The 121,896-nt window shown below is 46.4% G+C and overlaps 1 protein-coding gene across 1 annotated transcript; it reads right to left on the reverse strand.

The window, feature by feature from the left end:
• Positions 1 to 71,680: 71,680 nt before the first annotated feature.
• RYBP (RING1 and YY1 binding protein) lies at positions 71,681 to 120,847 on the reverse strand. Its single transcript, XM_067303495.1, has 5 exons — positions 120,639 to 120,847; positions 119,596 to 119,721; positions 79,083 to 79,259; positions 78,871 to 78,969; positions 71,681 to 75,607 (listed from the first exon to the last, which is right to left on the reverse strand). Exons 1-5 carry the CDS (start codon positions 120,668 to 120,670, stop codon positions 75,355 to 75,357), a joined length of 687 nt encoding a protein of 228 aa, XP_067159596.1. The 5' UTR covers positions 120,671 to 120,847; the 3' UTR covers positions 71,681 to 75,354.
• Between the last annotated feature and the right edge of the window lie 1,049 nt (positions 120,848 to 121,896).

The following is a 121,896-nucleotide window of genomic DNA, read 5'->3' on the forward strand; positions in this document are numbered from 1 at the left end:
TTTCGCCCCATCCCAGCCACCCCAGCGCAGAGGAGGCATCAGTCCTGCCCCAAGGGGCATCTCACAGCCCAGGTCCCAGGGGAGATTTAACTCCTTTTTCTGGCATATTCCCAGGATCCCGTTAGTGCTTCCCTGCAGGTGGAAGCGCAGCGGGCTGTGGAGTTATTCCGTTGCTTTAGGGTTTTTGGGCTCTCCCAGGGAGCCGGCCCGATTAGCCTTATTTCAAACCCGATTGTCCCCGGCATCGCTGCGTGTAAATCGCTCACCGAAGGCTGCGCCTGCCCCTGCCCCGCTCGCAGGGCTGCCGGCTGAAAGGAGCATTCAGCCAAAATAAAAGCGCAGCAAATAAAAGCAGGTGGGAGAGCACCCCCCCTCTCCTGCAGCAGCCTCCTGCATTAGCAGCAGCCCAGCCTCCGCCACAAAAGCTTGGGGGCAAGCGAGCCGTTGGGTTGTAAATAGAGGTAAATGAATCCTTCAGGGAACTGGTCCAATAACGGCGAGCTCAAAGGGGCTGGAAAGCAGCCCAAGAGGGTGGCAAGTCCCGCGCTCACTCCAAGCGCGCACGCATGCACTTAGGGCCCTGGAGTACGCTTAATTTGCTGCAACTGTTTCAACAAACCTAAAGTCCTGGTAATGCTCTTACCCGCTGACATTGCTCAGCGTAAAGAAACGCCAAGCAGAAAACGCTGTCAGCACAGAGGAGCCCCTTGGATTTTTTAGGCACCTGGACTTAGCGGAAATAGCTCAATAAAGCTAAAACAGGGGTCAGTGCTGCCTGGGCATTGGAGCAGAGCCCCAGCTGCCACCTCCTCTCCACAACCTACTGGCCCCTCTGCCAGCGCTGCAGCCAGCGGCAATGTCTCTGAGCGACATGGTGCTGCTGGATGGATGCCCTAGTTTCCCGCTCTCCTTTTCCAGCTAAGGGAGCATTTCACCCAAAACATCTGAGCCAAACCAGCTTTCTTTGTCTACGTTCTCCGTCTGGTTTCTGCCTGACCTGCGAAGCTGTCCAGGTTGCATCTGCTCAACGTTGGCTCTGCTCCATGCAGGGCCAGGCCCTGCCTTGCCTCAGGGTTACTTTTCACCAGGTTGCTCTGCTGCCCTTTCTGCCTAGGTCTGCAGCCACCTGAACCAGATTCATCTCATTCTGCCTTATTCCAGCTAGCAGGAGATGCCTGCGCAAGGATGGGATGTGTGAAGATGCATCTCCATGCTCAATTGCTGTGACTCCATGCAAACTGCGGAGGTATCCCTGTTCTCCCTGCTTCAGTCCCTCTGGTCATTTATTCTCTCATCCCCTTTTGCTTTTTCTCTAGCTTTCCCATGTAAACGCATGGGGCCACGCTGAGGACACCACCCCGTCAGGCTGCTCATTTCCACAGCCAAAAAAAGCTGTCAAATTTGACCTGTGTTCAGCGGCTCTGTCTGACTGGAAGAGGAATGGAGGGCAGAGATCGGAGCAAATCCTGCTCCGTACTGGACTGCAAATGAGATGCGCATAGTCCCTCTTTCCACCTTTCTGAGTGGTGCTTGAAAGAAACCGCACCAAATTCCTCCCTTATCAAGGGTTCGTGGCCACTGGCACAAAGCCCTCCTCAAATTATTCCAATAGCAAGGTGGGTATGCCTTACCACCCTTTAAAAGCAAAGGATCCTCAGAACCGTGTCACAGAAGTTAACATCGTCCTGGCCCCGAGGATATGGAGGGATCCTAGCTCTGAAGGCGTGATGGAGGGGGCTCTGCTGCGGCCGTGGGGGTTATATGCACCTGCCTGCGCCCAGACTGAATTTCTAGCTCCACGGGTGAAGTGCAACATATTCCTACAGGAACCTGCAGGGTGATGCACGTGTCCGCTCTGACCCCGGCTGCACTGCCAAATTGCTCGCACACTTGTTCTCCGTTTCAGAGACCTCAATTAGCAAAAATTTGCTATTCAAACTGATTAAGCTAAGCATTTTCTTGCTGCCGAGCCCTGGCGTATCATGGCTATAGCTAAAAGGGTTTGTCGGACCCATGCTTCTCCAAGGAGGCAGGGAGGACGTTAGCCCCTCTGAACCATCCCCATGCCCCATCCCTCTGTCCCTTTGCAAGGCCAACACAGCTGTGCACAGGCCACATGGTGAATCAGGCTGGCAACTGCTGTAAGCCAAAAATAACACCCGGGTGTTTTCTGTTCTCGCAGGGTTATTTTTAAGCAGCCTGCTTCCCCAGGTCAGGTCACCACGCAGCCTCTCTCAGGCTCGTGCCAGCACACGGGGAGCGACTACCTTTAAGAAAGGCATAAACAGCAAGGACCGGGAGAGGCCAGGGCTGCTTCCCTGAAACCCAAAGGGAAGCCCAAACTTCAGAGAGTTTTAACTTACTGGGTCAGCCACCGAGCTTGCTGCAGGCCCTGGTGCCTCCCTTGCTCACCATGCATTACCAGCAGCACCGCGGGCAGCCGGCTAACCAGCCACATAAAACCCTAGCAGCGCGCCAGGGCTGGGCGTTCAGCAGCAAACATCTACCCGGCTGGCTCTGCGCTTTGCTTCGCTTTCAGCTGGCAAAGCTGCTATCTCAATAGGGAGCAGCTTCAGCCAAGGAAAATAAGCATCACCTTGCTTTCCCAGGCTCGTTCATCATCACCGCAACACTCTGCTCTAACCAGGAGGCCGCCTTATGCATCATGCCGCCTCCTTTCAAATAATAAGCTACACGTGTAAATAGGCTCCGCTATTTCAAGTTGAATAGCTAACAAACGAGCAAGCAAAAGCTCCGCAGCCCACCGCGCTCTTGTTTTACTGACTCAACGGCTTCTTTCGTGCATCCCGAAGGCGATGCATCCATCACGCCCGCAGCCCGAGCGGCTCCTGCATCACTGTCTAAACCCATAGGCACTTGCACCGGCTGCAGCCAGCATGTGCGTCACCGAGGGTCAGCCTGGCGCCACGGGCTCCTCTTCCAGTTTAAGACCCAAAATTGATGCAGCACATGCTTCAGATACATCATCATTATCACAGCAGTTGAGGAGGCTCGAGCTGGATTCAGCTGCGCGAGGTACATATCCTCGCACGGGGCATCGCGGGGACGGTTAACCCAAGCAGGGGTCCCCGCGGGGCGCCCCGGCTCGGCATTGCATGATTGCAGCGCGCAGGTAATGAGCCTGTAGAAATTGCTGAGCACTCTCTCGCCGCACAGCTTTCCTCCTCTATTGAATCCTCTACAAATGGCATTTCCTTCACAGATTTGCCTTCTTTCATGTTCTCTAATTTTCTTCCAGAGTCCATATTATCATCTATTGCAAGAAGAGTTATTTAAGAACCTTTGGACTATAATGGGCATGGCATTACAGAAAAATAAAGCAGCGCTCCAGGAAACTCGTGCTGATTTCAGCCTTCCCATTTACACCGTGATGCATCACACTGTGCTCTAATGTCTCGCTAATCTGCAGCTCAATCTGCTGTTAAACGGGCTCGTGATGCAGAAGCCGCTCGCTGAGGTTGCTTGATATTCATCTGTTGATTGAATCATTTGCTTCTTGCGATTTGCAAATGCGCCAGAGAGCCAGAAGCCCTTTTTCTTCCAGAAAAAGTTAATTGGCTCCTGATCCCGCACTGGCAGGTGGCACCCTGCTCCTGCACAGAGCCGATTTCAGGGGAGCGGCAGGGCTGCCCGGCGGAAGGGGACGCCGGGATCACAGCTCTCATTTGAACCCGCTTCCGACGCATCCTACCCATTCACGCCCAGGTACAACCCCTTCTTCATAGCCTGTAAATTGAGGTTCTACTGTAGCAACAGTTGATTTCACCCCTTTTTTAATACTTTGGCATACAATATCCCATTTACTATCCTTCCTCAATAATTAAGCAGTCAGTACCCTTGTCAAAGAATCACTTAAGTGCATTTGTATTAGGTTTTCAACCAACTGTGGTTTTGGTCCCCAGCAAGGAAATATTGGCTACCGGGGCTGCCGGGATGCATCTCTGTGATTATCTGGCCGTAAATAAAGCCTCAGAATGTATGGTTTAGTGTGGTGATAACACACATTTTGTAGGTTACATAAATTGGAGCAATCCTGCTGACAGAGGAAAAAAAAATAGTAGTGTGTGATGATTTCCTCCGGTTGCTAGGAAATAGAGTTAGTGCTCAGCTCCTTACATGCCTCAGTGCACACTCGTGACAGATGATGGATTCGGCACACGTGTGGAGCCCAGGCTGTTAGCAATCCCTGAATGAGGGGAAAGGAGCACCGCAGTGACAGCAAGAGCCATTTAACAGAAATATATGCATTTTTCATTAAGAGAATTACATTTGTTTGCCCAAGGCATTTAGGAAAATGTAAGCAAAGAATAAAGTTAGATGTAAAGAGACAGGTGGTCCGGGCAGGCAGACCCAGCACAGCTACACAGATGCACCAGAGTCTACGTTATGGATTTTAACACCCATCCAAAGCCCTGATGTGAACGAGCTGTGATTTTTAAAAATAGCCTTTTACGCCACTGCAAAGTCCACATACCCCAAAGAGCAGAATCAATCACTGCCCTTTGGCCTCTTCCTTATCCCGTGGGTGCAGGGCTAGGGATACGCTCGGGTAGAGGGGCAGGTCCCTTTGCCTTCTCTCCAAGATATTCTAGGGTTAAATTCTCTTGGAATGGAAAACTAAATCTAGTTCCCAGTTCTTTAAATGCTTGCTAGAACAACTGCAAATTGCTATATTCATCTCATGCTCCGATTTCTTAGAAACAGCACAGCACTTAGTCAAAACGCAAGGAAAGCAGTCAGAGCGGCGAACAGGGAGCACGTCACCCAGCCAGACAAAAGCACAAGCACCCCTCTCCCTCCCACCCCGCACGTCCGGGCCGCCCATCTCGGGATTCAAAAGCGAGCTTTTTTGTTGAAATTAGCAGCTCCGCGCAGCTACAATTCATGAAGTTGGAGGAAACAAGGCCGACGCTGTTAGGTCAGCTCATCTATCACCCTGCCCAGGGCAGGGTCGGCTACCCCAAACCATCCCAGACGTGCCTCCAACCTGCTCGCTTCAGCAATGCTGAATTAAAGACAAACTCTGAAGTTTAAAACAAATAAAAATTGCCATGATTGCAGTTACGCCCGGTCCCCAAGCTCAGCGTTGCCTGCGCAGGCAGGGAGCGGATCTGCCTGCACATGCAGCTAGGGTTGCTTTCATCGCCGCAGTCCCCGGCGAGGACCACGCTGTGCGCGCAGCGGGCCTTCCAAAAGCAGCGTGCAGCACGGGCCCCTCCGAGCCTATTTTCTTTTTAGGAGTGATGAATATCTCCCAAAAGCTGTTCCTGAAGTGAACGGCTCTCTATGCAGCTCTCAACAGCACAAACGAGACCCTCTGCTAACTTCTGCAAAGCCAGTTCAGAGGAGCTAAAAATAGGGTTACTGGGGACACACATAACCTTCTCACCCAGTTCCTGGATTTAATTTTATTTGGCACAAATCAGTGGTCTTTAATAGGCTCCTAAAGGTTTGCTGGAGTGCAAATACTTGGATGGTACTTCTTGAATTCTTGTTGCCCTCCGGTGCAGAGGTGGTTCATTTTGGATAAATCCCCCACCTACTCCAAGCAACGCGCTGCCCTGTGGACACCAAGGCAGCAAACAGATGCTAAGTTCAGTCTTCGCACAAAGATGAAGCTGTTTCGATGCAGAGTTTGGAGCTAGCTCCAATGCTAAGAGAAAAAAGGCACTGAGGCACTGTTGGGATACAGTCAGAAGATGACTTAAATGTTTTTCTCCCCCAGCGCCAACAGGTTTCTCTAGCACAGCCCAGACCAGCAAACAAGCAGGAGCTGTTGAACCGTCAGTCGGCGTCTGACTGACATTAAACGCTCACTTTGGGACGTGGTACCGCATGAGTCAGGGCTTTCACACGCTGGGAAAGCGAAGCGGAGCCCCCTTCTATTAGCCTGATAAAAATGTAATTTAATCCCAGTGACACAAAACACTTCCCTAAGCCTTTGAGAGGCCTGCTAATCCTCGATTTGCCCTTAAATCTTAAAATTCTCCAAGGGAAACGGAGAGCACTTTGTCTATCAATTGCCTCCCTGCCCAGGAAGGCTATTAAGGCATATTAGGGTGCAGCAGAGAATATCCTCTCCCTTGGGGCTCAGGGAAAGCCAGAGCTTTTGTCTCTCTTAAGCCACTTCTGCTTAGTTGTCTTTAATAGTCCTAAAAATCCTTCCTGTGTTTCTTGTGCACTTTCTCTCTCTGCCGTGTCCAGAACAAGGTTGTTACCTGTCTTACAGGACGCAATCCTTACTTTATAGACTCCTTCATAAAGTGCAGTTTAGGAAACGCTTTCTCCAGAATAGAGAATATAGCACAGTTTCACATGAAAAACAGCTTTTTCCTCATGAGATAATTTCTCCCAACCAAACCACAGCCTGAGAAACGTGCTTCAGTTGTCTCCTCCCCCCACCCCATTCCTCAAGGCCCCCATACCCCACATTACCATGAATTTATCCCTGTTTGACAGTAGGGAATAGGCATTATTGTCATAATGCTTTTGATATTTTATCTTCGGATATCTTTGCAGCACGTGCTGTGCTTTTTCCTCTACGGCTGAAAGACTGAAGTGGTCCATGGATTCAGACATGTATTATGGGGTCTACTGGCTGATATAGGGATTTTTATTTATTTTAACAGATATCATTCGATTTCCACAGAAAGCACAGTGCATTTGCATAAAGATGTGCTTCAGTCCAGCAGCCCTAAGTTCTTGAGCGAAACAAGGTAGCCTCCTTTAAAGCAGGAAGGAAAACCGAAAAAAGGGGAGGAAGGGTCCAACTCCAATCCTGCAGCAGGACAGGAGGACGAGGCTGATCTGTGCTTCTGGCCCGTGTTCATCTCCAACCACAACCATATGCAAAAGGGAACGTGCTTGACTTGCTAGGGGCTCGAAACAAAACGCTCACTTTCTGCCGCAGAGAGACCTATCATTTCCCCAGGATGCACTATTAGAAAAGAAAACACTTGCCAATATTATGCCTTAGAATGCAATAATTTCCATAACAGCCCAACACGGCTCATCAGCATGCGATCTGGCACCCGATCAGCTTTCCCTTAGAACACGGTAACGAACGGCAAGAGGCAGTGGAAAACAGGCAGAGCATCCGTTCTGGTTTGCAAGAGACTCGTAGGAACTGCCGCAGCCTCTTTCGGTTCACATGGATTCGCACCTGCGGCGCGCCGCTCGGAGCCAAACTTGGGCACAGCCTCGAATTGCCGCTTCTGGCCCAAACCGTGCAACGTCAGTTAAGATCACCGTGCGAGAGTCACGGTTTCGAGGGCTGCCAGCGCGCCTCGAGGTGCACAGTCCCCACCTGGCCCACCAACCCAAGCTGAAGCCATTCATTTCGTTTTGGGCAAAAAGCTCGTCCCCAGATCCTGCCAACCACTTAAAACAACCACAGTTAAATAACTGCCCAGCATCACCGGGAAATTCAGTTTAGCAGCCTTAAGTAATTTCATTATTTAAGGTGCGAAAGAGCGTACCACTCCGATGCCAATCTCCCTGCATGCAAACTCCCAGAGCACAGGCAAACGGGCAATTTTGGTGCCAAAGCCCCTTCAGTTCAGCTTCCTCTAGCTACCCTGCCAGAGGTGCTCCAAAATAGCACAGAGATGTAGTTACACAGGTATTTTCTCCAGGGGCAAAGCCAAATTTAAGAGGTTCCTATACCCAGCTGCCCATTCCCACCCATGTGCCAGGGCTCACTGTCTCCTCAGCTGTGCTAATGCAACTATTTGCAAATGAAATTTAGTGATCTGGGTCCAAAAAAAACCCAAAAAACAAAAACCCTACTTCAAAAAAAGTAGCAATTTAGAGTAATTTGTCAGCGGACATCCTCATGCTCCTGAGCCCCCGCATCCGCACCAGGCAGCTTTCCGGGAGGCTGCCAAGTGACCTCCGCTACGGGGCTCCCTAGAGTAAAACCAGTCCCCTCGCCTTGGTGCAGCGTTATTTTTAACCCTGACGACTTCAGGCTCAGCTAGATGGATTGGTCCCATTCTGCGCCAGGCAGGGAGCACGCAGCAGGGATAAGGTACCCGGGCTACGAGGCTGGAGCAAAGCCCATCCGCAGCTTTCAAAGGGCTCAAGCATGGTATGTGGTGCCATTTGGCATCCAGTCCCATGAAGGCTTTAGCAATGGGAAGACAACATTCCCCGAGGGAATGAGGAGCTTTAACTTTTGTAGCACAGCAAATATGCAAATGCAGTATCTTGGGGGAATGAGAGAGATAAGTTATGTCATTTCATCATGTTCTTGGAATGGAGACAAAAAAACAAAAGAAAACAAAACAGAACATCCCCTGGGAACCATAAAGAGGAAACTAGAAATAAGATAAATAGGCTGGATCATTATTTTCTGAGGATGACATATTGCAGCCCATGTTATACAGCTAGATTCCTATTGTCACTAAGGATAAAAATTTTGGCATGAAGCAAGTAAAGGAGAAAAATTAAGTTTCTGCTATACCACAAACTAATAAATACTGGTAAAAAGCCATCTACTAAAAACACAAGCCAGAAATCCCTGTCCTGCAGGATAGGGGAGGACAAGAGCACCAGCCTTTCACAGCCAAAAACAGGCAAAGGGTTAAGTAAAGGTGTGATTTACTGTGTTAAGTTAGACACTCGGAGAAGCTAAGAGAATTACAAGATTAGGAAAAAGACTGAAAAGTGTATAAAGGTAACCATAAATCCAAGGGAAGTAATACACACTAATAAATGCTCAGGAGATTATTTTAAAATGCATTGTTTTTTATAATCGAGCAATAAGACTAGTCAGCTAATGCACTGCAGCGGATCGTACCTTGCAGTGCAGGACACCATAGTCCGTGTTATGATTTACCCACAGAAAAGACTCCCGGAGGAATGTGGGTATAAAGCAGAAGAGTGGAAAGACAAGTAATATTAAAAATAAATTCAGAGAAGCCAGAAAGCTGGGATTCTCATGCAGTTTTAAAGGGAAGACAGCATAAAAAGAACTGCAGCTGACAGCAGACAGGGATGGGAAAGCCATCTTCTTTTAGAGTCACTCCATGCCAGACAAAATCTTCAATTCTGGATTTGGGGCAGGAACCTATGTATGTTGTGGCAAGATCCAGGTACCCTGTTGGCTTTCCCAGAAACAGAGGTCCCAGACCCAGCCCATGTTCTGAGCTGCGGAGCTTTTCCTCGTTGACGCTCTGACTCTGCTAGATCACCAAAGCCTTTCTTGTTATAATTGTTTTCAACTCTCAAAGCCCAAGAACGGGACTGGGAAGGCTATGAAACTGTGGGGTTTGAACTCATAAGCTTAAAAAAATAGCTCAGGATGATGTAAACACAGACCCAATGTATTAAAATGAATACCACCCTCTATCATGCAATGTACTTCTTGTACTTGGAGACTATGTTAGCTTTATTTAGCTGTAAGTTTATATGATGTTCTCACAAGCTAACCAACAGGACCATTTGACTCCAGCCTGGCTGCATCGGGAGGGAAAGGTCAGCATCTTTTGGGTCTGTACAAGCGATCCTCTCCAGCGTGCTGCTTCCCAGGGCTCCCAGAGCAATGGCAGTGAAAAAGCCGGACAGCCTTTCTTCCCAGCAGATACAGCCAGCAGCAACCTGCATTTCTGGGCATCCCTAGAAGGGTGTTTCAGCTCCTCGTGCATCTCTGCAGAGCTGTAAAAGGAGCTCAGCATGCATGAAGCAGCATCCAAGCGACGCCGGGGCCACGGTCACACAAACCCCAGCTCAACTGCAACAGGAGCTAGTGTCCTGGGCTTCAAAAGGTTTTAAATGCTTTCCTGCTCCTTCAAATCCCAGTAGCTAATGGTCTGCCAAGGCTCCAAGAATGGCCCTATCCAAGGGAAACGGGTGTATTGCAATGCTGCCAGCAGGCTGTTGGGGTGCAGTTTGCACCAGGGAGCTGGCTATTTCCCCCATCCCACCTTGTCCCAGAGCCTGGCAGTGCAGTTCTCACGCGGGCAAGGCTTTCCAGAGACGCTGCTGAACAGCCAAGTAAAACGCAATCCTTTAAAACCAGACTCTAACATCACTGAATAACGCAGCGTGCTCAGGAGTTTTGATTACGTAGGGCAAGACGCCCCACTGAGCAGAGGTTACAGGTGCACAGGCTTCCTGTTGGATGCGAAGGTTTGTTCTGCATCACGAAAAATGCCTAATTCTGGTTTGTTTGGTTTTTTCCTAATACGAACAGCTACAGGCAAATGATCCCCTACCAGAAACGAGCACGCTGCCAGGTGTGACACGGGTAGTTTGATTTGCAACTAGAAAGTGGCAGCACGCCACGAACAAGATAGGGCTACGGGCTCCCACAAACTCTCACGGATCTATTCCAGACGCATAAATACGGACGCAACTCACAAACTGCGCCTAAGCACCAAACAGACAACTGCAGCAGCGGAGGCAGCTAAGGGCAAACCAGTCGCAACGCAAACGCTCCTTCTGCTGCGATTGCGGTGTTGAACACCTTTCGTTTTTGCGGGCACATGCGTACAGACACACGGACAGACAAAAGCGAGACATCAGCACTCCAGAGAGCAAACTCAGCCACTTATTCAAATAAGGAGGAATAATTTTATATCTGGTTTTTCTTCCCGTTTCAGCATTTCCCACATCCTGCTTTGCCCAACCCGTGCATTTTGGAAGCGCTTGCATGCATTTCGTGAACAACGTGTACAACACAACGAACACCGAGTGCCCCCTCCCCGCAGCGGGGGCTCCTTGGGCAGCGCTCGGATCCACCCACGGACTGGCACAGCCTGCAGCTCCCTCCGAACACACGCAGCACGAGCGCGTCACCTCCGTGCAACACGGACGTCTACCTAATAAAGCAAGCTATCAAGGTCCTTACAGCTATCGCTGCCGCCCAGCGAGGAACCGAGCGCTGTCCAAAACAGGGCAACCCCTGAGGTCAAAGCTTCTGGCACGGCTTGATGGAAAAGAGCGAGGGGAAAAGAAAACAGCGAAGAAAACAAAAAGACGACAAACTGTTTTGCTCCCATTTTCAGCCTATCCCTACTGCACATTTGAACCAGCCCTTATTCACCTCTTAATTCTGGGCTTTAATAAGACTCTTGTGCTGCACCAGGCCCCTCACCAGTCTGTAAAGAACCAAATTTAATCCCATAAGCCTAAACATAAAAAACCACCCAACCCAGCTTCTGCTGAAACCAATGGAAGCCTTTGCATCAAATTTAATACCTGGATAAATCCCTATGGAATGCCAAGGGGGGGGGGAAAAAAAAGGCAAACCAAGACATGCATAAAGTTACCTAACAGAAGCCATTCCCTCCAACTCCCTTCATTTCACAGCAAAACAGACTCCTAGGCACACTGCAGAGCTTTTACGTGAAGTAAACACTGCTGCGTCCACCCTTCATTGAAAAAAACACAGACCTTCAATTTTCATGGGGGTTAATTTCCAGTACTATGGCCCCATCCTGTCTTGGAAGCAATTTCTTTTCTTAATTATACCTATAAAATAAAGACTTGCTCCTTACATAATTAGAAACGGCACAATTGATAGATATCTAATTCTGGCTGATGATATCACCGTGTTTATGTAGGAAAATATCCAGAGGGGTCCAAAGAAAATGATAAACCCCCCCCCTAAATTATTCCCAGACCTCGCCGGTCTGAATGTATTTATTTGCAATAATGATTGCGGCTTTATGCGAGCAGATGGGCAGTCCCTGAGAGGATGATTTGTTTCCCCTCTTCCCTTACTTCATGATGTGTTTTATGATTTCAGCAGGTCAGTGGCTGCCATGTGTTTCTTTCTAATCGGCGAGTGCTTTGCGTTTGCCTCATTCTTGGCAGCCGCAGTATTTACCAAAGAGATCAGACACGGACAGATGATGGCAGGGATCCAGACTCCTTGAGAGTTCAGCGCTTGGATGTTGGCAGCAAATAAAGATATATGGGTTACTGTTGCTGGTTCAAACTTGCAGGGGCTTTTTCCCTCCTTATATTTCAGTTCATATGCATCTGTGTTTGTGTATGTATAGATATGTACACATGTGTGTGCGCACATGTGTTTTTAAATTCTCTGTGCAATGCCCTCCCCAGATAGAATACAGATGAGCTGTTATCCAGAGAACAATAGATGTCAACCAGATTACTCCCCCCCCCCTTTTTTTTTTCTTTTAAATAGGCCTGGTTTGTTATAAATCCTCCATGCCCATTAACCTCTGAACCACACTGATGATATCTCTTCCAAGCTAAATTGCCTGTATTTCCAGACGTTTGTTTGTTCACTTAGAGGTCTGTTGGCAGCGGGAGGGGGAGAACAGCCCATTACCGAATCCTTCTCATGGATTATAAATGAAAACTCCTGCTCTACTGGCAAGACGATGCTTGGAGACCAGTAGTCAGTGGACAGCTTAGTTTAGATGCTAAGGGTGGAGCGTGACAGTAGGAAGTTGATCACACCAATACCAAAAATATCCCAGCAGGGCAGTGGGAGTACTTGGTCCTCCTCCACGGCAAGTCCTCACCAGCAGGAACCTCTGTGCCAATAGCATGAGGTCACCTGCTAGCTGGGTACTCCTCACCACGGTGCTGGCGGCGAGCGGCTGGCACGGGCCAGCAAGAGGCCCAGAAAGCTGCTTTTTTTTAAAAAAAAAAATAATAATAATACCACAAAATAAAATATATGTCAAGATCACAACTCAGAAGTGGAATTCGATGCAAATTTGACTCCTCCCCTGCAGCACAGCGTGGCTCTCTGCCGCACCGTGCAACAGTGGCTTTGCCCAGAGGCCTTGTCCAAGCCACGAGCTTTGTCTTCTCAGGCGGCTCTGTACAGAGTTAGGCCACTGGGATAGAGATAAACCCCACAGGTGCGAGCAGCTCCCAGACACCCTCCGACTGGACCTACCAGGCACTTTCTTCGCAAACACAACCTTAGCACTTCCAGGAAGCATTTCAGCTTGTTGTAACACACTGAACAACATTTTCCAGTATCTTGACTTTAAAATAAAACCTTGGAAGCAGCAAGAGCGCTGGCATTCCCAGTGCAGACCTCCTGCCTTCTTTACTGTTGTATATACATTTAAACTCATGGTTCTAAAATAACATTTTATTTCTATACATCATTACACCCATTTCAGCATGGCTTCCATCTGATCTGTTCTGGAGCAGATTTCTCAGCCTTTCCCATGCACCCTGGCTACGGAGCATGTGTCCTCTGAATGCTCCAGGTTGTGGGAACAGGAACGTTTCCCCTCCACGTGCTCCAGCACACTGCTCGCACCCAGTACCTCCCAGCTTCGCCCCTCAGCCCGTGCACTTCATTGGGGCATCCTCTAAGGTCTCACAGGGATCACTTGCAACTTCTGCCCCATGCATCCTGGTGTGCCCTGCTCTCAGGGAACAGGTCTGATATCATTCCTGTATAGCCCAGCTGAAAAATTTGGGGAAACTTTGCCACCTAGGGCTTATCACACCCTACTCTGATTTGTATCAGCTAAAGTGTCCGTGCCCCTCAGAGCTGGTCTGTGGGCCAAAGTCAAAAGCTGCAGTGGAGAGCACAGGTGACCTGAGCCCAGATAATGCATGCACAACAGCATACCTGCTTTCCCTGTGCAGCTCCAGCAGGAGCACACACCAACATCTGATTGCCAGCGGGTAATTAATTCTTTCCCCCTGCCTAGCAGAGGGTAGGGAGCTCTAGCAATCCACGCTTTTTCAGATCATTCATGTTTTTCATGCTCTCTCGGTAACAACTCCGATTTCCATGGCAACACTTGCATACTTCGGTACGTGTTACTTTTTGCTTATGTGGAGCGCTGCTCCCACACACCAGGATGACCAAGCTCCTCAAATGTCTAACAGAAAGCTTTTGACATGGATAAGCACTTAGCTGTCTCCATCCCACTGTCCTAGCCATGCATCTGCACATCTCACAATGCCCCGAAGAAAACCATATCACACACACATATACACTACTGTCTGTTCCAGATCCAAGAGTTCATTTTAAACTTGGCTGTGGTTTCTATTTTAATCCCCCACACACATTTTTGGAAACACTTACTAAACCATTAACACATTTATATGAAAGGAAAGATGGTGATTAGCATTCCCTCCCCCCCCCCAGTCATTTCTTTTTGTGTCAATTTTTTGGCTCACAAGTTGCAGCAGAACGTGGTTACAACCATGCATACAATTCTAGCTGGTGTGAATTCCTTCACAGTATAAACTTGATTTACCTCTGCCTAGCTTTGCTTTTCCTCCATCTCTATACACGCTATTTTAAAAGCACAGGAATGCTGGAAGGCAAAACATTATGAGCTTTACCCAAAGGACACTGAAGCCAACATGGAAATTTCATTTGAGTTCTGCACATTTTGAAATTGGCCTGCATTAAGGGTTGATTAAGAGACAGCTCATTTGCCTGATCCAACCCTTCTGCATCTCTTTTCTATACCCATTGGAATGTTTAAGACAATCATTTCTAAAGTAAAGAATAAGCAATTAGTACATTTATTTATTTTACTGCAACTACTACCGCAGCAATAGCGGGCACTTTGACAGCCAAGACGCAGAAGAAATAAACCAAGTCCACTTGAACTGTCTTAAATTTCTCCCATACAATCGGAGGAATGATCAGAGGAAAATCAAGGCTGCTATGGAGGGAGGTTCTGGCCAAAATGAGAGCCACCAGTGTTGCTTTGGGGAAAGATAACTCCGAACACATCCCAGATCCATACTGGGTAGTCTGAGGGAGCTGAATTTTACACTTGTAGACTTAGAGTGAAGTTATACAGGTTGCGGGTGGGTTTTGACTTTTTTTGTGGTCGCTTATAATCTTGCCAGTAGAAGTAAAGATCTTTGGATACTGTTTTTTCCAGCAGCAGGCTTGCTTTACTCAGGTGCCTTTCATGGGCTCTGTAAAGTACTCCACAGATTCCCCAGGAGGAATCAGAAGGTCACTGATTTAAACTGAAGGACCAAGTTTATGGACATAGCAAAGCAATATTAGGGTCAATAGTCTGCAAATAGACAGACCACTGGAGAAGAACAGGGAGCCCTAAACCTGGATATGGAAGTGTCCATCAGCAGAGTCTCTTATGACCCTAAGAGACTGTTTGCATCTGACTTCCCCCTTGAACTTGATGTACATCAACAAGATACTTGGAGGAGGGAGTTTAATATATTAAAGTCTACTTAATTAACTTTCTCCATGAATTAATCTCATTAATCAGGACTGAGACAGTAGCACCATCAATACAGAGGGCTGAGCAGAGTGACTGAGAGAACTTACTGTGCTCTTTACTGGGCAGGGCAGCTCGGAAAATGAGTGTATTGATTAAAAACTCAGGGCCTTCCCCTTGACTTGCAGCTGCTATGAGAATAAATAAGACCCAACTCATTTTGTAAAAAGCAGCTCAACATTTTTTTTGCTCCTGGCCCTGGTGGATTCCTATCTGCATCTTTGAAAGCTGTTCCCATGCTATTATGTCATGTACTGTGCCATTTCCCTCCTTCCTTGAGGGCTATTCCTTGACATTGGGGAAATCCTGCCTCTGCCAGCAATCCTCTGAGCTGTACTGGTGAGGAAGGACCATTTCAAAAGCTGAACTTCAAGGGAAAGACAAAGCTAAGGACCAGAAAAGAAACAAGCTGCTTCTTCAGGCTGGTGGTGGAGGGGGTGGGAGGGATGAGAGACAGGCCAAACACCCTGTAGATTAACTCTTTTTAGGTGAAAGACAGCAAGGCAGCCAACAAACTTTACAATAGACAAAGCTGACAAAACCTTGTCATAACATTTCTTAACAGAAAGAAGCGATTCAGGCTTACACCAACATTCAAGCAAAGAAATTTTGGGAGATGGGCCCGTATACCCTCCAAACACGAGCAAGGCTCCAGAGCACGGGGAGGAAAAAAAAAAAAATCTCACAAGGCAGAGAACAAAGCCGGAGGCTGGACTTTGCACATGTAAGTCCCCAGCATATTACCACCAGCTACAGGTGATCACCACATGAGCAAGTGAAAATGTGCCTGCAAGGGGAGCGATGACAGGTCTATATTCATGAGCAATTTTCCTCTAGATGCACTTAGACATCTGTTCTAGATTAAGTTGTTTTACTTAAAATGAGCATTTTTGGAGATATTTAAGCAAGTGAGTGACCGCACCTAAGCATAAGGAAGACAAGGTAGTAAGTGGACATGTGGACACTTGACAAGAGGTAAAAGGCAGTCCCATCAAAGTGGGCACCAAATCACTTTGCAGGTTGTGTCAAGGGACACAAGGACTTGCACTGGTTGCAAATCAGTAGTGCAAGGGTATTATCACCACCACAAAATGCAGAGGAGTAAGAATTTGTGAAAGCTTTGACTAATCGGGATAAAGAGGATAAAAATGGTTGTTCTAATTCAACAAGAACTGTGAAACCCAAGCTTCACAGCTCAGAGGCACGACTCCTCTATTATGGCAAGAGACCAGCTCTGATGACTTGCTTTCTCTCGTTAGAGCGCTTTCACCTAATCAGCCTAGCTGGGATAGGGTCATCAGCTTGCATACCCAGGCCTTGCTTACCTCAGTGTTCTGCAATATCAGAGATTATTTTTAAAACCCAATAAAGGCCAAAGCCTCAATTAATAACTGTTCCATTCAGATCCATATAGTACTCAAGTACAACCAATAACCACGCAGAAGAATGAACTAGACTCAGGTACAAAAGAAAACTGCTTCAAAGGCTGAGTGGTACAATATACAGGAACACCTAATAAATATGACAAAAACCCCATTAGACCAAGAAGAGATGGTCTGACCTTGAGACTGAGGAAGCTGGAGGAAGCCACTCACATGGCTGAAGCAAAGGAGCTGTAAAAGCAGCTCAGGAGTTTTCCAAGAGAGCCCATGAGTAACAGAGGCAAAAGGGCCTCCTTCCTTCCATACAGCAGGGCAGCAGGCACAGCTTGTCCTCAAAGACCGAGGCACATTTGCTCCTTTGCAAATGCCTGAAACCAGGAGACACTGCTTTTGTTAGCCAGCAGCATCCCGTACCTGCAGGTACAACAGGACAAGCCTAAGCCTTTCTTCATGGTGGAGTATTAGCTTTACGAGACATAAGGTAACAGGCTTAGTAACGCTCCCATTTATTCCCAATATCCAACTCTGCTCTTGCATCTGGAGATCTGGTTATATTGCGAGGGGCTGCTTGTGTATGAGAAAAAGGACTTCAGAAACCCATCACTTGCATTAGCTCCGCAGCATAGAGACACAGGGTAACGTATGAGGAGGCAGCTGGCAGCGGTGTGGCACTTGTGGAGCAACAGGACTTTGCAGCCTCTCCGCTTCCCCAATGTGTAAGCATACGCCAAGTGAGGTACCACTTGCTAATGGACCACTGCTGCATAGGTGTGGGGGGGGGACATACCAGACTACCTTATCTGATCACTAAGGTGTGGATAACACCAGGTGCGGTGCTCCAGTTACCGCGTGAGGTTATGCGGCCTGCATTACACATGATTTCAGATTTTATATTCGGAACAGGTCCTTGCAGCCCTTAAAAATCTAATGCACAAAGCACATGCAAAGCCCATAACCATCAGCAGACAAAATTGACATCTCTTGCACAGTTCCCTCCCATCAGTCTTTTTATTTCTTCAGCCTGAACCACAAGACTTGGATTGCAGTCCCAGCCTGTGCTTCTTTAAAGGCCAGAGCACAGGGATTTCATATCTGGGGTTCTAGTCTGGCTTTTCCTCTCATTTCTTTTAAAGTGCTTTATTCTTTCAGTGCTTGAATTCCAGGATTTTTTAATACCTTTAGCTCTGTTTCCCCTTTTCCTGCTCTGCATCTAATACTTCAGCTCATAAATCTCTGCAAGCACACAGCACAAAAACAGATAAAGAAAGCTATATAATCATAAAGCATATACTGGAAAGAACCAACATAAAACCCACCCAATGCAAAGATTATAGCCAACAGAAGAGGAAAGGAAAGGCAGATTAAGTATTGCTGTCAATGTTCAAGTAAGACTTAGGAAAGGTGTTGTGCTATAGCTTAATTAAGCTACAGTAGATCATAAGCAGAGATGTATCATTCTGCTGATGAAAAAGCTCCTGGAGAAGAGATGAATAACAGGCCAAGCTAAGTATGAGAGGATTTTCCAAATATGCGCTGCCCCAGCGAACTTGGGCTCCCCTCGTCTCCCACGTACCTGTACCTCTACCAGAGACGCACATTTGGAAGAGGCTTCACAGACCCATCTCCTTTAAAAAAGTGAATGCCCACCCCATCTGGTCAACCCCTCTCCTGTAGGGCGCACAAGAAAACCTACCAAGCCATTTCCTTCCACATCTGTGCAATGATGGCCATGATTACCATTAATAATTGTGTCACTCTAAATTCGGTTCTCTTCCTTTGGGTAATTATGATCTTTCTTCCTCTTCCCAACACTCACTTTGAACCCTTGTGGGTAATGCACAGCCAGCTGATTTTACATTTATCTTCGTCCTATTTGTTTGACACATTTCAAGCAAGCTCTGGCAAAAACACTACAAAGCTAACAAAGAGAAACTCATGCTCATTAATAACACTCGCATCACCTCCTCCCTTGCTTCTTTAACATGTTGCTTTTATTTGGTCTAATTGCAACTCTTAGCATGATTAATCACAACATTTTTGTGGGGAGCTGGGGAATCTGATATCCCTGTCCTCATATGGATTTGATCACATTCATGCTAAGAGTCCAGGCACATTTCCTGCAATCTTAATGTAAAAGCTTAGCATCAAATGATCCTCCTTGTCTGGTACATGCTAATTATTAATGTTACTATATTCACACAGGTGCCAAACAGATATTGAAGTCAGATAATATGATTCAGCCTTGGGAGATAAAGCTTTCTTCTCATGAAAGTCTGTTTTCCTGATTGTAGGCTTTTTCTCCATTTCACCTCTGGACCTAGACCTTTTAGCAGATGAAGAGCTGGCAGTCTTGGAAGCTCAAAGAATTGAAGTGATATGCAGCAAGACTCTTAATCCCAGGGGCCAAGTTTCTCTTGAGAATTGCAGAAATTGTAACAGACACTATAGAAAATGGAATCAATCTGTACCAAGTTAGGTTTTCAAATGCAGAAAGACAGCCATCACCAAGGAAGCCTCCTCAAACACAAAAAACAAATCTTACAATATTTACAGCATTAAAGTATATTTTTTTCATTTGGTAGTACTACCACCACCAAGAAGTTTGTATATCAGCAGTCTGAACACCATCTTTGTCTTGCAGAAGCTAGTGGCCAAGCTCCCAAGGATTTTAATGAAACATGAATTGAAGAAATCCTTCAAGAGCATCAGTGTGTGCTTCTGAAACATCATCTGAAGGTCACTTTAATATTTGATGATGACACAGCCTTGCTTTCCATTCTACTGGTGGGAACAGCATTACTGCAGTCAGCTCCTCCAGCAAGGGCTGGATCTTTCCCAGTTGAATAGGTGATGTACTTTAATCACTTTTCACCTTCCAAACTAAGACTCCAGTTTGTTTTTAGTGAAGGGACTTTCCTTCCCCAGCTACTCCCACTGGCAAAGAGAAAGGATGCCAGACTGGATTAAAACCACATGGATGCAAACAAGCATCTCTTGCCTGCTCACTATCCCAGGCTGCATATTCTCCACATCATTTGCTTTACAAAGCCCTTTAATTAAACAGTAAAGACCTACTGATTATCACCTAATCAGAAAAATACCATTTGAAAAAAGGGAATTAACTGCCTGCTCCTACTCAGTAGACCCAGAGTTTTGGCTTTTTCCCCAAAGATCTCCTACAAGTCCTTTTGGTGCTTCACCAGATGTTCCTACTTCTCCATTGACAGGCTGCAAAAGTAAAGAGCTAAATCCAAGATCCGACAGGGTGTGTTGGGGGGAAGGGGGCCTTTGGAAAAAAAAAAAAAAAATCCAGACCCACATGGGTATCTGACACTGCTGCCCATGGTAAGGGGCGAGGGTGCAGGCGCGTGGCTGAGCAGCGCTGGCCAAGGGGAGCAGCGAGCGATGACACTGGGCAGCATGGGAACCTCTCCTGCACCAGGGCTCCACAGGAAACCTCGCAGCATGAGGAAGGAGCAAAACTAGAAACTAGAAACCTGGATTCGATGCAGACCCAAGCCCTTGCAGCGACAGGAGCCGTTCAGAAAGCAGCCAGAACTGCACTCCGAGGACAGACATCGGTACCGCGACTTTCCTTTCCGTAGCGGGGGCGAGTAGTGGGACGCAGACCAGCCTGCAGGAGCAGGGCAAGGCAAGTCTCCCCTTCCCGTGCTAGCATGTGCGAATTTGGCCGGCCGCCTGCTTAGCTGCATGCAGTCACCCATTGACAGTAAATCACTCCCGCTCCAGCCAGAAATAGCTGACTGGGTAAGACAAGCACAACTGCGCAGGCAGAAGGTGACAAGTGCGGAATAATGGGACACGACGCTCCCAAAATCCTCCACCTAAAAACCTCTACTTGTTTACTCCGTTCCACACACACACATGTCTGCAGTTCTTGGTAGCCCTGACAACAGGCTGCATGCGAAATAGTATCTCCAGGTTTACAGCATTCACCAAGTGACAGACCCCCAAAAATAAAATGAAAATGCAGGCTCTGAAAAAATCCTACAAAGTGCAAGATACCACTGCCAAAACTGACACCTCGCAATTTCTCACTTATCTCAACCGGTCTCCAATGCCTTTTCCAGGTGCTCAGCCTCCAAACTCCCCCACCAATGCTCAAGCAAGATTTGATTACAAACTGTCTTGAAAAAGCATCCTGTTCCAAAACCATAGGGTTCTCTCCCCCCCCCCCCCGGTATTTTTCAATCAAGAAAACCAGTTTTCCTGTTAAAAGTCACCAAGCATGGCATTCTAAAACAACATTAAACTGCATTTACATGAGTTGTCATGCTCTTGACCATTACATAGAAACAAGCAGGGTCTGTAGAAAGATTGTGTCACTTCTACCAAATAAGTTCCAAGTAGCTACAAATTATAAGTTAATTAACAGCTATCTAGCTACAGGGAATAAAAGAATCTGTAATTTTACCTCTCTAGCCTGTAATTTATTATCTAACCATACCCTTTCTCCAAGTTTTCTATTTAGATTTGTCAGGTATAATGGATGGCAAAAGCCTTGTGTCTTCTGTTGATACAATACACTCAAAAAGGGGTTAATAGGAGTTTTCACGTTCGTGTGAAATGGTTGCGCGGAAGAGCATTAGCAGACAGAAAGATGTCAAGGCAAAGCCAGGACCCAAGCAGGGTGTTCGCCTGCAGGGCCAGCGCCTGCACTAACTCATTTCACCCAGACCATCCCCATCACTCACGGCACGACTGCACAGAACACGCACACCGAGCAAAGGGGGCACATCTGCCCAGGGGTTAAGGAGGAGGCAAGGTTGTTACTTGCTTTTGTGCAATATGTTATGCTACGCACGGTCAGGAAGCTCAGCAGCAAAGTAAAGCCAGTTTCAACTTCTAATATTACTTAATACAGACATCTAAAGAGTGTCTTTGGTTGAGGCACTGGTAAATCTCTGCCAAGCAAGCCACTTGTCAGCTGCCTGCCCCCCATCCCAAAGGGCTCCTTCCTCCTGCAAGAGGAGGACGACACCTGCCAGACAGCCTGTGGGTACAGGCTGGGTCCTCTGCACACCATATGCCACTTCCTGCTGCCTTTTCTTTTTTTTCCCTTTTCCTTTTTTCCCTCCCCTTCTTGCCCTAATCATCAGCCAAACGAATACGTAGGTGAGATGTGTCCAGAAAGTTAAGGCTGTCTGGAGCAAAGCTGCCAGCAGCAGGAGGTATGTGCCCTTACAGCACAGCGATGGTAAACTCAATGAAGGGCAAAGTCACTCAAGGCACATTGCATGCCACTTCATACGAAGTGAAATACATCCTCCTGAAGCAGAGCAGGGAGCCAGCCTTCCCCTGGAAAGGGCAAGAGCCAGCACAGATACAGGTTACCAAAAGGAAATGCTCATAAATGGTGGAGGGCAGGCCAAACACCAAATTCGGTCATCTTTCCTTCACCCCAGCATCAGAGCCCAAACAAAACATGCACCTCACACATCCTTCCTCCCCATCAGGATCCAGCCAGGCTTTAGATGAAAAAGCACACGAGCAGCATGAAAGGCGTCTTCATTTCTCACTGTTACAGCTGAGTACCTTATCAGGGCTGACCATGCTGCAGGACGTAGCAGCCCCCTACAGAAAGGGGGAAATCGTGACGAAGTGGAGGACACCCAACTCTCTCAACACAACCCGAGAGCAAACAGGCTGTTATTCTCCATCCTGACGTACTGCAAGGACTCCCAGGCTTGGGGGAAATACAGCAACGCAGGCTGCGATGGTTACAAGTGGAAAAATGAGAGAAGTGACTCCCAGCATAAGAGGGCCGCTCAAACCAAACTGCTCTGATCCATCCGCGCAGATCGGCACCTCACCCGGGGCAGCACAGCAGCCAGCACCCGCGTGCAACCGGGCCCAGCGTTTCAGCACTGGCCCCGCGGGAGCACGCGCTGCCTGCTTCCCTTCCGGAAGGGATCCAGCCTATCTGCTCAAAACACACCGACGTCTCTGCTGGGCGAGAACTCACCTCTGCGTTTTTCCCTCTTTCTGTTGAATTCAAAGGAAGTTGCATCTTCTCTGTCAGCTGGCACATCAAGCAGTTGCTTTTATGCAGGCTTCTAGTGCAATCAGTAACCAGTCCCTTAAAAAAAAAAGAAAAAAAACCACAGGAAACTATGATCTGGTTGTTCTTTGTTCCTCTTAAAAACACAGCGCAGACATTGCCATACTTGCTGCATGATCTCTTTTGGGTTTGGGGATAACCGAGCCATTACAGAGGGCTATGAATCAACTAAACTACAGAGGCTTCGAGTCCTAACACTAGACAAGAGTGAAATACATTTGCTTACAACCAAGTGACCAGTTCAGTATTTTTTACCAGTTACCTCTGGACCATTTATTAGATTAGGATAAGGTTTTATTTATAGATTCAAACTTTCAGTGACTGAAAAGTCGCTCAAAGGGTAGTATCTGTTTAGTGTTCCTTCTGTTCTTCTCGGCATTTACATTTGTTTATTTTGATTCATCGCTGCACAGTTAGCAGACTCCAAGTACCTACAGTTTTAAATATACTCAGAGCACACACGTTTTAGACACTTAAATTATCTTTCCTCTAGCAGCCTTTCTAGAGCCAGAATATCTTCATTCCCATGTGAAACCCAAACATCCCGGGATCAAAACTACTTACACTTGACAGCTAACACTCAATTTTCAAAACTCCTCATACAACCTTACGCAAGCACGCTTCATAACTTTGGCACATTTATGGAAAAAATCAGAGCCAATTACAACGGACTGCTTTAATATAAGGCTTTGTATACAGGGTCTGCTTCTCCACCATGCTACGCCAGGGCATTATTTACTGCCCGGAATGGCCAGCAGCTCCCCAGCCCCTTCCGTGCTGGGCCGGCTAGCAGGAAAATTCACCTGCTCGTCCATCACGCAGCAGCACTTCCCAGTGCCCAGAGCACCATTACAGCATTGCCCATGTCCCTTCAGGTTGTTTGAATTTAAGACAGAAAGCACAAGCTTTTTGCCTATATCCAAGCCCTCAAATGTGCATGCAGATTTTAGACTAAACAGGCTGTTTAATGCTAATGTAAATTAAAGAATAAGCTCTGGGCTAAGGATCTGAACAGTACTGCAGGACCAGGGCCCAAACAAACAGAGCGCCCACTGCGTTTTTGCCAGGAAAAAAAAAAGAATATAGAGCAGATTTCCAAGGGAAACAAGGAAGCGTCCTCCCCCTCTTAAACTGCTGGATTTCAGCTTTTGTTGGACTTGGATAAGTGTTTAACATAACTCTGAGCATTTGTCACCAGTCACACAACCCTCTACAGCGGTTTTCCATTGAACAGGTGAGATGAGTGCATGTGTATGCCTATATCTTATAGGCAGATTTTCAGCGAAACTTTTCAGGTGCCATCCTGGTGAAAAAGTGCATTTATTACACCTCTCTTGAAATGTATACGTTAAGTTTCACCGGTTCAAAATTTCACAGGACAAAAAAATCCTGCAAGTTCAGAGTCCAAAGGAAATGGAGCAGGATTAACAAAAGGACTCTCCAAGACATGCAAGGTGTTGTTTAGAGGAGCTGACCAGACATAAAGATGCCACGAGGTTAAGAAGCGTCACAAGGACTGCAGTCATAGGGGACCAGTCACACGCAACAGGATTGGTAACAGAGCCAGGTTTTATCAAAGGCACATTAAACCCAGCCCTCGTTCACTGTCAAGCAGGTTTGCAGACAGAGCACGTGCTCCCGCTTGGAGATTTCTGCAAGAACTCTTCCTGTCTGCTCCAACATACCGCGCACGCAGCAGGGTCCTCGCTGTGCACAGCCCTCCTCAGCTGTGAGGAGACAAGCTCTTCCTTCCCACTCCAAATTCTGCTTTTGAAGCCAGCGAGGAAACATGAAGATACAGTCCTGGCTACTGCTCTACAACCAGCCTTTTTTCCCCCAGTTTATCTCATTTTGCATATGCAAAAACTGCAGGCAAAACATCTGAAAGCAAACAGACACAAGAACATACCGACTCCTCTCAAAAATCAATGGCTGAAGCAGGCAGTTTTAGTTCAGTCAACAGCAAGGGGGTTTTGTGCAAAACCTAAAGCAGAGGTGGTTTGGGGCCATTGCTAACACACGCAGCTCACTGAAGATCCAGCAGTGCAGCTGAAGCTCCAGCTCCACCACGAGCTAGCAAGGTCTCCAGGATGGGGGCAGCCAAAGGCCAGCTTGGGAAAGCGCTGCTCTTCTTTACACATTTCCCAAGCAGCACCACGCCACCACCTTTGGCAACACAACACTAAATACCAACAGAACAGACCTAAAACTCTCCACTTGGAAAAGAAAAAACACCCCAGCATTAGACTCAAAGCCACATACAAAAAGATGGGGCTGAGATTGTCTGAGATGCAGGTGGCAAAGCAGGAGAGCGCCTGTAAATGAGCTGTTCCCCATGTTCAGCATTTCTCCAATCATTTTCATATTAGCATATCTCTAAGTGCATATAATTTTCACATCAAAGAGCAATTTTTTTCTTAGGTATTTAAAAAAAAACAAAAAACCCAGTTGAAGTAGAGAATAATTTCTTTGCTGAAGTCTTTCAAGCAGCTCCTCTCCATGGCATGACAGAAAAATTACAGAGGAGACAGGCGTTTAGAAAAATTCTTCCATAGAATTCAGATTATTCTTGAAGCATAAGGTTAAAAAAAAAAATTTTTTCAGCCAAACCACAACCAGAAAAAGGTGAAGCAAGCCCTGAACACCAGCCTCTAGTTCAAATGCAGCCTGGTACGAAAGCAGCAGTGGAGACAGGGTCCTCACTCCCAGTGAGCCGTGGTCCAGGCATATGGTCACTCACCTCCCAGATCATCTTCTTACCCCAGGAGCAACCTACACCCTCCTCCCCCCTTGTTTAGGGGCTAAAGACAGTGCCAGCAAAACGATCAGCGCGTAGGTCATGAAGGGCAGGAAGAGCCAGAGACAAGTCCAAGGAGGAAAGGGTGGGTGAAGAGCCAAAGCCACAAGCCCACCTTGCCTCCCACCAGTCCTTCCCAGCTGGGGCGGTCTCCGTGCAATAGCCAGTAGCATCTCTCCTGCTTGCCCTCCACACCACTGATCCTCTGCTCCTCTTTCCATGAGCAGCCCTTCTGCTTTCTGAGCCCGAGCAGCACGCTCTCATCCTGCGCTGTGTCGACAAGCACCAAGCACTTCCCTCCAGCCCTAACTGGGTCCTCGCAGGGGTCTGTTATCCCCCTCTCGAAGCGCCTCACCAGGCTGGTCTTTGGTGCTCTGCTCAAGCAATCGCAAAAACCAGGCTCAGGCAGGAACTCTCGGTTAATGAGATTTTATTAAAAGACTCTATTACAAATAGCCACTTAAGCAAGTGAACCTTTGGAGCCTTGAGTCCATGATGTCAGTACTGAGGCTGGATATTTCCCGGGAGTATTAAACCCGATGCTAATATAGGTCTGCTCTATATGACAGCTATAAAACTCCTTAAGCATACCAGGCAGGAGGCCAGCGTGCCTTTTTGTTGCCTATCAGGGTTTAGCTAAAGGTCTCATGCAGCAAGGCAGCAGCCAGCAGGGCACTAGGCAGGGATTTAAGCTGTCTTGCTCCATCACAAAGCTGGAAAATCCCTCCCAGGACCTTCACACCCCTACCCACCTTTCCCCTCCTCGGTCAGGTTGCCCATGTCTGCGCCCAGCACATGGGGCTCCAGCCACAGCAAGGCCCCCCAGGCAGCACTGCAGGGACCCTGTCAACTCACCCAAAAGCACCCATTTTTGCAGGCCTGGCTTCTGGCCAGTGCTCCCCAGCTTTTATCATGGAAGTTTGCAAGCCTGCTCCTCTCCGCACACACCTGCCCGGGGTTACTTGTGTCCATCAGTGGCCACGTGCCCACAGCAAGCATGCGTGTTGGCAAATCACACCCAAGATACACGAGGAATGCAAGCTGTTTGCCAACAGTAACTGATACTAAAACTAACAGTCAAACTGGTTCGACCCACCTGTCAGCTGGAAAGCGATATGCACCGGAGATAATACCGTGCATTAATCATTCTGTAGGCTGCAGCTTTCCACCAATAGGTGGCACCAGCAATTTTTGGATACGCTACAACATGGTACTTCTGTTCCCTTTCCAGGAGGCATCGAGCCCAACGTTACAGAGAAAGGTGGATAGACCATCTATTCCAATGGCAGCACCCAGCCCCCCTCTTTTTATTTTTATTTTTTTGGAGTTAGGGAAAGGTTAAAACCCCTATAAGCCAATTTTTATTCCCTAAATAAGCTTGTTTTAAAGGAATACATCTTACTTGAGTGAGTCTTTCAGGGAACATTAGTCTGACATATATGCAAGTAGCTCAGAAAAATTTGTTTAAAATGGAGGCACAGATTGAGCCTTGATGGGAGGCAAAGAGCATTAGGACAATTCAAAGCACAGCAAAAGCCCAAGCTTCTTGTAACTGAACAGTCTAGCCAGTAATGTAGAAATGTCTAAGTTATAGCCTAATGTGGTTTAAATGCATGCCTTTATATTATCTTGATTAGCGTCCTACAGAAAAAAGCATCAAATCATATGTGTGCCCAAGACATACACATTCAATTCTTGCGTGCACGCAGTAATAAAGGAGGAGGCACATTCAGCCAAGGGAAGCACCGTAGCTTTGTGGGGAAACAGGCTGACAAGCAAATTCCCAGCAGCAAAATCCCATACAGGTTACAGGTGCATGCTACCTAATGACTCCAGCTTATGACTCCACGCAGCTGAATTCAGTCTGTATAAATTATTAAAGAGTCTGCAGAACATTACACAGTTCATGTAGTTAATGATTATAGTTCAGCGTCTAGGTCAGACATAATTAGATGTTACATTAAAATAGCTTCACAGAGCCATTTATTCTGATTTAATTACTTAAAATGATAGTATAATGAGCAGTGCTTTCAAAGAAAAAAGAAATCTTTTAATGAGCTCATTTTAAGTTAATATACAGCAAATTAATCATTTAACAAAATGCAGTAAAAAGACAAGTTCATATTTTAAAATATGTTGTTCCTCTGTCAAAAGGATTGGTTTAATGATATGCTGGGAAAGATACACAAATGGGTGGCTCTTCAAGTAATGCCACATCCAAAGTATTGTACATCTGGAACATCTTTAAAACATGTTTTCTTCCTTCCCCAGATATACCTGCTATGTCAAAGCCCTTTGAAATACAACCTGAGCAGCAGGTTAATGACCAAACTGTCTTTATTCCAATGTGAAACAGAGCAATAGCGGTGCCAAGCAGTTATCCAAAGTAGGTGAGCTAGTGATGAAGGGTTAATCACAGATTGGTTCATTAATCATTCAATTGCTGGCTTGGAAAATTAGCTTTCACTTGTTTGCTCAAGAAGCAATAAGCCTATTTCCTTGGTAGTTCATCTATTTTCTTCCCTTTTGTGTTGTTTTAGAGATTTTAATCCTTTCCCATTTTGGTAATCAGTCATTTCAGTCTTTTAAGCAGGACCATTTACAAATAAGCAGCAGTTACTAGACCGAAAGCAGGCAGGTCTTTGCGGGAAAGGCAGTAGGCTCCAGTTCATAACCCTGGTGGGAAGCAACCACGTCGCTTTTGGCAGAGCCCCGCTCCCCACGCAAAGCGCGTGGCAGGGCCGCTGGCTGCTCTCGCGGTACCTGAGCAGCGTTTTCCTTCTCTCTCCATAGCCAGAGCCGCTGCATTTCTGCTACAAGCCCAGCTCTGCTCTTGCACGGTCATTTGACTAAACGCCTGTATCGGGTTAGAAAGCAAGTCAAAGCACGGTGGCCTGCTCGCAGACGGTACCCAGCCACGACCGCTCACCCTCTGCGCCTCACCTCCAACCGCAGAGCCGCTCGTCGCAGCTCAAGTCCTCCCGGCCCTCTCGCATCGCTAAGGGAGCCTTGACCTTTTATTCTCTGGAGGGAAGCTAACGAGATCCAGCTACTACAACAAGCCAGTAAATTAGCTCTATTCCCACCACCCAGCACCGGGCTAGAGCCTCTGGTCATTTATTCCCAGGCCCGAGACGACATCCCTGGCAGCGGCAGGGACCGAGGGAGCCTGGCACCCGCAGGATCGCATGGAAGCTGCGGGAACGGCACAGTCCCCGCAGAAGCTATTTGCAAACGGGTCCTACCTACGCAGCCAGGACGGGTTATGAGGGGACCAAATGGCTGTTGAGTAAAGCGCTTGGTTCAGAATTTCCTTTTGGAAGTTGCTGAAGACCATCATCTTGTACTTTTACACGAGGCACAGAGTCAGAAGTGAAAAGTTGAGAGGTTTTTTTGGAAGGGGACAGAGGGGTCCCACTCCCTAACCAGATTTTTTTTTTCCTCCACATAAATGAGAACAGCAACAACAACAGCCTCTTTCAGAAAGAGATTTGCAAACATTTCTATACGGTTGCCTGCAAAACAAGTTTGGTTTTTTTTAAGCTCAGACATTATCTGGATACCTTGGCAAAAACGTGAGAATTTGACTATAAAGCAGCAACTAACTAGTCCCGCTAGGAACATAAATAATTTGGGGCTACACATTTCTTTCTTAATGCATAGTCTCTGTTCCCAATTAGGTAATGCTTTCAAAGGCTTTGCTTCCTCAAGAACAGACGCAGGAGCAGCAGCTCGGTGCCACAGCAAGCACCATGTGTGCCATCTACCCTACAGCTGGTTGCAGCAGGCCACGCAGCGCTTCTACGTCCTTCACCGTGGCTTCAGACCACCAGCTTCCCTGTCCCTCCCGACTGCTGGGGTTTTAGGCGCGCCAGCACTGGCCTGTTGCTCTTTTCTCTTTTCGAGCCCCTACCCAACGAGCACTACAAAACCCCAAACCACCCTGGCAATTTGCCCAAGCGTTTTGAACGGCACCGGCCCAAAACAGGAAACGTGTAGCCGAGCTGCGAACTCCACCTCCCCTGCCCGCACAGAGCTTCACGCGAGCCGTAACCTGATCTCGAAACACCTCGCGCTGCCGCTTCCCTTTTTCTAGTCCGAAATCTGGATTTCTAAGAAAAAGGCCACATTTCTCAGCTTTAAAGCCCCAACATACGAATCGTGTCAGGCAGTCATTAATAAGGCTTTCCAGGCAAATCTGCCTGGAGAGATAATAGGCTTAGAACAATTAGAAAAAAAAGAGTTTCTACAATGGAATATTTTTCCTGTCATATTCACCGTAATTATTTTCCTAAATGTAGATCATTTTATACGACACAAGCAGCAGTGTTCCAGAGCTAATCAGGCCATATGTTTTCACATTTGGAAAAGAAAACTAATTAAAAAGAAATGAAAGAGGGGGGAAAAATGACTTGCAAGAAGGACTAGTAGGTTTGGGTCAGAGAGGAACAGTGAAGGAATCCTTCAGGAATGTATACATTCATTCTGCTCTGCTCTGCATTTTGTTTGCAGAATTGTTTCTGGCAGAAACCTAAAGAAAAATATGAACCAGATGTACGAGGAAATAGTTTCTTCATCAGAAAGAGAAGAATAGCTCTCTGGCTGCCAAGAGATTTCAACCTTTACATTTTGAGAAGGTGATGTTAAATATATTTGGAACATGGTTTCTTCCTCAGCAGAGCTTTGGGACAGCTCTGTTGCGAGAACTTCTGAACATGGCTACGAAGAAGGAGACGTCAAGAGAGGAAAAGTCACTGCTTGTGGGGGAGATTCAGTACTGCGAAACGGTTTCGTTCACGTTTGGAGCGAGAGCCAAGCATCTTGACGTTTGCCACAAAGCAGCAGAGCCGTCCCGTCCCGGTGCATCCCCCAGCCGAGAGCCCGCGGTTCCCAGGCTCCCGCAGCACATGGCCCCGGGAGCCAGCCAGCCGCCCGCCGGGCGCTGCCGAGTGGCCGCGAGCCAGCACTGCCCAGGCAGACGGCCAGGGAGCTGGGCAGGACACCTGGCAGGGAACCACAGCGGTTGCCTTCAGGTTTTTCCAACCACTTCTGGTGATTTAACATGCCGGGGCTCAATTAGGAGCCATAGCCTTAACGTGCTAGGTGCTGTACAAAGTAACAGCAGCCCCTTTCTTAAAGGGCTTAGGAGCCAACCACCCAGAAGGAGCCAAGCAGGTCAAGCAAGCAGATAAAGACAGAAGTGAGAGCACGGCCCAGCGGAGCAGCAAGGACGGAGGAGCTCCAGGGCTAGGTCTGTCCGGCAGCCTCACAGAAGATTATGCACACAGCAGCTTGGAGGAGTGTGAAAGAGCTTGGTGGAAAACCTCATTTGAAACCAGCTGTTTGCAAAAAGCAGGAAGCACAGAGTGGGAAGAGTCCGGGAGCACCCTAACTGCTTCTTGGCAGATGGGACAGATGTTCAGCCCATTTCTCTTTCGTTGACTTTTGCTTTGTGTGCTGAGGGCAAACAAGTTCCCTCTGACCTGAGGATATTCATCTCTTTCCTGCTCTCCTGGGACCCAGAGCCACCACACAGGTCAGGCGTTCAACTGGGTGACCACATGCTCCGAATGGATGGACACGGCTGGACAGCAGCCCTGCAAGCCTTGATAACCCAGGCTGGAAGCAGTGCTGCTGGGGCTGCACCACACAGGGTGGAAACATGAACCACATCTCTGCTGACAAAGATCTTTCCCCATGGCTATCCTGGAAGATGCAGGAAAGAACCCAGAAACGAGCCAAGAGATTTATCATAGCAGCATCCAAATGGAGAGTGAGGAGCCAAATTGCCACGTAGCAGCCAAGAGAGCAGATACTTCGCTGCTCAGGTGCTGTCGTGCCACTTCATGGGGGCTGCAGTCCTGGCCATGCCTGAAGCCCTACTTCCCACTGCAGGCTGGGCACCCTGCACAAGCTGCATTTACCACAGTACACCAAGGGATCTCCACCGAGAGGAGATGGAAAAAGCAGAGTCATTCAGCCCAAGCCCCCATTTTTACATCAAAACCACTGTGCTCCAGCAGCTCTTGAAGCAGCAGATTAGAGGAAAGACCAGACATCTCTTCACATCCTGCTTCTCCAGGAAAGGAGAGTGCAAGAGGAGCCTTCTCCCAGATACACCCCCCACTGCCACATGCTGCATAACCATTCCCTTCCACCTCCCCTCGCTCCAGGGAGGGCCAGGACTGGGGACCCAGGGCTGTGCCAGGAGAGGAAACCGCTCTGTCCAAATTGAGGACAATCTTGGAAAAGGGGCCACCAGGAGACCACTGCCCCATGTCAGGTCAGCACAAGAACCCCCCAGAGGGGACAGCCAGGCTCTGGAAGCTGCTGTGGCTCCCTGCAACTCGCCCTTGCCTCTCCTACTGCTGGGAAAAAGATGCTTTTTATCCTGGAAATGGCTTAAACTCCCCAATGCTCCCATCCCTGGAGGCATTTGGCAGAGTGCCTGAAGAAGGGCCTTCACTTCAGCCTCCCCGGCAGGTGTTTCGGGCAGACGTCCCCCAGGTCTCTAGCTGTACATGGGTGCTCCAGGCACACAGCAGCCTTTGGAGCGCAAGGGCCAGCCGTGCCCCGGCCTCCCGGAGCATCGTGGCCTGGCCCTGCCGGAGGGAGGGCTCCCACGGGAGCGCAAAGGCATCCGACCAGGTCAGCGGCTTCAAAGGGGAGTTTAAGTGGAAGTTAATCGGGACTGGAAGAGAGCAAGTGGAAGCGAACAGGGAGCTTTAATCCCATTAAATACACCTCGAGGCTTTAAGTAGCAGTACCTGGCTATTAGTAATTTTGCCGAGAGGAATCTTTCTCGCCCTTAGCCTCACTCAAGCCTTCACTCTGTGTGAAAAGACCTCGCAGGGGCTTTTTCTCATCTGCTTCAGGCAGGTAAGAAACTTTTGATCCCTCCTAAAACGCCCACGCGCTCGCCTTACTGATGGCACTTCAGACCTTTCACACCTTCCCAGGGAGCGCAGGACCCATCCAGCTGCAGAGCACATCCATACCCTGTACGTGTCTGATACTCGTCAGGCTTTCCTGCTTCCCTTCCCCCTCAAAAAAGCTTTTTTGAATTAAAAAAAAAAGTGCTGATGACATCTTACTCTGTTGAAACCAGGGTATTGCGGGGGGAACATGTCAGTTCTGATGAACTGAATTTCTCATGAGGATTTTCAAGACTCAGTACGAAGCAGTGGGTCCAACCCAGAAGAGCTGGTCTCCAGGGGTCTGAGCAGCTCAGGTTCAAGCCTCTGCCCTCAGTCCCAGGCTCCAGGTTAACAGCCTTTCCCACCCAGCCATCGCCTCCCCTGCAGAGGTTTGTTTTCTGGAGCAGATAGATTTCTGTCTCAGTTTTTACTCCAAGAAAAGTTTCTCAAGATTTCTACATCAAAATTAAAGCTAAGAAAAACCAAGAGCTCACTACAGTAGTATTACATTATCTTTGCTTCCTGGCCAGCCCTGCCTGAAAACAAACAAGTGCTGCGACCTCTAAAGCTGGCTCAGCATATTTGCATAGTTCTCTTAAGTCATGACACTAATACAAAAGCCAAGATCTTTTTTTTTTTCTTGGTACAAAAAATTGACAGTTTTATCTGTTTGGAAGCCAACAGCATTAGCTTCCCAGGTCTATCAAAACTCACTACAAGTTTAAAAAGCATAGTTGTATTTCATGAAGCATCTAAAACAACAAAGATTTCACAGGGGACACTGAGAACAGTTAAATAGTGCATGTTTCATGGTGATTGGCAAATTATCAGGTCATTGCTCCAACTTCCACAGACTTCATCAGCCAGCAGCAATAAAAAATACAGGTTTTGGTCCCAGGAGCTTTAAAACTATTTTCCAGAGTTCAACTTCATGACAAGATGCTCACTATGACACTACAGAAGCACCGAGCTGCTTAATTAGGGTAACACAGATGCAGTTTAGTCTTTAAGTCAATCAGAACAATAAATATAGCACCAGCAGATTTTTGTAACAATTGCTCAAACTTTTTTTTTTTTTGCTTTCTTCATGTTTTAAAGGCATTTTTCTATTTTGTCAGTACATAACACTGAAGAATCGGATTTCTTTTTAGGAATAGTAGTATTACTATACTTAAGTGTCCATGGTTTAGTTGGTCTTTCAGTTCCTTGGGATTTTTACTGTTCAACTGTTTTAGCACTAGCAAAAAACACCAGTTATATAAATATCTATCAGATTCCCTATCTGATAGGGCAGCCAGCACACGTGGAAGACAGATATCTCAAACCATTTACCAGACAATGATATTGAGAAGAAAAAAAGACAAAAACCAGGGGCTTTTCTAATAGAGAAGAACTTAAAACATCCTTCAGTCCCCAAATTTAACCATGCCATAATTCCCTAGGGCTGGTTTCTCTGTAGCTGGTGAGACCAGGTACCCACGGGTTGTTCCCTAAAACATTCCATCAGGCCGACCCAGCCTCCGTGAGGAGGCATTCCCAGCTGGCGACAGACGGGATTTCCCCTGGGATGCCCAGCCCAGCACATCCCATGCCATGTTCAAAGCACGGGCACTTCCCCTCCCTTCCCAGCAGCTCATACCGACCCCACCGTGGCGGGGGCTGGCCGAGGACAGCAGCCCCAAAAGCTGGGAGGAGCTGGGCCCACGGAGCTCTTGCTACATGGGAGAGCAGGATATGAGCCCCCACCAGCACAACAGGGAGCATCCGCTATAATTGTAGCTTTTCTGGCCCAAAACGGGGCTCTGCCCCTGCGGGCCTGCTCAGGGAAGAAAACATCCCGTTTACCCTCTCTGCTGGGACTTCTTTGAGGTCTGCAGCTCATGAACCAGCAATTGCTCAGAGAGGCACCTAATAAAAACCTGCCAGTGGGACAGCATCTTCCCCGGCAAGCACTGTTAACACAGTACATCTGGGCAGGCTGGCAGCGAGGTCCGGACGCTCCTGTCCGGCAGCGCTGCCAAGAGAGCCTGTAGTTTTAAAAGGGATCCAGCCTCCCCCTTCCACTTCCCTGCTGGAAACATCTGGCGCGCTTGGCACCTACGTTCCAGCAGCTACAGCACCCCATCCTGCTCGCAGGCACGGCGCCACCGGAGCAGATGGGCACGAGCGCAGGCAGCCAAGAGACCTTGTAGCAGCATCAGGCGTGCTCGCTGAGGGCAGGCTTCGCAGCCAGAAGTGCCGAAATGACCGAGTTGACATGCCTAGAGATGCCAGAGAGGCGAGACCGTGCCGGGCCAGACCTGGGCAGCATCAGCTTTGAAATAGGGGGAAGAAAGCTAATTTCTGTGGCTACGGCACACAAGTTTCTGGTTGCAGAGGGTCAGACCGGCTTCTGGCACAGGGATGTTATCGCTGCCTCCTCTCTTCCAGGCGAGAGCCCACAGACCGTTCCGGGTTAGAGGAACACCTCTACGGGCAAGCAGAGCAACACAGGGAGGGTCGTCCAACCCTTGCAGCCCGCAGCAAGGAGGGACACGGGCTGCAAGTTCACCTTTGCAAAACAGGGTGAGGAACATGCGCTCTATTAACCTTCGCTCAGCTTATTAGCCATTCGGAGGGGTCAGCATGTCTCCAGTAAATGTACACCTGGGACAGCCACGCTCTTCACTTCGGTGAGGCGACTGGTGGCTTCGTTTTCAGAGAAAAGGCAAAAGACTAATTGCACTAATTAGCTTTGCCCTTGTGGTTTCGGTGGCTGGGCAGCCAACCGAGCCTCACAGCAGGTCTGGAAAGGCGTTCGGCAGCGAGACCGGGAGACAGCTTGGTGCACACCAAGGCAAGGCGGGAGCGCAGGCATCGGGCCAGCCCCAAAACGCCCGTCCCAGCCTCGAGACCGCTCGAGCAGAGCCGCGACGCCGGAACACCAGCAAGCGCCGCGTCCTCCATCAACACGAGCCGAGAAAACGCCGCAGCGCGGGGGCATCCTGCTGAGCACAGCGTGCCGCCGCCGCCCGGCTCGCCATCCCCGCGAGCCCCTCCTGACGAGTGATTGACTCGGCCTTTATACCCCTTGGTGACCGGAGAAACAAACACGCGCCGCACAAAAACCTCCCCTCTCTCATCCCGCAGGCGCTTCCTGTGGGAAAACCCGGCCCGTCGCTCGGAGCAGGACGGAGCGGCACAGCCTGAGCTATTCAGAGGGGTTTGCTAGAAATTAGGAGCGGGAGAGCAGCTTCCCTCCCCCGTCCCCGCTGTTATATCCCGCTCTGCGCATCCTTCAGCTGACGCTTTAAGAAAAAAAAAAGGAATACAACACACCCTGAATGAGAAAGGAAGGAGAGCTGGCAGGAACCAGCACGTCTGCACTTGTTTTAAATTTTTATATTTATTAAAATACTCTGGAAGTCTCATGCATTCCAGCAGCCTCGGGAACAGCACTGAAATAAGTTACATATCAGGAAATGCTCGACTTCCAGCAGCTCTGGACTAATGCATTTCCTGAAGGGACCAGGTGGGGATGGGCACAGGAGTAGGTCATCTTGTGGTTAAAAAGCATCTGTGAAAAATTGATAGTTTCCAGGCCCATCGATGGTTTGAGCCCTTTTCACAGAGGCAGGAGGCAGCCTCAGTTTGCCTTGTTTCTAAGCATGAGGGTGCCGGGATCAGCATGTTTCAAGCTATTTTTTTTTTTTTTTAAAGGAGATTTAACTTTGCCTGTGCAAGAAGCACCCCATCTGCAAGGGTTCCCCTTCCTCCTCTTCCAAGGGCTGGAAAGCTGCCTTATCATACATGAGCAGCGTTTTGGGAACAAACCCGAGCACCTCTCCCGGGGCAGGGAGAGCAGCGGGGGCAGTGCAAGGGAGGACGCTTCTTCCCCCTGCTGCCCCTGGGGCCTCCAGTCCTGCCTGTGCAGCAGGACAGAGCCAAGGCTTGCCAAAAACACGCAGGAAAGGCAAGAAACACAGGCACATTGGCAAGCTACGCTGCCAGCACCCTGCTTCCAGCTGGGAAAGGGTGTCCAGCAGGCGACCCCAGCCCACGGTGCCACAGCTCGCCTGCGGCAGCATCCCTTGGTGCTGGATGCTGGGGCCGAGCCAGCTCTGCTGGGCAGCAGCCAGGCACCACTGAACCTTTCCATACGGGGCCAAAGCCAAAAAGCTAATGAAGCTGATAGGAATCTTCCCTTTGACTTTTAAGGAGTCTTTTGGTTCCAGCCAAGCCATTTCACTAAACCTAAACCACATTTGGTACTGATACCTACCACTCCTAACTCTTAACCCTCCTAAAAAAACATTTCACTTTCCACCACCTGATCATCCTCCGCTATTTACAAGTGCAGGTTAGGAGACTGTTAGTATCATGCATTAAAGTTTTGTTTAAAAAAATTTTTTTAAAGTTTGAGTTTTTAAGGGAGAAGCACAGTTTATGGTCTCTTGCAGTCATCCTTGTGGTTCCTACGCGGCCAGCACACCCACCAGGAAGGCAACCCCAGGAAAGCTCTGCTGCACTACTGCTGCCTCCGTTGCAAGCGCTGCATTCCCGGAGCAGAGGGGAGCTCCCTGTTACAAACTCGCCTTTCAAACCAGGACGAGCAACCACATCACAGACATGCAGTCCAGGACACACACAGCATCCGCTCCACTACCTGCTGTAGCTCCTCTAGTAAAAAGTTAATCTAGAAAAGATTGTAAGAAAAATAGCCAAACACTGGAAGCCAAACACAGGGGAAAAGAAAGAGATGAAGACTACTGGCAGTATCACAATCCTGAGGGTCTCAGAGAGCACTAAGAAATAGCCCAGACCACAGCATAGCCCATAAAGGAAGACAAAATGCTGCCCAGACAACCCAATTTTAGAAAAAAATGCCACCTGCTTCTAAACCTGGCTTAAATCTAAGCCTCTGAGCAAGACAGCAAGGAGGTACAACAGAGATTATTAATACCCTCAAGAGCACAAACCCATGCTGCCTGGCCACCTGCCCTTACCCATTATCAATCCCTAATGCTCTAGGGGAAAACAGAACAAGATCTTTCCAAGTTAAAGAAGGGGAAAAAAAATACATACCCTTTCTTCAGGTGAGCAGCAGAAAGCACAAAGCCCAAAGCACAAGTGCGGTGCAAGCTATCAGCCGTACAATCCCCTTTCAAATCCCCCCAAAGACCTTCCCAAACCCCAGCGCCACACTCACCTCCTGCATGCAGACATGCTCATCCTCCCCAGGACAGGCCAGCAAGAGGCCCTTGCCCTCCCCATGGGCCCCCATTTAAGCTGTGTGGGTAATGAGCCAGGTGGCACGCGTTTGCAGGCGTCTCCCGCAGGGGAGGAGACGTGAGAGCTCGCAGGCAGCTCCAGGGTGGAGATGGGGCTCCTGGAGGTCTGGCCTCAGGTGGGGCTTGCTCCCTGCTTGCAGTGGTCCATGCTGCAGAGTGTGGGGTCCACCTGCTCTGTGCAAGCGTTTTGGGGGGAGATGGGGGTAAGGGAGGCAGCCCAGGCCCCCTCGTTTCATCTGCTGTCCTCCAAAATTTCTGCCTATGCTCACACGCAGGTGGTGCCTTGCCCTGAGCCCGTTCCCAGGAGGGGGAGAGGCTTGGGCATGCTTTTCGGAGCGCGGCAGGCAGCATCCCCCGCCACTGGCAGGGAAGATGCAAGGGCCAACGGCAACCAGGAGGAGATCGTACCTGCTCCTGCCTCCCTGGGCTGCGCATGGGGATGGTACAACTCCCGTGCGTCCAGAGCATCTAGTGCACCGAGTTAAATTCATGGATGGGCACAGCTCCCTTCGTCTCTTCCAGAAAGTGCTGCTCTGCCCCAGCCTACACATGAGGAGCAAGGACTTGTGTCCTCATCTCCCTTCACCCACCGAGCCGAGGGCATCCGGACCGCGGGATGGGCGCGCGGCGGCGCGAGAGGCCGGGGGCTGCCTGCCGCAGAGGAGCGCGGCCGCTCCGTTACGCTGAACGGGAGCGGTGGGTAGCCGGGCGCGCGGGAGGAAATCGACTGCAGATCAAAGCCACGCGATGATGCGAAATCCACTGTGAAAATACCCCCTTCCCAAAAAAAAAAGTTATTTAGGAAGAAATCCAAAGTGGACCCAAGGGAAGGAGTGAAGGCACATGTGAGAAAAAGGAAATAAAATAGCAGGAAGTCACTTAGGCAGCTGAGGAGGAGAGAAGAATAGGGAAAAAACCGCCTGTGCAAATGCTCAGTGAGGAAGGGGTATTTTACAGGGGAAAATTTTCCGTACCTGAGCAGTATGGTTGCTGAAGTCCCGCTGATTTGCCGTAGTCCCATTAAAAAAGTACCTCTGCTATCCAAAATGAAAATCCAAAGCTGGTTTGAAAAGTACATGGCAGTTTTGGAGACATGGCTTAGAGCAAGCAGAAGAACCTATCCGCAGGTACAGCGGGCAAGGTACCTTTCAGCTTTCAGACTGGGGAAAAAAATGCAAGCAGGTGGGTCTGTATAACTAACTTTGCTAAATACACCTGGCTGATTTATATACATCCTGCACCCGGAGCCGACTACTCAGAAACATACTGTGGATATCATGAAGTTTCACAAAGTATTGAAAGTCTGTGCCCAATAACTAGGCACTGCAATGAGGACATGGATTTCATTTATTCCCCTGCGACTGCTTTCATGTGGTTCTGTCTTCTTCAGCAGCTTTTTAGTCCCCAAGCTTTAGAGATTTACCTCTTAATTTTTTTTAGTTGTGAGTGTTAGAACCTCTAAGATAAAAAGAGGCTGGAAAAAAGGAGAAGCCTTTACCTGAGAGAGGTATGAGTAAGAGGAATAAGAAGACCCAAAAAATAAAGGATACAAAAAAGGTACATTAAAAAAACTCTAAGTTCCCAAAGAAGTGATGAAACTGGTAAGCGGTAAACCAAAAAACCCCTGATCCTGGGATGTACTTCCACAAAGCTTCAGAAAGCCTGTGATACTCATGACCCAAGGGACTGGGAACATCCAGCAAAGAGCTGCAATTTGTTCTTGATTACCAGAATATAAGCAATAGTGCTACTGTTGAAAAACCAAGAAGAGACCTACAAGTGGATAAAATCCCTCTAGCTCAGTGGAGCAAGAATTTAACTCAGCTCCCTTCCAGTGCTAATAATTAGAAGGACTTTTGAGGCCTGAGGGGGAGATTAGGTTGTTTACAGTTTTGCCTTTATCAAATAAATTAAGGTCTACCTGAAGTCAGCACAGATTTCCCAGGAGGTCCTCGCCTCCCACTGTGCAGCTTCTCCGCGTTGTCCAAGGCAGCGGGAGCACACCTTAGGCTGTCACATAAAACTGCTTCTAAAGGATACAAAAGGGAAACAGACTGAATTAGCCCAGGAAGAAGGATCAATGTGCAAATAGCAGCACCCAAAGCCTGCGGCGAAATCACGCCTGGGAAAGAGGAGGAGAACGGAGAAGCATTCCTGGGTCAGAAACGGGGCCTCGCCTTGGACAAAACGCTAGCGGTGTCTTTTGTCTGCTAGATGCTCTTCTGAGGTGGGAGGAAAGAGAGATGGAAACTGCATTTCCTGTTTTAATGCTTCTCGCCTATCTTTTGAGGGCTTGTGCTGTTTTGTCTTAAATGAAGCAATATGAGACCTTAATATGAGCAGCCCTAGGTGAGTTTTTCCCCGAAGATGACAGTTAATACCCTTTGAAGGACTGCCCAGAAAGGGTGCTTCTGCGAAAGCTTTTTCTTCAGCTAGTACCCCCTCCCATCCCATTTAATACTTTACATCTGAAAATTTGAAGCTAATTTTCTTTTTTCTGTAGCTTTTATGAAAGAAGCAAATGATTTATAATGGTAGTCGTTGCCCTGGAAAGAAGAGAGAGCAGCTCTCTGGATGTCACACGCTGGCCCTCATTTAACTGTTTTGTACTGCACCGTGACAGGGACACGCTCACATTTTTTTGCTCCTTTGGTCAATTTATTCCACCCAACTTAACACAAAACCTTATTAGGAAGGCTCCTCCCTGCCCGCAACAAGGAGAGCATGTCAGCGCCTTGATGGAGCCGACCGGCAGCAGGGCAGCCCTGTGGGGCAGGCGCAGCCCTCAGCCCCACAGCCAACCCATGATGTTAAATAGCCTCCTCAAAAGCGGAGAAGCCCTCGATCCTCGCTGCCTGAGAAGTGGCACTTTTCTGCATTGGGATGCCAAGCATAGCCTCCCTCTGTCCTACAGCATGGGTACCTTATCCAGGTGGTAGCTGGAGACCTTTGCAGGTCTGGACCCCAGGTCCACCAGCCAAAGGTTGTCCACAGCTAGGAAGCTGTTTGTGCGCCTGTGGGACAACACTGCACCGTTTGCACAGAGCCTGGGGAGAGGAGCGAGATGGGGCACCTTTGCTTCCCCTTCTCCCACGTCCCTGCCCGGCCCGTGGTCTCCAGGCCATGAGCGCTGGGGCAGCTCTGCAGCTTTCCCGGTACCCGCCGCACCGCGACCAAGTCCTGCACGCATGCAACGCTCCCGTGCGCGGGCTGCACGCTTCCTCATCTCTGCCGGCGCCTAGGGAAATAAATGCCTCTGCATCAAGCGCAACACAGCCAGCAAGGTTCAGAGGTGAGGATGCCCTGGTGGGAACCATTTCGCTTCTGAAACTACCAGGATCCACTCTGAGAGCCTTGGCTTAGTGACTAATTTAATCCATTGTCAGCTTCCAAAATTACAGCGTTTGAGGACCGGGTGGCCGAGAGCAAACGAATTCCCATTGCTCACGTGTGGCAGGTGACAAATGCTCCGTTTTTAAGTTGCTCAATGGGAGCGCTTTCTGGGTCCTTGACTTTTAACTTGCAACTGTTATGATAATCTGGTCTATTTGGAAGCTGAAAACTGACAGAATATTATTTGGGTTGACCTAAACGTATGGGTGAAAAAACTCCAGTGATTTAGAAGAAGGGTCTGAGAGCTGAGAGGCACAGAGGTGGGAAACGACTTTCTGCTTTGCAATAAAGCTTTTAAAGAAAGGAGAAAAGTGGGGGAAGGGAGAGGGAAGAAAAGAGCAGCAGGAGGCCGTTTAACAAAGAAGATTCTGCCCAAATTGCCAGTGAGAGGCCCACAAGTCAGCAGGGGGCTCACAACAGGGGAAAAATGTTCCAGCAGCTCTAAGGATGTTGTGAGAGCCGGAGAAAGCGGTTTGCAGAGCGGGAACAGCCTTGCCTACCGCTGGGGCCCCTTCTTCATTTTTGCAGCGCTGGGAATCGCTATCTGCAAGGCGTTTTGCCAAGGCAGCCCTTTCCCCGTGTCCCGCCGTGCTGCTGCCTCCCGGCTTCCCGGCAGCCTGGATCTCGCAGAGGGTCTGCGGCCCCTTCGGCACCACGGCAGCTCCGGAGCAGCTGCACGGCTCAGCTGCCCTCTGCGGTTTTCCCTCTGCACCAGGTGACACCGAGCAAACCCTTGGAGCGGGGGCAGTATCTCCTCTGGGTGCCCCAAGCGTTCTGTAAATAATGCTTCGAAATAAATACGCTTTCAGGTTGCAGCAGTAGAAGCCTGAAAGCGCTGTTGTGCGACAGGCTTGCTACAGCCCTCCCATGCCTTCTCGCTGCACACCCGGCAGCGATCACATCCCAGCGTGCAGCTTGGGAGAGTGCTGTATATTTAAGAAAGGATGGAGGTAGCCGACGAGCCGGCTCTTCTTAAAAGGCGGAGACTGTCACTCGTGAAATCCTGCAAGTTGCTCCCTGTACAGCACGAACCGGTGGGTTGCTTCAAAGCCCGCTCTATAATCTGCAGTTTCCCACGTGTTTGCAGACAGTATGCATCCATTACTCTACTGTACCTATTACATGAGTGTGCGGACACATTAAAAAAATAGACTTGTCTCTTTTTATTGAGCAGCACCTCAGTTTACAAACAGGCCAGCTGGCCAAAACGGGTAGTAAAAGCCGGCCTATAAAAACCCGTTTCTTGCTGGCAACTTAAAAATCACTGCGATTCAATACTGAATCTTTCAGGGCTATCGGAAGCCACGTTGCCCACAAAAGAGACTTCCCGGCCATCGCCAGCCACCAGCCCCCGCCACGGCAACGCCGCCAGGGATGACTTTGAAGTCGTGTCCATTCTTCTCTTTCAAAAAACGATTTATAGTAAAGCTCGCTTCCAAGAGATTGATGAACAAAAGGGCTGGATCAGCTACTGTATAGTCAGAGGGTGAAATCCTGTATCCATCAAGGTCGGTGGCAAAACTCTCATTGACTTCAATGGAGCCAGGAGTTCAGCCCTGGTCTGTACTTAGTTGAACGCGCTTTTGCATAAAAACCGTGCGTCTCAAAGAGACAGACGTTAACTGCGACTTTCCCTTCAGCAAACGTGCGCCACGGCGACCCGCTAAATGAGGTGCTTCAGACGGTCGGCGCTGGGAGTCCTCGTGCACAGACACACGCACCCCCCTTTCCCGAGGAGTTTAAATCTTGCAGAGTTGCAGGAAAAGCCAGTACATTAAAAGAAAGGAGCATAAATTATTTCAGCCTTGGGGCAGCAGTAACTTGCCTTCCTGCCAATGTGCTCTGCGGGTTTTATGTGTTAGTTTACTCTGGTGATTAATAAAACATTCTATACTTAATGCAACTTGTCAACCTCCGCATCCGAGAGCGCCCGCATGCCCCGAAAAGCAGCAGCAATGGGCTTAATTACGCTGTTTGTACTGCGGCCAGAGCAGGCGGTCGGGGCCTTGTGCAAGGAGCTGCACGCACTGGACTAAGTGTGCATCACTCGCATGTCTTGTGCCACTGGTGTGTGAGATGGACTGCACACCAGAGCCCTGACCACCGATTTGAAGTTAAAGCCAGGCTAGGCTTAAATGAGCTGATCTGGATACCAGAAGCCAGGCGGCGCGGGGCAGAGACTTGCCGGCAGGAGGAACCGGCCAGCAGCGGGCTCCCGGTTGCCCAGCCCTGGCCGCCACGGACGGGCCGAGGCTCGAGCACCCCGAGCGAACCGCGACTTTGCAGGAGAAGTACCTGTGTGCAGTGCTAGCAGCCTGCGCTTTTGTATCGGCCGTATGCTTTCTAGCTGAGCTTCCCCCGTGCAAGCATCCATCAGCCCCACATCAGCTTATCTGCATCCCGGCCTGTGCTCACTGCACGTTTTTAAAGTGTCAGGGGAAGAAACATCACACGCGTGTGCTTCAGCATCATCACGTGTCGGAAGCTCAAGGTCCTCGGATACACTCTCTCCTTCCCCAGTGCTTTTAATGCACTTTACTAAGCGGTTTTGCTCTTAAATTTTCCTTTGCAAACACTTCTTTTGGAGCTAATCTTAATGCTCAGGAGAGGTGCGAGGCAGACAGTATGGGAGACTGCAATTTTCCTCCTTCCAGAAGAGACGGCGCGCTCCACACCAGCAGGCACGGCTATCAGATGCTCCGGTGATAACGGCCGTGCTCAGCCTCCCGGAGATATCCCGCAGAGCCACGAGCCCGCGAAGCCCCCACTGAGCGAAAGGTTTGCTCTCCGCGGCCGCCCTCGCTCCCGCCGAGCGATCCCAGCGTGGCGGTGGGAGTCAAGGGTTAATACGCCGTTTTCCCCGCAGCCCAGCAAAGGGGTGAAGCAGGCACGAAGCCGGCTGGATTAACCTGCCCCAGCCCTCTCCGCAGTGTGGACTTACCTCCGCTCTGCAGCTATGGCTCACTTGACCTCACCTCTCCGTTTAATGAGCGCCGGGGCCAGAAACTAAAAAGCAACGCGTCGTTTTTTAAGGGCTGCCAGAGGCAGAGCCTGCAGCAGGGCTTTTTATTGGCTTTGGACGCGCTGCGGGAGTGACCTGGTGCCATGCGCTCGCTCCTGCCTTGCAGGGTCGGGCCCCCACCGAGCACCCCGCTATCTGCCCAGCCCGCGCCACGCAGCTAGCTGAGCTCGTTTAGGTGCAAAAATTAACTCACAGGCGCTGCCGTTTCTTAGCATTTATTGCAGGGTTAAATCCAAAGAGGAGGGTGGATAATATTCATGGGCTATGGCTTTTCAGACAGGACCTCATCAAACGTGCAGCCTGCCCAGGGGAAAGGTCCAGGTGGATGTTCTTGCTAGCTCTGGAATAAAACACACTCCGCGCAGGTTTGGATGGAAATTACTTTTTTCTAATGCACCACAAGAGATTTTTTGCTCTGTTCTTACTGTGCAAAAGGATTTGTAATGGAATGAAGATTTAATCTATTATTGATTATTGTATTATTAAAAATATATAAATAAAATTAAGGCAGTCTCTTTGAAGGGCAAGGTAATTTATTTTAAGAAACTCTTAAGTTTCATAGTAACTCTTAAAAATTCTTTATTGCTATTCCCTTTCCCCAATACAAACGTTATTGCCGGAGACAGACAAAGTTTTACCCCTGCGCTGTGTTATATCTCATTGCTTCACACGGTAAATGCACCAGAGTCTCTGTGATTTGATCGCCATTGGCATCACCTCTCTTCTTCCTCCCTTGCAGCGACGGCTTTGTCACCTGCTGGCGCTCTGCGAGCCCTTCCCTTCGCAGCCCTCTCGGGCCACGTCTTTCCTCTCATCCAGTAACTTCAGCTACCACCTGGAAATCCCTTTATCTTCTTTTCCACTGGAAAAAAGTACACAGAAAAACAGCACTGTGTTTTGATTATAAGCTGATATATTAACAGAATCTGATAGATTCTACACTCTAGTTTGAATGGGGCCTTGGAGGACCCTTGGCGCAAGGGCTTTACGCTGCATGAAACGGCGTCACGTACCGTCTCAGCGCCAAGGCACGACACACTCGCAGCCGGTCGGGCGGCTGGCGGCGGAGCCGAGCCACGGAGCCGGGGCGCCCCAGCCGCGAGCCCGGCCCCCGCCGCAGCCGTCAGCTTCGTTGCGCACGTTTCATGGAATGTGTTTTTACAAGCAACCTGATATTAAACCCAGGGTTTTTCAGTAAAATGCGTGTATTAGGGTTCGCGTCATAAAAAATACACAGGATATGCAACACAACCAAGCTAACATTGTTGTTGGAACCTTATTTTTTGTATTTTGTTATTTTAACTGCAAATCTAAGTCTCCTTAAAACCTAAGTGCTACTTTAACAGGGGTTTTATTTTGCATCTCGCACAATTAAGCTTCTCAGCAGCGGCTTGGGATAAAGGTGCATTAGCAATCAAAGCCTTGCAGCTCCGTTTCCCCCCCATCACCTGGAGGACCCCAAACAAAACTATGCAGATGTAGATTAATTTACAGAAACCTCATTTAAGGTGAAAAAGCCTGTTAGCTATAATCACTAGATTCCTAACAGATGTTGTGTACCCTTTCGCAGCTAACAGCTCCACACTATGACATCTAACATGGCCAGACATTTCTTTTATAGCAGAACTCACAAAACCAGTGGAAACCCAAGGAAAAGAAATTAGAAACAATTTCATTTATAATGCATTTAAAGGCAACTTTGAATCTGGAGCTGCTAAAAATGGGCTTGTCACAAAGTGTCCAGCTACGGCGCTTTCAAATGCTTCCCTGCATTTAGACGGACTAAAAAATGAACACACCAGAATTACGATTTTGTAATGGGACGATGCTTCCTGAGTCGCTCAGCCTGAGCTTTAAAAATGAAGAAATTCCCGTATCTTGCACATGGAAAACACTGCTGTGCAGAAATCTTTGGGTTCAAGCTCCATGCCATAGGTCTTACCAAGAGCTTTTCTGCCTGCATAAGAGATCCCAAAGTGCCAGTGCGGGGCTCTCGCGAGGATTAAGTCCTTAGCTCCACAGCACAGCACGCTGGAGCTAAGGACTTCTGCAAACCCTTCCCGCAGGGATGCAGCAGCACCGTTAACCCAGCGTGCCACCAGCCTGGGCAGCGAGCAGCGGCTGGGGTGGCTCTTCTCCAAGTCAGAGGCTGCTATGGTGCAACATAAGGAGGAAAAGGAAAAACTGGCGTTTTATTCCTGTGCATACAGATTTTCTGCCCTGCCTGGAGAACTCAGGTCTATCTGCTGGCAGCTAGACGGCACCTGCAGCAGGTTGCAGCTGCTACCAGACCCCATGCTCAGAAGCCCAGGACACCACAAGACCCACTGGCATCCCAGGCTGGCTTGTGGGTTGGAAGGGTCTAGCCCATGTTGTGGGAACCACTAACAAAACTCTTCTCTGTCCTCCCCTAAACCAAGAAGCTGAAGGCTTCTTGAGATGAAGAGCTCAGAGACTCCTTTCCTCTCTGTTGGCTGAAAAAGAAGTCATTTTACAGCGCAACCTCTTGCTCTGCGTCCCTCTGGGTCCCTCGCTACGAAGCCACACACGGGTGCAGCGCTGGGACCCAGCACCCTCCTCAGTTTCTTTGGCCACTGGGCAGCCGGTGGGCTTGCTTTTAAAATCTCATAAATCGCAGGGTCAGGTGGCTTTTCCAGTCTACTGGAGCACAGTGTCCTCCTGCAATAAGCCATTGAGAGGTAGGGGGCAAGAAAGCATTTCAGAAAGTCGATCTCAGCGGGGTTTTTGCCCTTGCCAAATACTGCTGCCCCCAAGACGCTTTTTGCCGTGTGCACCTGGCAAAACAGAAATCACAGGCCAGCAGCGAAGGAGTAACATGTCAGGTTAAGGAGGGGATTGGACTAGATGACCTCCAAGAGATCCCTTCCAAACTGATTAATTGGATGATTCTACGGGAAAAAAAAATTGTATCTGACCTTGCTTGCCTGGAGCCACATCCGCCTTCCCAGCCAGACCTGCAGTAATGACCTCCACAGACGGAGGCTCAGTCCCGTCCCCCAGTGGGCTGCCCCCCACCACAACTGCACCCCGCGTGGAGCAGCTGCCTCTCCTTCTCTTGGGACCAGGATGACCTCTGCTCCTGCCCTTCAGAAGAAATTACATGTGTAGGTGATTACAGAGCTATTTGAAACTCTTTTCGTCCATCTCCCCCTGCTTTTCCTTAGATAAATTAGGAAGATTGAACTTCTCTAGGTTTTCAGATTTCATATAACTTCTGGTAGTTCTTCTGTACACCTTTTACAGTGTAAATAATTTCCATTTTAAATCACAGACACTAGAGCTTGACAACTGACAATTAATTGATGATTACGGCAATCAGTCCAGCAGCAATTAACCTCTCAGCATCTTCCAAAGAGATGTCAGTAGCTGCTCACCTTGACAAGCAGAGCAAAGGCAGATCCTGGAACATAATCCTGGATGATCCTGAATTCCTTGCACTGTTCAGGATGGGCATCACTGTAGTTTTAAGGACCCCATCTAAGGATCATCAAGAACCCATAGTTAGAGCAAAAAGAGGTGGGGGAGAAGACAAGCTGAATGAACAGTGCAGTTGTTTGCAAGCAAGCATGCAAGTGCCAAAGCCAGTGAGCAATCAGAGGTGCTAGGTTTAAAATGAACCACACCTTGAAATACTCAATCAGTTAATTGTTAACATTTGCTTCAAGCATGCTGTTAATTAGTCCATGAATGGCTTCTTTCGTCATCTTTTTTAAAGGTCTTCTCAACCCCAGCATCTTAATTATTTACCTTCATCCTGAAGAAGGTAAAGAAAATACCTGGTATTTTTAAGTAGCAACAGGTTTTTTTTTCTTTTTTCTCCTTTTCTTCTGCATCATGCAGTTTTTTGTCTTTTATTGCTCCTAGAGTGAATACTTACTGGAATCAGTGCTGAGATTTTTACGAGAAGATGTGAAATTAGGAATAGCCCCTTGTAGACTTATTGGGACACTGGTATATTAGCATGTATGCATAAAATAGGAAAGGATTTCTTCTATCTTATGTGTATATATTTGAAGGTGTTCCTTAATATTTGACCATTTGCCTTTGAAAATCAGCAGCATTCCTGCAGGTGAATATAGGGGAAGGAGATTGTTGCAAAGATGTCCTGAAACTGGGCAGCCCAGAAAGCAAGGACACGGGAATATCTCGAACGCGTTGGAAAGCATCACTCATCTCATACCCTGCTCATTCCTTCCTTGACATCAGCTCAGCACCAGAAGGCAACACAAACATTCAGACTCGGTAATTAAATCCGTCTCCCTCCTCCTGACGAAATGGTTTACCAGCTGTAACAGGTATGTCGGATTGCCCCGGGCTGAGCGCGGGTCGTGCCAGCCCGCCAGGATGCTTTACCAGAGCTTGCGCTGGAGTCCCCAAAATCGGATCCTTCTGCTGACTCCAGCGAACCTGGGACGGTGCAAGCGAGAGAAGCCTCTGGCCCAAACTCACCAAATATCAGCTGGGAAGAAAAACTCGTGTCAGCAGAGCTGCTCCCATTCCAGGGAGACCAACCTAATAAGTTGTGCACGTCGCAGAGCGATAACATCGATGCCTCTTCTGAGACAGATTTAAGGTTGGCGCCGGGCCTGGGGATTTTGCAATTCTTTTCTATCCTGTATAAAGCGCTGCCTTGAAATACGTTCACTCGATAGCTATTTACATTTTCCTCTTGCTTCAGCGTTAAGTGCAAACACTTTGAGAGGAACAGGTACCCGCTCTCTGCTGCCCACCACCCCTCCTCTTGGCCCGCTCCTGCCCCCACGCTACCGAGCCCCCTTGGTGAAGCTCCTCTCCACGCCAAGCCTGCATCCAACCGCTGCTAATGAGCTTTGGCCGGCTCGCGAGGGGTTTTGACAGGCCCGCTGAACGGGTGCCAAGCAGCAATGGATGTTTGGCTTGGCCCAGCGCAGCGCTCGGTTTGTCTCCTTGTTGCGTTGGAAGCGTCAGCAAACGAGCGTGACAGGAGGTAGACGCGCACAGCTGAAAAATGGCTGAAAATATAAGTCCGTGTCAGCAGAGACTCCTGAAGGATTACTCGTCTCCAGTGACTTTGAGGGAACTTCTCCTTGCGGGCTCAAAATAAAGACAGGTCTGTGTGCTTGGGGAAAGTCATCAATTAGCTTTAAACCCAGAAGCAAGGAGCTATGCTCCGCTCTCGCTTCCTAAGATTTACTTCTGAAACAACCAGTCACTCTACCACAATTCTTCTTTTTTTCCCCCTTTCCAAAAAAACACGCAGCCGGCTGTTCCTGCAGCCGTGTCTGAACTCCGCTCTGCTCCCTGGTGTGTGCACGTGCTCCAGCAAAGTCCGTAAGAGGGACCCTCCGCGTCTGCTGGCACGGGACTTGCCACACGGGAGCAAGTGATGTTCACACGTGACTGGTACCAGCAGCCGGGGACAAGAGCAATGGACCGTTTTGCCATGGACCTTTGTAAGATTCAGCATTCTATACTTACATGTATATTTTTTCTTTTAATATAAATAAAGCATATATATATATATATATATATATAATGCAAAGATTGATCCTTACAATTTACCTTTTCACTCTCTGGCACTCTACTGTGTAGTGACTTCTTGAGCTGGAGGCTCTATCTAAACCTTCGTGCTTAATAGCCATTTTGGGAGCTAAGCCCTTATGCCTGTCTAATATATATATATTTTTTGAACTGATCTATACTTTTGTCCCTGCAGTATCACTTTGCCCTTTATGTCAAATGAAAGATTTTATCTTTAAAAAAGCAGAATTATATTGAACCTCATATTGCTGTTTTCCATTAGGAAGCCAGGCTCATCGAAGAATCCATTTAAATTTGCTTCCTGATGTTTGCCCGGAGATGTCCTCTCCAGACAGGGAGGAGCAGGCCTTGCCAAGCAGCTTCAGTGCTGGGCTCTTTGGTGCTGGAAACCAGGTGGAAAACGGGAACTCTGCACCCGAGCCTTCGCTCTGCCTGTTGAGCTCTCACCTTGGACCGTACAAACCTCAGCATCCATAAAAATCACACAAACAGCTGTGCCGGACCAGACCTAAACTCCATGTAACCCAGGGCCCTGTCTCTGACGGTGGCCAACAGGGCAAACATGCAGTGATGTTTCCCCAGTCAGCTCCGGTGTTTTGCAGCCTAAGGATCTCCTCCACCAGAAGTGCCACCGTTGTGTTCGTGGACCTTGATGCATTTTTCTTTCATGAACAAATCTAACCGTTTTAGAACCTATATAAAATGTTACCGCCTACAAAGTCTAGCAACAATTATTTCCACATTTAAACCGTGCGCTGGCTGAAGAAGCACTTCTTTGGGAAGTCTGGCATCTGCCACGAATTCATTTCTTTTGTCGCCCCTTCACTCTTGCATTTGGAAGGGGCTGTGAGCAACCTTTCCCAGTTCACAGCTCCCTGCCAGCATATTACTGGCCCCGCATCCAAAACTCGTCTTAAACTTACGGATGCTCCAGAAAGTCTGAAAAGTTCTGTCATCTTTGGATGCCTGAACAAATTGCTTGCCTGTTTACTTGCAGGATGGTTTTGGTTAGGGACGAGGCTTGGGAGTCTGCTGACCAAGCTTCCCAGACCTGCTCAGCTGCAGATTTCTCGCAGCCTCACCCGTTGCAATGTACGCTTTGCTCTGAGTACGCAGGAACAACACATTTGCTTATATGCTTAAGTTAAACGTTTTTGCGGAGTTGTGACCTTAATCACAGGGAACCCGTTCTCCACTTAGAAAATGTTTCTCCCATCCTTTGGTCTTCAAGGTTTGATTTCTGCAATAATAGGGCAAGGCCTGTTAGGTTTTTGAAAGGTATATAGACGTTCAGAGGTGCAGAGAGAAATTTTAGTAGGGCTCACAAAAGGTACCTAACTTTTATTGAAAGTCAAGCAGAAATGTGAGTCTCACTTAAGCTTTTCTGTAAATCCTACTAAACGCTCATCTATAGCTTTAGTGCCTTGTATGCCTTTGTAAATCCGGACCGTGACTGTAAATTATATTGTTTATGTAGAAAATAGGTGGATTACTACCCCGACTCCCCAGAATAATGAACTGCGTATGTACCCACTTACCAAAAGGAGTACTCAACTTCCCTGTGTATTTTATAGTTTGTTTCTTTCATTTTTATAGCCAGCACTGCACTGATAAATATGTCTGTTTAGCCAAAGTCAATGTACTGGAGGCAGAAGGGAGATAAACCATGCACGTTTATTTGGATTCCTGGTGCAATAGCATAAAAAGCCTAAAGTTCATTATAAAAATCATGCAAAATAGGCTCGGTAGAGTAAGGCTGCCTTTGCAAATCCATTTAATTATATCTATATTTTCAGCAGCTTACATGTCAGGAAGAGACTAGCTGGTGCTAAACATGTCCAGTTTGTTGCAGTTTCATTCAACTATTCAAACCACAAAGATTTTTCAAAAACTTGAGTCTTCTTATCTTGTCATGGGCTATTATTTTTTATGCACAGGATAGTTCACTAGCAACACCGCGTATAAATATATATTTTGCTTATATTCTGGTTTAAAACTCTGAAAAGGATTGAAAGGGTCAGCAGGCTGTAATTTTGGAGACTTTTACAGATGCTCTCGGCTCCAGCTCTTTGGGGATGACGACTTTGTCGCTGCACGTTCTGTTCGCGCAGCAGCTAGCACTGAGGGGCTCCAGTGTAATCCTGCAGAAAGGACTACGCACTTGGAAAGAGATTGCATGAAAAATGTTGTTTCCATTTCGTAAGCCTATGGTCCCTTCTGTGGAACGTTTCCGTGCTCTCCTAATGAAAATTGTTTCCCACGAGCCACATATTGCTGCTGAAAGCTAGCTTTTTGGTAAGCACTGAAAAAAATTTGATATTGAATAAAAAAAGATAGCGATGGAAAATTTTAACAACACTGATTTGTTTAGGCTTTGTTCCCTTTTTCAAAATGAAACACTTTTTAAATCAAAACCTTTTTTTTTCACTGAGAACCCTGCGAGCGCGTTCCTTCACCTGGTTCCAATCTGGACCCCGCTGCACCACCGCGGAGGAGCGAGGCCGCCGGCGGGGAGCGGGCGCGGGGCCCTTCCCGGGCAGCCACCAGCGCCGTGGCTCTGCACCCCGCAGCTCCTCCGTGCCGCGGGCACCACCAACACCCCGAACCCTGAAACACCGGCGGCTTTGCTGAAACTTCGGGCGATCCCAGCAAGAAGGACCACAGCCGAAGCTAAGGAGAAGAGCGAGCGAGCGGTGCCTCGGGCCAGCCGGCACGGCCCGTCCTGGGGCAGCCTGGATGCCCGGGGGAGAAGAGCCGGATTAAACGAGCCCTGCCTGCCCCCAGCCTCGCCGAACCCAGCGCCGGGGCCGTGAGAGCTGGTCCTTTCCACGCGCTTTCCCAGCTCCGGCTTGAAGCAATGTGGGCCTCGAACGGATTCGTGAAACAGCGTAACGTGAAGATCAAGGAACGAAGATGAGGAAAAGCAAAATTAGATTAACGCTGCAGATAGTTTTGGCGTATAACTGATGCCAAGTAGCCAGAGGGCAACAATTTGGTATTACTGCAACAACTGCAACAATTGCACGGTGCAAAATAATGTCTTCAGAACAGGCGCTTCGCCGGACGCTTCCCTTTCGAATCGGCTGGAGCGCGTCACCGCGGCGGGGCTTGCTTGGACCTCCTCTGCAGCGGGAGGTCAAGGGAGCTGCAGCCAGCTAGTGGGAGCTCCCGAGCAACGGAGTTAAACGGCTCCGACGACTCGCTGCTGCCCGCAGCCGCGGCACCGGCCCTGCGCCCCGCCGAAAGGAGAGGCCGAAACACCGCCGACGCGGGAGCATCGCGGTCCCTGCAGGCGACGGTGCTGGAACAGTGTCCTCCGCGGGGGCTCCCAGCCCCGGCCACCTACAAGCTCCCGTCAGCTCACGCTAACTAGCAGGGAGAGGTATTAACCTGCCGAGAGGCGCGGAGTCGGGATTTCCACATCCGTGTTTCTGCAGAAAGCGTCTCCATTCCCATGGAGCCGAGGCAGCACCCACCTTCGTAGAGGATTGGTGCAGAGCAAATCCGTCCGCCTGAGTCCTGGGCGTTGCTAGATGTCCGTGAAACCTGGCCGTTATAAGGATGATTTCACTCCCAAGCAGTTTTCCAGGTAACAAGCCCAACCCCGACGTGCTTTTTGCCGCTAGCGGCGCGCGAGGCAGTCCGGGGGCTGTGCGCAGGATTTCGGGTTCAGCGGCCCGACCCGCCCTTCCACGGCCGGCCACGGGGGAAGCACCGCGACCGGCGGCCGCAGCCGCCCGCTCACGCAACATAAACGCGAGCTCGTCGGCGCCGGTTTTTCCTGCCGCCCTATTCCAGCGGGCAAGAAACGTGTTTGTGGGTCCTCGCTCTCCGGGTGCTTCCCCCCCTCCAAAAGGCAGACGGCGCGGAGGGAACTAAGAGGCGGAAGGATTAAAGCAGAGCACGAGACGCGGTTCCCATCGCCGCGTGATAAATGACCCTGCGGGACCGCATGGCGTTTTGCTGCCTGTCTCTGCTTTCCCGAACGGAAAGTCGGAGCGGAGGCCGGAGCGGGCTGCGCGGCGCGCGGGCCCCACCTGGCAGAGGCACAAAGCACCTCCAGCGGGTCCAGCACCAGAAGCTGCTGCCTCCTGACCCCAGGGCCACCCGACAGGGAGCACGCTCCACCGCGAGCGGTCTTAGCGCTTTCCCAAAACACGGGCACCTCTTCTAAAAGCAGGAGCCGGTGCTGCGGCGGCTGGGTGCCATGCTGCAAGGCACGCTCCCAACCGGACACCAGGCTTAGGCCTGGCTCATGCCGGGTAAATTTGCCACATTCGGAGTGGGACCCATCAAGGAGGGTGTCAGCTACTTGTCGCCCCTTTATTTTTTTAATGGGGATGGTTTGATTGCGGTGCCAATCTGTGTTTGTCCGTCCCGCGTCTCCCGGGAAGGCTTAACCCTTCCTGCACGCTCGTGCTGCAGTTGCTTGCAACATCTGGCAGCACATTTTTACCCAGCCACAGCTCAGATTGTGCCCTAAGGCTCCTCGGGCCGATACAGGTTACCTCGGTCCCCAGCCACAAGAGCCGGGGTTATTCCGTCACCTGCTTTTAACATCATACATACATTTTTTTTTGAAACTGTCACTGTGCAGACTGTGAGACTGGGCTTATTATTAATTACTATACTTTCTAATCAGTGCATTTAATCAGCGTTATAATCAGTGCTGCATTTCTAAGACGCATCCAGAAATTAACTGCCCCGGCATTTCTTTGCCAATTACTGAGATATAATCATTAGCGATAGCTAATGTCATTGATAAAACTGGTCAGAAAGTGTTAGCAAAACCGCAGTTTTGACAGAAATGGAAATGGAAGTTTGCGAAAAAGGGAACAGTTTTTCCACTCACTCTAATAATTGGATACGCCACATTATTTACGGCTGTTTTTCAATTACAGATGCTGGGGGGGGAAAGAAACGAACTTGCTCTGAGAAGCACGTGCCCTGCAGAGCCAGGGGCAAACGGGATGCTTTTAGCTCAGCCTTCGCCCCGGCTGCCGCCGCCGCCGCGCTGCCGCCCGGCCGGGTTCCCACGCCGGCGTTCCCACGGGCAGCCGGGCCCCAATGCGCCTCACCTGCCTGCTCCTCGCCGAAGCCACCGCCAGGACCGCTGCGGAAGGGAAGCAGCTAATGAGACCCCATCAGATAAACGTGACGGAAACGTTACAGCGGGAACTCCTGAAGTAGCAGCTAACCTTGGGTAAATCGCGGACGTCTCTGCCTCAGTTGCCCCCCCTGTGCAAGACGACGGTCGTTTTTATCCACCACCTCCCAGCCGGGCGCCACCTTCAACGAGGACGATGCCGCCCCATCGTTAACCTGAGGATAACTTCGTTTCTTGGTTTGCAGTCCATTGCTTGTATAGAAAGACAGACAGGCACAAACACTCGTAATATCTGCTGTCTGTCAACGAGCAAAAGCTATTTGCTTCCTCCGTTATTATTCCTCTGAGCTGTTTCCCCTCCCTACCCGCGGCGAGGAGGACCTCCAGGGCTGCCGCGAGGCAGCTAAGTCCTTCGGCGACCTGAGACCGTCTCTCGGCTACAAGTGCTCCCTCCCTGCCCTTCCCTCCCTGCTGCGCACAGCGTTTGATTTGTGATGGTTTAGCACAAGTCCTCTGAACATGCCCATTATAACCCCGGCACTGGTTTTTTTTTTTCTAATGATTCCTAACTGGAGCTGCACAAAACCGCTTATCCCAGTTTCCTGCAGCATCGCTGCGAGGTGCTTTGGGCGGTTCGGTTTCGTGCCCGTGGCGGTTCGCGCTGGAAGAGGAGTGCAGAGGACGAAAATAAAGGCAGAGGGAGGGCAGCGCTCTGCCCTTTCCCGCATCTCCGTTCGGCTCGCCGGAGCCCTGGCCGGCGGCTCACTTAACTCGGAGATTTGCCGAGCACACGGGGCTGAGGCACAACGCACCTCCCGGTTTTAACCTCCCGGCTGCAAGGGGCAGCGCGAGCCCGGGAAGGACTGCGCGGCTCGCTGCACCTTGCTCCCGGCGGGCAACGCCGCTGCAGAAACCTTCCCGCGGGCAGATCGGGCCATGCAGATCCTGGGGTTTTCTGCCCCAAACCTGACCTGCTCAGGCCCGGTTCAGCCAGGCGAGCAGGGGTGCATCCGATCAGCTACGGCAGTCACGCCGGAGCATTAAACGCCGCGCTACAGCCGTGGGTTTCTGCGCTCCAGATTGCCAAAACGCGGGTGCGTTTGGTCAGGGATTTGGGGTCGCAGCCACGCACTTATCCTGGAGGCAAATGCCCGTTTCACCAGCTTCGAGGGCGGGTTTTCTTTAAAGCTCTCGTCCTGGCAGATATGTTTGAGGAGCTAAAAATAGGCAGCAAAGTCACGTGAAAACCTCCGGATGTGAGAAATCACATAAAAGATATGAGCGCGAGTCCCTGTTTCCTTGGAAATAATAGTAGTAGTAATTCTTGAATGTGAGCTTGTAATGGCAAGATCTAAAAATGGCCTGTTGTTCCCCGAAACGTTCTGTAAATATCCAGGGGCAGGATAAAAGCCGGATACAAAGAGAATAAAGGGCGATAGCTCCTCGTGCGCGGGGTGGTACCTAGCAGCACCCCACCGGCCCCTCGGATCTGGCGTATTCCTGTTTTAGCGTGAGAAAAGCTGGCTGTTGCAGAGCCGGAGAAGCGCACAGCGCTCGGTGCGTGGGGCAGGATGGGATGGGAGATGCGCTGCGCAGAGCCAGAACGCGGCGGGAATTGCACGGACCTGCCCCGACCGCCCGCGCGGGCCGGCTGAAGTACCGGTTGCAGGTTTCAATCAGGAACGAGCCCAAAAGGGAAATTCCCCGGAGCGAGCCCCGGGCTCCGGCGACGCGGCGCCCTCGCAGCCCGTGCGCACAGCGAGCCCTCGCAGCGGCTCCCGCGGCGGCAGCGGAGCGAACCGCAGCCGGCTCCCGCGGCAGCCCGGCCGTCACATGCAAAGTTTGCGCTTCCCGCGGTGCCGGCAGCCTAACTTCTGCAAATCCTTTCTAAGCGAACATCGGTATGTATTTTGGTAAATGCCGAAGTGGAGGTTTCGTGACCTATCCTGACGAGGCAAAGCTGCTGCACTGAAATACAGAGGCACTCAGACCTTTCATTAAAACCGTTCCCAAGGCCAAGCAAGGGACTGCTTTTTACTCTAAGTCTTCTATAGAGATAACAGCAACTATGGCTAACATCCTTCCGCTGGTGGGGTTGTAAGAGCCTATTAGGAGTGGAAGAACATTTTTCCAAGTTTGGACATTTTGATGAAACATCAGAAATAAAGAATTTCTCAGGAACGTTTCCCACCAAGCTTTGACCGTCTCCAGAGCGGCTGGACGTTTCGCGGTCTCCGAGTGCAGCCAGGTTCCAACCCCAAATCGGAGGCAGAACTGTGGGGCAGGGGGCGAAGCCGGGGCTCGGGGGGGGGATGCTCGCGGGGACATCGCCCTGCAGGGCTCAACGGCCAGCTTTTGCACAGCGCTGCTTTGCCGTGTCCTTGCGCAGCGGCGTATTTTAAAACCCGTCACCCACCTGGCCGCCCCGCTCTCGCGGTGTGATTTTATCTGAGCGCACGCCGGTGCTGGCGGCTGGGCCTCGCTGGGAGAAGCTGCAGGTTAATTAGCGCTGCTCATTAGGGATGGCGCTGGAGTCCCTTGCGGGGGAGCACCGGGGAAATGAAAGCCGCTGCGCGAGCAAGCCAGACGGCACAGGGAGAAACCCAGGAGAGGACGACGCCTGGAGGATTTGCACTGGGTTAGCTTGAATTTCACCGGTTGCTAATAAAACGAGACTGTAGGAAAACTCCACTTTGAGGCTCCAGTGACCACGTCAGCTCTAGATCGGCTGGCGGGGGACTACGTGTATTCATCCGGCGTCGCAGACGTTTGGGGGAGCCCCGCAGCACCCTGCTTTTTGCCTCGATCCCCCGGCTGAGCGCCCCAGGCCTCCGGCAGCGCGGGAAGCAGGGACGTGCTGTTTGCAGCCTTACAGGATCTTGGCTTATAATAGCAATTGGCGCCGAGTCATCCTTATCAGCTAGCACATTAATCTTAATTAACAGATCGACAGCAACAGTTCCTCCCCGCCGTTCCCCAGAGCTTTCGCAGCCTTCGCCTGCTTCCACAGCGCGGGGCCGCGGCACGAACGGCACCACCGTTCCCACCGCTGGGAAGGCCAAATCCTGCGGGGAAGGGGAGCGCCGGCTCCGGCACCCGGCTCAGCCCCAGACGCCCCGCGGCACCTCGTAGCCAGCCCCGGGACCGGGCCTGGGACAAGGATCCATCCCAGAAAAGGGCAGAAGGGGGATTGTTGCAGCTGCTCCTTATCCGCAGCCCGAGGGAGAGGGGATGGACCCCGAGAGTGAGGGTTCCCTCTCCCACGTTTGCCTGTGTCCAGAGTTTAAAAAAAGAAAGTGCGTGTATATATATATATATAAAAATATATATATATATGCACACATGCACATACACACATATATATACACACACGTATACATATATACGTATATCAAAGCTGTTCTATCAACACGCGACACAGCCGCTCTGACCCAAACCCAAGCAGAAGGCCCCCACGACTTCTGGTCCCCGGCTGCTGTCAGAGCTGGGTTACCCGTGCTGGCTATCCCAATACGGATTCACACGGACGTGCCTCCAGCTAATTTGTTCTTCGTGCACAGACGAACCCAACGGCTGGCAGCTCCAGCAGGCGCAGAGCCAGCGCTGCTGCCCGATGCGGACGCGGCCCAGCACGGGCCAGCGGAGCACGTGCTCCCACCCCACGGGCTGCAGCCGGGACCGGGCACCGTGGCCATCTCACAGCCCTTCGCTCTGAGGCTGCGTCCGGTCCTAGCTGGGGAAAAACAGAGCGGCTCCAAGCAGAGGTAAGCCAAAACGGGCAAAGCCTCTGACTTGGTCCATACAAGTAAAGAGAAGCAGTTCAGGGCCCCGTCCCGCCTGCCGGGTGATTAAGGACAAGGAGGAGCCTTGGTTGTGCCGGGTGTGGGGACTGCCCCGAGCGAAAGCAAAGCCAAGACAGCACAGACCTGGTAAAGCCGGAGCAGAATGTCACTTTTTCCCGAAGGACAAAAACAAACAAACAAAAAAAGCAGTTCCCTTATCTAGGTCAGCACAACCCGTCAGCTCTGCCCCACCACTAGCAATGGTCCCAGCTCAGCGGAGCAGGAGAACCTTGCAAGGTCGTCCCTGCAAGGACAACCCAGGGGGTCTGATGTGGACGCGGGAGGATTTGGCTTGAGCTGGGTGGAAGAGCTCTGCTCCTGCGACCTGCCCCGGACCTACGGCTTTCGGTCTGCTAACAAGTCCTGCCCTCTTGCAAGCGCTTGGTACCCGGTAGCTCCAGCAAGGCGCCGGTATCCCACGGTCCCTCTGACGACCCCCCAAGACAGCTCGAAGCCAGGAGAGGGAGCGGTGGTGTCCAGAGCTTACACTGGAGCTGCAGCCCAGCTTCAAACCGCCGGCGAAGGCTTCCTCCCCCCGGACCGGAGCCAGACACGCTACGGCTGGAGCACACGCCAGAGCAGCACATTTCGCTTCACGGCACGCTGCGGCGGAGCGAGCCCCACCGCTCGGCCAGACGTCACGGCCCGGCTCCGAGGCACCGGGCAAGCCGGGGGGTCCCCGAAACTCCCCGGATTACAGGAGGATGAGCTGTCTGAGTCGCACTGCACCTGGCGCGAATGGGGTGTTTAAAAGCTGAAGGCTTAGACCCAAGATTAAGTTGCTGCGGCTTAATGAGTTGCTGCAAACGAGCCGTCCTCAGCCTGAGGAGACGAGGAGGAGGAGGAAGGCATTAACTTAACGCCCAAAGCGAGAGGCGGCTGCGGTTCCTGGCCCGCGCGGCCCCGCTGGCTGACGATGACCTCAGGGGCCGTAACTCGCTCCTGCGCGTCTGAGTCCTCGAACGGGGAGCGCTCCGCAGCTCCCCTTGCACCCACTGGTTTATTACAAGAAACGTGCATCAACCCTTTAAGACAACTGTGTCACTAAACAAGAATTTGCTTTTAAAAAGCCCTAACGTAATAATACTGCAATGCAGTTTGAGTTCAAAATATTTTAAAATATGCCAACCAGAAGGTCAGCTCCTCTGTTTGCACTTACCCTACTAGAAAAGTAGCCTGGTTTTTAGAAGTTACTTTCAGAGAGTGCTTAATATTTGCAGAAGTCAGACCACCGAGTTAGGGCAAAGAGGTTGGCTTTAGACATTTACTTTTGAAAGCACTGACCTAAGTATTTTTCCAACACGGGGGGAAAAAAACATCTCAGCTGAAATACCAAGGCTTTAAAAATTAGTTGCTGTTCATGTGCAGTAGCTCTTGTTATTAAAAACATCGTAAAAGTTTTACTGTGCTGACTTAGGGTGCATGTTAAGAATCCAGCTTGTCTTGACAGACCATAAAGGAACTTTTATGACCTATTGGGTCAATGATTTGTGAAGAAGGATTTGCACAATAGTCTATGGCTGGGATGCACTGCAGGAGTAGCAACGTGCCAAAATAACATTCGGGACGGAGAGGTGGACCCAGTAAGGTTTAGTTGGGTAAACAATATATATATCTCCAGTATAACTACTTGTATCAACGTACTCGCTTATTGGCTATATAGATTGCGTTGGATTGGAAGGGTGCAGGATTATACGCTGAGTAGATTTGGCTGATTGATTTTTATTATTTTTGGGTCACAGATGGAGCTTTAGAAAAAAGTCTTACCAATGCATCAGGTCAGTCCTCCTTCAGGGCTAAAGCTTTGGAAAACAAGGTTGAACTCCCAGCTCTGTGACTGCTTTATCTTCTATTGCAAGATGTCGGAAAAACATCAGCTTCACCAGGCCAAGGTCCAATCTCAATTACACTCCTGGAGTAACTCAAGTAAAAGGAGAGTCTGACTCAGTAAAATAATATTAACTTGGAATGACTCTACCAGATTTGTCCTGCATTGAGTAAATGGTGCAAATGAAACCTATGCCAAGCTGGTGGCCTTTTATGAATGACAAGGCTCATCTGCCTTCATAAAGCACTTGCATCCACAGATTGCAGCATGCACAAGCGCAGAGCACAACTGCAAATGGAGCGGTAGCAAAATCCAGATGCATGATACACCTCTGGACTTTGGAAACTCAGGAGAGGGACCCAGCCCCGTGTGTGAGTGACCAAAGGTGCCTGGAAACCACATCAGCAAAGGGAAGAGACTCACATTGCCACCATCACGCACCTCTCCAGCCAGGCACTGGCTGCCATGGCCGGTTGCGTGGCTGCAGCTCCCATCTGCTGTCACAGCTGGTTCCCCCAGGGCCACCTGAGTGCTCACCATGGCTTTTGGTCCCTGTTGACCCGCGGCCCTTGCCAGTGCAGGTCAGCCACCCAAATTCACTGCCCGTGCTGGAGCCAGCCCCAAGACCATGACGACTCCATCAGGAATCAAGGGCACCAAACCCGCCTCCACGCTTCCCCGGGACCCAGGGCTGCCGGTGGCCTGCTTGGCCGGTACAAGGTAGCCCCAAGCATAACCAAGGACAGAGCGAGGCGATGTCAAGCATAAAAGAAGCCCATGAGAAGCTCATCTCGTCTCACTTGCACGCAGGGGGAGCACTCCAGAGCCAGGTGTCTGCGGGAGGGAGAAGGCAGCCCAGAAAGATCAAACACTTCAAACGTTTCTCTCCCGAGTGGCAGCGTGGGCTGAAAGGAAAATAGTAAAATCTTTCAAGTGCTGGAGGTTGAAGGGCCCTTTCAGATGTGTTCTTACAGCCCTCACTTCCAGTCGGAGCAGCTCGCACTCTCGCTGTTCCCTGGTTCAGGCATCTGAAGTGCTTCGGAGGGGTGGAGAAGCTCCGTCTTGGCCCTGACACGCTATCAGAAAGCCTCAGCTCGCCGTGGGCATTCGCACTCCCGCTGGGATCTTCTTGCCTGGTGAAACACATGAAGCTGGACAAGACCCTTCAGGACCTCCTCCAAGCACCCTCCAGAAGACCTTCCTCCAAAAGACCCTTCAGATCACGGCCCCTTTTACACAGACTAGCCAGCCTGGTATTTAATGGGGTGGTTTTACTTTGCACACTTCCTTCCCCAGACCTAGCCCCTTCCTTCAACCCCGGCTATCCAGATGGATTGAACCAGATTTGCTGCACACGTGGCAACCAAATGAAATGGTTTCTTTGGCAACAATAATGAAAGCTCTGAGAAATCCTGCTTCCTCCCTCATGTGACTCCAGCAGCCCAGGTAACGCAGCCTGGGAAGCAGAGAAACTGCAAGCATCTGATTTAAATTACTGCCTCTGATAGGAATCAGACATGCACTCCAGCATGTCTGCTGCACGTTTATTTATTTATTTGGGGTTTGATTGATTTAAAGACTCCCTATTGCCCGAGCAGCAGCATGGCACGATAATTCACTTGATCTCTGATTTATATTTCATGTTCAAGTGAAGCAGGATGCTTCTGCCCAGAGCAGGACTAAGCTGCATATGCCAATATTGTGCTCAGCAGCTTTGGAGAACTTAATCATGTGCAAAAGTAAAATCTGAGGCTGTATTAAATAGAAGGAAATAAGCACAAGGTAAAAGCCCTAATACAGGGTCCAAATCTGCATTGGCCAGGGTCACAAGTTGAGCCAGGGCTCGCAGCTCCCAGTCCTTACCCACCTCTGATGCTGTGTCTGCAGCCGCAATCCTCTGCCAGATGCCCAAGACCTCTGTGCCCAAAACGCTCCCATTCCCCGTTATCTCAGATGGGAATCAGGAGGTGGATGGAGTTAAGCTCCTGTGTTTTCCAGCCTTTTGGGGAGTTGCGCTTGAAGACTTTAAGCTTTTTATAACTCAGCAGAAGAGCGCACCATGGTTAAGACATCTCCCTGGGCTCGGGAGACCTACCTACGCTTCCTTTCCCCCGCTGCGCCCTAGATTTCCTATTTGACCCTATGCCAACCACTTAGCGAGCTCCGACTCCAGCGGGTGAGGTAATTGTGCTTAATTAAGTCCCTCTGTGCTTCTGTCTCCCATATGGAAAAAGGATCAAAGAACTCCTCACGGTGTTTCAACAGCAAGATGAGCCCAGGGAAGGGCGAGATGAGCGGGGTATCCCGAGCACGGGGAGGAGAGCCCTGAACCGAGCAGCTGGAAAGACCCCAGCATCTCTCCCCACCAGCAGAGGCCGAGCGTGGTCCCCTCCCCGCGGTGCCGGCTCCGAGCAGGATCGCAGCTATTCCTGGGAGAGGCGGCTGGAGGGAGCCCGGGCATCTGAACGCTTCCCTGCAGTGCTGGGGACACCAAAACCACGTCTGGTATCGAGCTATTTCCAACCTTTCTCCCCAAGTCTTTTCTACAGAAATTATTAGACTGAGTTCAAATCTCCTATTCTCTGCTCTGCTTCCCGCCTGGAAATACCCTATAGAATTTGAGGAGGATAAAAATAGTAGCATTGAATGGAAATACAAGAGCGCTCTTTAGAAGGTACTATAATCATAGCGAGCCAAATTCGGAGACCTCAGTCGCGGTGAATAGCACTGGCAGTTGATTTCCTTGGAAGTATTGTTGAATGAGGTCTTAGCCTCATAATTTAAGGGGATGAAGTCCTCTCTAAGGTTTTGAGGACTTGAGTTTTTTAGCTCTATTATTTTCCATTAATTTGTCCTGGAAAGCCTAATTAGACTAGGGGGCGAGGGGTGTTCCCTCATTCCCCGTTTTCAGGGGCCTTATCCCCCCATAAGAAATTGTATTTGGGCTGAACAAAAGATTTACCAATGGCCTTCAGAGCCTTCGCTGCACTAAACCACACTCCCAGCAGATAGCCTGAGGTAAAAGCAGCACTGTTTAGTTTATTTTTTTCTAATCCATTTAACAGCACGGTTGCGTGTGCGCAGAGCTGCCGGGCTGGGCTCTGCCTCCCGTTCCCGTTAGGACAGCGCGGTCTGATAGAAAGCGTTCCAAGAGTCCCGAGCAGGGTTACTCGCTAAAGTCAGGCTAAATCACTCGCCGCCGGGCTTTGTCTAAGCAAGCGATTTTAGAAATAGGTAAATGGTCTTTGCCGAACACATCGTACGTGGCAATTAAACTTTTTTTTTGTCTAATCTGGAAGTTTTTTGTTCTCGCCAAGGGAACGTGTCGTGTCCACGTCCGGCGGCGAGGACGGCTCGTGCTTCCCTGCCGCCTCGCGAACGGCCGCGACGGGCCGAGCGCGGTGCCTCTGCCGGGGATGCCCTCGCGGCGCCGGGCTGCCCGCGCAGGCTCCAGGGCCCGGCTGGGGAAATCGCTGCCCCTGCAGCGCACCGCTTTGCCGACGGCCTGGAAATCACCCAAACGCAGAGGTAAGAGATCCCCACCCTTTACTCTAGTCCAGACGTTGGCAAGATTGTTAATAGCGTTGAGCTCAAGGTGAGAAAAAGAAGAAATCTGGTTTAGATTCAGGGATATTCGAGAGCAGCTCCCCCTTCCCGAGGTTTGGGAACACCGGCGCCCTTTGGGCGAGGCTGGCAGAGCCACCACCAGCCCGGCTGGCAGAGGAACCTGCTGAGCACCCGAGCAGTCATTAACTTGCTGCAGATAAGCGTTAATCCGCTATCGGGAAAACATCCCCTGGTGTCCAGCCAGGCAAGGCTCAGCCCTCGGTGCACAACCCCTCCTTGCACAGATACACAATTCACAACCATATATAAAATGCAGTAGCGGATGCACAAGCAGGAATAACGCAAGCGGCTCGTCGATAGCTCTTGCCCGCGGCTAGCAAAGGCAGCGGCTTGACTTCTCCCGGCCTTCGCGCGTCCTCCCTCCACGGGGCCGCGGGACGCATGTTCTGCACCTTCCCCGCTGCCGCCCTTTCGCCAGCAATTCACGGATTTTAGCTGGGTGCTAGGAGGGAAAGGGCCGCCCATGCACGGTTACTCTTCAGGCGAGGAAGGCTTCTCCGCTGCTTACGGCTGCCTGGCTGAAAGGCGCGGGAGCCAGGAGCAAGCCCCGCAGGCCCTAGCGCAGGGGAACCAGTAGCCACGCGGGAGCGTTTTTGGGGCTGGCAGCGGCCCCACGCGCGTCCGGAGCCGCTGCGTCGCGCGGGCAACGTCACGCTCCGCGGACGGGCCCCAGCTCTTCCGCGGGCAGGAAAACCCCGGCGTCGCCTCCCGCGCGTCCTAACTCATCCTTCCCAACGAGCTGAACCTTCTGATTTACGCAGCCCTTCGGCATATAAATCGGCAGGATTTATGGCTTTGCGCAGAAGGAAAACGACGACTGGCATCTCCGTTAGGACTTGCGACAGGGCGAACGGAGCCTGAAGGGCCCGAGAGGACGGCTGCTCGGGCTGGCGCGGGAACCAGACGCAGGGCCGGCGCCTTCGGCAGAGGAGCGGGAGCAGGCGGCAGCGAGCCTCTGGGCGAAGAGGCTCCTCCGGCCGCCTGCAACCCCAGCCGGGGCAGGGCGGCGCGTGGGGCCACCTCCACGCGTGCACCCCACATTTGCAAAACTGGGGCTCCCCCGCTGCTGCTGCTGCCGCTCGGGGAACCTTCCCGCTGCGAGCCGCGAGCTGGAGCGGTGCGAAGGCGGAGGCAGCCGACACAGAGAGCAGCCAGCGCTGAGTCAGCCCGAAGCCGGCACCTCCGGCAGTTTGGCTGCTCGTCCTCCTCCTCCTCCGCCACCCACCGCCTGGCTCCCGGCGGGCTGCACCCCACCCCCCCCCCCCGCTCCAAGCGCCGCTGCAAGGCGGGCTTGTTCGCAATCGCGGAAGTTTCCCGTCAGTCGTTTTGCTCGGTGCTGTTGCCCACGTCGATGCCTGTCACGCACCCGGCGCGGCAGGAGCCCTCCCGAGCCGCGAGCTCGGCGCGGCACACGGTCCTCCAGCTGCCTTTCCCGCGCAGTGCTTCCCCGGCTCCGGCCCGCGTTTTCCTCCCTCGACTTCTCCCCGGCGAAACTTCTGCTCCCTCAGGAGAACAGGAGCAGCTAAAGACGTTGCCACCACCGCTGCCTCCGCGCAGCAAGCGCAGCCCCCGCTGCGGGCAGGGCCGGCGATGCCCGGTGCTCGCAGCCGCCTCGCCAGGCTTTCCGCAGCCTCTCTGCGGAAAATCAGGCTTCTCAACGCCCGAGCGCGACCCTCGCCCTTGGCAAAAGCCCGAAGCTTTCGCGAAGGATCCCCTTCCCCGCCGGCCGCGCTCCCGCTGGGTCCGCAGACCCCCCGGCCCCTTCCCCGCTAGGGCCCGAAACCGAGCTGGCAGCGCTGCTGGCTTTCCGGAACGCGGGAACCGGCGTTTGCGGGGAAGACGGTGGCAAGCGATGGCCAAGCGCCAGCACAACGGCCCGACGCGCAGAGCGCTAGCAAAGCGGCGTTTGTATTGCTTAACCCAGCTTGCCTAGAACGACGCAGAAATAAAAGGATACATGGGGGGGGAAATAAAATAAAATAAAAAAGACTGCACCTGTTTGTGAATTGGCGCGCTGCGTATCGCGCCGCTAGGCAGCTGCCGGCGGGCAGCGGGGCTGCGCGCGCCGAGGGACGTCTCTTCGCATCTGCAAAGTCTGGGAGTGTGAACTGCCAGAGAGGAGCGTCTGCCTCGAGCGCTAACCAGGCTGCGTTCAGGCACCGGACAAAATAGCGTGCAGGTAGGTTCCTCTTGCTGCTCGAGAATATTGTCACTCTTGGAATGGAAAGAAGTTAATTTAATGGAAAATGGCTTTTTTTTTTTTTAAACCTTTCTCCATCTTGCTTTTCTAAACCACATTGGAAATTATAGCACATGAACAGAGAGATGCAGCCTACTTGCTGCTGAAGTCAATTTGCAAAGTAAGATGGTAATAATGATTTAAAAGGGGTAGGGGGGATTGTTGGACCTATTTATACTTGGCTCACTGGCTAATCCTAGAGAGAGTCAACAGAGATGGAAAAACCATCCTAATGACTTCTTTTTTTCAAGTCATGTTTTTAGACTCTGCTATGTTTTACCCTGTCACCTAGGAGATCTCCACAACCTACTTTAAAACTTAAATATATTTATGTATAAGATTATATCTAAGACATATAATCTCTAATAAAGATATTAGCTTGCAGGTCAAAGTTAAAATATCACTGGTTCTCCTGCTTCTATACACTAACCTGAGCTTTAAACCCCATCTCCTCCCCCCCAAAAATACACACACACACAGAACAAAATCCATCCTGCAAATGACATGCAAAGCCGCCAAGGTGGCACGGATCACCCACCCCCAGGAACGTTTTCCAAGGCCGAACAGAACCATGCTTGATCCGTTCCCACCGCGACGTGGGCAACGCCGTGCCGTTTCTGCAGCGGGCCAGCTTTCCCCTCCTCACACGGGTATTTCACACCCAAACTCTGCTCCCAAGCTCGTTTCCTCCAGCGATGGCAAGCAGCTTACAGCAGCCGATCAGACGCTTCAGGCTTCTTCCCGCCAGCTCTGGCCAGCTATAGTGGCTGTAGCTAATTAATACTTCCTAAAAGCTTTTGATGTGCTGTTATCAAACGTGTATTACGCTAGGAATTTCACGGCGTTTAAGTGAACGCTATCGGCATTACATGCTTCGAACATTTCTGACTCACCTGCTAGCGGGAGGAAATGAAGGCTGCCAAAGCCAGGGAACGCAGAACAACGTGGATTTTCACACTGCAACTTTCTAGCATTTAACGTGCAATTTTAAACCCTTTTCATAATGTTTTCATGAAGTAGGCGATCTGCATGCTGGAACATCCTTTCAAGTAACTCAGCACAGTTTGGATAAATCCAAATGCTGAAACAAGAAGTTGGAAAAAATAAGAAATGTTAACGAGTCATGAAATCTTCAGGATCTTAAAAGTGATAGACAGTCATGGTGGAGGGTGGGGAGGGTTTTCTGGGGTTTTGGTTTTTTGGTAGGGAAACAAAGCAGCACGTATTTCTCAGTTCCTCACCTAAGAAACGGTAAATGGCTTGTGCCTTCAGCATTTCCTATGCAGCCAGGACTACTGGATCGCTTACTGTTCTGCAAAAAGTAAAGAGCAATCCCAGCTCCAGAAGCAACTGGGGGCTTCAGGAAAGAAGTATGAGATTTGCAGTAAAACAAGAACTGGCAACGCTTCACAGGCACAATTACTTTCCAGCTATAATATTAAGTGAAGAGCAGAGTTACGTATAGATTGCTCTTCACTGCTACAAGCTTCCATGCTGTTCCTTATGAGAGCTTTGCAAGTGGGATGATTACACCGGTTTGGCTTGGAAACCTGAAGTGCTTTATTTAAGCAGAAGCTTTCGGACAGGAATTTCTGAAATAGCCTTTTGATGTTATTGGCAATTTCTGTATGCATTCTTTCTTTGCAGAGATGCATAAACAAACAATGAGAAAACGTCATAGAAGTTTCCAGTATCTTTGTATTAGATGGGTTCAGGTGGGATCAGCATCAGCTTCAATCCCACCTAGGAAGGGAACCTTTACAAATGCCAAGTGATCATCCACCATAAGGTGGAGAACACCAAAACAAGCATTGCTGCACCTACCAACAGCAAAAGCAGGAAGACGAGCAAGACCTGCACGCACAAACCTTACACAAAGAAACAACCGAGAGAAAGTTGGAAAAACCTGACGCTTCCCTGGTCTTCTTACAACTACAAAAGCCATAAATAGAACCAGTCTTGGAAGCGGAGGCAGTTCTCCCCTGACGTGCCCGTGCGGTTACCCTTGAGATCCTGCCCGTTTCCCGCAGCTCAGCAGGGAGCGAGGGCGCAGCCGCGGCTCCGTGTCTGCCCCGCCGTGGGGCTTGGCACCGCCGCGCTCCCGCTTCACGCGCACCCGAACTGCGGAGCACCTTGCCGGCCCCCAAAGCTGAGAGACGTTCGAGCAAAGCGCCCCGAGTCTCGCAGCCGCTTGCAGCTCCCTAGCGCTAACGCGGCCAAGCCGAATTTCTGACATCGGGCTGACAATAAATCACCCCGTGAACCCGCAGCGTTAACTATTCCACGTGCAACAGCAAGCACTTCAGCACGCGGCACGGAAAGCCTGTGTGTACAGCCATGGTATCCAAACTGAGAAGTACTAAAAAGAGGTCTGAACTGCCAGGGCACCAATTCTTCATCCAGGTTTGTTCCGCGTGAGTTCAGGCCCTCAGAAACAAGATGCTCTCAAAAGTAACCAACCTGAAAGAAAAACTCTGAGGCATATACCTAACTTGCTGAAAAATGTGAATGCTGGTCAGCCAAACTCTCTGAATTTGCCTGAATGTTAACAAAAAGAAGGGTATTAAAAAAAAGTCTTAAATAGCTAATGCCTTAAATCCAATCTCAGCTGCTTTTGTTTAAGCAGTTTCTTGGGGGGAAAGGGGAGAAGGGAAAAAGAGAAAAAGGGTCTGCAAAGCAGAATGATTCATGCAGGAAAACCTAAATACTAGTTTCACAATATATATTTTTTTTAGGTGCTCATGAATCAAAAGCTTTACAGCTCCGCTCCCTTTGTAAGCCTGAGCCTACAAGGTTGCATCTGAACAACTAACCAAGACTTGCACCAGTCCATCCATCCTTTAGCAAACCAAGGCATTTGCCTAAAGCTGAACATTTAAGCTGTGGAGGGATTCACATTCAAACCAATTAAGACAGCAGTACATCACCTTCACACCCTCATGCAAACTTCAAGCAAGCGGAACAGTGTTCCCCACTCGGCTGTGCGGGGCTGTTGCCATCGACGTGTCTTCTCCTGGATATCTCCACCTTGCTGCCCACGGCGGCTGCAGGCTCCGTTTCCTTGCACGCGGTATTGAAGAAATGGGGGAAGGGGGTGTTTTTTGGCCAGCGTGGCAAGGAAGGATGGGACGTGACCGCAGTCAGGAGGGCAATTTCTGCTCTGACGTAGCTGTCTTCGTGCCATGGCAGAGTTTGCCTGCAGTCTGGATCCAAACACGGATCCTGTCTCCTGGCGGTTTTCTCGATTTGACACGGTACTCAGCAGTCTGCATTTTCACGTAACCTAACACCTGGATACAGCTGGGCTGGAAACAGCCATTTGTCACATCTGTCATCTCTTTTGTGGACAATTTTCAGCTTTGGCCCCCGGAAACTCCCGTTGCGACTCCAACGCAATGAAACCGCTGCTGGACACGTACGATTAATCCGCATGAGGCTGCGTATCTGGTAGAGAACGAGCGCAGCCCTGCCATGGCTTCCTAATACCCTTTCCAGACGGGGAGATCTCAGTATCTTTTCATTTTAATTGTCCCCAAACTCCGTCGGAAAGAAGGTACGTTCAGATTTAAGCAGCAGGCCAGCACTGTGACAGTAAATGCCAGCCTTACGCTCTCTCCTGCGGTGCTGACGATGCCAAATCCGAATCCCTAACTGAACCACAAGAAAACATAAGCCAGAGAGTTCATAACCAGACTCGAGCCTTCAGGTGCAGCCACTGAACGTTAAGGCGCAGGCGAACCCTCGCTGCTGGCCGTGCCCTGCGTGGCCCCAGGCCTGCGAGGTTGTGCGCCGGAGCGGATGCCCAAGCCGCACCAAACGCCCGGGAGCAATTCACGCTGCAGCCGGAGTCTCTCCTTCGGCTCGGCCCAGCCTCTGCAGCCCCAGAACTTTATAGAAAGCTTTAAAAAGTGGGTGACACATACAAGCCTTATAGAGATTTTTTTTTTTCCCTCCACAGTGATGTGATTGGGTGCTGATATATATATATATTTTTAATCACCAGGCCCAACATCTTCAAGTTTTAAAATAATTGACATTTTAGGTCAGAAATTAGTTTGAAAGACACTGAAGAATGGAGAACTAGTGTCCCTAATTCACATCTCCCCAACTTCTTCCATGTTGCGTACAGGTAACAAAATAAAACCTTTAAATATAACTTTTAAATGCAGCACATACCTTAAAAACGAATCATGCGATCTTTCCACCGCAGCCTCCAGCCTTCTCCTTTCGCCTGCGGCTGCTGTGCCTGTCCCTACAGGCGGCCAGGCTGCGGCTCTCGCGGCCCCGCGCAGGAGATTCCCGCGGGGCCGATAACCCAAATCTCGCGGCCGCCGATAACCCAAAGGCCCCCGCGCACTGCCCTGCTCCGGCGGCGGGCCGAGCCCGGCTCCGTCGCTGCCGCAGGCTGGAGGCACCGGCCCTTCCCGCGGGTCCCGGCAGCCGCTCCTGTCCACCGCCGCTGCCGCCGCCGGACGTCAGGGTTCAGAAGCGCTCGGAGGCGAAGGCCGTTTCTCGACTTCTCCACCTGGCACGCCGAGCGAGCGCGTCGCGGGGCCGTACAACCACCACTACCTTTCCTGTTTCTTCTTATTCTTGGCACGAAGTACTTTGAACCATTTCCAACTGAGGTTAAAAGCATTTAAGAGTCTGTTTGCGTAGTATTTTTTTTAAAGCAACCTCTAGTTGTAACACACGCTCCCCCCCCCCACGCACACAGAAAATATCCAAACTACTTCTCGTTTAATACCTGTCCTCATGTTCCTGAGGAACAGCTTCTGAGTAAGACTTTTTTCTTTGCATTTTACCTATTGCTTCATTTCTCAATTTTCAACTTGAATTTGAATTTTGAAGTTACACCAAGTGTCTTCAGTCACATGTGGGGAAAAAAAATCTGAACTAGAAAAAGTAATTTATATTATATCTACATCTTGATTCCCAGGCCAAGGAAGGAAACACTGCTTGCAAAATACTAGTGCTTTTACATTACAAAAATATAATTAGACTTTCAATTAAACTTCAATAATTTTACTCACGGGAGTTTGTTAGCACAAGACAACACACTGAACTCCCAAGGGTTCTCACTAAAATCCTTTGCACTAAGCTTCACCATTTCTGCAGCTACAGAAAGGGGGAAAATGATTATTTCAAAGTAACAGAACCCAAATTCTGCAAACACATCCAATAGAAGCTTTCCTTAGTAGCTGGTCCCGGGGAACAGAAAGGATTTACTCGCATGACTGACGTTACCTGTGCGCACAAGCATGTGTTTGCAGGACTGGGGTACACGAGCTGCGGCTCACGTTCAAGACGTACGGAATGATAAATTGCTTCAGCAATAGGACTCTTCACTTTTTTGAATAGTGGCATCTCCCAAAAAAGAGAGCTTTCAGATTTAATTAAATTTTACTATTTTATTTGTGAAAAAACTACAAGCAGAATTCATAAATAGACATTTCTATTTAAAGCAGGAAAATGATAAAGTGGCTTCTAATAACAGTCGTGCACATGCCAGTAACAGGAATATATTAACATCTTTTATTTGCTAGACAAAGAGCAGTGTCCAATATAAATTTCCCGAAAACATTTAAGACCTGTGAATTTCTGACCAGTTCACAAAACCACCATTGACACTTTAGCATGAAGATTAAAACAAACCTAACAGGACTGTCAGCTCTAAAGACTTTACAGAGCGGAAAAACTTTCAAAAGCGTTATACAAGCTGTCTTTCTGGGCAAATGAAAAATATAGCTCGTATAATACATTAACATAAAAATCCACAAGATAAGATTATGTTTTGACATACTTAAACAAGCATTCTATATTTGTCTCCAACAAACAAAGCTAAGGAAATAATGTAACCATCTTTACACAGTAAATTAAGGTTACAAGTCATACACAAGAACAGAACTGCTTGCGCATTAAAAACTGTTCAGCTCCATTGTCATACTCTAAATGTTGGCTCTTAAAACCATTCGGTTACATACAAGCAAAGGTTATTATATAGTCAGCAATTAATAAATTTTCAATAATTTAAGTTTATGGTAGAGCTTAAAAAAGTAGACTGAGAATGATCTTGATAAGGCAGGTGAAAACATCTCAGTGGAAATAAACTCACAGAAGCTACTGCCAAATTTTAGATCTGTCCAATTCGAAACAAGCAAAGTGTTCCAATCAAAATAAATAGCCTGTTTGTGTAAAATGCTTTTATTTTTCCTTTGCATAACTATGTCAAACTGAGCAAGTCAGGCAAGCTGTGTTGGTGTCTGTGTGTGTCTGTGTGTGTGTGTCTGTGTAAAAGTTGAAACTTAGCAAACATTAACACTGTGCTTTACTTACCTGCTTTCTGTGCCACTGAATACCAAGAATCTGGTCCTTCCTCTAAACTAGTGTTTTTGTTCTTTTTATTTATTTAAACATGCTCCCCCAAAATAGCAGGATAACCTAAGGATGCAGAGTGAGAAGGGAATTCCATTTCCAGACACATGCCTTGGGGGCGTCAAGTTCAGAAATTAAGTGTAAAAGTAAACACTATCCTTCAAGTCCACAACACAACAGCTAAGAATGAGGCCCGGTAAGTTCAATGCTTAGCCAGCAATTTCTATTAAATGCAGAATTCCAGGTCACTTGTTCCAAAAAAATTTTCCCACTTATTTACAGTAAGCTATTTTATCAAGGAGGCACACCCAAAAAACAGATTTTACTGACTTAATCAGCAGCCTATGAGTAGCTGGTTACTGTGTTAAAGTTTTTTCAACTAATCTACAGGTCCATTCACTTTTTAAAAAGCAATTTCCTGGTACACACAATGCTTTTTTTTTTTTTTTTCCCTCACAATTTCCCAGATTCAACACAGAATGCAAGCACGTGGTTGACTTTAAGCACCACAGTTAGTCCCACCGAAGCCAGAGGGACTGGCCACGCGCTTACATGCTTTGCTGGATCACGGCCAAAATGCACGCAAGCCTAATTGATAATGGATCATTTATAAAGCAGTGCAAAATATACAAGTTCAGGGGCATCTTCAAAAATCTCTCTTAAAAAAATTATTCCAATACATTTCAGTAAAATAAATAAATATGGCTGACCAGTTTACCCTCCCTGAGACCCTTAAAGGAACAGTAAAAACTGGAAAAGGAATGTCTTTGCAATATCCCACTAATGTTAAAATGTGGATTGAGAAATTCATAGTATTTAAAACTATGTATAATAAATTGTCATGATGCTCATAGGAAGCATCTGGTTTCCTTTGGTTCTTTAATAAATACTTTAAAAACGCTTAAAAAGGTAAAGACAGCCTATACTGTGAATATAAGCAGAATTAAATCGGGGTGCCCATGCTAACGTATTCAGAAGAAAACCACAGCTGCAAAAGCATTGCCACTGCACGTACCTTCGAGCAGAAGTCGTAATGGGTTAATCACAGATTTCTGTCACCAGCGTGAAAAGAACCTACGTCTGCTACTCAAAACCACACAGATTTTAAAAGAAATTTTAAATCAGTTGCCTCCACAAAGAGAAATTTTTCTTGCTAAGCAAATAATCAAATAATTCACAATATAACAAGCTGGCAAAAAGTTGCCAGTAAGTGGCCCTCTTTTGTCATACCCGAAAGTTATGTATTTGATGTCAAATAAAGTCGCAGTCTCTGTGCCTGAAATTACTGCAAAGCACCCTGGGGCCACTAAATAAGGACGAAAAGCCAAAAGAGGTTATTAAAAAAAGAAAAAGGAAAGTTTGTTTCACCTCTTCAGACTAGTGTTTTAGCAGGATAATGCATGGAAGGTAAACTGTAAAGCAACACTAACAGGCCAGGAAAAGCAAAACAAAACAAAAACAAACCAGTCTGAACAGCCTTAGAGCAAGAATGAAGGAGATACTGGTCATGAGTACGGGTTGCACTTGTTGCTTACTTGCCAGCATGAAAGCTTTTCACAACTTTTGTTTCCACAGCAGGGTATCCAGAAGTGTCCAAACGCTGACAAGCCTAATGCCATCGCTGGATGATAAACTGTTCAGGAATCGCTCTCGGAATACAGATCGAATTCAAACAAAAAACGTTATCCCAACAGCAGGGAAAATGCACGAAATTCATCGACCTAAGAATACCGCGCTCCTGTGGGATTGGCTATGCAAGACCCGGCAACGGCCGCATTACCAACGCGTACGGTAACCCGCGGCAGTCTGAAGCCAGCCTCATGCCGAGCACTTACACTCCGATCGGACCAGGACCTGCAAACTGCCACTCGGAGTTACCCTACTGGAAATACAAGCTATCTGGAGCAATCTTCTAACCTCAGGTCCCAATGCGGAAAATTCAGAACTATCTGTCCAGTACATTTTTGCTATTAATTAGAGAAGAAATGGGGAAGGAACAAGAGAGAGAATGGGTCCCATCTAGGTTCAAACCTTCAGGAACGCACTTTTCACCTAAGACCAGTTCCGTTTCAGTTTCAGTACTTTCACAGAAGGGGACTGTCCCAGATCTTTAACTGTTCAATATTTTTTTCACTTCACAGTGTTTCAAGCACCAGCGTTTCCATGTATTGGTTTCAAATAACCCTTTATATATATTTATTTATATATATATTTATATATAATTTATATCAAAACTGATAGTACACAGTATAACTGGAAGAAGAACTGAACTTAAAAAGGATATGTTGAAAGAGGATGGAGTTTGTGAATGCAATAAATAAAGCCCCCTTCCCTTCCCACCCACTCCCTACCCCAAAACAAAAAGTTGTAATGTTCATGGAAAATTGTGCACAGCAGATATTATAAAAAAGTAGATTCAGGAGCACATCCAATTATAAATGATTGTTAGGAAAATCATATAAAACAATGGAATACATAAAAGTGTCAAGAGTAATCGTTAGGGTGAGAAATTCCTTGGTGGCCAGATGCCCATGGCAAGCAGAAATTATCCTGGCTGCATCAGTAAGAGGTCGATGTCCAAGAAAGTGTGTGTTCAAGCACAGAAGAGGCTCTCCAGGATTTGAACAGCATGGGCAGGTGGAGTGTTTGAATTTCATACCCTGATTCATAGTTTCCACAACTCCATGTGCAATTTTTCAGAAAGATTCGTCGTTGACTGCCGACATGTCCCCCTTTGGCGTGGAGGAGCGGGACGAGCCCTTGTCTGTGCTCTCAGAGCCAGAGCTGCTCTGATTCTGTTGTTCTGATCCTGCACTGGAGGTCACTGTAGAAGACGACGTGGACGAGGAGCGAGTCTTTTCTTTAAAGTCTGTGATAATTACTGTGACATTTCCCACTGTGACTGCCAGCTGCTGTGCAGTACTTCTGTCCACATTTTTCAGTCTGGGTCTAGAAGAAATTAAAAAAAACATTTAAAAGAAAGGAAAAGTTTATTATTAAAAAAAAAAAAATTCAACAACAAACTCAGTGACTTGTCCTCCACTCGCCTGCACAGACAGCAATAAATCAGGAAGAGAATACAGGTAGCAGCAAATGCTGCATAGCACAGTGCAAAGGACGAAGGTTTGACCTTCTGCTCCCCGCAACAGCACAGTCTGCGAGGGCTGCAGCAGCATGCTCAGTCCCAGAGGAAAGACCTGTCTTGCAGAGCTCTGCGACGAGCGCTGGGCTCTAGGCTGTTATCTTTAATCCAGCTCAGCCAAAAAGGACACTACAACAGAGCCATGCGGACAGGAGCCAGAGAGCACTAAGGATCTCCTCCCCACGGGGCAGATGAAAGAATTCTGCTATCTAAATTCTCCATCTCATCATGTGCCCTGATGTTATGAGACAAGGCTGTGACTCTGCAATACAAAACCACATGAAAGCATTTGAACATGGCTCTTTCATTCCCATATTGGAACTCTGCAGCTGCAAACAACACAGGCACTGGGACAGCTTGGCTTCTCTTTCAACTGCTTCGAGTTTATACAAATCAGATGCCCAATCAGCCCATGTATAAAATTGCTCAAAATGCTCCCTCTGGAACAAGGCTATTGTAAACAAAACCCAGAACGTACAATGATACTTCTTGCAGCTAGCTCTTTCAGTCAGGAGAAAAGACAGGGAAGAATACCCTGGTATTTATAGCTCAGGATTATCTCTGTAATTTGCATGCTGTGCTATCATTCAATTAGCAATGCAGCTAATAAGGGTCTAGACTCGAGGAAGCTGACATTCATGCGCATTTCAGGGTTTGGTCCAAAGCTCTGACACAACAAAGTTATTTTAAAGGCAAACTTTAAAGGCAAGTACTGCAAATACCTGGGCTGTTCCTCTACCAACAAATTTCAAGTCAGCTGCAGTGACTGCTGCAATTTACAGCTTTTGCTCCTAATTAAGGGTCAGACTTAAGAAGAGGAATATTCCCCAAAGGGAAATTACAAAGGAGAGTCTTCGTACATCAGTGAGAAGTAGCTTGCTGAGAACTAACTTATTTGAAGAGACAGAGGGAAGGATAGGATAACTCTGGGATCAAGCTCTAGCTTTTAAATCACTCTTGTCTTTTCTCTTCTGTGTACACTGCATAATACAACCTTAAAGAGGAGGAAATTAAGCTGACTTCATATATGCTATAGTTAACCAAGTGATATTTTAGAACTAGACAGAATAGAAGAAAATATTAATGAACAACTATATTTTTGCAAAGCTTCCTTAATAAAAATTATGAAGGAATTACTACACCAAAAATAGTATTTTTGCATCTAACCTAGGAGGCAGGCTCAGGTTTTAAAAAGTACAATGGGAAAAGTCTTTCTAATAGGTAGAAAATATAATTAAAATATTATTGTGCTGGGGTAACTATCACTAAAACCTCTGACTTGAAATGGCCCCATCGTTTACTGACTAACCTTTTCAAAACAGAAGTTGTGCTTAGTAAATTCCAGCATTAGTGAGACATACACCCACGTGTGTGCGTTGTACATACGCACTTGCAAGAGTTAGCAATTTTAACACATAACCACGGGCATCACCTTGTTTGCGGGTAACGAGAAAGGCCAACTAGCTCAGCAAATTCACACGGTTTCATCAGCTCTCAGACATTGCCTCGGCAGATTAAGACCGCCCCAAAGAATCGGCAGCAAACAGCAGTAAACATGCCAGGAAGCGTAGTGAGCGTATGTATTTTCCTCCTTAAGCTTCAAGTTCCTCTAGGAAACCCAGTTCTTCCTGTAATTTGCTGGGGTCATTTGTTTTCTCTCGTACTCAGTAACAGTCAAAAAATGCTGGCCCAGATACTGGAAGCGACCTTATTGCCTGCATCTTTCTCCAGCGTTGAACCTGCACTTCTGCTATTGCTTGTCAGAAGCCATCACTCATAGTCACACATTGTAAAAAAATGAGATGACATTCAACAGAGTTCACATGGCCCAGGCTGCATTAAACTCTGCCTGGAAAAGCTGCTGCTACTGAGACCCTTTGAAAGAAACCATGCACAAGTGCATGAATGAAACTTTCTATGCCTCTTCAAGCATAATGAAAAAGTAACATGGAAAAACTGGAGAGAAGCAAAGCGAAGAGGTACAGGATTTCTGAACAGTCCTGCTCACAGATTTTTTTTCCAAGGTCAGTTTTAGAATTGAACCTTCTAATCATATCTGAAGGAGGTTTTAGGTGGCCTCCCCAGTGCAACAGAGCAGATTAAGTACAGACGGAAACCTCAAGACAATCTCTCTAGCACATGCACACAACTTTTTCTCTCTACAGAAAGCAAACAGATTGGCCCATTTACATATTTTGCAAAATTAAACACTCTGATGCTTCATGTCCTCTTTTCTAGCTGAAAAGGTTTGTGGCCAAACAAGAGAAGTGTTTCCAAAAAAAGAGATGCAATTTCTATATAGCTCACATAGGCAGAGTGCACAGCTGAATTCTGCCTCTTGTAGCTTTATAACTTAAACAATATGACTACTTTGGCCCAGGATTTGTTAATTTAGGAAATAAAGCACAAAGCATCACTTAAAGAACAAGCATGGAATATCAGTACAGGTGAGATTAGGACTCTCTCCATAGCTAGCTACTCATTTGAAAATATCTATTCAACCAACCATTTCAAACCTAGACAAATACGAAACCACCATTCATATTTTTTTGCTAATGCCAAGATACTAACAAATTTGTTCAGTCTTTTAATTCCAGAATACTCAAGAGAATCATCTTAATAACTACAGTGCATGATTTTTAAGGGGGGGTGGTGGGGGAGAAGTAAAGTAACCTTACATTCACTGCTACTGAATGTAAGGGAATGAAGTTAAGAATTTGATAAGAACCATTATAATCGCTGGTTCATTTTGATTTTTTTTTTTTTTTTGCACACTGTGTTTTGCAATCAAAAACTTTATTACCCAATTCACACATGATTCTTTCAGCAAAGAAACTAAAACTGAGTGGCTAATATGACAAATATTTTCAGTGCCTGAATCTGCCCTCACCAGATGAGTGTTTGAGTGCTTACGCATGGAGGAAGTTCAAAACCACTCATGGTCTCGTCATGCTGACGGACAGACCTCAGTGTTCTGTCCCCGTCGGTCCACCAGGGAGGACGGGGGAAGTGTCTGCTGTTTAACACAACTCTCAGATATTGAGAACTTAACTTCTGATGATAAAGTTACCTTGAAGTGTGATTTGAGTCGCTGGTCTTTGTTGTAGTATTCCCAGACTGTATGCTGTTTGCTTCGCTAGGAGGATCTTTCACAATATCTGACTTTGGTCTGTAAGAGTTGGAGGGGAGAGGGAAGATGATGATGTTAGATTAACTGCACTTAATCAACACACAGTACTACTTAAATCACTCCACATTTAATAGAGTATCCTTGAAACTTACTTAGTCTTCTTGTTAGTGTTCTTCTTCGTAACACTTGGACTAATTTCTTTTTCTTTGTCAGGCTTTTCTTTGTCTTGTTTTTCCACTTTCTCCTTCTTCTCCTTCTTAGGTGGTGGTGGGGTTGCATATTGTTGGGCAACTTGTTGTGCCACCAGCTGAGAGTTTATTCTAGGTTTTCTATAATGAGAATGGAAGAAAAAAAATCCACAATCAATTTTTATACAGCAAAAACGACTTTGCAAAAAGCACTGTGAAGATCTATTTCAGCAACCAGGGAAGAATGCTTTACTTAAAAGAACCAAATGATGCCCTTATTTAATATCAGGTATTACTATTGCTACCAAACAAATGTGAAATTTTCAAACTAAGAACTACTCCAAATTGACATTTCATCAGTTTTTAGCCTCTTCTAATATTCTTAAGTCACATAATGCTCCCTTTTTCCATCCATTTCATAAAATCACAGCCCAAAGTTTTGGGAGAACACTGAAAAGCAGCGTTCAAGAAGTTGCCAACCATACAACACAGCTATGCTTTAAGAGGTAACAATAAAAATAAGTTTGCTGATAAAAATCAGTCTCCTTCATATCTTTCAATTTAATTTTTCAAATGAGTTCTTGTTCCCTGAAGCAGCGAACTTAGCACAGATAACAAAGAACAACAGAAGGTAACTGAGATTACTTTGTCCCAAAGACCGAGATTGAAATTCACTGCAAAGAAAATAAAAAACAAACAGGCATTCACTATTCCATTAGGAGGAAAGGCTGTGCCAGCCTCTGACACGCTGTCTTCACACAATTGTCTACCATCTCCGAACAGTGCTCAGTAATTTATACAATGTATATTCAGTTAGACCGAAAAAGAGGCAAAAGAGAGTCAGGCTCTTCCAAAACACGACGAGAGTCTCAAAAGCCCTGCTTACTGGAGGTGCTGGAGAACGTGCCTGCCGGGCCGTGGCGTAAAAGAAAAAGAGCGGCTATTCCTATCTACAGCAAGTGGCAACACAAGGTAAATTGAGACACAGTGACCGGTTTCTGCTACGACCGGTGGCAGCGGACTTGAGTCTGAGTGAATTAACAAAGTTCAAAGGGCAGCGCAGGTGATAAGTGATTTCTAGGAATAAAACTCAGAGGCTGGAGCAAAAAAGAAAAAGGGGGGACAAAATACACAAGAAAAACTCTGTCTTTCAAAGAGTTTTCATTTCAAATTGTGATTTATACAAAAAGCATACCTTGGCATATAACCAATAATTTGGTCCCTGTATAGTGTCACAGAAATTTATACCCTAGTGTCTTCTGCTTGCCTCATCCAACCTTGTATCTCCTCTTAGCTCAACAACTTGAGATCTCTCGCTCTGGCCTGGCACGATGAGGGCGTTTATACTGTGAATGCTCTTGACCACTTGTGACTGATTCAACCCCTTCACGTGCCAGAGAGATCTAGGCTCCCCACGTCCACGCAGCTTAGGAGGAGAAGCAAACTAGGTTTTCAGCCCTCTTAGTCCTCAGTCATGAGCTAAATACTAATTGCAACACTTGATCACACTTGTCCATACCTGTTATATTGGCTATAAATACAATTCCAATTTTCTGCATAGGTTAGACCATAACAGGTTGTTAATGAAAGCCTTTTATACACAGTATGCAACTGTTGTCTTAAAACGACACCTGGCACATAGAAATCCAAGGACTAGAGCTCTACCTTTGCACAAAGGTCTTGAGTTCATCTCTCTTCACAGAGTCGACACATAATTTACGCTAAGAGCAGTCCTGCCTCTCAGGTACCTGCCCAGGATCCGAAGAACGGCTGCCTGCCCAGCCCTTCGGAAAGCCAGCTCTTGGGCCCCGGTCAGCCGTACCGAATACCAACCCCAAGCGGTTACAGATACCTCCATGAGCAGATGGCGGCTACTCTTCCAGTACGGCGGCTCTGTAAACCTGCTTTAACAAGCAGCACCATTACACCCTTTAGAACCATCTCTGGTGTTTTTTGCTTCTGTTACAAACATCTAGAGATAGGGGTTTTCTTAAAAAAAGCTGCTTAGTGGTTTCACGGTTTTCTTTTTAATAAACTTACAAAATATTAATGGCTCAAACGTAACATCTGCCTTTAGAGAAGAAAAACACAGACAATGAACATCCAGAAAAAGTTCTATTGCCGCCACATGAAAATCCAAACTACACCACGCTACACCAGGTTGTTATCATTAAGTGTCCGCAACGGACTGGAACCAGGTTAGCAAGCAGTTTCCAAAACGGTGACATTTGCATTTTTCACCCAGCAGAGAAGCTCTCATACATTTTATGCTACAGCCGGCATACATTTCCCAGAGCACAAAGACGACCTGGACTTTAGCCCTTCCAGGTTCCAGTTATGTTTTTTTTTTTAAATAACCCTGGTGCTGAAAAGTTTTACAGGTCAGATCAAGAAGTTAACTGCTGCACAGAGCAGCTTGCAGAACACTTCTCACGCAGTGGCTTCAGCCAAGCAGGGAAGCAGAAAATCCTCCCAGGCTTTAGCTTACTCACCAACGTAATGAAAATGCAACACAAATGTCCTTTTGGTTTTGTTTTCTGGGGGAATAGGGGGAAGAGGGAAAAAGTGCAAGAGAGCTGTTTGCTCTACAGAGCCAGACTCAAGTTACCAACACTCCCGTAGAAAGACGCTATGTATCAACTGACCTCCACAAGCATTTTTCCCTTGGACGAATCACCATAAAAGAGTAGCAACTTACTAAAATCCTCAGTGGCATACTGATGCTATTTTGCTTCCTTGCATTTAAAAGCCCAACACACTGCAACTTCTGCCTGTATGACAGTGAACAGACAAACAAAAGAAACGAAATGTCCTGGTTGCGTGGAGGAGATTTTCGGGTCGATGCAACGGCGCTAAGAGCTGGCTAGAGGAGCTCGTGTAAAGCGACCCGGCCATCCTTTACTCCTCCAGTGACGGCAAGATCCTGAAACTTTCCCTTCTCAGCAGCTAATACTGTTACATAAAAAACGGGACGTTCACACCCTGTTTCTCAATCTTCACGTCCCTCTGCCTATAAAGAACGCATGTTAAAGAAAACGTTGAGAAACCTTTGGAGAAAGGGCAGATACCATCTCCCTACATGATTAACCTCACCGCTTGAAGCTGCCTTTTCTACCCTGGCTTACGCTTATTTGCTGTTTAGGCAACCAGTTAAATCCGAAACTCTAGCTGTTTGTGCTTGAGCGTTTTATCTTAGAAGTGTATCGGGGAATCCCACTTCAAGAACCTGAGAACACCTCCGTTAAAGCTTGCTGCTTGGTTCGGCTCTGCCCTGCTTCTTTGGGGTGTTATTTCCATGCACGCTGCAACTTTAATGACCACCCAGCTGCTGTTACAGTGCTGCAGCACTTGCTTGAAGTAAGATACGATTTTTAAAATGGAAACTTATCAACTAAAAAAAAATAATCTCATTGGCATTTCAAAATACTGTTGCTTTTCCCCAGAGAGGGCTACTACTAAGAAAAAAAAAAAAAAAAAAAAAAAAAAAGTGCTCACGCACAGGCACCTCCCCACACTATCTCCCACTCTGTATCTGCGTTTTTGACAGCACACGACATTTATTAAGCTTTATCATTTTCTGGAGAGTCGCTGACATAACTAGCACAACTTCTCCAGAAACCGTATTTGCATATCCCTTCTTACACCGTAAGATTACTACGGTAACAGCAAACAAAACTGAAAGCAAGGAGAGAGCAGGAAGAGCATGCACAGAAAAGGGGACCTTCGGGGAAGGGGTGGGCCCGGGCTTATTGATAGGGCTCCTCTTCCTACGCAGAGCAAGGCAGCAGCAAACTGCTCAGGCTTTCCTTAATACACAACACATTTTTAAATCTGCTGTGCTTGAAAAAACAGGTTTTTAAAAAACCAATAGCTTTCCAATTTGGCCATTCCATTCACATTAGTATAGGAAGGTTAAAAAAAAAAAGAAAAAGAAAAAAGGAAAGAAAAGAAAGAAAAAAAGAAAAGCAGCCAGCCACCAGCATAATAATAGAAGTAATACAATCTTCCAATAAGACCTTATGCTACTACTACAGCCAGGATTCACTGGTTACAAGTCCTTTACAAAAAAGCCAAGCAAAACAAGTACAGCAGTACATTTTTAACCACAGCAAACTATAACCATAGAAACCACAATCAAGTAAAGCATCTGCAATATCCAAAATTTGCTTCAAGTTTCCCTGCCTACCAAAAACACACACTTCAAGGGCCTACACTGATCCGGTCTAGCACAGATTCATGCGCCATTTAGCGACCTTCTGCCTACACACACACATATACATAACACACACACATATATACATATATATCATCATATTCTCACACTATTTGTCACAACAATGACCCTTTTCATGAGTTTTGTGCATTCTTCCCCAGCCGTCGTAGCAAACAGCTTACATTGCTTTTTAGAAATTAAAAAAGAGTGTAAATATACTTTGTAGTGGATTCTATTCCTTTTTCTTTGCAGAATAAGAGCAGGAAAAAGTCAAGGGAGAGAAACAAGCCTCATTTTTACTTGGACTACAATGCATTAACATGCTCTTGCTTATGCTGCAGAATTCAAAGTCACAAAAACAGGATTCCTTTTTTCATCTTTTCAATACTATGCTGTGTCCAAGTCTGCCTGCCCCTAATTTTGTTCCCATCTGGTATTTTCTGCAATCTCCAGAAAGGAGATTGCTGCTGCAACCCAAATACGCTGTTTTTATTTTAAATAAGCTAACATTAGAGCAGAGTAACCTGAACAGAAACATGCAGCCCCTTCCAAATTTTTTGTAAGAGTAAACAGCCCCAGAAACAACTATTAACCATTTTTACCCCAAATCTGCTGTTCAGCTTACTGTCTGTAACATTAAAACAATTCACGTAACCAAGAATATGTCTAAGCAACAAAACTAAAAACCAGCTCAGCCTCTATTCTAAGCTTTCCACCCAGCGCTCACACTTAAGGAAAAATTGTTTTGTCGCTTAGCATAAGGTAAAAGTAAGAGCATTCCACACAAACCACAGCTAATGAAACTCAACTTCCAAAAAAATTATTTAGACAGATGCAATACTGAGTATTACATCACTCGTTTCATAAATTCCTAAGCAGACATCAAACACCGAGCTGCTACAGCGTTCTGCCTCTTTTTGCAGGCCACCAAATTCTTCCCAACGTGAACAAGAAGATGCTTTTTTCCTTTTTTTTTTTTTCCCCTCCTCTCTCTCTGACATGAGTGGGGGGTCAGTGACAAATTGGCTACTTGCAGCACTTCTGGTAGAAGAGACTCCGCTTGAATTCCTGTTCCGTCTGGATCCCTGTAAATTGAAATGTGCTATGACACGTTGGCAGCCACCATTATTAAGCCTTTTCTGCATCCAATATTAGGCGAGTGCTTTCAAGCACGGGGAAGATAATACCATATTATACAATACATAAAGTTGTGCAGGGTTCGTGAGCAAAAGCATTCTGCCCAACCCAGCACTGCTCACACGCATCCTCGAAACAGCAGCTGTAGCGCTCAGACAGCCAGGTCTGTCGTGCTAGCCCAGGTTTTAAATCAAGGAGTCACTCCTCAAGCGAGGATAAGAATTACCAGAGTGGCTCAAACCAAGAAGTGAGGAAGGAGAATATGGCAGATATTTTCCTCTAGAAGCACTTAAAGCAGCAACAGGCCACCTCAAAAACTAAAGCAACCCCCCCAAAAAACAAAGCTTTGCTTCCAGCTACAAAAATCATCTCCATAGTGGTCTCAAAAAACACACAAGCTCTAGGACATAAACAAGAAAACCAAGATTGCTGTGATAATGCCAACAGATGGACATTACAAGTTTTCTGCACAAGTGTCTAAAATAGGCAGGTTTCTTCGACCCTAAGTTATGCTTTGCTTGGAGAAATTTCTATTAAAGTAACAGCCTGCATAAAGACTTAACCATCAAGACCCAACCCTAGCATGACAAATAATCAGCAAGATATTTTTTTTCTTCAAAAATAAAGTGAAGAGGATAAATTTGCAGAAAGGAAATACTGATGCATGAAAAAGATGAAATATATCTATCCATCCAGAGTGTGGTTTTGACACCTAGGTCTTTACCATTTATACTGTAAATGCTGCACACAAATATCCTCTTTACTACTTTCCGGGCTGGTCAGTTAATAAAAATGTTACACCTGCAAAAGACTATACCCTGAGATTGTTGTGTTATTTGACACTGGGAGGTTTTGTTCACAGCAAGTGGAATAAATGCAGGAGCTTTTATGAAAGGCTTGCTGAATATGTGACCGTGTCCTTGAAATCAGAAACAAAACTGCTCTTTTAAGATTCTCACAAGTACCTTCCAGTGCTTCACCACCTGCACTTTCTTCAATATCTCAAAGCTTCCCTCTAAAACATGTTCCAGGACTACCTCTAGAGCACTAAGTGCTTCTAGCACATCCAGAAGCAGGAATTCTGCTTCTTTATTCATCATCCCTCTAGTTGGCCACAAAAAAGAAAGAAAGAAAGAAAAGAAAAAAATCAAACCACACATTCGTATGTTATTTACTTGGTCCTGGATTTAAATGGGGATATAGAAGGATAATTTTCACCATATTTCTCATGTGACCTTAAGTTCTGTATCTGTTTGGGATTTCTTCGGTCCCGCTTACTTGAAAAAACGCGAGCCATCCATCTCACAAAGGCATCGGCAGAATGGAAACCGCAGCTTGCCTTATACCCACAGCAACGCACAGAGTCTTAAGGGACTCTGGCAATCCCCAGAAATGTGGATCTAATTATAATTGCTCTTACTTTCCTACAACTGTGTTATCAGAAGAATGAAAGTAGCATCAAGTAGGATTTCAGAGTCAAAAGCCTCATGTAACATGAAGTACAGAGGATTTGGATAATTTCATGCTGTTCTAGCTTTGATGCAGGCGGTGATACAGCCAGACCTCTGAGCGGCTCTCCATTTCTTTGAGGAAACGCGTTTCATATGCAGTGCAGTGTAAAGTCGAAGTACAAGATTGTTTTAATAATCCTAGTAACATATGAATAAACGAGTCAAAGAAAAAACAAAACTAAAAGTACTTCTGTGAAAGTGTTTATAAAACATGCAGTGCCAGAACAATAATACAAGCAGCATACTTATGAGAGATACTGTAAAGGGTAGAAACCAACCTACGAAGACATTAAACTGAAGAAAAAAATATCATCTCCTTAAGACTTTTATACCCAGAAGAACCAAATCTTCAGAGAAACTAAGCCATAAGCATGCTGGGGTGAGCACTCATTCTTGAGTGCATATTTTGCAGCTCGTTTGTGATGACCACACAGTCTTTTTTAGCAACAAGAAGAGAGATGAATGGACGAATTGTCCTTGGTGTACAATCGCATAGTGCTATGGAAGTTGCGTACATCTATCTGAGAAGTTCTCCATGTAATACAAGACCACAAGACTACCAGGCAATGACAAAAAGCACTGAAAAGCTGTAAGGACAAAGAGTGACAAATATGTGATTGAGCAATATTTTGCTGAAAGAATGTAATCGTCATTTAACACTGATGTGCTAATGCTGTGCTTTTATTTAAAATACAGATGTCTAAAAATGAAGAAGTTAACATAGGGAACATCCATTTCTGGGTTGCAGGTTTTAGTTTTTCACTACACCGTCAGCATGACACAGTACCTGCTACTAACCTTATACCCCAAAACACAGCAAAGGGGCTTGAAAGACTAGTATTGGTGTTAAGTCTGAACATTTTGGGAAAATGTGAAAGAAGATAATAATCGCTTGGCACAAACAAAACAATTGTGCACCACAAAATAAGCTAGTTAGGTTTAAAATCCATGGCCACCTACAGAAAACCTCCACGCTCCTCGGCGCACTCCTCGAGTATGTGGCCTGCTGTGTCTCACCTCCTCTGACGAGCTAAGAATAGGCAAGGCCAAGATAAAGTCTCCTCCGCTTTGTGATAACTGTTCCCAGCTAGGACAACAAACCTTGAGCTTTTCAGATTTCAGAAGAATGGCGTTTTAAGCTTTATGTTTGTCCACCAGACATTTTTAGACTTCAGGTTGCTTCCCACAGCTTGAACACTTTCTGCAATAGTTAGGTTTTTAAACTTTAGAAAGTTTAAAATTATTAGCAGTATTTAAGTTTTTAGTGGTTTCACAAAGCTGTTAGCTCTCCTCTCCCCCCCTTTAATGTGAAAATCTGATTTTCTTCAAAGTTTTTTTTTTTTTCTTTGAATTAAGAATAGGAAAGTTATTAAATGAAATGCCAACTTCCACCTCCATTTAACACATGTAGAGGCATTGGAGAAGAAAGCGTTTGCTGCTCCCTGACTACTCACTGCCCACTTATCAGCGGGACGCTACCGAGGCTCCTTGAGTGATACCTGCACAAAGGATACTCACAACTTTTACATGTTATCAGGAACCTGAGCATTGTTTATTTTTAATTATTTGGGAGTATTTACAAACCAAAGCATATAAATTAAAGAGCTTTATTCCTAGATTTGTCACAGCACAGACTCATTCTGCAGCTAGTAATTTTGATTTTTTTTTTTAATAAAAATATCCTAAAAAGAAATCCCCAAACCAATACTAAGCAAATTTCAGAATTCATCTATGAAGCTATTTCAACACAGTTGGTCAACAGGCTAGTGGAGTAGTTTTTGAATATTTTAACTGTTATTTTGAGGTATACATCATTTGATATAATCCCATTATAAACTAGCTTAAAATCAGCACCATAAGATTTTTCTGGAACCAATCTGACCAGAATTTTGCCATGATAAAGCTGTAAGCAGTCACATAATTTGTCAAAATATTCATTCTACTATAATACCAAAATCAAAACTGTAAATACAGTTTCTCATAACTGGTAGCACAGGCACGACCGCAAATCTAAATGTGAAAGCAAATCAGGACCATTAACCTCAAAGCAAATCAAATAAAAAACATCTTATGCTGTGCTCCTTACCCTGCCAAACTTAGGAGCTGGCAGACTGCCAGCCGGAAAGGAGTCCCAAGGCTCAAGTCTTCTGCTGAAGCTGCCCGAAGGGCAGGTCCAATGCCAGGACCAGAGCACGCCAGCTGACACACTTCCCTTACGGCCGTGTGGCTAGAGAAAAGCATTTGCGCTGTGGTTTACCCCAGTCTACCAAGTTCTGCACATTTGTAGATCCATCAAGCACCTTGGCGCTGGGTTTACTGCCCTGTTTTGCTGTATCAAGTTACACATTTCTGATGCAGCTCTGCAGAGCGCTTCCAGCCACATCAATCAGCCACCAAAGCTCACCTCCAAACTCCCTGCTCCCCAAAACATAGCTGGCTAGGTATCCTCAGAGAAATACCTATGACATGCATGAAATCAAAGTCCTCAGAAGACTCAGCAAAAGGAATTTGTGCATCTTCCCATTAAGTTCCAGTTACAAAACAGGCTGAGTTCCAGTATACCAAAATTCCACACGTTCTCGTACCATTTGCTCTGGAAGTGCCCCCACTTCTACTTATTACAAAGTGACAGAAATCACCATACCATGCAGGTGAGACAGCGTATCAAAATGAAGCTTCCTTTACATAAGAATAAAGAGCTTTTGCAGGTCTTTTGCAAAACAGCATTTGTCCAGAGTGAAAGTTGCAATTATTTAACTGGAAATCAGAAGTGGGCAGAAAGGAATAGTTAAACAAAAGTTACTCTTCAGGCTTCTCGGTGCCCGGACATGCAGGCAGAACGGTGGTGATGGTGAGGAATGATGTGCGACGTCGGTCACTGAAAGAGCGCTTGAGCTTTACTTAACCACTAATACAGTAAAATTCAACTTATTATGTCTGCAGTAGGTAAAACAAAAGCCACGCTGAAGTTTAAAAGAAATACCCAATCTTTATTTTTCCTTTTACAGTACGAGCCTGCTGGGAACTTCACGTGGAGCTGGCAGTCTCACCCATACTCCACCTATCTAAAGGTGAAGCAGAGGCTTTTTCACCTCTCACCCGCAGCAGCTACGGAGAGCGCGAGGCGAGCCCCCACGGCTGGCCAGCAGATGCTTGCCCTGCAGTTGCGTTCTGCGACTACTCGAAATCCCTGGCACAGATCCAGCGGGAAGCAGGCAGCTGCTCCCGGCCTCTCTCAGCTCCACCCCTGCAGCTACAAGCGGAGACAACAAGCCCCGCGTCCATCCGCACACACACACACACACACACACACACAGAGCCCAAGACAGTTCTGAAGAGCTGTATACAACGCGTAAGCTTATGCCTGCCTTAATTTGCTAATTTTACCTCAGATAAGAACGCCTAGTAAGGATGAGAATGGTGAAAAGTCTGAATGATCCTTCTTCTTTAACTACAGAATAAAGCACATTTCCTAAAATAAGGAGTTCAGAATACACTTTAAATAAATGCAAAATTAAGAAAGAATTGGCAAACCAATACCAAGATTACCACATTTTAAGCACACATTTTGTCTGGATCAATGGGGAAAACAGAACTGTCCAAACGCATCCATCCCCTCCTATGAAGATTTTAAGCATCTCCAAAATAAATGCACAGAAAAAGGGATCACAACTTCATTACACTTATAACTACAATAAAGCTATATTAAAACTATTCAGGTCAATATACAAAACTAAGACAAAACTACACAACCAGAATTACAGTTTTTCAGATGCATTACTTTAGCTCTCCTCACTATTTACCTAAATATAAATCTCTAAAGTTAGAATTTAAGGACAGAATTAAAAAAACAAAAAACAGTAATTAAGAAAAAAGAGGGAGTGCACAATACCTCTTTCCCCACTTAATATGAAATCTGTAATATGTAATAAATTAAAATAGCATCAATTCCAAATTGCAATATGACCCTAAGCTCCAATTCAGCAAGAAAAGCTTTACAGTTCCCCCTCTCTCTGCCTCAACATTTGCTTTCCAATACTAGTTATTAGCTCTATGGCAAAGCACTCAGGGAAAGAAAGAAAAAAAAGTGTTGTCTCATACTCATTTGTTGTATTGATAGGGAAGAAGTTTTAGAGTAGTAGAAAAATGGAGCCAATATATACCGGAAACCAAAACTGAGTTTTTAAGAAATGATGAGATGAAACTGTAAACGTAAAGATCAAATCAAGCCTGAACTTGAAAAGATGGCCTTTAGATAACTGAATCATTTTTCTTAGGTATGCAACTTTCCCTGGTCACCAATACTCGCAGTTTTTGTTGCAAGTGCCACGCAAGCTTTATTTTTGGAACTTTTTGCAACCATCATCACACTATTGATATGTTCCCTGATCCAGTCTTTGAGCTTCAGGTACTTGTTAATCCATCACTGAAAATTCAAATCAGTATTTCATCAGACTGTACACCAAAACAATACAATTTACTGTGCTGCTGCTTCTGGTGTTTTCATCTACAGACACACCTTACCGCAAAATGGCAAAATACCAAATGAATGTTTCATGATTTACAAGCACTTACAAAATTATTATGGAAAATTCACTAACCTCAGCACAAAATATACTTGCCTACTACCACCAGGATGATGATAAAACTAAAGTGATTTTACTCACTTGTCAAAAATAAGCCGCTCTCAATAGCAAAAATTTGAAAAACTGTTCATAAAGTTGGCAGCAACCAAGATGAATATAATAAAATACTCTGATTTCCAACACAAACCATTATTTAAATATTTCTTCCTTTTCGACTGTTTATTAAGCCATGTATAATCCTCAAGAAGGCAAACAGACCCAGAATCAGAACTTCCTAACTAATAACAGGGTGCATTTGGCAGCACAAGGGTACACACAAGCCTGACATCAGTTTCCCGTGCAGATTCCCAAGACCACCTGCTTATAGCTATCGTATTAGCAATTAAGAAAATGAAAACCTGAGGAAATCACAATTTTTACAGCACTAACTACAGCTGAAAAATAGGAATACCAGACTTGATGTTACAAAAGCATTTTATAACTGCTGCTAATACGTACTTCAGTTTCAGACACTGAAATTTTGAGTAGAAAGGGAAATTGTCAAGTCTGTATCATCTTTTAATTTAGCTTGACATGTCCCATCTGGGAGCATCTGCCTTAAGGTTTCAAGACACTTAAGAAGTTTCACACTAATTTTAAAACAGCTTTAACTCGATGTTTCTTTAGGCTCAGGTGGGGACAGTTTGAGTCCTTTTTGGAAGCAGAAGATCTTCTTAACAGCTCCTAGAAGCACACGTACCGCTTTTGCAAGTACGCTGCAGAGGCTGTTGATGAAGCAGTGTAGGGCTGCTCGAAAGCCACCCGGCTGCCTCCACGCTCCCAGCTGCAGGAAGGTTTCCGACAAGAAGGTAGTACGAACTCCGTATTACAAGCGACAACTGGCTTTCTGGCCTCATGATACGGAGGAAGGAGGAAAGCCAAAGGAAAAAAAAAAACACAAAAAAGAAAAAGGAGAGAGAGACAAACTTAGAAACTACAAGAAAGGAGAAATGCTGAAAACGTGGTCCCTACAAAAAAGGGACTTCAGCTGCCAAATTTACTGCCTGAAAGACCTGAGATATGATTAACTATTCTTTCAAACCACTATAAATATATGCAATTCTAAAGTTGCTGCCCTCCCCAAAAGTCTATATTAAAACTAATAAGGAAAATATATTTCCAAAAATATCCTTCTTAGGAGCGTGCTATTGGGTTAGTGCAAAGAGTAACTTATCTTCCTACAAGAAGAAAGAACAGGTTAAGTTTTAAGAGCATGTTCTCTTTAAACATGCCCAAGCACCTCCAAATCTGAAAATGTGTCAGACATACAATATCCAGCATTGCAGCATCATAAATAATATCACTGCTCAGAGAACCTCCAACTTTTTTTTTAAACAAAGAGAAAATTTAACATGGTCTAATCTGTATCTGCAAAATCAACACTTCCGTAATGAAACTCTAAAATACCACCTGCCATATAACAAGCGTTGACTGCGATTTTAACATTCTGAAGTTACGTATCAGTATTATTGGTCCAGAGTTTGTACTTTGACAACACACGTCCCCAATATCCATAATTTTTATTAACAAATGAAAGGTGGATTTTAACTCTGAAATAGGGTGAATTTGTATCAAATTCACTTCAAATTTAGAGCTGGGAGCATAGCTTGTGCCTCCTGTAACTCGGCTCTGATCCAGAGAGATCAAGAGTCATTTTTGCAATCACTTTGTCACCCTTTTAAATGCTGGCCTAGGACCAGCACCGACAGGACTGAAACAGCCTAGGGAGCTGTGAGTGACGGTCACTAGCATGAACTACATAATGGGGTTTCTAGTCACTTTTGGGAGCATAATGGTTAAATCTGCATAATACTTACTCTTTGAGAAAAGCAGATAATTTAAATACCTACCCTTCAGAGAGGGAAGCGTGATAGCTTTGTTCAAAAACAACTAAAAAATTTCTACCGAGTATTTTTTTCTGCAGAGCTGCTTTGCAACCCTGCATATGCTTAGTTTATCAGAGCAAATTACACTGTACTCACATGACACTGGAACACTGTACACTTAGAGAAAAAGACTTCTCTATCATTTATCAACAAGGCTAAGTTCCCACAGAAGCAAAATAAGAAACTACCTATTCTACAACAGATATCAAATAGTCTCATAGACCCTACATCTCTTCAGATGCCATTAAAAATAAACAAACAAACAAACAAGAAGCCAACTGAGCAAGACAGTTTTAATTCAGCTACTTCAGAAACTGCAGGCTTTCCTCAAGTGAGAGAAACTGAGTTTTTCTAGCAAGCTAAAACATATTTTTTAAAAAATAATCAGTGATGGGATTTCCTTTAATATGAAAGTAGCATTTTGAGAGTCCTTGTGCAACCACTAACGTAACTTTATAACCAAAGCCCCAACTTGCAGCACATATGCAACTTAAGAGACATGCCAGGGCTGCGGCAGTGCCAACTCAGCGGCGCGGCTGCTCCCCATCACTCGAGGGGAAGCACACACCACACCTAGCACCACTACTAGTGACCTAATGCCCCATTTAGCCCCTCACTTCAGTTGCCCCTTCACGTCTGTCACGGCACAACCTGCAGTGCACTAAGCATTGTCAATGGTTGAAGAGGAAACCTCAGCAAGTCAGTCGCCTTCCCTAAACACTACTAGAAACTAAAGACGCTCTGAGAAGACAAAGGTGCAGGCAGACAGGCATTTTCAAAAGGTTACCGTGAGCCTTGCAGAGGCTTTCCTTTCTCATCAAGAAATGTTTTCCAAACAAAATCTGAGATCTGCACGCAGACATACGAGCATCCAAAAGCCTGGCTACAGCAGCTGCAGCTCCAGCCAGGTGGCACAAGGTGAGGCACTCACGGACATACGTACTGTGTGTGCACACCTTTCCCCCTGCAAAAGCCCAAGAGAAATCAGGTGCTCAGCTGCAATCAATAGCTCCTGGTTAAGCAACTGCATGAAATGCAGCTAATCACAATACAACCCAAGAAGCACAAAACTGCTGCTTTCAAAATAACTACTACTGGGCTTGAGGAACTGATCCTGATGCTTGCAAAATTTACTGGGAAATATTATGATATTAAGTTCAGAAGCTCTAACTGGAAACCCTCAGAAACCTACTTAGTTAACAATCAATTTCTTTCTTAGGGCACTAATACTAATTACCTATGTGTGCCTTACACATTGGAGGATAAGGAAAACCAACTACCTTTATAAACAAAGCTAGCAGAGCACGTTATCCTATGTAACAAAAAGCTTCCTCTGCAAGTCCGTTTCCGATCTGTAGATAACAATGATGACTGCTTGTCCAGGCACAAAACTGTCAATATTTAAGAACATTCTTAGATAAGGTAATCTTAAACCTAAAACATTCATTTTATCATATTTTCAGAGTGTACTGCAAGTATGTCATCATCCTGGTGACGACTACTTTGCAGTTTTAGATACGCTTGCATGGCTTGCACATAGACACACACACACACATATATGTGTATGGATGTATATGCAAACATATATAGACAAAATCCTGAATTGCCGTCATCGAGATACAAGCTCTAAGGGAGGGAAAGAGAGCAAATCCAGACAAAAGTTCATTCTTTCGAATTCTTCAAAACAATTCCAGTGCTCCATCCTAAAAAAGTGGCTAGTCTTACAGAAAACTACCAGTTAAACTATAAACCTGTGCCAGCTGTAAATCACTCCAACCATCCTGGCACCATCATTTAAAGTCATTTTCCATTTAAAGAGTCTCACATCAATGCCAGAATAGCCTTTCATTACCCATCCCACTTAATACCCACAATCTCTCCACAGCTCACTTGTTCAGTCTCCACTGACCAAGTAGCGTACAGAGACTGATGTGTGGATTATTGGGATTCCTAATGCTTTTTTCCCCTGCTGGCTAAATGCTGAGCGCTTGGCAGCGTGCCTGACCCACAACACGTGTGGAATTGTCAGCCTAATACAATATGTCATCTGGAGAGTCTCAGGCTGAAGGAGGACTAACCGACGTCTGCTTAGCAACAGCCTTCGGCTTCCAAAACTTCCAGCTATTACAGTTTCCAGCACTGGTGGAAAAAAAGATAGACGAGTGAGTGTTTGGGTGTTTTCCGCTGCTTGCTTTCTAAGACAGGCAAATGCATTGATAAGAACAACAACCACCTTCAGCGTGTTCCTTCAACGTAAAGCTGCAGAGTTAATACAGTACATTCCCGTCGAAATATCAGTCCTCGCTTCATTCTCGTCTTTCCAGTGACTCAAAATCTGCATGTAGATTCTGGATTTGAGGGTTTCCAAGTAGTTTTTTTTTCACAAAACCCATCATCTGTTAACTCAACAGTGAGGGGCTCAAAAATGAGTTGTGACCAAACCAGGTGCCACTCACCAGTTCAAGAAGTTGCTGTTAAACTGGTTCCTATACCAGGCATTTGTTAAGGGCAGAAAGAAATGAGGCACAGATACATTTTGTACTCAAAAGATATACTGACATCTTTTCAAGGGTGAGGCAATACATCCACCCTGTAATTCCCACTGTAAAGTCTTACAGGATAAATACATAAAGGGGGCCAAATAACAGCACAATGTCAACGTTGAAAATAGCAAATAAATGCGGGTTTACACCATGCCTAACTAAGAAGTGTAACGAAAGTGAAATTGGCTATTACATGAATGAAATATAGAAGCGGGTGGGTATCTTGTTTGCAAATAGAAGGAAAAAAGTGAACAAAATGTATCCGAAGTTTCACTTCCTCCGTAAAACAAAATACAACAGAAAGTTCAAACACAGCATATGGCCTGTCCTTTACAACCTACTCAGACATCACACGCTGTCCAAACACAGTAAGATTTTGTACATTATATCTGATGTCAGCTTACAGATTGTTTATGAATTATCAAATAAGCACAGAAAGATAAAGGTTACCAAACTACGTAACTAAATCAATGCATTTTTAGACAACATATTTTAATCCAATTTCTCTGTTAGCAAACATAGCCTAGTTATTTTGTAATAAAGAACACAGTACCAGACCAACTAAATAAAAGTCTTTGAAAACACTGCTAAGAAGTAAGACTGTTTTGGTTTTGTTTCCATCTTAGTACATTATCTAGCTCTCACTACCACAATATCCAAGCACTTAATCTCAGATGTGGTTATCAAGACACCCCTTCGGTTAGGTTTATCTCCATTTAACTATGGGGAGACTGAAAAACAGTGACTGGCTTGCTTGAGGAGAACTGCAGTAGAATAAAATAAATGAAGGTTTTCTGAGAGCCAGGATTATACCACATTGCCAATATGCATCTACCAGATTATAGAAATCACTAGTTTGCAAAAAATCACAATTAAAAAAAAAAAAAAAAAAAAGCTACCGAGGTTCTACTACATTTCTTACTCTTACATTTCTTTCTCTTCTAATTTCTTTCTGGATTTGTGTAGCTAACTGCTTATCACAATTTCCAAATAAAAGCAAACTAAAAACAAAACCATGTTTTTTTACTCAAATACGTTACTGAAAACAATATGGACGGAGTTGAGTAACCATTTCCAAAGGAGTTCATACCCTCACACTGCACCAAAATGGGGGAGTGAAAGAGAGCAAAGGCTTACTGGGTTATTACAATTTTGTGACTAATTACACACATACAAAGCATCCAAGAGAAAAACCAGAAAATATTTCCCCATTATCTTCTCCTTTAATAATCTCAGGGGTCACTTTCAGCACCAGCAAGTCACAGGATTCAAACCAACATAAAACTTCCACGTTAACGCCTCCTCTTGGGCTGTAGCTCCATGAGACCAAGTGCCTGTCAGTAACACCGAAGTAAAACGCTCCTGCCACGCTCCCCGCGAGGCTGACAACCGTCTGCAGCCGTTCTGTGATCTGATGGTGGAACTCATCCAGGCTTAAAAAGACATGCAGGGTTTTTAAACCAATTTATTCTCCTTATTCAGTTCATGATGTAGCCACAAAAACAGTTGCGTCTATGCAACTGAAGCAGCAGCTCCCGCAGCTCGGAGCGGACGGCAGTAATGGAGCGAGGAAGCGCGGCTGCAGGAAGCTTCATGCAATGGAGCCACGGCACCAGTCTTTTCAGCCTGATCTGGACCCCACAAAGTCTATACAACATCTTTCAAAGATTCAAAGGTAACTTAGAAAAAAAGCGGGCTTAATTTCACTGTGCAATTTCACTCTACTAGACAGGGGTACGTAAATTAAGAAGGGTTAAAGCAACAACCATAAGTAAACACTCCAACAGCACAACTGCAAAAAGAACGGTTCACTTTTCAAACAAGTTTCCTCAAAAGAAATTCTAAGGGCGATAAAATGACACAGCAAAATACATGGAAACAATCATTACGGCACAAAAACAAAAGCAGAAAAGTTTTATGTACCTCATTTTAACAGAAAAGCCTGATTTTGAAACAGCTGCGTCACTGAAGCACACACTCCGCTATGCAGGGGCTAGACTCGGTTTTGTTTCTGTTTATTTCACAGTTTCCCTGTTTATTCAGCTTCCTTCCTCTTCTGGTAGCAGGCAGAGCAGCACGGGCTCTGCTCTTACTGCTAGCTCAAGCGCAGGGCAGGCTGCTTCATCCAAAACCAACAAACATTACTCTCCACGGACATGGACACACACTCTGTATCACTGACATCCTCAGTCCACATAGGGCGCTCAAACTCAGGTACTACTCCCTCCTAAACACGTAAAAAGATTCAAATAGTTTTTAAAGGAAACGGTAGCAAATCATCTCAGAATTCACTTTAAAATTCTTTTTCAAAGTGTCAGATTAAGCTGAAAGAAGGTAAAGAAAATGAAGAGGGAACAGCTAACAGGAGTTATATAGTTCTAGGTCTACGTTGCACCTAGAGAGCTTAAATATTACTTACATAAGTGTTAAAGAAGTTTGAGTTGGAACAGGAGAAATTCTCTAGTCCTTCTGTAGAGGCTACAGACATTTCCCCCGAGATGCCTGAATACTCACTAAACATTTGGGATACATAGGATTTCTCTGGTTACTGACAAATACGCTTTGGTTGTGTGTTTCAGACCATCCATCCCATGTTTAGGTTTAACCTTAGTGATATCAATTCCACAGGCTTCAACAGAACTACTCTTGCCTTGCACATTAGCAGGATTAGGAATGAAACGAAGAGTAACGACACGAACCTCTTAAATGTACCAACACACCTGTAGAAGGAAACCCAGCTACCAAATGTCCTTTTTAAAACTATGCTCACTTTTACATTAAAGATAGAGTTTTTCTATGGAGACTTCCTCTGCAAGCCAGCTTTTTGACAGATGTCTTGGTACAAGCCTTGCTCTACCTCCTTTGGGATCTGCGTGCACCCACTAAGGTACAAATCCAGATGTACAGTTCCCCTCAACTTCACGTATACCTACCTAACGAAACAAAACCTTACCTGTGCTGTATATAAAACACTTGTGCTACTCCTGATACAGTAGCATGGCTAACAGCAGCAGTGCAAGTTTGAAGTGCTGGGATTTAATGTCTGACATCAGGACAGGACCTCAAAGTTCAAACTGACTGTATTGGATCCTGTGCTACCACACCTTCCCTGCTAGGGTTAGCAGGGCTGGCCGTACGGACGGCACGGGTAAGCCGTCAGACCTGTTAGCGGAGCACGCTCTCGTCCCGGGTTCAGCTTCGCAGTCAGGCTGTGCGCAGCGAAATAGAGAAGCAGTTGTCACATGGGGCAAAACCAGCAGCGAGGATTCGATGGCAAGGGCTGCAGCACAATCTAAAATGGGAATTGTATTAGCAGGAAGGCATATGCATCTTCATTGCCAGCCTGCGCTGCTCCTCCTTCGACATTTTCAATATTTGTTCTACAACCATGTTTTTATTTGGCTGCGTAGACACACCTTCAGCCTAAACAATAGTTATCCATCAACCATACTTAACCGACAGCCCCACCGAGTTTGGCTTACGTAATACCCTTCACAGTGAGAGGAGCAGAATCAAGTCACAAGCATTTAAAGAAAAGTTATTCTGGAACATAAATTGGCATGCTGTTTATCTAATCTCAAGTTCAGCCATGCTGCAGTGGTGGCCTAGAAACCCTTGGAGCCTCCCAACTCGCTTGGCAGGTGTCTACGCACCAGCTCGCCTCCAACAGCCAGACCTCTTCACTCTCGCTCTCACTTTTTTTCCCAGGCTCACAAAAACCGCTAATGTAAATTATCTGGATCTAGGCAAGAACATGTTCAAAGCTAGCAGATAGGGGCACTGCCTCCCAGCCACTCATTTTCTCAAGTGGAGGCTTATCTTGAGCCATTGTTTCTCCCCCTGTTGATTTCATTCATACAATAAACATCCCAAAAACCAGGTCAACGTTCAGTATTAATAGATGGAAAGGAAGCTCCAATTCTGCCACAGTGGAATACAAGCTGGGAGGGAAAAGCATGAGCGTCACTGCACTGCGGCTGAAGCCTGATGTAAGACGTGGCCTCTCGTGCTAGTCTGTTGGTAAAGTAACTCTGTATTACAAGGGCAGTGACGCAAACAACTTCTCAGAGTTCCCATCCCTTTACAGACACACTCTTTAGCGGTCACATTTTTCCATCTTTGGACACTTCTCCCTCTCAAGTAAAGGTCTTTAAAGAACAGCTATAACAAGAGTTTACCAAAACAGATGCAAACTCCTGTCAAACTCCATAATAAAAAGAAGCCATCAAGTTAAGGTGTTTCTCTGATATAAAAGGCTTTCAGAAAAAAGTGGCTTTTTAATTTAAGCAGATGTTGTCCCTTAAAAGCTATCATTTTAATGACTGATGTCTAGTGACATGAAATAGCTGAAAATAAGTTCATAAAAAGAACGTTAAATCGTCAAGTCTAATGAAGCTGGCCTGTTAATGAACAGCAGAAAAAGCATGCCCACGCACACTACCCACTGAAAAATCAGGACCCAGGCCTTTTACAAAGTCATTTATTCACTGCTTCATAAACACATGAAAACACCACAGTAGTTTCACAAAACACATTCATCTGTTGCTTTTATAAGACAAGTTCTAATGACAAAATTGTCTTTTATTTCCCATTTATTTTACATCAGCCAAAAAACTTTGGATCATTTATCCCCCTCTGGTCCCTTCAAATGAGAAAATCATCCAAATAACATCGAGCCTAAGATTTTTCAGAACTTTGCAAATCAGCGTAGCAGGGTCCTCTCTGCAGTTAGACTATTTTCATCTTATATCCACATCCTCTACACAGCTACGCAAGCAACTTGCCTGGACTACAATACTCAGCGATCAGTAAACCCTTTGGAAGCCACAGTACCACCACGCTGGCTGACCTGAGCTCCGTCCTCAGCAGTGCTCCTAGGGCCTGGGCCAGAGGCAGCAGCCCGTTATCCAACTAGCAGTCTGTAAGCCATGTCCTCAGCTCAGAAGATACAACTTTCCAACACAATTTTCCCAAAGTCAAGATCCATGTGTCTGTACTGGTTAGGGACTCCTGACTCTCACCAGCATTTCTCCTGCTGTGCCTCACTTCATTTCTCAGTTCTTCTGCAAACATACTTAAGAACATCTACTGGGCAAAGATGGGCTTTTCTTATTTCTGTGACAGACACCAGTAGCATTAAGAGGTTTGTACATATTTTTAAGTGAACAGTCTTTGGTACATGCATTTTGCTTGAACATATTCCTAGAAAAGTAACAGGGAGCAAAAGAGCCCGTGAATAACTAATATATGTCTACCTACTGAAGTAAACTAATTATAGAAAATAACTGAATGACTGGTTTCGTTATTCAGGGAGGTGCAGATAAGAGGTATGGGTCTTCTCATATCTCGGATGCAAGTTTAAAATGCTCTCAGTTGACAGCTAAGCACAGAGGAAAAGTCAGTCACTGGCTGTGACAGTTAACATCTTTATCCAAAGCCTTTTTTGTTCAAGCAAGCAAGCAAAAAAAAAAAAAAGTCTTCTACTCAGACATATTAAACAAACCTTTATGAATTAAACAGATATATCCAAGGCAGTAAACTAAAACCTGGGTTCAGCACAAAACCTGTAAGACCCCCTATGTCAGGGAATGGTGACACTGTATTTTAAGTAGAGGCAACTATCTAGCACTACCTTCTATAGAGAAGCTAACTAAACTAGGCATTGATCAGTAGCTCCTTCCTTTTATGCCGAATTCATCGGCAAGATACTGGTTAATTCGGTGGAATCCCAGTCTCACCAGGCTCCCCAAGCAGAAGGTGTTGAGAGGACAACGGCTCCGGTGTCCTTCTACAATCTCAGCAGTAGTCCATTACATTAACTCAGAGAAACCTGAAGACAAAAATCAAGCATCAACTTGCAAAGAACGACAAGACACACATACTAGGTACCCTGTCTACAAAGTCGAGTTATTCTAAGACAGGTGTAGACATGCAAGAAAAGGATCTAGAACTTAGTATAAGCAGTAAATCCTTAAATGAGATATTGTAAAGTAAGGTATGGATATATTTCATGTAAGATGTTGTTTACTAGAAATATTCCAGGAAAAAATACAGATCAATTTAATAGACCTATGTTGATTTTACCAACAACACAGTCTTCCCACTTAATAACCACTTCTCAGAGCTGGATGTATGGTGGGAATTGAACTTCTTTGTGGAAACAGGTGTAAAAGTTAGATCTGCATTCAGTTCTGCCTTACTTGTGTTATAAATAGAATACAACATTCACCGAAACCTCTCTTCACTAAAACATTTCAGTTGTGGGATTTATTCTGTGACACTTGCTGCCTGAATTAATATATATATACACACACACACATTATACTTTTTTTTCTATAACACACTTCACACAGTGGATGGAAAGAGACTGCTTGCATAACAAGCATTATGCAATTTCCCAAATAAATAATACCCTTGCAGGGGGGAAGATTATCAAGTCCTGAAGATTTTCAAGGATGCAGATTTGGCTTCAAAAGCAGACAGCCTTTAAAAATTGCACACCATCCCAAACTTTCCCCATAATTATTGACACTGCAATAGCACCCAAGGATGCAATCAGGAACAGTGCCCCAGTGCGCATAAACAAAAGACACTTCAACAAAACACACAATTTACCCCCACAGTTCTGTGTTAAATCTTAAGGATGTAAAGAGACTGACACCAGCTAAAGAACCCAGCATGGATGCAGCTACACTTATAAAGCTGTGCTGTGATTTGGATATTTTCTTCTTGTGCCAAGATGGTTTTATTACAGCAGAGAGAATTAGACAGAGTGGAAAAAAAGCTAGCCACCTTCATCCCTGGACAGCTTTGCCAGTGCAAATACAGCAGTAAAGCATCTCAAGTGAAAAAGCTATACTAAGAAAAAAGCCCAGCAACACCACCATACAAATGAGCGATCATAACGGAGATGTTACAGTGGGAGTGCTTTTTGTTTTTTAAACAAGCACGTACCTTAAGTCATAAAGGGTATAACTCACTCGTGGAGTGCAAAAACAGAAAATAGAAAGGAAGTCAACATGGCAGCACAGAGGAAAAGAGGGAAAAACTCAGCAAACAGATTCCAGGGCCCAGCAGTCCCTTATCTTCAAATTTGGAAAAATAACTTTCGTATGCCTGACAAAAACATTCTGGTTCTGCTTAAGCTTTTGCTGCTCTTCTGGCTCTGCCCTTCCTCTCCACCAGCACCGTTCTGTTCTCCACTTGCAGCCCAGCACAGAACGCTGGCAGCACTGGAGCTTTCCAGCCCTCAGCAGCCAGCACTGATGCTACCCCTGTCTTGGAAGGAGAAGAAATCTAGAAGACAGATTCAGTGCACAACCAACAGTAACCTAGGACTTGCACTTAAAACGGACAAGTGATTCAAGAAGTTAAAAAAAGCTTGTATTCACTTAAATTCATTTTCATTGGAAATAGAAGAGGTCCATTGCAAGTTCAAGATTACCAGCATCTTCAACCCAATATAGGGGAGCACACAAGTAACAGAGAGGGACGCTAAGTTTTACGAAGGCAGTATCCATCGTACCAGAAACTACAGACCTTAAATTACACACTTCCACAACATGAGCCGTATTCCAAACATAAGCTGCATTTATCTCCTCTGAGCAGCAAAGTTTTTTTCTTAATTATCCACAGCCAACGGCAGAGATTATTGAACAAACTGACGCTTATGGAATCCACGTACGTACAGAACTGGAGGACAGGCTGTATCAATTCACTTAGCACCAGTATTACATTTTAATACAAGTTGCTCTTCTTAACCAGGGAATTACTTTCTGAATCAACCAATATATTTGATTAGGTGTCATTTTTAGAAACAAAAATACCAGGTTATGCACCTGCATAAGCCTCTCTTTCTTTTAACTAAGGGGGGGGGGGGAAAAAATCTTTATCGATGCTGGAGTAAGGTGCAGTGGTTTGGACAACTGAAGCGTTCAGTCAGCCAATGGAGACATAATTACGTTAATCTTTTATCAAACTTATTCAGAATTGCAGCAACACTTGAGAACTTTGATCACCATTTCTGTGTGCTTAAGACAGTCATAGAAATTCATATCAATAATTTGTGGTAACTGACACCAAGAGCATCACACACCCAGTTCAACGCCGACAAGATGGCAAGCATTAGGTGCACAGTCTTACTTGTTGCCTAGCTGAAATACGTAGCTTTTCCAGACAGGTTTGAGCTTGTCATGAAACAGCAACCACTTTGGAAATCTCAATAACCATTTCAGCTTCCCTAAAAACACAAGTGGTAAAGTGCCAACTAAATTTTACTAATGCTGTATAACAGAAAGGTATTGCACAGTTTCCCAGAAACTTCTATTCAAAAAGGCAACAAAAATGTGTATTATTCTCACAAACTAAAGAGTCATTTCACATAAGATCCACAATTATGCTGTAACTGAAGATTCCAGCAATTAGAGAAGCAAAGAATAGGTTTAACCGGTCTACGGTGAACAGGATTCTTGATTTGATACCTGTTCTGATGAGAAAGATATCAAAAAAACAGGTGAGGGGAAAGGCACAAAAAGATGCTTCCATATGTATCTTGGTGGAATCAACACAATAGCAATAAACCCATCCCGGTAGCTCAGTTTCCTGAAGTTACCACAATCTCTCTGTCAATACCACCAAAGGTCTTTATTAGATTCATAAAAAGTCCTGTGTGGTGGTTGGTCTCGTCCATATGCCTTTTCCTGGAACCAGCAGAAAGTAAAGATCACATTGGTAGGACCACATCCTGCTCCAAAACCATAACGATCCTGGGAAGAAATACATCATCCTCTAACATATTGTGTTCCTTAGAATATGCAGGGATTGCATAGGGCTGTAAGGACTATTTCCCTCAAGAGGCTATTTCTTTTCAAGTTATGTTCTATTTTCCTAAGCTTTTTGATGACCTCATATAATATAAGTATTAATTACAGGGTTCAGCATAATTTTAACTGCAATGATTCACACTGCTTCCAGTAGTTCACTGTTTCAAAGTACAGTACTCTTGACTGAAATTGAGAGACTCTGAGCGTACAGTTTTAACTGAAAGGAATAAAATGGAAACCCTCATTTGTCCATTGAAAGGTGACTGAAAAGAAAAGGCTACTATTCACACTGATCAGATTCATAGTTAAACCAACCCTGATTAAACCGCTGATGGATTTCCAGGCCGACGCTGTGAGCTCAGCCCCACATCTCTGTACCGAGCAGCCTTCTTGACCAACTAGCAGCAGACTAGGAGGAGCCCAGACCTACAGAATGGTAAAATACTGAACGCAGATGACATATATAGAAGTTAAGAGAGCACACCAGTGGTGGCCAGATGAAACGAGAGCGCTTCAGGACACACACACATCCTACAACAGGAACCTGCATCCTGAAGCAGTGCCAGTTCAGGGGGTTTCTACCCTTCACGACCACCTACAAGAAGGCAGCAGCAAAGCTGTATCCGGCTGGTTGCCCGCTCCGTTACTCCCCAAAGCCCTCTGCACAAACCGGTATCCTGCCCTAGTTCCAGTGCTCATCGCTCCCCAAGGGCCAGCAGGGCTCCTTGGAGACGAGCAGCAGCTCCAATACGCTGGTACAGCATATAGCGCGGCACGTGCTTTCCGCTTTGGTTTGGGAGTTGAGCAGGTATTATTCTGCTCCTCCTTTATGGGCCATCGAGCTGGCATGAAGCACAATCAGCCAGACAAATCCCGAATATATCCTGAACTAAAACCAGAACCTCACATTGCTTTCCTTTTTTTCTTTTTTCAATGCATGTTTTATTTTTTCCAAACAAGCCACACCAACACATTAAGGAGGAAAAATGTATCACCATTAGCTCATTTGTTAGCATGGCAAAGAAAGATCTCTTCCTACAGGCTATCCTGAAATCAAAAAGAAAAACAGAAAATTGTGTCTCTTTTGTATCTTATCACTGGCACTAAAAAATTTTAATAATCAGTGGCTATCGGATCCAACAGATCCCCTCCTTGGAAGGGTGCCCTGCGTTCACCCTTTTCATCCCTTCTGCCAGCATGAATCTCCCTTGCAAGCTCCAACACAATTCTACATGCATTATTTATCTCTCTTGCTAAGTCATACAGTGGGATAATTACTTAACTATGGTACTGGTATTTTGCAATGGCTGTACTCTATTATTCTAATTGATTTTCATGGGATTGCTTTTGCTGCATGTTTTGAGCACAAGAACATTTTATTCCTGAAGTATAAAATGAATGCTAAAACTTAGCTTTTTAAGTCCATGAGCTGGATGTCAAAATTGAATTTTTAAGAGAATAATATAAAAGCAATATTGATACATTACTCAGATTTTCTCATCTCTGCTAACAACCACTGATGAGGCGAGATTTTTTTTTTCAGAAATCTAACAAAATAGAAAAAGAGTTTTTTTCTTTACAGGAAGGCTTCATTTTCCTTATAAAAGGCATTTTCTTATAAGACTTTATTTAGCATAATTGCCAAATGTTTGAAAAGTGAGAATTCCGCAACACTTACAAACTAAAAGGTGAAGTCAAAGCACATTTGTATGTCTTGCTTAACAGCACACTATAAATTTCACCAAGATAAATGCTCAACTTGGGACTGGGAGAATACTTATAGAAAAATAAACAATAAAGTAAAAGCAGTCTTTCCATATATTCCACATGATGTAAGTTACACACCAGAGCAGTGCAATTAAACAATTATTTATGTCTCCCTACCCCCCAGATAGTCCTCAGGCTATGCACGATTTAAGATGAACTTGTAACAGTTTTGTGAAGAGATAAATTGGATTTCAAAAAAAAAAACCACATAGTTCAAAACTGGTGAGAAAACTTACCACTTTTTCTGCCCAAAGCCAGAAATTCCAGAAGTAGCCTTACTTTAAAGCTACTTAAAATAAAACTCTGAAATAGAGCAGAGAGGAAAAGCAGCATGCGACTGATAATCAAGCCACCTTACATATTAATAATTTGTTGGCTAAATGAAGAAAGGCATGGATACAGTTCTGGAGAAGAAATACAAACTTTTTGATCCAAGTGAGCACACAGGTATGTGATGATACAATATTTTTTACACTAACATCAAAAATCAGCAGAAAGAATAAAGACAAAGGAGAGGCTCTCATCAAGAATTATGATCCTGCAAAATTTAACGAATACATTAGATTTACTATGTTTTTTATTTCTTCCCACTTAAAAATACAAGAAAACGTTTGGTACAGGTTTGGTCACCACCTGTGAAATTTATTAACAAAATACAAAATTTTATCAGTCTTGGCACTGTTCGAACTTGAGGCTAGTAGCAGGACTGAAAGCAATGAGGGAGCTGGAGTAGTCCTCTGCTTAAACGGATACAAATCGAGTTCTTCCCTAGTGCCTCATTTAGGGCTTTATACAATGCAATTCATTTCTCAATTCTTTTTTTTAATCCCTTAAAAAAAATTTTTTTGAGAAAAATAATCTTGGAACAAAGCAAGATCACAGAAGTTAACTGTGTTCAGTCTGAGTTCAGTTTATTCCCTTTCTTCTTGATGCATCAGTCTCAGAGGCCTGATCCAGTTTTTGCAGTTGACAAAGTGCTGCGCTGACTTCGGTAGCCTCTGGACATGATTCAGAAAACATCTAATACAAAGAACAACAGACGACATTATCTACAAATGTCAACTACCTGTCCAACCACGACAAGATTTCCAGTGCTAGCAGATTTGGAAAAAAGGGACCAAACGTTATTAAACTAATTTCTTAGAGCAGCGTTCCTTATTCCCACACCCATGACTAAATAAGCATGCTCCTTGTGCTATATACCTCCATGTAAAAATATGCCACACTTTCTTATAATGACATGCTTTTAAAAACAAATAAATATAGCACATAGTTGTACAATTTCGTAAGTTTGAATTCAGAGTGCCAGTGGGAAATCCAATCTGGTTTACAATGCAAAAAAGGCAAGAGGGAAAAACTAAAGAGATGGAAATAAAAACAAACTACTGCTAAGTGTTATCCCTGACTCTCCCTACACATTAAAAATAAGCCAGAGAACTCTAATTGTTGGCACAGAATTGTAACAGGTACCTTATTATGGACTGTTTTCCATGACTTGCTTGACATGACTAACAGTTGGCAACAGTATGCTTCTTTTTGAGGACAATCTCACCACTTGTGCTTAAAGTTTAAATCTTCATAAATCAATATGCTGAATATTAAGGTGTGATCTCTCACACATTTGCAGTCTAGGTGCATGGCATACGGGCTCACGGTTCTACCTCTCCGTTGATTTTTTTACTTCTATATGAATTGGTTTATTTGTAACTGGAAAAAAATTCATCTTCTTTGTACAAACATGGAAGCTTTTATTTATTATAAAGTTTCACTATCACTTCACTGAGTGATGGTTGAATAGTTGTGAATCGCAGCACAACAGCTTCACTTCCCAGCACACATTTGTACATTTCTTGCAATACAAGAGATACAACCCGTGAATCTAAAAGAAACAAGCAGAGGGCAAAACTTCCAAATGCAAGTGTGTGGTCCCAACTTGCAGAGGTGCTGTGAAACTGCCACTGTAGATAAATCAGAATTTCACAGTTTGAGCCCTGGTTTTACAAACTGTCCCTGTGGATAGCCCCGTAGTCTCATGGACACTAATAACACTGGTCTGAGATGCATGAAATCTTCTTGACCTCAAAAGTTAGAGCAACTTACAACTAACTTGAGTCACATCCGGTCTGGTAATAGGTATTTCTAATTAATGATTCTTAATTGCTCCCAGAGCACAGTATTCCCACACCTGTGATTAAGCATGTTGCTTACCCTGCTAACCCACATGCAAAAGTATGCAACTCTAATAATCCCACTGCCTTTAGTATCCATAGAGTACACAGCTGTGCAAGTTCACCAGTACTTCAGGGTGAAAACATCCCTATACACAACAGTGAAACGAAGTGTATGAAGTCTAACCACCGTGCCCTTCCAGGAACCATTTCACAGCTCTACTACCATTTGCTCTCTTGCTGCCCTTGCTCTGATTTTTAAAAGATTATCTAGATGTTTCAGAGAATGGAAGACTGAAACATTGTTTTTAAGTCTAACTTTCTGTGCAGATTTTTAGAAGACACTTGAGGATTTCAAAGCACTTTCCAAAAATTAACTTGACCTCCTATAAGCCATGTGTGGTAGGGACCTATTATCACATTTGCTTTACAACCAGGGAGACCAAAGCACAGAAGTTAACTCACTGTGACTTTGGACAGTTGCGTGAGAGTGCCCGAAACACTGACTCAGCTCCCACCACCACGCTCACCACGCTTACCGTTCCCACTCACTGGGGGCCTCTGCTCTGAAGTACATAAAAACATCAACTGGGCAGTTTGAATAATATTTTTCTGTCATTCTTTTTGCCATTGTTTACAGTTTCCTTTTGCGTCATTACAGGTCATCCCTCCCCACTGGTGGCTCAAGGATGCCAACCACCCAGAGAAGATGACCTTATCTTCCAACTAACCCTTTTCTCGTATCACTCAGCAGAATGCAGCCTATCTATCAGACAAACTATCTTCCCTGTCTACAAAGTGTTCCCCCTTCGCCTTACACTGAAACCCCACTGTCAGACTTTTGGAATAACTTCTGTGATCTACAGGCCTCTCAACTTTTTCCTCCGATTAAGATGTATCATCAGCCGAATCCAACACTGGCCACTGGGAAGCCGTCAGTCCTTCCCAAGCAAGTTAAACTAACAAGTATCACAAGTACCCAGAAAAACAATTGATTGGTCCCTGGTATTTGAAGAACCTACACATTTAACAAAAGGAGAATGCATGCAAGTAGTTCTGCTTGGTGGGGAAGGGGAAAAAAAATAACCAGCGAGCCGAGATACTCCCAACAGCACTGGGGAGTTTTGCTACCATTAAGCTGAGCTGAGATTAAGGAGAAAAGCTCCTTCTCACATCTAACGAGGGAGTTTATAAATAAAGGAATATCTGCTCCTAGCAGTTTGGCCCACTAGAAAAAATACACAAGCTACATATGAAGAAAATGCAAAAGAAAATACATTCCAGCAGCTGCACTTCTCTCAAAAGCTGTAGGTACACTTCTCCGATGTTGGAAGTAAAGTTAGCTTTTCTGAGGGTAGAAGAAGTTCCACATAAATATCTTTTTCCAAAGGCATTTCAGTGTTTATAAAGACTGAAACCAATCACCGAAAAGCACTGTCAACAATTTGTGCCGCCCATTAAAATCGGGAGGAAAAACAAACAAACAAACAAAAAAAAACAGGGAAAAGCAGCTCGTGGGTACGCCTGTATTCACTGAGGAGCGCCATTCCAATTGCCACTGACTTGACTGTGCTCACAGTTTTGAGGTGATCATTTCTTACTGGACTGGATTGCTAGAGTAATGTAGGCTACAATTCCTTAGTGACACAATAAAGCTTTATGGGGACTCAGCTGTTCCGTGTTAGGGATGTTTACAATTTTATACCATAACTTCATATGTAAGCAGAAGACATGATATTTCATTGACCCATAAAATACCACACTTATTGACAACGAAAGTCTGGCTGCAGAAGACTTATTTTAAACTGATAAATTACTCCTGCTTTATTTTCTCGTAGCAATAAAAGGCGAAACACAAAAAAAACAGTAACTTTTGACAGTCTTTATTCCTTCTATATTTCACTTCCTAGACAAAAGCAGAACCACAGTCCTAAAGTTCTTCCAAAATAGGTGTGTAAAAAAAATAAAATGTAGATAATTTCCCCCAAATAATTCAGCTTTTACAACAGGCAGTTTTATGCAACGTGGGCTTGCCTATAGCTAACAACATGCCGGATTGGAAACATTTCACAGAGCTTACTAAATACTCCTGGTTAAACCGATCCACACGCCCATGACTGTTACAGATCACGAATGAAAACAGTTTTGTTCCCCCCCCCCTTTCTCCGCAAGGCACCTGTAATAACTCAGTAATAGCAGCAAATGGGCACCAGCCAGAGCCTCCTCGCCGTATTAGCATTAGAGAGGAAAGCCTCTCCTGCTGCTGCTAATGATGTGCTCTACCCTAGCATCCCCAGGAGACAAATGACTGCGCTGGCTGATTGACTCCATCACAGGGCCATCGTCCATCAATGTATTGCCTCTCTCACTGAAATCTCCTCTCAGGAAGGGAAAGTGCTCAGCACCGCTTCCGAAAAAACAGTGAAAGCACTTTCAGAATAAGAGCTCCTAAAATACGTAATTAGAGCCAAATGTTTCAGCAGAACCTCCGCGTGCATTTCTAACAACCTGAACATATATGCATGCTTTGTTCAAACACGACAAATAAGATTTGTGTCTTTGGGTTAATCCAAATTTTTATTTTTTTTTAAATAAAGGAATGAAACACCTCCTATAGGCATAAATTACTTGGTTAAGCTAAAACATAGAAAGTGAACACAACCATATAGATTAAAGAATGTCAATTTGAGGATATTTAAACTAGTTGATATGCTAAAATGTGAATTCCTGCTCCTTTTGCACAGGCTGAAAATCACAGGGATATCATATTATCCCCACTGACACCTGTGACTGGAGGTGAAATAAAATACAAATCCTTCAACATATGTATTATATAGTTAATAAAATACAGAACAACATAAAAAGTGAGAGTAATCCTATTCAGTTAAGACCTACCCCTACAATTTCAGAAATGTTGCACATTTTGTAATGGGAAGAGGATAAGGATAGTAAACCCATACTCAAATACTAATTAATCAGTGTTCTCATCCACTTTGTAGCATCATTTAAGCTACCAAATTCTGGTACTTGTACATCTCCTGTCCACTTCCGCGATTCAGTATGTTAACTTTTACAGGAATTATGCAGACAAACAGTTTCACCCATACAAAAATAATTTAATTCAGAAAAAAATATTTCAGATTATGATCAGTCACATGTCTGTCTACTCAACAATATAAATCTGAAGAAGGCAGTTTTATCTTAGGCAAGATAATTCGTCTCACTTAGCGCTTCCACATGTTACAAGCAATCTATCATAACTTTGAAATCCTGAAGAACAATCTGCTTGAAAAAAACCGTCTAAACATTTATTCCTTGTTTAGCCCTAAACAGAATGCAAAACTGACTTGTTTTACTTTCATTTTACTTTAAGACAACCAACCTGGTAAGATCCTCAAACTAAAGTTTCTTCAGCTCCTGAACATACTCAAAGGCAAATTGTAAACATAGTTTTGGGAAGTTTGTACCTACATATAGCAACACCAGACATGAAGAAAGCATACACTGTACTTACTTAATATGGAATATTTCAGCTCTCAAAAAATTATTATAAAATGTATGCTCTAAAATGTATGCCAGTCAGAAGGTTAAAATCAATTTAACTATTACAAAGACTTCTGTTGTTGTGGAAAACAACATAATTACACATTTTTAGTACTTTTTGATACCTGTTTTATATTATTCTACAGTCAGGTCAGTGCCTTAGTGCCCTAAACATGAAGATATACGTTTCAAAATCAGATCTCCTGGTTTCAGGATCCATATTTCAATTCCATCTAACCCTTTCTTCTTAAGTATTTCCAGTCTTACTTATTAAGAGAAAACTAACTCTGGGTGCATTTTTTACTTTCAGAAACATGGAAACACCATCTATAACAAAATACCATCAAAACAATGCCCGGTTTTAACTAGTTCTAAGTTAGTTTTGTTTTTTTCTGAGAAGAAGATTCACCTGACTCCTTGAAGATACTAAGTTACTGAAAAGCCATATAAAAACCTTTAGGCCAGCAAGGAGAAAGGATGCCTTTCCCCTCAATTATAGCTGAACCAGTCAGAATTACAATCTTTCCAATGTTTAACAGACAGTGAATTTGTTGATGTACCAATTAGCACTTTACTACAAAGAACACGCTCCCAATTAATAGCTGGCTTATGGGAAGAACGATGCTAAAAATTTGCTCATAACTCCAGATGTACCAAAAAAAGTGCGAATGGCGCCCTGATTGATGTAAAAGAAAGTATGTTTGCACAAAAAGCTGACCAATGTATTTGGCATGTGTCACTATGTAAAGGGAACTTACGTAAATGAAATACAGGGCATTTTCACATTACTTCCGTCACATCATGTAATCCTGGACATCTGCTTAGAGTGGCATATAAGGGATATTCAGTATTTGTGGTCTGGGTTTTTTGCCATGTCCTCTGTAAATGTGAAACAGCAGTAATTTGCCCTTACCTGTCTGAAATATGCACACTTTAAATAAATACTCACAAACCCTCCTGTAAAAAAACTTCCCTCTGAAAAGGCCTAAATTTCTCCTTCTTCTTTAGGAAGAAGGAGGACAGTGCAAACACAGATGTAAAGTACCGCTGCAAAACACAGCTGCATCTATAGCCTGTATGAATCTTATTTCAGGTCAGAGCCACTTGTTATGAAACTCCAGCGCACCTTGCGAGTGACCTACATTGTGCAATTGAAACCCACTAACCTACAGAACCATCTGAAAGCCCACAAAATAGGTCAGTGGGTTTCCTCATAAAAAGAATTACACAGACAAAAAACATGCATCTAAAAGAACAGTCAGAGCGCATCGTTTGCCAAACTGATGTAGGAACACGCTGTAAACCGTATTTTTCACCCTGTGGCTGTACTCGTGTACACTGTCAGGACTACCCAAAAGGAAACCGAGCTTCTACGATTCTTACCAAGGGACCGGGGAAGAACTTCTCTTCTTCCAAGTATGAGAAGTAGGAAGAAAAGGAGAAGCACTCAGCAAGAAACATAAGCCTACCAACAGCAAAGCTCTTTAATTCACGTTCCTAACGCAAAGATGGCCTTGCAGCAGCCAGAGTAAGAGTGACACCCGGTTCATAATCAACAGCAAACAAACTAGGCTGGAGTTACGGCAGGGCTATCCAAGCTAACGCACAAAAGCTGGATAGAGCCAGCCGCAGGAATTCATCTAGCCCACAGCCCATTCCCTGACATCTCTCATCCCTTGAGGGTCTTCAATCACACGAATTGTTTTCAGAGGCCTAACAATTCAACCAAAATAAAACCCCACAGCACCAGGGGCTTTGGGGGGAATATTAATAAGCAGTGTAATACAAGTCAGCCAAGACCCTGTAGGAGTCAAGGGTGCCCACAGGGAACTGCTCTTTGCACCCACCACTTCCCTCCTCAGCTATTACACAGGGCAACACTGCGCAAACTTTTCTTTCTCCAGTTCATACAATACAAGGTTCATACAATACAATACTTATTTAATGAGTCCCCAGTAGGGTGCAAAATATACATGCCAGTCTTACTAATTTACCAGCTTTTCCACAGCCAGCTGACAGCGACATGAAACAATCAAGTCAATTTAAGAAAGGCATGCGGAGAAAGTTGCTCAGCATTCCTCTGCCTACAAGCCCTTCACAAGGATCTACAGAGAGAGGAGAGGCCAGTATCCCAGTGGATGTGATGTCTGTTTACAGCAATAAAAGAAAGTCGCATGCCCCCTCCTCCTACGTGCACACGCACACACTTTGATTTAGATTCCTGTCTCCAAAAGAAGCAATCTATGGAGGAAGGGAAAAATGAACAACATCCATGCTGCATATTACTGGTAATAGATTAGCATACTCAGTAACACAGTTTATCAGTGAGACCTTTTTACAGTCGCCAACAGAAATAAGAAACAGATCTTTAAGCCCTACCTTCTACCATCATTTAACCCAAACAGGCAACCTGCATGAAAACTACAACACGCATTATCCACACTAAGATTTTAGTTTGTTATTTAACATATTTTTTCCTAATAAGAGAGCACCATAACAGGTATAGTTATTGATCCCTAACAGGATCTTCAGAAAGAAAAAATAGTAGAGGAAAAGTGAGTCACAGCAGCCAACACAGTACCTAGACTATGCTCGTCACCTACAGCACTTCAGGTACCCAAATTCGAATGCTATAGCTACGAGATACTCCAAGATACTGCAGGTCAATATCGAGGATACTCCCTGCTAAGAATTATTTCCCAGAGGCACTGAGACCCAAGAGGAAAACCTGCGGTAATGATAATGAGATCATTAATGCCAGATCCAAACAGTAGCAGAGAGCAAATAAGGACACAACTCCATTTCTTTCAAACAGAAAAAGTACAAGATACTGATCTTATGCCAGTTTACGCTCACAGCAGGATGGCAGATAATAGCTGGTCAGATTCAGTCTTACAGACTAACTTTGTCCTGGTTTAAAATTAATCTATACCAGCAGACAGCTTATATTGGATCATTACTTTGAAGCATCTGGCTGTGACATTTTTGGTCCAAGAATATAAATCATGAAGGCAGACTTAGTGTATTGTCAAACCACAGCCTCAAAGTTCAGGTCTTCCTGTGAACAATTAGCATTTTCTGCTTTTAAAACACAAAATTTGCAGAAGGCTCCACCTAAGTTTTAGCTCCCATGGAGTAGTGTATTTGCCAAATTTAGTAAAAGATGTCTTCATCTACAATTCAGTTAAGTGCCATCTAATTACTTTCAGATGGCGCCAGTAAACAAGATAGGAGAAAACAAAGAGCTCTAAAGAATTCCTTAGGTGTGGACAAATACTCTGTAAATACCTACTGTGAACTTCAGCATTCAAAAATACCTAGGCAGAACTATCCTGTTCTCATTCATTAAGGACAACACAGTCCCAGAGGGGGCCCGTACCCATGATCTGGACCACGGAGCACTTGCACAACTCCAGGCTGGTAGAGACCATGTTCCAGTACTATCCAAATGCCATTTAAGTTCAACGGGGAAAAAAAAGAGGGCCAATTTTACCATAGTTCTAAATAACCAATAAATACAACCAATATTCTAGAGTAAAAGCCCCAACTTCACTTCCACAACAACTTTTTCCAGAGGAGTCACATACTCCATTTTTATAGCTTAACCCACTGAAAGGATAGCTAAAATGATAAACAAAACATATGTTAATGCAGGTCAAAGATACTTAACTTGAAAGAACTGAATGAAACCACCTTGTTTCCAAACTACACCACAACAATACAACAAAACAAGAATTTTTAAGAACAGTCCCACAAATAGATGGCAAATAGGCTAGGCGTATTCATTCTATAGAGGTCAGGATCATGAGCTTGATTCCTCATTCCAGGAATAGCAGGACTATCTAGTGTCTATTCTGGTCAGCTCAGCTTGGATACAGAACAAGGGAATACTTTTCAATAGTGACACGGACAGTAGTTTATGTCCTTTAAGGCACTACCTTAGATACTGCAAACATGCGAGGAAATTTTCTGGAGAACAGAGAGAATGAAGACCGGTATCCGAGACACCTGTTCCACACCAGAGGATATTCATTTCAAAATTATGCTGAATAGTTTCAGTTTGGCCTCTCCCCACCTTTAAGGAAAAATAAGGATGCGAGAAGAGTGAAACACTAGTGATGTATATTCCCTGAATACTCCAGAATGAAAGACATGTTCAAATCACTCAATGGGATCTCCAAACCACACACTCTGAGTCTACAGACAGTAGTGACAAATGCAACAGAAATGTTTACTGGTAAACACATGCCTTGCACAGGACATATGCGCTACAACTTGTTATTTTTACACTGAGAAGTCCTGGGGATTTTTAATTTGCATGTCAGACATCCAGTTGTTGCTCTCACACCTTCCATTGACCTTTTTTCAGCACATTTCTCTGTAATCAAAGCACATTGATGGTAAAGGACATGAAGTTTGGACATGCAAAGCGCTTATCCTAAAGTCAAAGATACAGAAAACACAACCTCAGAGAAGTTCCATCACCTCCCACGTTTGCTCATATATCCAAGCAGAAGACTTCAGAAAATTACAAATATCATTGTTACATGCCAGTTCTTCTCCAGGAGTTCTACCTCGGTGAAATCAGGCCGTTTATTCTATTTCACAATGACGTTTTAAAGCAACCCCACTCAGAAATATTCTGAGTGGCCACGGCAGGAGGAGAGAGGAAGTTACAAGAGGTGTGTAAGAACACAACATACATAAACCAAAAGAGAAAGAAAGAGGGAGGGGAGCAACAATACCAGTAAGAAAAACAAATGCAAACAGGGAACCGTAGTCTACCTTCAAATAGGAGCATGCAACTCCCTGCAGTATCAGGAGGAAATACAAGGCCAAGTTCTGCCCTAACATTCTTACAAAGTCCAAAGTAAACTTTCCTTCTATGTTTGAAGAAGTAATGGATATTGGAAGGGAATGTGTGTTTGTGGAGCAAAGTTCCCAGCAGAAGTTTGAATTCAAGCCTTCTTCTGTGTTCAGGAACTGATTGAGCTCTACCAGAGCAAACCACTAGAGCAACCACAGGACACCAGTGGAAGCAGTGACTAGCACCAGTTCCCTCATCAGTTACACCAACACAAAAACATCTAGGAAAGAAAAGCACTGTAAACCCCAGCAGGCACATTACCATTATTCATTCCCAAGCTAGCCAGCTAAATTGCCATCTCGCTGGACTGAACGCTGTGCAGAACATGGCTTCTGTCTTTCACAGAAGGAAAACCTTAGAAAAACTCAAAACGCTCCATACTTGATACGCTTGCCTGCCTGAACAGAGAGGAATAAAGTTTAACCATAAAAAAAAAAAAGAGCATAGAGTTGGGGAAAGTGAATGACTGACATACTGTAACAAATCTAGTATTAATATAATCACTACAGGTTTAATGCAGTCTTCGCATGGCAACTCTGAATTCTCTTGAGATAGATTTGACCTCATTTTTTTAAAAAGTATACCTGAAATACTTACAAACAGCCTCTTAAAGAACTATTCAGGTGCAATTTAACTGTTCAGTGTCTACAGTGATTTTTGATTTGCTGTGCCAACTGTAAAAACCGCTGTGTTTAAAGCTCCTTTCATGAGATCTGGGGGATAGTTGAATAGAAAGGGGATAGTCGGATCCAAGAAAGTAAAACCTGTAACTGCTGCCAGTCACCCTCCCACACATCACGCAATTATATCAAGTCTGTAAAATGTACACAGTGAGAATTAGCTGAAGTCCCAACCAGTTCACAAATCAGAGAACATTTATCAGCCAAAGTAAATTCTACAGCAAATAACTGACTTCACAGTTGAGTTAAAAAAAAAAAAAGTAGGTCATACCAAATCTTAATAAAAACTGGGCATACTGTAATTGCACACAATAATTGGATGCAAAAGTTGCCTCATCAAATCTATGATGCCTTTTTTAAACTACTGCTTTTTTAAATAATGGAGATAAATTTCCGATAAGTGTTATCTAAGTAAATCTTAACCAGACACTGTAGTTTTAAGTGAGGATAAGCATCATCAAATTGTCAAATTACAAGTTAAGCTGTTGATCCAATATCTTACAGATTTGATACAAAAACCAAGATCAGAAATCGTATACTTCAAGTAATAAATTATCAAACATAAGTCATTAAGTTTCATTACGTTAGTCATTTTTTAAAAAAATTCTGAAGAATTTCCCAGCCATTGACTTGTACGTCACATACTGTAACACTCAAAGCAATACCACATCAAAGAACTCTGACCTCTGAGATCTTCTCAATACACAAAGTTCACTCACAACATTCAGTCACTCCTACTTTCAGTTATATTTATTCATAAATGATATTAATATGCAAAAAGAGATGATGGTCCATTGAATATTAAGTACTTTTTCAAATTCTACAAACAAAAGTAATTTAAAAAGCAGCAAAAAATGAATAGAAAGCTGATGAATTAAATGAATTAAAATTAGAAGCCATTCATAAGAGGCCATTAAAAGCTAAAGAGAAGTACAATGTTCTAGACCCAAGGATCACATCTGCAAACAAGGCTACATTTCTTAACCTGAAATCATCAATTGCCATCCCTCTTGAGGACCCTTGAAGGGACAAAACATCCCACTATCTGAACAAATGTTTTAAAATTATCATTAAAAACAAAATAAGAACATGTGAGAGAAAGCTTCTGCTCTCGAAATGAACATCAGTATGGTGGCCAAATGAAAATGATCCAGTATGATCCAAGATATGATCCATATGGACTCCTACATCTCATTAAGCCTCTCCTCCTACAAACACTTATGCACATGCTTGACATTATGCTGTGAGAACTTTCAGTGACTGCAAGACTACATACTGTAGTAGCGCAGTTAAATACTAGATAACTGCAGGATCAACGTGTTCTACCTGAACCCTGCAACTGGGAAACCACGAAAACAGAACCCCAGAGAAACTAACGGTGCTTTGAAGGTTTATTGCATGACAAAACAAGATCCAGCAAAACTAATGAAGAATCAGATCTACAAGCATACACAACACTACTGTCCTGAAAGTCACACCTCACTCAACGATATATATTAGTTTTAAATAAGATAGTTAAGTTCAACACCTCAGGATATTCTGCAATAAAACATATGCATACTTGTAATCAACAGGCATCATAAAAATACACAGTTAAGTACTACCACACTATATTGCTATAACTGATGGAGTTTCAATGGCCCAAAAGCATGCTCCCCATTAAAAAAAGTAGGCACTTCACATTGTTTAAAGCACTGCTTAAGCAGTAACTAGCTGAATATACTTCTACTTTGTCAATCAAGTCAACATACCAAGTCATGAAAACAGCCTGCTCATGAGAATATCTCAAAACACTGTTTCACGCAAAAAAGGAAAACGATGCTTATCACAGTTGAAATCTTAAGGACTGCCTTCCTTGACAAAGAAAAATAATGTGATCTCAAATTTCAAATGTGCAGTATTTATAAAAAGAAAATCAGAAGTCAACATTTTAGAATAAATCAGAAAAAAAGAAACAAAACACTGAGCACCGCATCCCTACTTTGCCACCGACCGGTATTTCCAGGACAAACTTTCTGAATCCATTGGCTGGTATAGCGCAAAAAAAATTTTTTTGATATTAACTACTCTATGTCAGCTTCACCATCTTGTAAAGACTTCTGCTGCCGTTGCTCTGCACAGGGTAATCAGCAAGAACTGACAGCTAAAGCTTTCAGAAATCCGCACCATTCCCACACTGGGTATAAAGCCGATCCTTTTCAGATGACAACAGACATGGAGAGATCAACACTGCAGGAAGGGAGCTGCTGTTCTTGTGGCATCTCTAGTTCCATCTGTTTCCCTTTGCTCCCTAATCCTCAATTACTTCTACTCCTGTAGAAAACATGGGTAAACCTCTGCCCAAAAACACAGAAAACTGTCCGCCCCGGAACAAAATCGCAACAAAACCGGAACATTCCTGGCTGCTTGGAGATCTTTAAGAGGTCTTTCTTAAATTAGCGCCGACAAAAAAAAAGCACAGAACAACAAAAAGATCCAGGTCCCTGCCACGTTCACGAGACACGTCGTCCAGGTCTCATTATGCGCTCGGGAGAGAATTTTTAAAATTCACTTTTTTTTCTTTTTTTTTAAAAAGGGGGGGGACAGAAGGAACTACACCTGGCTGGGGGGGGGGGGGGGCAGGAGGGGGGGTGTCAAGCAACACCTGGGCACCGGTGAAAACCAAATCAACAAGTCGCACGAGGGGCTCCAGAAGGGCGAGCGGCGCCCGCCTACCTGGTGGAGGTGCCTTTCCTGACGTCGCAGATGCTGCACTTGAAGGCTTCCGCGCTGTTCCTGAAGGTGCACACGCTGCAGTCCCAAAAGCCCTCGTCCGCCGCGGGTTTCGCTTGCCTTTTTGGCCTTGAGGAGGGAGAAAGAGAGAGAGAAAGTGTGTGTGTGTGCGTGTATGCGTGTGTTTGGGGAGGAGGAGAAAAGCAGCAGGAGGAGGAGGAGAGAGCAGGAGGAGGAGAGAAAGAAAACACACACACACACACACACACACATTAGAAACCATATTATAAAGCCCCGAAAACCAGCAGCTTTTCTGCTCCCCCCCCCCAAAAACAGGCACCAGAGGCCGGGCCGGGCCGGGCCGGGCGGGAGGCCGCGTCCCCCGGCAACGGGCGGCGGGGAGGGTTGGGGGGGGGGGCTCCCCCGCGCCCTCCTTTTTTTTTTTTTTTTTATATATATGTATGTTTTTATGGCGGGGGCGGGCGGCTGGAGTTTAAAGGCCGGGCGGGAGGCGTGTTCCCCCCCCGCCCCAGCCGCCTCCACCTTGTTAAATCTCCCTTTGTCTGGCAGGAGTGAGTGCGAGCAGAGCGAGTGCGTGCGCCAGCGAGAGAGGAGCCGCCATGGCTGCTCCGGCACCCGATTAGCCCTGGCACCGGCAGGAGGGGAGACACAAACACTTCTCCCTCCTCCTCCTCCTCCTCCCCGCTGCCCTTCCACGCTCCCTCCATCTTAGCGAGCGGCGCTCGGCGCCGGCGGCCCCCGCGCCGCGGAGTTTCTCTACCTGCCTGGCACCGGCAGGCAGGCGCACACGGGCGGCTCTCCGCCGCCTCGCGCGCTCCCTCCATCTTAGGAGCCCCTCGCCGCCGCCGCCGCCCCCGCCGCCGCCACACCGGGGCCTAGCCGCCGCCGCCATCCGCCGCCCGCCCTGCCTGCCTGCCTGCCTGCCTGCCTCCCGCCGCCGCCCCCCGCCGCGCCGCCTCCATCTTGTGCGTGTCCCCCCCCCCCCCGCGCCCCGCCGCCCCCCGCCCGCCCGCTCGCTCGCTCACCTGGTCGGGCTCTTCTTGTCGCCCATGACCATGGATCGGGGCCGCCCCTGCCCTGCGCACAAAGGGAGCCGCCGCGGGGGCACGGGACGGACGGGCCGGCACGGGCGGGACGGCGCTGCCTCCGTCCAGCAGGCTCCGGCTGCTCCTCAGCCCCCGCGCCGCCGCCGCCGCTCCTGCCGCTGCCAGGCGCCGCTCCAGACTAGCAGCGCAGCGCAGCCCGGCGCCCTCCTTCCCTCCCCTATCCCTCCCTCCCCTCCTTCCCTCCCCGCGCCGCGCCGCGCCGCTCCGGCGGGCGGAGCTCGCCGCCGCGCCGCCGCCAATGGGGGCGGCCCCGGCCCCGCCGCCGCCGCCGCCGGCCCTGGCGGGGAGCCGCGCGGGCAGCGCCCCCGGGGCCGCCCCGGCTCCCGGCTCCCAGCGCCGCGCCGCTTCGCCCGCACCTGCCCGGCGGAGCCGGCCCCGGCCCCGGCCCCGGCCGCTCCGGCACCGCCGCGGCCGCCCCGCGCCCCAAACACCGGCCGATTCCCCCCGTGCCGGGCGGGAGCCGGAGCGCGGGCAGGAAACTTCGGAGGCGGCGGAAAGCGGCCTCGGCCCGGCAGCCCTTCCCCTGCCGCAGCCGCCCCCGACGGACGGAGGCTTCGTGCGCGCAGCGCTTTGCGGCGGGGGCAGCGCCGCGCCGCGCCGGCGGCTTCCCCCAGCGAAGGGCGAGAGCGGTGTCCGTGCCCGTGCGCCGAGGGGGGCTGCCGCGTGCCGGAAGGCGGGCTGGAGAGACCTAGCCAGCGGCCGAACACCCCCAGAACCCCCAAAGTCACCGCTTAAAAAGTAAACGCGCACGAGTGGCACAAGGCAGGATGTGCTCCCATCGTGACAGGACGAACGCGTAACCGTGTCCTGCGCTGTAAAGCTTTCGTGATCTGGACGCATTCGCAAGCACAGGAGGCTTTTTCCCTCCCTCCGCTGGTGCCCGTTTTCACCCTCAAACCGTGGTGACAGAGTAGCCCCTCCATGCTTAACAGCTGCATGCAACCCATTTGCCATACCTGGTTCTCTCACATACAAAACGCAGGCAATTTAACCCTTGCTCACACCTCCACCAACCCCCTTAGCTGTGATTTGGACAGCTAAAGCCTTCAAATGGCTTTGCTCTGCTTCGCGCAAGTCCCCAAACAATACACCGGGAAGCAGACGTACTCCAAGGGCAGAGTTAAGGTTGTGCAACTATCACATGTAGGAAGTGTCATTTTCCTATTGCATCTGCTGT

The sequence above is a fragment of the Apteryx mantelli genome, chromosome 12 (genome assembly GCF_036417845.1).
Source record: "Apteryx mantelli isolate bAptMan1 chromosome 12, bAptMan1.hap1, whole genome shotgun sequence".
Lineage (NCBI taxonomy): Eukaryota > Metazoa > Chordata > Aves > Apterygiformes > Apterygidae > Apteryx > Apteryx mantelli.

Excerpts from the sequence above, each read along its gene's own strand:
- RYBP (XM_067303495.1), bottom strand. The coding sequence starts at position 120,670 with ATGGTCATGGGCGACAAGAAGAGCCCGACCAG. Across the intron at positions 78,970-79,082 it reads AACACTAACAAGAAGACTAA|ACCAAAGTCAGATATTGTGA; the intron begins GTAAGTTTCAAG and ends CAACTCTTACAG. Across the intron at positions 75,608-78,870 it reads GACTCAAATCACACTTCAAG|ACCCAGACTGAAAAATGTGG; the intron begins GTAACTTTATCA and ends AATTTCTTCTAG.